At 38.6% G+C, this 144,179-nt stretch overlaps 2 protein-coding genes across 2 annotated transcripts in view; both read right to left on the bottom strand.

The window, feature by feature from the left end:
* Window positions 1-6,609, bottom strand: part of GAREM2 (GRB2 associated regulator of MAPK1 subtype 2) — a 25,596-nt gene extending 18,987 nt beyond the window's left edge. The window contains exon 1 of the mRNA XM_036749914.1: window positions 6,473-6,609. Coding sequence (XP_036605809.1) covers window positions 6,473-6,609 — 137 coding nt within the window. The remainder of the gene's footprint in view (window positions 1-6,472) is intronic.
* A 17,174-nt stretch (window positions 6,610-23,783) lies between these two features.
* On the bottom strand, window positions 23,784-120,097 carry RAB10 (RAB10, member RAS oncogene family). Its single transcript, XM_036749663.1, has 6 exons — window positions 119,273-120,097; window positions 54,822-54,882; window positions 39,431-39,569; window positions 30,496-30,585; window positions 28,492-28,593; window positions 23,784-26,397 (listed from the first exon to the last, which is right to left on the bottom strand). The coding sequence occupies exons 1-6, from the start codon at window positions 119,397-119,399 to the stop codon at window positions 26,314-26,316; spliced, it is 603 nt and encodes a 200-aa protein (XP_036605558.1). The 5' UTR covers window positions 119,400-120,097; the 3' UTR covers window positions 23,784-26,313.
* Between the last annotated feature and the right edge of the window lie 24,082 nt (window positions 120,098-144,179).

Genomic DNA, 144,179 nt, shown 5'->3' with positions numbered 1-144,179 from the left:
CTAGTGATTTGGGAACATTTTCAGATGGTGATTGCTAACTTCTTCCTTGGGAATTTCCTGCTTATTATTTTGGAGTTAAATAGTTTTTAGAAATGTATATTTTAGGGAGCCAAGATGGCAGCTGGAAAGCAGGGAATTGCGTGAGCTCCCTGCCAAGTCCCTCCAAAAACCTACAAAAAATGTCTCTGAACAAATTCTAGAACTGCAGAACCCACAAAATAGCAGAGGGAAGCAGTGCTGCAGCCCAGGACAGCCTGGATGATCGCTGAGCCCAGCACAGCCTGGATGATTGCTGGGTGAGGTCTATCGTGCACGGAGCTGGGAGCAGAAGGGGAGCAGAGGCCAGTGTGGGCCACGGGGACCGACCAGGAGCCAGTTGGAGCAGGCCCTAGCACCCTGAATCAGTGAGCTGTGGCTGTTGCCAGACTTCTCAACCCACAAACACCAAAGACAACAGAGAAGAACTGCAGAACCCACGAAATAGCAGAGGGATGCAGGGCTCCAGCCCAGGACAGCCTGGATGGTCCCTGGGTAAGGTCTATTGCACACAGAGCTGGGAGCAGAGTGGAGCAGAGCAGAGCCCAGTGTGGGCAGCGGCAGGACCAACCAGACCTGGAGCCAGGCAGAGCGTGCCCTAGCGCCCTGAATCAGTGAGCTGAAGCAGTTACCAGGCTTCTCAACCCACAAACACCAAAGACAACAGAGAAGGTTAGTGGGAAAAGCTTCAGGGACAGAGTGAAACAAGTTTGCAGTTCAGCCACTGCCCTGGGGGCAGCCGAGGCAGTGTAGCTACAGAACTACAGCTGCAGTTGCTTCTGGCCCCAGGCCCACCTGGTGGGAGGAATTAAGTGGCAGATCAGAGCAGGAGTGCAGAGCCTGCTGAAGATCTGAGTCCAGTCCAGGTTGCGGGTTCTTGGGGAAGAAGGAGTGCTGGTGTGGCAGAGCTGGCTGTAATAGCTCTGAAAATAACAGCGCATCCCCTCAAGCTTGGAACAAAGTACTCTTTACTCTACAAGCAGTCATACCCCAACGAAAAACTCAAGGGTCAAGTAAGTTGGCTGGGAACATGGCCAGGCAGTGAAAACACACTCAGATTCAGTCTCAGACTTTGGAATCTTTCTTTGGTGACAAAGAAGACCAAAACATACAGCCAGAAGAAGTCAACAAAGTCAAAGAGCCTACATCAAAAGCCTCCAAGAAAAACATGAACTGGTCTCAGGCCATGGAAGAGTTCAAAAAGGATTTGGAAAAGCAAGTTAGAGAAGTAGAGGAAAAATTGGGAAGAGAAATGAGAAGGATGCAAGAAAACCATGAAAAACAAGTCAATGACTTGCTAAAGGAGACCCAAAAAATACAGAAAAAAATACTGAAGAAAACAACACCTTAAAAAATAGACTAACTCAAATGGCAAAAGAGTTCCAGACGGCCAATGAGGAGGAGAATGCCTTGAAAGGCAGAATTAGCCAAATGGAAAAGGAGGTCCAAAAGACCACTGAAGAAAATACTACCTTAAAAATTAGATTGGAGCAAGTGGAAGCTAGTGACTTTATGAAAAATCAAGATATTATAAAACAGAAGCAAAGGAATGAAAAAGTGGAAGACAATGTGAAATATCTCATTGGAAAAACCACTGACCTGGAAAATAGATCCAGGAGAGAGAATTTTAAAATTATTGGACTACCTGAAGGCCATGATAAAAAAAAGAGCCTAGATATCATCTTTCAAGAAATTATCAAGGAGAACTGTCCTGATACTCTAGAGCCAGAGGGTAAAATAGAAATTGAAAGAATCCACCGATCACCTCCTCAAATAGATCCCAAAAAGAAAACTCCTAGGAATATTGTTGCCAAATTCCAGAGCTCCCAGATCAAGGAGAAAATACTGCAAGCAGCCAGAAAGAAACAATTTGAGTATTGTGGAAACACAATCAGGATAACACAAGATCCAGCAGCTTCTACATTAAGAGACTGAAGGGCTTGGAATACGATATTCTGGAGGTCAATGGAGCTAGGATTAAAACCAAGAATCACTTACCCAGAAAAACTGAGTATCATGCTCCAAGGCAAAATATGGATTTCAATAAAATAGAGGACTTTCAAGCTTTCTCAGTGAAAAGACCAGAGCTGAAGAGAAAATTTGACTTTCAAACACAAGATTCAAGAGAAGCATGAAAAGGTAATCAAGAAAAAGAACAAGAAAAAGAAATCGCAAGGGACTTACTAAAGGTGAACTGTTTTGTTGACATTCCTACATGGAAAGATGATGTATATGATTCATGAGACCTCAGTATTAGGGTAGCTGAAGGGAATACGCATATATACATATATATATGTGTATGTGTATATATATGTGTGTGTGTGTATGTATATGTGTATGTGTATATATATGTATATATATGCATATGTGTGTATATATATGTATGTATATAGACAGAGGGCACAGGGCGAGTTGAATATGAAGGGATGATATCTAAAAAAAAATAAAATCAAATTAAGGGATGAGAGAGGAATATATTGAGAGAGGGAGAAAGGGAGAGATAGAATGGGGTAAATTATCTCCCATAAAAGTGGCAAGAAAAAGCAGTTCTATAGGAAGGGAAGAGAAGGCAGGTGAGGGGGAATGAGTGAATCTTGTTCTCATTGGATTTGACCTGAGGAGGGAATACCATACACACTCAATTGGGTATCTTACCGCACAGGAAAGGAGGAGGAAGAAGATAAAAAAGGGGGGATGATAGAAGGGAGGGCAGATAGGGGGAGGAGGTAATCAAAAACAAACACTTTTGAAAAGGGACAGCTGTGGTCAAGGGAGAAAATTCAATAAAGGGGGATAGGTTAGAAAGGAGCAAAATATAGTTAGTCTTTCACAACATGAGTATTGTGGAAGGGTTTTACATAATGATATGCATGTGGCCTATGTTGAATTGCTTGACTTCTTAGGGAGGGTGGGTGGGAAGGGAAGAGGGGAGAGAATTTGGAACTCAAAGTTTTTAAAAACAGATGTTCAAAAATAACAAAAAAAAGTTTTTGCATGCAACTAGGAAATAAGATACACGGGCAATGGGATGTAGAAATTTATCTTGCCCTACAAGAAAGGAAGGAAAAGGGGGATGGGAGGGGAGTGGGGTGACAGAAGGGAGGGCTGACTGGGGAACAGGGCAACCAGAATATACGCCATCTTGGAATGGGGAGAGGGTAGAAATGAGAGGGAAATTCATAATTCAAACTCTTGTAAAAATCAATGCTGAAAACTAAATATATTAAATAAATTAAATTTAAAAAAAAACAATATGACTTTGTGAAAGTCAGTTAAACCTCTCTAGGCCTCAAGTTATTCATCTTTAAAGTAAAATAAGTTTGGCTAGATCATCATTAATGTCCCTTCTTCAATAAACATTTGCTGAATACTTACTATGTACCTTTTTTTTAATTGCTAAGCACCAAAAAAATAAATAAATAAAATAAGCTTCCTGCCCCACCCCCAAAAAAGAAATGTATATTTTACCTTGTTGGCATAGTAAAAACAGTTATTACAAAACACCCCCCCCAAAAAAAGTCTAGATCATGCTCTCCTATCAGTACACATAGAATCCAGAGAAAGTCGAGATTACTTACATAGGTGTAGCAGCAAGCACCCTAGCATACCCAGGATGGCTGCTAGCACAGGTTCTTAGATCTGCTTTACTAGGAAAGATAGCTGTTTAAGGGGTCAGCAATCTTCTTTAATTACATTCACTAGTTCAGGGGAAAAGTCAGCACCCTAACTTCAGAGAAAATACAAGTAGAGAAATAAAGACCAACAGACAGGGCCCTGACTGCCTGAATCAAAGCAATATTGCTATACACTATACATACACCAGTGGATCAAGAGAGCTTTTACATCTAGGCAGTTGAGGGGTCTGAACATATGGCTACTCAGAGTCTCAACCAGGGAATCACAAGGTCCTTCTCATAAGTGAGCCCCCCAAAGCAAAATACCAACTCAAAGTATACACACAGACACACAGACACAGACACACACACACACACACACACACACGCACACATATTTACACATACATATATGTATATATGTGTGTGTATATATGCATACACACATGCACACACACATGTATACACATATATACACATACTATGTATATATATAAATATATGTGTATGTGTATATATGCATACACACACATACACACACACATATATATGTATATATATATACACACACATATATATATACACACACACACACACATACACACACACACACACACACACACACACACACACACACATATATATATATATATATATATATATACTTCTCAAAGCCAGAAGGCATCACAACCCTGGTGACTCAGTGCCTAATTAGAAATTATCAAAAGGTGTGAAAGCCTTCCTAAAAGCAAGCCTCTCCTAAGCAAGCTTCTCTTAATGAGTTCCATGTGAGGCTTATTAATGGGCAGGGAAGATCTTATATCCCATTAACATTACAATAGGGCAGTGGGATAATCTCAGAGCTTCTAGATTTAGGAAGCCCTTCTCTCTTTCATGGAGTCCTCATGAGGTTTCCTTTGTGCATGGTATAATTCTTCTGGGCTGTTAGCAGAGCCCTAAAGTTGCCTTTCTCTAGGTTGTTCCTGGAGATCCCAAGGCAGCTGAAGCTGTCAGCCTCTGCTGCCCTGGAGATCCTGTTGGGAGGCCTAAAAACTTGCATCCTTCCAAAGGTCACCAGAACATCCTCTGGTGGGGATGGGGAAGGTGAAGAAAAGAAGAGGAAGGAGACAGTATTTCTCACCTCCCTGCCCTAGTGATTTTCTCTCTGACTAGAACTGCTTCCATTACTAGTCTGGTTTAGCACTAGTATGCTGGATTCCAAACTTCATCTGAGCACTTTGGGGCAGGATTTACCTTCACCCAATCACAGTACAACCCTTGTGTTGGGTTAACTCATTTCATCCAAAGTCTGGGAGAGTTAGGTTCCACCAAAATTGACTAGGGATTTTTCATGTCTGGTGTAGTGCCTTTGGTTGATTGAGTAGATAGCTGTGCTCTCACCCGATAAAGGTTTCAGAACATAGAGCATCTTGATAGTTATTTTATGTGGGGTAACTGATTGAATTCACTCCTATCCTTATATAGACAAGAGTCAAAATGGATACAAAATCCTTCTGAGCTAAGCTGGTCACACTTTGTGGCTCAGTTCCTCCCAGCCAATGACATTAATTTAGAAGTCTGCGAACATGGAACAGATAATTGCTCTGGGTGAAGCTAATTGAACCCTTACTGGGCTTCAAGAGTGATGGCAAATAATGAACTGAGAGGGATAGAAAGGAAGGAAACAAGCATTTATTAAGTACCTACTATAACCAGGTTGGGCAGCTAGATGGTGAAGTGAATAGAATCCTAGGCGTAGATCATCTTCCTGAGTTCAAATCTGGCCTCAGATACTTACTAGCTGTGTGACCCTGGGCAAGTTACTTAACCCTATTTGCCTCAGTTTCTTCATGCGGATAATGAGCTGGAGGAGGAAAAGGCAGACCACTCCAGCATCTTTTCCTTAGAAAAACCTAAATGGGTCACAGTCAGGTACAACTGAAAAACAAAATGCACTAGGCACTGTGTTAAACACTCTACAAATGTTATTTCATTTGATCCTTGCAATAACTCTGGGAGGTAGGTACTATTATAATCCCCAGCTGAGGAATCTCAGGTTATGTGACTTACCCAGGGTCAGCTAATAAATGCCTGAGGCTGAATTTGAACTCTAATCTTCCTGTCTCCAGGTCTAATGCTTTGTCACTTGCACCACTTAAGCCACCTCAGTTTTCAGAATTCACGTGGGAAGGTGGCAGGGTGGAGATCTGGTCCTAGGTGTCCTTAGCTCACATGTCCCATCCTCAGGTCCTAGGTGGGGGAGCAGCCATGAAGGCAGTCCCACCATCAGCAGCACTGATGTGGCCTATGGAAAGGCTGCTGCCTCCCTCCCACTGGGCTGTGGGCTAGGGAGATCATGAATAGTCAGCCTGCCACACCCCTGCTCAAAGCTGAATTGTCCACCTCTGGGTATGAGGCTACTGTGCAATGGCTGGGCTTCCCAACTGTGTGTCTCCTTCCATGTTCTCTCTCCTTCCATGTTTTCTGGGCCTGAATAGGAGTGGAGTTTCGGGTTTTGGGGAATAGGGAGACAGAATCTCCCCAAGGATGCCAGGTCTGCGATGGAGGTGCAGTTCCCATATATGGTCACAAGGGGGCAGTGTGAATCTATATACAAATGAGACCATTGTCATGAAGATTCTGGGATGAATTTTAAAAGGTGTATGGATGGGGACCTACCTTTCTGGACACCTTCTTTTGGATATTTTCTAACTTATCAATAGCCTTTTAAAATGGGATATCCAGAAGTGATTCTGTATGTGATCTGATCAAGGAAGAGGAAACGATCACTTCCCATGTCTTAGACATTGTACTTTTCTCACCGGTTGAACAGGGCTAGCACCTCTGATGTCAGGACTTGCCAAGGCCTTTTCAGGGCTGCCCATCCACCTTTGGTGTCTCCCTGGCACTCGGCTCTCTCCTGTGGCTGCATGTGCAGCAGCCACTCCAGTAAAACCATGTCGGCACATGGGCTAAACCAGTAGTTTAGGTAACCAATGGGCCTCCAACCCATCGGTGAGTTAGCAGGGTATCTACTCCAAGCATATGAAGACTTCGGCCTGTGGATGGGCAGATGAGAACGATTTGTCCCAACAGCCAGGAAGGCGGCTGTCTGGACTTCAATGACTCAGTGAGAAAGTGAGGCTGATGACTTTGTGCAGCTCTGCCTCATTTAAACCCAATTTACGCAGGAGTCAGACGTCACTCCATGATGTCACTGGTCTTCTTTGAAAACGAAGGGCAAACCACAGCAGCAACAACTGCTCATTGTATGTGGGATGGTGATCCATGTCACACATGGGACTGTCAGACCATAGTAAATAGCCCTTTAACACATATACTACTGGTGAAAATGTCTGTTACATACAGGGAACTGCACTCATTCATTAGTTTTCCATTTATGTTAAACAAGAATAACGAATGATTTTTTTCAAATTCTCTGATAAAATCTATATTCTGGGGGCCCTCCTTGCTATTTCTTGACATTGCAGATATATCCATGGAAATCTCAGACTACGCACCAGTTAACTCTCACCATGTGACCAGTCCTGATTCTTTATTTTTCATCCATTCATCACGGTTTCTCTGATGACAGCCTTTGTTATCTTATTATACTGCTCCTTTGTAGTTCCTTGCTTATTGTGTTTCAGCCTGCTCATGCCCACCAGGTGACTGCCCTTTGGGTGATCCTCATTTCCAAGACTGCAGTATCCCATGACTGTGAGGCATATAACAGAAAATTGGTATTAAAAAGATGGGCCTTCATTTCAGGGAGAATCGTGGGGTCATTCAAAGAACCTTGCAATTTCACAAAGACCATCCAGTCCATTCTTAAGCTCCTGTCCAGTTCTAAACCCAACTCATAGTCCAGTTATAGCATCTATCCAAGACATCTGTATTGCTAGATGAATTCTCTAGTGTATCCATCCAACTGGATATCATCTTAGCTTTGATACCAGGCATTTTTCATATATCTGGCTTTTTCCAGTAAGGATAGTTAGGCTGAATGAACTCTCTTTATGAACATCATTTAGGAGGCTCCACAATGTTCCGGGGGCAGTCAGCATAATATTAGCCATAAATAGAAGCATCAGGAGGACTTTTCCATTTCTAGGGAACTTGGACACTAAATTTGATCTCTTCCAGGATTGTGGTGAACACCTTTGGCAAGAATGTGTCTCCCTGTTTTATGCTTTCTCTGATATTAATGATATGGTTGTTGAAAAAGGTTATTTCATTATTATATCTTTCCAAAAATCTTATAGAATTGTCACAAAATATATCACAGTGGTATATTACACTATATACATATGTATATGCATATATAAAAATATATACACATGTTGCTGAAAAGCAAATATGCAATGTTTAATGGAGTATGTAATATGTAATAGAATCAGGAAGAGATGAATTCAAATCATGCCTCTGACACTTACTAGCTATATGACCATGGGCAAGTCACTTAATTTCTCTGAGCCTCAGTTTCCTCCTTTTTAACGTAAGAGCAATAATACTTGGAATACCTACTTTTAAAGGACTGTGGTGAGAATCAAATAAGATACTATACGCAAAGCATAGATAGCATCAGTTCAGTTCAGTTCAGTCGTTTTCCAGTTTTGTCTGACTCTTCATGACCCCATTTGGTCAAAGATACTGGAGGGGTTTGCCATTTCCTTCTCCAACTCATTTTAAAAATGAGGAAACTGAGGCAAACAGGGTTAAGTGACTTGCCCAGGGTCACACAGCTAGTGTCTAAGCCTGGATTTGAACTCAGAAAGATGAGTCTTCCTGATTCCCAGCCCAGTGCTCTGTGACCTATGGTGCCGCCTAGCTGCCCTGTCATGTCAGCTATTATTATTTTAACAATTTTCTCCTATCTTTTGATGGCATTCAGATAGAAACAGTCCAAGTACATCATTATTCTGATATTATTCTTTTATATTTAACATACTTCAGACTGTTGTGCAGGTAGATAAAAAAATCTACCTACTGTAATTAAATAAGAGTATTTTTGTCAAATCTCTGGAAGCATTTTTGTCCCAACTCTAGTAGCCTACAGGATGACAGAGCTAATGAAGTTTATTCTGTTCTCACATAATATTAATTTCTTCTGCTTCCTGTATTTTGAAATTTTTAAAGCTTCTCATTTCATGTAAATTAGACATTATGAATATTTGGTAAGGTAACATTTATTAAAAATGTTGTCTATAATCCAGGCAGTACATCTGATTATAATGATTCTCCTATGCTAGTACACTTTATTAGCTGAATTCTCAAGGATATTTTGGGGGTCGTGTTTATAGTATAGGGATTTGTTGTCTGTTCATTTTTCATTATCTTACTAAGGTAATGAACTTGTGGGGTATAATTCTAGTCATCTAATAATGTCTCAGTATCAGCTAGGTATCAGTTGGGATGGCTAGGTGGCACGGTGGATAGAGCACTGAGCCTGGAGTTAGGAAGACCTGAGTTCCAATCTGGCCTTAGACACTTACTAGCTGTGTGACCCTGGGCAAGTCACTTTGTCTCAGTTTCCTCATCTGGCAAATGAGCTGGAGAAGAAAATGGCAGACTCGTCCAGTATCTTTGACAAGAAAATCCCAAAGTGGGGTTACAGAGTCAGACATGACTGAAAAACCGCTATTTCCTGAGGTATCAGCAGATATTAGATTTTTGCATTCTAAAGCACTCGCATAGTTTCGACCACCCATTTTCTACCATTTCACTGTTTAATCTGATGGATCAACAAATCTAGCTCCCTAAGGGGAACTTTTTCCATAATGCCTAGTGGCAAAGACTGATCTTGAATCGCCAGGACAAACTCCTCCATTTCTATAAACAACTGTACATGATTCAGCCACCTGCCTCAATACCTCTTCATCTACACCTTGCTGCTTAAGTTCCTGTGGATGTCTTCCACGTAGTGCCTTTTGGTTCCAGGCCTGAATTTGTCTGCGTTATTGGTTCCTTACAAAGATAAGCCATCTTTAGTTCTATCAAACAAATCCAGTGGTGGCATATGCCTGTTGTCATCCTTTACCATTATAATTGTGTAGTGAGGTCTCTTTGTTCCAAAAGTATTCCCAACATTTAAAACATCTGTTTGTCATATGCCCTGAGAACATCTATTGATTTTCATCCTGCCTTGTGATGAGAGCAGTATTCATCTTTCTAAAGATTCCTGGGGTCATAATGACACCTGTTGTGGGAGTTTTTGATTGGATGCCTTCTAGATGCATTACTGTCTACTTCCCCATGCCCAGACTTTATTACCATTCTCTCATTCTTCTTATCTTTTTTTGATGGAGTTCAGATAAAAACAGTCCTAGAACAAATTGCTATCTACTCTCCTGGTGGTAGGAGGAGAAGGAGACAATATTGCATAGGTGGATGAAATAACTGTTAGCTATGATTGGATAAAAGGTGGAGACTTTTCTTCTGTAAGCTCACTGAAAGCCGTCTCAGTCCAATTCCAGTGGCAGGGTGGCAGGGCTGTTGAGCAATGTTGTTGTTGTTTAGTCATTTTCAGTTGTGTCCGACTCTTTGTGACCCCGTTGGGGGTCTTCTTGGCAGAGATACTGGAGTGGCTTACCATTTCCTTTTCCAGCTCATTTTCCAGATGAGGAAACTAAGGCAAACAAGATTAAGTGACTTACCCAGAGTCACCCAGCTATAAATGTCTGGGGCCAGATGGAACTTAGGAAGAGGAGTCTTCCTCACTCCACACCCAGCGCTCTCTCTCCACTGGGTCACCTAGCTGCCCAATGAGCAGTACTTCATCAACTGGAGTTGAACTGAGACTGCTGTCTGAATTTTACCTCTTCTGGATCTCAATATTTAAAGACTTCATTTGATGAAGCTTGGAGATTGAGTTTTTCATACGGCGTCATGTACTAAAAACATTGTTCTTAAGTTTTTAAAGATCAACGTTATATCCAGGTAATTGTGGGTGGAAGTTCAGTCTACAATAATGTTCCACTTGTTCAATTTTTTGGCTGAGTTCTCAAGGATATTTTGAGAATTTTGGAAGGACTGTGGGGAAAATAGGTATATTCATACCATCGGTGGAACTGTGAATTGGTCCAGTCATTCTGGAAAATAATTTGGAATGAGTCCCCTAAAGTTACTAAATTGTGCATTCACTTTGACCCAGAAATACCATTAATGGGTCTATACCCTGAAGAGATCAAAGAAGAGGAAAAAGATACATGTGTACGGGGTATTTTGAGGTCTATCTTTATAGTACAGTGTAAAAGACCAGGCTAGGCTCAGGGTGGGTTGATACCTCAGGTCTGAGACTGAAACAGAACTAGACAGTTAACAAAACTAACAGTTAACAAAAGGAGAATCACTTAGCCGTAAAAGGGAAAGGACATTTAGAGCAAGGGAAGCCTATTAATAGAAGATACACCGATGATTCATCTGAGCACAGATTTTCAACATTGGCCACCATGCTTTATAGCATTCTAGTCACTAGATTGTCTTGCTAGGTATTCAGTAGGCAGTCAGTTTTTGAAGAATGCAATGATGAGTTGTAGTTTCTATTTTCTTGCATAATCTAGGTTTATCACTAAGTCCAAACTCCTTAATAATAACCCTTCTATGATTTCTGGTGATGAATACCTGGTCCTGAATTGCTGTCACGAATCCCTTCATTTCCACAAACATACCTGTAGTATGACCTAGCCATTTTAATGCTTCTTTGGTGAAGAATACTGTTGGCTGAGTTCACACAGATGTCACCCACTTAGGGCTTTTTCACTCCATTCTTGGATCTTAGCCATGTTCTTATTCTCTATCCACAGGTTTATGATGTTCAGTTATTGTCAATTAGTGGAATGACGTCTGCTTGTTCTAAAACTCTTTCTTTAGGTTTTTGACCTCAGTTATATATTGTGTGCTCTGAGGATGCCTATTGATCCTTTCCCTCCTTTTGATAATCTTTCTATGGCATGAGGCAATAGGACTGTTTTGTTAATATCACATAGATTTTCATTAGTTAATTTTTCATTCTTTTTCTTTTATGCTCCATTTTATAGTTCTGAAATTTTACATTAGTAGTTGTATTGCACAAAAGTTATTTGCTTCAAACATGTTTTTTACATTGAATTTTGATTTCAGTATTTAGTCACAGTTTTTTTTCTTTGGTAGTTTTCTGTTCAATGTGTTTTTCCTGAAGGAGACTTAAGCTATCTATAGTTATCACTTTGTCCATTTTGTCCACTTTGTCCACTATCTGTCTTTGATGTACAATAAGAATTTGATACCCACTGAATCCAATGACATTTTAATACTGTTGGAGAAGGATTATATATCATAAAGAAGCTATTTAATGTATCTTTTGGTGAAACCATTTAGCCTGATACCAGTCATGTGTAGCACAGTACTGAAGACAAATTCTTTCTGGACAGAAGGTTCTAAGCACCTGGACACAGGACTCTTGGGAGACGAAGGAACTGAGTGAGTTTTAAAGGAAAAATAGGGATTCCCCCTCTCTCCCCCCTTCAGTGGAGGGGAAACATCATGAGAAGTAGAACCCATGTTCCAAATGAAAAGCATACAATTTGGAAGAAAAGTTTGAAGTGAGAGATTGAAGCCAGAAAGACAATGGGAACATTTATTGCCACTTTGCTGATACAACTATTACAAGAAGCCTAAACTATGCTAATATCCCCAGGTTAGAGATAAGAGGCTATGATTGCTTAGGTTTTCTAGGAAAAGTGGTGACATTTATTCCCTTCCCCCTCTCATATTTTCTCTGTCTGTTTCTCTTTCTCTCTCCTAATGGCATTTTTTTTTGTATTCAGATAACCAGGATGTAATATAAACAGCTTGAGCTGTTTATATTACATCTCAAGGATGGCCTTAATACCTTTTAAGGAAAAACTAGCCTAACTTGCATGGGGGCAGGTGTTAGGATACTGTATTGCTTGTGTACTCTCCATTTCAGCAAAATTGATCTACTTGGAGTTCCTAAGCAAGACATCCCACTGTCCACTGCCATGCCTTTACACATGTCTTCCATGTCTGGAAGTGCTGTTCCCTTTTTACCTTTGCCCCTTGGAATCCTTAACTCCCTTCAAGAGCCAGTTCCAGTACCACCCTTTACAAGAGCCCTTTACTGATTCCCCTACTTGTTACACTCCACTGTCTCCACACACCAAAATTATTTTATACTTATTTTATATCTTTTTTTTCATTTTTTTAGCTGTATAAATTGTGTTTTCCCCCAGTAGAATGTAAATTCTGCCTTTTGTGATAGGAAAGAACTAAAAATAAATTAAATGTCTATTGATTGGGAAATGGCTAAACAAATTTTGGTGCATGAATTAATGTAATGTTACAGCACTGTAATAAGCAATGAATATGAAAAATTCAGGGAAGCATTGGAAAACCAATCTGAACTGATGCAGAATTAAGTGCCCTGAGCCAAAAAAAATCATAAGCACAATTATTGTAAAATTGTAAATAGAAAGAACAACACCAAAAAGGAACCATATTGTATAATTATAACAACCAAGAAGCTTGGCCCTGGAAAAGACGTGAAAATTTTGTTGTAGATGGAGGAGACTATGGGTATGAAATACTGTATACGTTGCCAGACTAAATCAACATGTTTGTTGGTTTTGTTGAACTGATTTTTCCCCTCAGTTCCTTCATCTCCCAAGAGTCCTGCGTCCAGGTGCTTAGAACCTTCTGTCCAGAAAGAATTTGTCTTCAGTACTGTGCTACACATGACTGGTATCAGGCTAAATGGTTTCACCAAAAGATACATTAAATAGCTTCTTCATGATATATAATCTTTCTCCAACAGCATTAAATGGAAATGAGTATGACATAAAAGATCTATTTAGCATTCATTTTAAAAAATTCGAATTCCTAATTCCCTCTTTCTCCTGCCCCACCCCCACCCAGTGAGAAGGCAAGCAATATATCAATTATACATATGAATTTATGCAAAACATATTTCCATATTAGCCATGTTGAAAAAGAAACAATAAAAAACAAGAAACATATAGAAGGCAAAATGAGTAAGCATCAATCTGCACTCAGAGTTCACCAGTTCTTTCTCTGGAGGTGGATAGATAGCATTTTTTCATCATAAGTCCTTTGAAATTGTCTTAGATCACTGTATTGCTCTAAACAGTTGTCATTCACAGTTGATCATTGTACAATATTGCTGTTACTTTGTAAACTGTTCTCCTGCTTCTCCTCACTTCACTTTGCATCAGTTCATCTAAGTCTTCCCAGGTTTCTCTGAAACATCTTGCTCATCATTTCTTATAGCACAATAATAATCCATCACAATTATATGCCACTACTTGTTCAGCCATTCCCCACTTGATGGGCATCCACTCAATTTCCAATTCTTTGCCACCACAAAAAAGAGCTGCTATAAATATTTTTGTACATATAGATCTTTTTGCCTTTCTTTGATCTCTTTGGAATGCAGACCTAATAGGTCCGGGTCAAAGGGTATGCAAAGTTTTATAGCCCTTTGGGCATAGTTCCAAATTGTTCTCTAGAATGTTTAGATGAGTTCACAATTCTACCAACAGTGCATTAGTATCACAATTTTTCCACATCCCCTCCAGCATGTTTCATTTTCCTTTTCTGTCACTTTGGTCAATCTGATAGATATGAGGTGGTACCTTAGAGTCATTTTAATTTGCATTCCTCTAATCAATAGTGATTTTAGAGCATTTTTTCATGTGACTACTAATAGCTTTGATTTCTTATGAAAACTTCCTGTTCATGTGCTTTGACCATTTATCAACTAAGGAATGGCTTTTATTTTTATAAATTTGGCTCAGTTCCCTATATATTTGAGAAATGAGGCCCTTTTCAGAGAAAATTTCTTTAAAAAATTCTTTCCCAGTTTCCTGCTTTTCTTCCCATTTTGGCTGATTGGTTTTGTTTGTGCAAAACCTTATTAATTTCATGTAATCAAAATTATCCATTATACTTCCTGTGATCATCTCTATCTCGTTTGGTCACAAACTCTTTCCTTACCCATTGATCTGACAGGTGAATTTTTCCATGCTCCCCAATTTACTTATAATATTATTGTTCATGTCTAAATCACTTACCCATTTTCACCCTATTTTGGTGAGATGTTAGTCTATGCCTAATTTCTACCAAACTGCTTTCTAGTTTTCCCAGCAATTGTTGGCAAATGGTGAGTTCTTGCTCCAAAAACTTGGATCTTTGGGTTTGTCAAACACTAGATTACTATGATGATTAACTACTGTGTATTGTGTACCTAATCTATTCCACTAACCCACTACTTTATTTCATAGCTAGCACCAGATTTTTAACAAATGATTACCACTTTGTAAGATGGTTTGAAATTTAGTGTTTCTAGACTGCCTTCCTTCACATTTTTTCATTGATTCTTTTAATATTCTTGACCTTTTGTTCTTCCAGATGACTTTTATTTTTATCTAGATCTATAAAGTAATCCTTTAGTAGTTTGATGGATGTGGCATTAAATAAGTAAATTAATTTAGGTAGAATTGTCATTTCCATTATATTAGCTTGGCCAACCCATATGCGATTAATATTTTTCCAGTTATTTAGATCTGTCTTTGTGTGGAAAATGTCTTCTGTGTTCATATTGTCCTTCGGTTTGTCTTGGTAGGTAAGGATCTATCTATATTTTCAAGAGGATATAAGCTCATTGAGGGCAGGGAGTGTTTTGTTTTTGTCTTTGCATCTTCAGTACTTGGCACAGTGCCCTGTACATAGTAGGAATTTAATAAATGCTTGTTGAATTGAATTTTGTTCCCCTCATAATGTCAACTGACTTACATCTGTTAAATTTCAATATGACCTTGTAACAGGTGTTATATCTTTTCCTCTATTGATTACATGTTTTTGTATCAATAATTTGGTCAGGATGGAGTTGTTTCAATTAAACACCATATCTTTTTCTCATTTTTAATCTTTCTTCTAGCTTTGTATTAATTTTAATCTTTGCTCCAACTAGTTGGTAGTCTGAGTGCACACAGACAGCTGATTCAGGAATGACTCCCACATGTAATGAGTCATTTCATTTTTGTTAAAATATAATCAATTTTATTTTTAAATGTTATTTGGTGCTTACCTATCTGGAGTCTTCTGATTCTTTTCTCAAAGAAACTATTCTGGATGAATAATTGTTTGACTTTTTTGTAGTCTAAAAGTCTTCGGCTTCTCAGATTTCTTATTCCTAAACTATATTTTCTTTCTTCTTTTTTTTTAAGGATATGAATCTATTTTATTTAAAAATTTTTAATTAACAAAAATCTATTTTCTTTCTTTTATCCTCCCCTATGCAGAAAAAGAAAAGGAAAAAAAAAACCTCCTTGTAACAAAAATACGGTCAAGTGAAAAAAATTACCATATTGATCATGTCCAAAAAAAAAAAATCTGTCTCATTCTGCTTCCTGAACCAATCTCCTCACTGGCAGAAGGTGGGTAACATACTTTGCTATTCTTCTTCTGGAGTCATGCTGAGCCATATTTTCCAACTTATTTTTTTCTGTCCTTGCCTATCTCCACACTCTTCATTCATATAATCAAATATCAAAGTATATGTTGATTTAATTTGGATGGTCTTTATCAACTTCCTCTTAGAATTCCTCTACCTCTTCATTCTCTGTAACATCATCTGCAACAATGATTTCCACAGTGGTCTATTTAAATATTTATCATGCAATAGATTACCAAATATCTCATAACATGGTGTCTCTTATTGCCTTTGCATTCATAGTAAAAGAATTATCTGTCAACTCCTTTATTTCTTTCTCTACCAAGAACCTGCAAGCTATTCTTCTATTCAGCTGACTTCCTTCTGTCTTCTGGTTTCCGTTATTGTGAGAACATCAAGATTGATATGGTTTAGTTTCTCCAGTAGTATGTATTAGTAGTATCCCACTTGTTGGTCATTGGAAAAGATCTCAGAGTACCAACAGCTGAACTACTATTATAGATGGTCTATAAACCCCTTTCTATCACTTTGTTACTGTCATTGAAAAAGCTGAAGGTGACCACATAGGACTGAGAATCATTTTATCTTTTTTCGTGGGTTACCAGGATCAAAAAATTTCTCACCACTTGGTCAGCCTACTGGTAATGATCTTCATGCTTAGCTAGGATGGTTCTTAGAAATCAGACAGTCTCTCACTGGGACCATACTTGAAGCTTCTGTAGGATAATTGAACCTGCAGGGTCATCTCCAAGCCATGATGTGGCATCAGAGTAGACTATTGTGGAGTATTGTGCATAGTCTGGAATGACTTGTTCTTGAAGTCACACTGGCAGTTTGTGATCCCTGCTTTCTTTTCTAGATGCTTGCTAACTATATTTCTTCCTTTTTTTTTGGCGGCAATTGGGGTGAAGTGACTTGCCCAGGGTCACACAGCTAGTAACTATCTGAGGCTGGTTTTGAAGTCAGGTCCTCCTGACTCCAGTGCCAATGCTTTCTGCCACCTAGCTGCTCTTTACATCTTTAATTACGTCCCAGAATTTTACCGGAAATCAACGCGAGGCTCATTGCTATAGAGTTTGGGGACTTTCCCTTTTTGCAAATCTGGACATTTGCCCTTCTCCAGTCCCATGGTATCTCTTTGATTCTTCACAATTTTTCAGAAGTCACTGATTTTGCTTCAGTAATTACATTTACTAGTTCCCTCAGTACTTTGGGATGAATTTCATCTGACTTGAACTCTTCTACTCTCCACTTGATTTGTTTTAAATTCCTATTAGTGCTTCTTCTTGTCTTTCCCAGGCATTCTCCCTAGCAAAGAGGGAAGAGTTGAAAAACTCTAGCTTTTTCTCCAGCTATGATAATTTCATCACCCTGAGCAGTGGTCCTGTCTATTCTTTCATCCTCCTTCCCCTAATGTAACTTAAAATAACAACCATAAAAAAGCCCTTTTTGTTGTCATTAATTTTCCTCATGAGCCTCAGCCCATTCTGAACGTAAACAATCCAGGCACCATTCTCAGAGATCCAGGCTATTCTCCTGTATTCATCTATTATTCTATCTTTCATAATCTTCTCTTGCTTCCATTTTCTGTACGTCTCTTAAAAAATCTGAAGTCATTTTCTTGTTTATCCACCTTGATCTCTTTGGACAAGTCTCCCTTTTCATCTCCCTTTGTAATTGTTTCTCTTTGTGATTTCATAATCTCCTTCTTGAGAGCTTCCCATCCCTCCTGCCTAGACTAACTTCCCTCATAATTTTAGTCCATAAAGACTGCACATCTCCCTTCTCTGAATTCTTTGAAATCTGCTTTCCTACTACTTCTACCACCAAATCCAAGATGAAATGGTCATTTCTCCTCAAGATTTTCATCACTTCCACCCTAGCATTTCCACCTTTCTCACTGGTCAGAATCAGGTCTAGAATTGCAGCTCCCGCATTGGTTTCTCTTATTGAAGGATGAAATTATTATTAAGGCAAGGTCAGGAATAGTTATGCTTTTTTGCAAACAGGTCCAATAGATTGTGAGATGGTGAGAGAGAAGGAATGCTGAATCTGGAGCCAGAGGACATGGCTAAAAGAATTCCAGCTCTGCCTACGGGAGCCAGTCACATTACCATTCTGGGCCTCAGTTTCCTTATCAGCAAAATGAAGCAGTTGGACTCAATGTACCTCTAAGACTTCTCTTTTGGCCCTAACTCTATGAACCCATCCTCTGAAAATTTGAAACTCTTCTACTGCTCTGAAATGCCTCTGATCCAGGCTCGTGATCAACCTTTCTTAAACTTGAGAAGACGCATCATTTCTCCTTTCTTTACAAGTCGAAAACTCTGATTCAACTCTGTTGAACTGCTTTCCCCCACTTTAAAAGAATTCTTTTATCCTGTATCATTTCTTCTTTCTGTCCAAGTGTTTTGAGGATTAATTTTGTAGGACAACTAATTTTGTTTCTACCTCTCTTGAATCTTCACTCAAGTGTTCTTCACCATGCTGTCTGTCCTGATTCTTGGAATCCTTCACATATACATTGCTTCTCTGTTCCCTCTTTTACCTATCCTGTTTCTTTTGAATAAGACATGCTGTTTCAGAGCCTTAGTCCAATCATGGGTTCTCATCTCAAGTCTCAATGAAGTGATACTTACGCCAAACCTTCCTCCTCCCATTAGGATCATTAATGTTCATTTTGCTGGCCACACACTTGTAGGATAATAGAACTGGAGCTGGGAGTCATCTGAAAGACTATAGCCTAACCTCCTCATTTAACAGGTGAAGCCGCTGAGGCTTAAATAGGTTAAGGAACTTGCCCAAAGTCATACAGGTTATAGGCTTCAGAGGTTGGATTACATTTATATATGACATCCAAGGTTTAAGGTTTTAATTGCTGGCTCTTTTCTTGGATTTTATCTCATGGGAATTTCTGGCCATCTCTATTGTTATTTTCATTCCAACACTGTAGCATTTCTTTTTGTTACCTAGCTTGGTGGTTATAGGAAGGTTTTGCTCTTTCCTCTTCCTTTTCAGTTTAAAAATGTCCTTACAACTCCAAAAGGCTCATGATGGAAAATGCTATGCACATCCAGAGAAAGAACTATGGAGTCTGAATGCAGAGTGAAGCATACTATTTGCTCTTTTTTGTTTTGTTTTGTTTCTTCTTTCTCATGGTTCATCCCATTACTTCTAATTCTTTGCAACATGACTAATGTGAAAATGTTTAATATGAATGTATATGTAGAGCCTATATCAGATTGCACATCATCTTGGAGAGGGGCGAGGGGAGGGAGGTGGAGAAAATTTAAATCTCAAAATCTTGTGGAACTGAATGTTGAAGGCTAAAATTAAATAATTTAAAAATGTCTTTAAGAAATTCTTATTAGAACTGGAAGGGACCTCAGAGTAGCTAGTCCAATCTTTTCCTTTTGGAGATGAAGTGGTTTTTTACCCAATAGCAAAGCTGGTATTGTAATCCCTTTACACTTTTTCATCCCATGAGTAGTTCCAATCTTTCCACAAATTCTACATAATCTACCAGTGCATAGGCACTCTTTAAAAGTTTCCTGGGCAGTAGCACTTGGAACTTATATCCTACCTCCTTTTCTGGTCCTAACAGCAATCATAGCTAACATTTATAACACTGCTTTAAAGTTAGCAAAACACTTTTTCCTCCCACTTTATTCTCACAACAATCTTGTAACATAGGCGTTCTGATCCCCATGTTACAAATCAGTAACCTGAGGCTGAAAGGTTATGATTTGCCCAGGATCATACAGTTAAGTGCAGGATTTGGGTCCGGCATGCTATCCATTACACCACCTGGGTGCCTGTTCCATTGCCCTTTGGGTCTTCTGCAGTGCACTCCTCTGATACTGGGATATTCAAAGGCATCACAGATAGAGCATGACTAAGTTGAAAAACGTGCTTCTAACGGGAAGCTGTTTGAGATCATTCAAAGTGTGTTGTTTCCCAAACGCAATTCATCCAGTTTTCTTCCTCCTCAATTCTGAGTCCCAGTCATCCATCTGCAGTGTTTGAAGATACATATACAGATGGGTGGGACTAATTCAGTAGGCTGCCAATTCAACACACAGTTAAATTATAAGGTGATTTAATGTCTGATGAGTTGTATAGACATTAAATGCATTCTACAGGGCTAATGCCTTGTGCGGTGTCCTGCACATAATGAACACTTAGTAAATGATGGGTAAAATGGAGAAAGATCTCAAAAGGCTGGAGTATTAACGGAAGGCTTCCTGGAAGAGGTGAGACTTAAGTTGGACTTCAAGAGAATCAGAATCTAATCCAATCCAAGAAGGGTACTTACTATATGTCTGGCACCGGGCTAAGCGATTGGATACAAAGATGAAACAAAAAAGTCTCTATACCGAGAAGCTTATTTACACTATAGAATTTGCCTGAACTAGTTAACCAAGGAGGTGTGCTAGGTACATATCATCCAACAATGCAGTCACATTTCCATAACTCCTCCCTAAGAGAATCTACTCAATGCACAAGAGACTTCCTTTTGGTTCTTTCAATGTTTCAGGGACTTAGGTGACAAGCCCACCTCCTTTTCCGGCCACACATATTTTGATGTCTTTCATGTCATTTCTTTCTATTGCATTTGACGGTGAAAGTCACTTAATTTTCTCATCAGTAAAATGATAAGGTAACTTCTAAGGTCTCTCCTACACCTGAAATTTTATGATTTTATGGAGGACAATAGACTAATTTGACCAGGAAAGAAAGTTCTTATGGGAGACTAGAAAGGTCTTTTTGAAACCTGCACACAGGCCTTAAATGCCTGGTTGAAAAGCTTGGGGTTTTCCATGAAGGCCAGGGTATACTCACCATTTTCATGAGGCACTTATTTTGATTTGCCTTAAGTCTTTTGAAAGTGGCTGGGCTTATAGGGAAGTTATTAGTGGTATGCACTAGCTTCTGAATACTCAAGTGGTAACCATTGGCTTACCCATAATCCTAAGTGAATGGAGGGGAGTGGTGATACGTGACTCTGAGATTTTATTTGTTGGAGACCACTGTTCAACAGTGGTTCAACAGTGAGGAGCTATTGAAGGTTTCTGGCCAGAGGATGAATTATTTGGGGTATGATGATAACAGGAGTGTACAGTAGAGCTAGAGGGCAGAGACTTTAGAGGAGACAATTACAAATGTCCAAGTGTGAGGTGGTGAAGGCTCAGACTAAGGTAGTGGGAAAGGAAATGAGGGAAAAGGTGTTAAAGAATAGATTTTGAGCCACAGTGGCTAGTAGGAAAAATGCAATTTAGTAAAAGCTTTAATTGAAGCAGCCTATGGCTTAGAAGAATTAGTTTGAAACCTTCTCAACTAGATTTGAAGTCATGAGTAACTGTTACCCCAGAAATCTAAGCTGCAGCCAAGGAATTAGGGATTTAAGCCACTACCTCCATCCCAATCCTTCAGGGACTTCAACTTTATCCCTGCCACATTGACTGTAGAGAAAATGAGCCAGGAGCCCAGATTGAGCTTATATAAAGGGAGGCAAATAATGTTAACTACACAGGAGTTAGCAAGCTGCAAGTTCAAAAGGTGGTGTACAGGGTGCCCTCCAGTGGGAATTTGGGGGGCATTTGCACCTAAGCATAGGGCAGTACATCTGAAGGAATCTAAGCATATCAGAACTAGAATAGACGGACCCTTAGAAGTCATTTATTGTTTACAAATGAGGGAAATGGGGAACTAAAATTCTGACCTGACTTCCCAGCCCCAAGTTACTCCTATTACACTACACTGTCTCTGTTTACTCTTCCTATTACTCACCCACCCCCAACTGGGGTAGAAAAATATGCTGGGCTAGTATGTCAGTATCAGTGAATGTTAGTACCCTTCCAATGTAGCACATGAACTCCTCTCCTGCCTCTGTGTGTGTGTGTGTATACATACACACACACACACACATACACACATGTATGTATGTTATTAGGGCTCTGTATAACTACGAGAGGGGGAAAATACAGAGGAGATATAGTGGGATAAACACAACAGAAATTCTGGGTTAGGCATTACTTGTGGGGCATTTTTTTTGGTGACACCAAAGTTACACTAGTCACATCAGATAGTTTCATGCCCAATGTTACTTGTGTTCTCTAAAATGTTGTTATATCCTCCTAGAACTAAAGTAGCACTGTTTTATACACTCAAAACACCAAAGAAGCCACAAGCATACCAAAACCTCAGATTTACACCCTATCCTACATTCCCACTGCCAATGAAGGCCAGGTCCTACATCAACTGAAACCTAGATTACAGCAGCTTCCCAGCTTGGCTCCCTCCCATCTATCCTTTCCATATAGAATTCTAAATAACTTATTTATGTAACTCTTTGACACTGGGCTTAAGTGTTTTGCCATTTGATCCTCTAAATAGCCCTAAAGTGCTAGGACCCAGGTGAAGTGACTTGCTGAGAATCCACTCAGCTAGTGTGAGAAGTGAACGATTTGATCCCAGGTATTGTCAACTCAAAAGTCCAACACATGATTCACTGCTCTGTCTCAAGTTATTTCTAGGAGGTTCCAATTCTTTGCTTTACTGGCCTCCTAATGCCCAGAGTCTAAAGTGGCTTTCAAGGTTCCCTATAAAAACACTTCACCTAGGTAGTTTTCTGGCTATATAGAGTGTCTCTCATCATATCTTTTTGGGCAAGATGGAGAAAAGCGGACTACATGAAAACAGGGAAATTTAACTGATTAGAATTGGGATTAATCAATAGATGATGTCATTCTGGAGGAGCACTTCTAGTGGGATGCCCCAAGAACTTGTGCCCTGTTGTGTTTAACATATAATTAATGACCTGAGAAAAGGCATAGATGACATGCTAATAATAAAATGTGCAGTATGACCCAAAGTTGGAAGGGATGGCTAACATGGACAAGTCAAGTTCCACAATGACCTCTATGAGCCAGAATATGCTACCAAATCCAATGAAATAGGGATAAATGCTGTCGTTTTGAAAAACAAAAATAAAACAAACCCAGTCACAAGTACAGGAGGGAGACAATGTTTCTTATGAACCTCCTTCTACACTGGCCAGACTATACCTGGAGTATAACGCTCACTTTGGGGTAAATTTTAGAGAACGAAAAAAGAATGGTCCATGATTTTAGCATTAGTTGGCCAATTTTTTCATCAATTTATAACCTGAGGTAGTGAATTCTTGTGATCGTATTTAGAGCCCAGAAGGACCTTAGATAGCTAATCCAGCTACCTTATTTTCACAGACGAGGAAATAAGCCCTAAAAGGTTCTGACTTTCCAAAGATCACAGAGGAAAGGCGCAGAGTTTTTATTTCAACTCTAAACCTGGTGCTTTTTTTCCACTGCAACACAAGGAATGCCTCACTAAAGGTCTCCTGAATGACCATTTCTTTGGACTGCTACAGATAGAGGTTAGACTAGATCTCCAAAGTTCTTTCTGAGATGCTATGACTTTTATGAAGTTGGGCACATCATTCAAGAGCTTTGATGTTTCTAGCTCTAGTTGTCTTTGTAAGAACCAACAGAAAACCGCCTAATCTTTTATATTCAACTTGTTTCAAAGTAATTTGTTTATTACTTTTGAACTGAAGGCTTTCCATTTCTTAAGGGAATTTATACCACATTCTTCTCTATAAATAAACGAAGGCCAAACCAGAGTTCAAAATCAAGTTTTTGTTTTTATATGAACAGAAGTAGACCATCTAGAAATATTTCAGTTTATTTAAATTGTTAAGTAGAATATGAAACCGAATCTGTAGCTAGTGCTGTACCAGAGGATGGACAAATGGGTCGGTGTTTGATGAAAACAGCATCTACACAGGAGCCCAATAGACTTACAGAAAAGGGGCTAAGCCCTAATATTAAGCAAATAAAAGCTCATGTTTTAAACAAAGATTATACAAAAATTGATTTATACTCCATTTTCCCTTTTTCGATATTTAGAAAGTGCAGATTTAACAAAAGGTAGCCACATCCTGCCTATTTACAATGCCGATTATAATTATTATGCAAACAATGAAACTGTCAGTCTATCACCCAAAATCCCAGTGTTTTATTTCTCACCTTAAGTCACCCAATTAAGCAGGTTTAACCAAGTGAAGATGGCAAAAAAAAAAAAAGCAATGTCCCTACCCCCATGTCCCCATAAAGCAAAAACAAAAAAACAAAAAACCATAAAACAACTTTACATGCCAGAGAAAAGGGAAACAAAAAATTCAAATGAAATTACTATGCTGACAGCAGGTCAAACCTAGAGCTTGGAGAAGGCTTTATACTGCCCTTTCAGTATTACAGTTAAAAAAAAAAAAGCGTATTTGGCAAGGCTGCTTCTATTAGTAGGAAGTATGATTAAATTGAGGGGAAAAAAAAGACACAAAGACACCCACCTATGAGGCTCAGAAAGGTACATTTTAGGGTGCTACTTGGAAAATCCATGGATATTTATGGCAGAAATCCTCCCTTGTTTGCATGAGCCAAGGGGACATTAACATGCTGTTCACGAAAAGGCAGGACTCCTTTTCAATGGGAGCTGCTGTCCTAAACTCAGCCTCTGCTAGAAATGAATCATGCTATTCAATAATTTCAACAAAGGTATCATCTTAGGATGCCAGCAGCAGAAGGAACTTAACTTGTGCTATTCTACTAAGCAAAAGCAGCAAAACAACTGGAAACATAAGAAAAAATAGGAGCAGGGCTAAAGATGGCTAGTGACCTTATATTTACATGAAGTACTTTTTGCTGTCAGTTTTCCAATCCATGCTAATTCAATTTTCCAAAAGGTTTTATAATTAAAAGAGATAAAACTAATTACAGCTGAGTTTCTGAATCTTAAGGTAAACAATCTTAACACTGGAAAAAATGTTTTGGGGAGGCCAAAGCTTAATACAACTAGCAATTTGTGGTGTTCAATTTGACCCTTGCCCTATTAAAAAAAAAAAGCTCACAAACCTTTTTTCTGGGCTACCAACCTGCTAGAGGAGTTGCCAAAATGGAGACCGTATAAATTTAGGCTAACTGATACATTGGGGAACTGAATACTCTATACACATAATTAGAAAGACAAACCACATCACCCTCCATTGAAACACTAGTGCATGCAAATAACTCTTCCGTTCTCAACGGATACATAGGAGGAGAACAAGGAGAGGAAGAGGTTGGGGAAAGGAAGGTAGGGGAAGGAGAGGAAATAAGGAGAGCTGGGAGAGAGCAGATGAGGGAAAGACACCAGTGAACTGACATTTGCTAGTGGGAAGTAGTTAGTAGGTATATTTGAGAGTTTATCTTGCAAGTTAAATCAGTGCTTTGTGTTAAACATAGCAAACATTGGTTTGCCCTCCTCTCCTTTTTTTAATTTAAAAAAAAATTTATAGCATGAAAGAAAAAAAAAAAAGCAAATAAAGCACTATGCAGGCAATGAGGTGGGATGGGGTTAGTGGCCGAGGAGAAGTAAAGACATCAGGAGCAGTCTTGAATTGCAAGGCCACTTTATAAGGAGACTCAGCAAATGGAAGTTACCGTTTCTGCATTATCTGTTGTCCTCAATTCAGTACACTGACAATCACAGCCAAGCAAACCACAAAAATTTCATATTTAAAAATGGTTACATCTGGATATGTCTCCTGCACATGCGTCCACCAGAACAAAAGGAAAAAAGAAACAAAAAACAAAAAAGTTTCTTTCCACATAAGGCACAGGACAAAATTAACCCCATTTAAACGTTCAAGGCGGAAATGAGAGTGTTTTCCTGTTTTTTTTTTTCTTTTGCTAATGCATGTCTACAGATTATAGGAACTCAAGCACATTATCCATAACAGAAATTCCACTGTTGTACAAAATAAAATTGTTAATTCTAACTTTTATTCTTATACAATTTGCAGAATAGAATCGAAATGATTGCTATAGGTTTTAATGTTGATAAGAACTGGACTATAATACAACCAAAACATAGTGGTGAGCTGAGCAAGTACATTTAAAAATGAAGTCACGGACATGATTCTTCTATACACTTTTGTTTGGAGAAAATTATATAGTCAGCAAGCAGTCATAAGATGGAAGAACAAAGAGAGGGCAGATAGTTGTTAAGATGTGGAAAAAAATGTTTGTTTAGGTTAAAAACGGACAGAGTGGTTTGTTTTGCAGCAAGAAGAGAAACGGTTGGTGGATGGCAATTGATGGAACAGGAGAACGCTCAGCAACATTTGCTCTTCCAGCCTGTTACTCCTCCTCCGCTGCTGATATCTACATTTTCACTGTTGGGCTCTTTTACAGGGGTCTGGAATAAATACACACAAGGAATTAACTGATGACAAAAATGCCAACAGAAGCAAAATTAATGTCAACAGAAGTATTTCCATAAATGTAAATTTTTTCAGTAAGATAATAGCAAATGCAAACCTAGTGGGTTAAAGCAATGAATCAGACAACTTGGGTACGTCATTTTGAGAAAGGTCTGGAAGACTAAGGACTAGATCACTCACCCACCTGACTCTACCAAGTCTGTGAAATCGCCCTCCTCTGTGAAGAATGCCTGTACAAATTAGTAGACCTTTAAAGGAATGGCATCTTTTAGCCATTCCCACTGAATACCTATTGTTATTTTCTGCCCTAAAAAGGTTTAAAGGGCTGTTGTGAGGAAAATTTTGTGAACTTTACTTACAGAAATGTGATTTTTATACTGATCAATACTTTTACTACCTGCATATCCTTCCCTATATCTGTGCAGTCCATGCTATATCCGATTATAAGCTCCTTAAGAGACACGAATCACATCAGTGTCGTGGCCTATAATCACCCGATACCTTACAGTCCTGAATGATAACCTCAAAGCAGGTTAAATAGGTTATATCTCAAAAGGTTATAAATCAATTGTTCCTATGTCAATGTGCATTTAGAGTGCTATAAACAATACAGTCACCGGTGGTTAGGTCCCCAATTAAAATGGCAAAAATCTTAAAGTCTAAAATAGCTACAATTAATTTTTTACTTCCTCCTTGAAATAACACACAATGTCATTTCTTCACCCATAATGGATATAGGAAATACCTTCTTCCTATCACCAAGGAGAAACTATCTCTGGAAAAAAAAATAAATCAGCTGTTCCATGTATGGGTATTTTGGAAATTCTTACTCCTCACAGCCTGCCTTTTCTTTTACTTGCTTTCTATTATAGAGGTCCTTGTTTTCTAAAAGGAAAAGTGCATCTTGACTGGAACAAAAGTTTTAAAATGAATCGTGACAAAGGTATCTAATCAGACATTTCCCCTGATTCCGCTGAGACCATTCTAGTGCCCCTCCTCTAAGATGCTAAGACAAAGCAGGAGGGTCTGTCAATGGCTGACAGCAGCCAGGCAATAATGGCGCTGCAGGGACCCTAAGCAACTGCTGCAGCACAGGAAGCAAGACCAACTGTATAGAATATATGACGGATTTTAGTTTTTTTAGTTAGTTAACATTCTCCTAAGGAGAGGGGATCTATGACCTACACACAGTACACAGGTAAGTACATCCATGTGAATATGAGGAAGAATGGAGAGGAAGGCAGGACAAGCTTCTTTTGGGAGGTGGCAGGTACCAAGGCCAGGCCTGAAGTAACCTAGAGATTCTGAAAGCTGGAGGTGAGCAGGGAGAGCAGCTGAAGTATGGGAAACAGCTTATGCAAAGGCATGGAATGCTGAGTTCTGGGGGCAGTAAGGTGAGTCTGGGACTTTGGGAACAGGTTGTTTGAAAGGGATGAATTTTTATAAGCCTGGAGGGCTAAAGCTAGACTGTGAAGGGCTTTAAACACTGATGTGAAGTGTCTGTAGTGTATCTGCTGAAGGTCAGTGAGCAGGGGAGGGACAAAGTTAAGCAATTTCTACTTTAGGAAGACTGACAGCAGTGTGGAGAATGGATAGTGGTATCACTCTTCTCCCATCACCTAATGAGAGGCCAGCTCCTTCCTGCCCTCCTCTAAAGGGAAATTCAGCTGAAGCAGTAAGTGCCATACATGTACAGAGATAAATGAACCATGGAGTGACATGGAGAAAACAGAGAAGGAAGGGAGAGAGTGGAAAGGGGAGAAGAGAAAAGGGCATGGGACAGAAGCTCAGAAGATTCCCATGATCAGAGGGCAACAAGTCACCCTATGGGCCTCAGTTTCTTTATAAGATGTGAGTCTGAACTAGGTCACTTCCAGCATCACATTTCATATGCATAAATCACCAAAAAAACCCTTCACTTTATATCTAGGTCAGTCTCAATATAGTAAAGGTGAATCTCAAAAAAGTCAGTTTACTGGATTTATTTTGCGTAACAGAATGCTTTTAAAGTATTCAAATTAGTTACCTTAAGTATTATTAAGTTAAAAAAAATACACCCCAAAACTTACCTTTCGAAGTATGTCTTCTGCTAATGTGAGGAATGCCTTCTCAATGTTTATATTTGCTTTTGCACTAGTCTCAAAAAACCTAATACCATGCTCCCTTGCAATCTAAAAGAGAAAGAAGCAAAATGACCATCACAGGAAGAATAATCTAGCATAAACTCTCCACTGATACATATACAATGAGCAATTTTATGAAGGTGATAATATTTAGGGTTGGCCCTAAAAAAGCCAAAGACAGAAGGATATAACTATATTTCAGCTCTACTGAGAAATAAACTTGAGAGGACCAGAGTGACATCTTTTCTTTTTTTTTGGTTTTACTGTTACATGCTTCTAGTGTTCCTAGCCATGATTAGATAGAATGTGTGGAAAAAATTCAGGTGCCTAAAATTAAGGTGCCTACTAAACTACTTGTTTGCACAAGTGTCTGATACATAGTAGGGGTTTAATAAATGCTTGTTGACTAATTGCCCAGTTTCTCAAATCATTAGTTTTAGTGAGTGCACAATTATTAAATATTTCTGACCCTTTTATAGTCTATGAATCTCAAAAGTAAGTTATATTTGGTATCAGATTCCAACAATACAGACCCAAAGTAGAATATGCCCTTTAATGTAGAATAAGACTTTGAAACTAAATTTTAATGAGCATTAAATATTCCTTTATTCAACAAATGAATATTAAATGACTATTTTATACAATGAATTATGAATTGGCCCACAATTTTCTTTTTCATATATGAGCTGGACATGGAGTGAGGAATGGCTATTTTGAAGTGGTTTGCATTTTTTCTACTTTCTAATTTATGTTATAAAGCAGGACAGGGTTGATCATCTTAAATCCCAGTTACCTTGCATTAATAATTGCTACCCCATGGCACAAACAAAAGTACTTGGTGGGATGAGTGGTCTCCAAGCATGGTCATATATGTATGTGAATGGCTTGGCATTAACAATTACCACTACTGTAATAACAAATGAAAGAACATTTCTTGACACTGTGCCAGTAATATCTTTTCCATATAAGATAATGGGAGAGGGGGGGGGGCGCTGATACTGTATTTCTTAAAGTCTGGAAGATATATTGGGAAAACAGAAGAATTGAGAGTCAAGGCAATTACTCACCGGGTACAGGCAACCATAACTAACTGAACAGTGATCAGTGAGTTTTTGATCTAAGTGACTAATGGCATATTTGTTCTTTCTCCTGAATCTAGTCCTGCACCAACAGCTTTTGTACATAACTCTGTTCTTAGTATTCTGAACTTAGCATCTATGTTATTCTATCTTGTGGCCCGTGGGCCTCATGCAGTGCAATTTATGCAGCCCGACTACGAGCATAGAAATTTACATAAATGCTTTAGTAAATGAAGCCGAGCTATCACAGAGCTCTCGCTGAAATGGCAAATCAAAATATATTGTCTATTGTTTCAATAAAAACCTAAGGTTGGACAGCCCTGTTGTACATAATCAAATATTTTCTATGCAGTTGGCTCCTATACGCCTGTGTCCTTTTTATATGTCTTATTACCTTATACTAATATAACATAGTTATTTATGAATCCATCAGGCTGACAAGAGGATAGAGAGGAAGAAATCCACCCTTCCTACTGGCCTAGAGATCACCTGTAAACATAGACTTAAAACGGTATTAACACAAAGACCTGCGCATCAGGACTGAGGTCTACTTGGAGACTGACCAAATGCCACTCCAAGAAATCTGACCTAGCTGATACTGGCCCTTCATAACTATGTGATACTAAAAAAAAAGGTGGTGGTAGACTACAAAAGGAAGCAAGCTATCCCAGTCCTGTCCTTTGACTAGACAAGATGTGGGACACTCTCAGCTGGCTGGACAAACATGTTTCATTTAGTTATGTGGCTGATGTGAAGAACTTCTCTTGACTATCTGCATTAAACGAGTATATCTCTGCTGTCATGCTAAAGTTTTTCCCCCAAACCCTGAAAGAAAAATGAGATAACATTAATTTCATTCAGGACTCGTTACCTGTTCTCCTTTTGATTTAGGTACAACTCTTTTATCTTCCATGTCACACTTGTTTCCTAGCAGCATCCTTTCCACATCTTCATTGGCATGCTACAACAGAAAAAATTTTTACTTTTCTAAAATATATTTGCCAAGTTTTGACAAAAGCATTAATCTTTTTCAAAATAATTAAAACAGCTTCAGTTTAATGTGTTTAATATGCTAATATTTTATTTATAAAATTTTATATATAATTTATATATGTAATATAAAATATATTTTCATATGTATAATATAAAATTTACCTCATTGGAGCCTTACAACAAACCTGAAATAGGTGTACAAATATTATGCCTGCCCATCAGACACCCGAAGAAATCCTCACAAGTTAAATGACTTATCTGAGGCCACATGTGATGACCTCTTTTGCGAGGTGAGTGCATATCATCTTCTTTGAATTAGAAGAGGGCATCTTGGAACTGTTACACTTAAATAATACAAGCTATAAAGCTATAATTTAAGTTGCCACAAATTCCTCTTTTATCTAAAAACAAACACAACTTCCCCCCACCCCCCCCCAAAAAAACTACAGGGATATCCCTGACAAACACAGCAGGCATTTAATAAATGTTTACTGATTGATTTATTGACTGATGAAGAAGTTGAAAAAATATTGAACATGGCATCAGAAAACCTACATTTGAGCCTCTGTTTCCCTATCTATGGAGAAAACATTTGTACTACCTATCTCACAGGGCTGTTGTAAGGATAAAGTGAGAAAAAAAGGACTTGTAAATCTTAAAGTATGATACATAAATCATGACACAGTAAAATGCTGAATTTGGAGTCAGAAGACAGTAAATGACAGCCAAAATCTGAACTATCTAGATCCCACTGGTCAAGTCCCTTAAACTCCCTGGACCTCAGTTTCCACATCTGTAAAATGAGGGGTCAGATAGGTGACCTTTAATTTGTAAAGCTATTACTCATCCCTTCTTTCAACTCTAGAACTATGATACTATAAATGTAAACCTCTATTTTCTAGATATTACCACCAAAACATGCCACAGTGCAGAAACTAGGGCTGAATTCAGCTGTCATCTTGAAGACTCTCTTAGTCTCAAACTTTCAATTTTGCAGATTAGAAAACTGAAGTCCAGAGTGATTTAAATGACTTACTTGTCAACAGAGGTAGAAAGCTGGCAAAGCCAGTTCTTTGACTCCAAATCTAATGTTTTGGACAGAAGAGAAAACCCCATACAGAAACATCAAAATCCACATTTAGGGAGTGTTAATTTTCTTATTCCACATATAACACCAAAAAAAAAAAAAAACATTTACATATACAAGCAAAACACAAAAAGATGATTGTATATGAAACTGCAACTGTCCTCTATACATAGCTTCCTTTCTTTTTGTGTGTTTTTCATTTACAAAGTGCTTTTCTCACACTATCTTCCCATGTGGTAGATAATGCAAATATTGTTCCCATTTTAAAGATGAAGAATATGATATTCAGAATTCAAGCAACTTGCCCCCAGTCACGCAAGTAATAAAACATCAGCACTTATAACCAGAATTTGTGGCACAAACATTTTTCACTTTCATAATCAAATTATGCCTATTCTTAGAAGATTCAGAATTTGAATGCTTCAGGGATTAGAGTCAATGTGGCTTCAGTCAGCCTTTCCCTGGAAATATTTTCAAATCATTAAATAGAAAAAAGGGAAGAAAACAAGGTAAGTGAGCCTGAAATGAAGGCTACAAAGAGGTGTTCACAATTTTGGCAGATGTATTTTATCATGAGAAAACAATGGTAAAACAAGCAGGATGTGAAAGGAACAAAGGGGGGGGGGGGCGGCGGCGGCCCTCTTGTCACAGGCAAGTACAAGTATCCTTTACTTAAGAGAATTCTAGTGTTAAGGGATTAAATAATCAAGCCACATTTATATTAAGGAAAAAGGCCTTCTCTCTTCTTATAGAATTTGGGAGTTCCATACTACCGTCTTATTCCTGTTAACATCACTAAATGGAATAGACCAATCTACTCCTAACATGCCCCAGCTAACCTCGAAGTAAATAATACTGTGGATGTGACACCATGAGGAACACAGACACAAACCAGTAAAATGCCGATGATTGGGGAATATTGAGATGTTGCTTAACAACTATATTCCAGCAGACAGATGTGAGCCTTCACTGTTAAACAAAGATGGCTACTTCAGTCCTTAACTCCAATGTGTTATCTCCTTTTCACAGGTAGCAATGTAAAGTATACAGGGATTAAGATGTATTGACTGTTGTGTTCAGCTGTAAACAAAGCAAATTCAAGTGGTGAGAAAGGTGCCAAAAAGTAAAGGAATTACACTGGGTGTTTGTGTTGGTAAGCAAAATGGGCTCCTTAGCACTTAGTTCAACCAAGTGCCCTTGAATAGTTTGGCTTTTGTTCCCTTTGAGTAATCCAGTGTATTTCATTGAGTGTTACTAAGTGCTAAGCCCCAGGCCCAAACCCCTATTAGGCGGAAAACCTACGTGGGTGTGGATTGGCAACTAAGGTGGGGCCCAATGTGGGGCTAACTCCAGGGAGGGCCTAGTTTACATGTCTGGGACAGCAGAGGCTCTTAGACCATGCAGGTTTAAGTCGCCTCTTTGTGACGATTTTAGGACACGTGGGTGAATTGCATGTGTGACTCACCCCTGACGCTGAAAAAGATATAAAACCAGGGGTTGGCCTCCTCTTCCTTGGAGCTCATTCCCGAAGCAGTGGTGGCCTGTGTGACTCTGGGCCAGCCCTCGTTCTGAGCTCCCGGGCTGAACCTAGATGTTGGTAACTATGAATTGTATTGGGTCTGTCTGTAGATGTTTGTAATTTGTTTGTAATTTGCTCTGAAGTTCAGTGTGCTGGTCTCTTCCCCTGAACTAAGTGAATGATATTTGTATGCTGAATTAAAGTAAGCTTGTCAACCCCTTCACCTTGCTTTCCTTAGTTAAGCAGATCAAAAGAACCTGTGGTGTTGGCAGCTTTCTGGGTGCTGGCTGAGGGTGGATCTTACACCCCCACAGAAGCTGCTAGCCAGATTGTTGAAACAGTGTTGAGGCAGTCTTTGGCTAGTGGGAGGAAAAGCAACTAGCTAAATTGCTGAAGTCTCATTTTTAGGGGAAAATTAATGAAGACAAATGAAACAGTTAACTCACTACCGGAGCTGGAGGTACTATATTTCTTTCATATTTTACTTTGTAGAACTGATAGTTCAGCATTATTCAAGCTTTATCATAAAGCTGTAGCCATTACTGGATTTTCTTCATAGTGGTACAACTCAGTATCACAAGTCATGCACGATACTATTCACAAGGTACTCAGCTAGATAAAATGTGTTGTGACATTGAGAGGAAATAAATTATGATTCTTGTTTAAATTCCCCATCAAGACAGTGGTCCTTTGTGATGTGTCTACTGAATAACACAGAGCTTCCTTTTATCTCACTGATTAAGGCATTCTCCAAATGGCCAGTATGGTAGTTACTCAGCTTATTATTAGTATGTCCTAACCTGTCCTTGGAGCATGAATGAGCAAAATATACAAACTTCCAATTGTGTTATTTTCCATATCCATGACTTATTTGTTCCCACATCTAAAACCTTAAGTTTTTTTGTGCCTTGGTTTTAAATTGTCTACAATATAAAAATCCCAAGTATCATATTCCAATATTACCTCCTCTCCTCAATGTAAGTAAGTACCATGGGCCTACCACCAGTGGGGTTCCAGTGGCACAACTTCATTTATTAGGGCACAAAGACACAGTGACTACATCTGGATACCCTTGTAACATGACCTGAACTCCCATGTTTTTATAGGGCCCTTCTGCATGTGTCCCAGGGGTTCTCAGCCACTGCAAGGGGATATGTAGTTCCTGAAACAGTCAAGATTTTAAATTTCCTACTAAGGGTGACTTTGAGTTAGTTTACAAGCATAGGCATTGGAACTATGATTCCAAGGTACTGCTTGTGACTCTGGTCTTCCACTACTGCTAAATGATCATTCATTTGTCCCCTGGGATATTGTTCCCACTTCCCAAAGGATAAGTACCTATGGATACAGGTATACACAGACTTCTAAGAGTATGTGAGTGATGGTAGATGGGAGAAAGTAAAGGATGAGAAGGCAGGGGCTAGATGGAAGAACACAATTAAACATACAACCAGTGGATGAATAAGAAAAAAAGGATCAAAGTAACCACAGGCCTCTAGTTCCAACAGATCTTACTATTAATTCATTTGCCAACTGGCATCTAAAAAAACCCCACAAATTTGACTGATTAACCCAAGTCTTCAAATTCAGCTTTAAGATGTGGGTAATTGGGGCAGCTAGGTGGCGCAGTGAGTAGAGCACCGGCCCTGGAGTCAGAAGGACCTGAGTTCAAATCCGACCTCAGACACTTGACACGCTTAGTAGCTATGTGACCATGGGTAAGTCACTTAACCCCAAATGCCCTGCCTTCCTCCCTCCAAAAAAACAACAACAACAAAAAACATGTGTGTGATTATGGGACGATTAACTCCACCAGTATGGAATTCAAGATAGTATATGTTTACACTTCAGAAATCCATGATTTCACTGGTGTATATACACTTCCCTCCACTAGGAACAGCCCTCTTCACATTTTAGTAGGTGGTCTTCAGGAGTTGCTGTGGAGACTTTCTCTACCAAATCACCACATAGTGGGCTAACCTCCTCTTGATGAGCCTCTCTGAAATAAAACTATCCTAATCTTCATATAATACACAAAGTCCATTGCAAGGCCTGTTTTTAAAACCTTGGTATGACTTGTCTTGACTTGGTTCTTTCAAATCAGTCAAATTAAAACAAAGGCACTTGTTTTTCAAGGTGAATGTTAAAACCTTTGAAATTGGGCTCTTAAGCATTGTAGAGAAAAATACTATTTTTTAAAAGAAATTTTAGAAAGTACCTGTGATGTACATGGCACGATCACAGGGAAGGAACCAATATTCCATAATCTCATGCTTGTCTCTTATACCTATGTAAAAATGGGAATGCTGAAGACCCAGACTTTCATTTTCCTTTTATTTTCAGAATTAACCAGTTAACTAAACAATCAGGCATGATTCAAACCTCTCAGAAGCTAGAAAACATAAACTTGTGTGGGCTGAGTTTTTAAGTGTTTACAATACACACTGGGAGAAGTTTGGTTGACCTTGGCAAAATTAAGTGTAGAGGCCACTAAATAAGTTATTTTCTATGTGTCTTTGATATCTGTTTATAAAACACAAAAGTTAAGAGTCAAATCTAGCAAAGAATACAAAGAATCAAAAGGAATAATTTCTTGGTTCCATGTACTCTATGCTGAGTAAATTAAATTAAATTGCAAAAACTAACATCTTCAAGATTAACTGCACTGAAAAAGATCTATTTTTTTTTTCAAAAAACAAAACAATATCCTTGTGTTCTTTCAAATTCCAGGCTAATACCTCTGAAACACTAGCCCCAGATCACTTTAGTCTGCTCACATTGCCTTCACTTTCTCAGCCTGAAATCTATGTCACTGGTTCAGTCTAGACAGCATTTAAATCTTGGATGGTAACAAAGATATGAAAAATTTGTGGCCTGGTGCTCCACAGCCTGTGTAGAAATTAAATGAGAATATAACAAATTCTTGGCTTTAACATACAGATTATTTTATAAAACATTTTATGCCCAATAGATATTGCTGTAGATTATTGCCTACTATGTGCAAAGAACTGTGGATACCAAAAAAAAAAAAAAAAACCCAGTCCCTGTTCTCAAGGAGCTCACAGTCCAATGGAGGAAAGTCTGTTAACAGATGGCACTAACATGCAAAAAACTTAAGTACAGGATAAATTGGAAATAGTCGAGAGGAGAGGCCCAAGAATTAAAGGGGCTCAAGAAAAGCTTTCTATAGAAGGTACAATTTTAGCTGTGACTTGAAGGAAGCCAGGGGACAGAGATGAGGAAGGAGAGCACTGTAGTATTGGGAGACAGCCAGTAAAAGCACTCCAAATCAAAAGAGTATTTCATTCAACAGACAGCAAGGAGGTGAGAGTCACTGGATAGCAGAATATCTGTGGGGAGTGTAAAGAGACAGGAGAGGGAGGTAGGTTATGAAAGGCTCTGAGTGCCACACAGAAGATTTTATATTTTGATCCTAGAGGTGAAAGAAAGCCATTGAGTTAACTGGGTAGGGGAGGTTGACAAGGTCAGACCTATGCTTTAGGACGATGCCTGAGGGAGAGATTTCTTGTCAGGCAGAACAAAAAGATTATTGCAAATAGTCAGGGTGTGTGGTGATGAGGACCTACCTGCACCAGAATGCAGGGCAAAGTCAAAGGAGAGAAGAGGGCATATTTGAGAAAGGTTACAAAACCGACAGGTCTTGGCAAGAGATCAGATATGGGGACTGAGAGAAAGTAAGGAGTTGAGGATGACAACTAGGTTGTATACTTGTATGACTGGGAGGATGATGGTACTCTCAAACACTAATCAAGAAGTTAAGAAGAGAAGTGGGTTTGGGGGAAAAGATAATGAGTTCAATGAGTTCGACTTTGGACATGTTAAGTTTAAGATGTCTATAGGACATCTAATTTGATTATGTTCAATCATAATATCTAGTTCAAGATGTCTATCTCCAGTTGGAGATATAAGACTAGGTCTAGATCAGCAGAAAAATTAGGGATGGATAAGTACTTTGTGAATCATTAAGCATAAATTAAGTATAGAGGTGATCACTGAATCCAGGGGGGCTGATGAAAACACCAAGTAAAATAGTATATAGAGAGAAGAGTCCAAAACAGAACCCTGAGGAACATCCACAGAAATGACCTGGATGAATATCCAGTAAATGAGACAAGTAAAACCAGGAAAGAGAAATGTCATGAAAACCCAGAGAGAAGAGAGTAATTGATAATTACAAAACTGGTATTAACTTTGGAGAGAGCATTTTCTGTTGAACGATGAGGTCAGAAGACAGACTATACAGAGTTATGAAGAGTGAGAAGAGAAGTGGAGACACCTATTGTAGATGGCCTTCTCAAGTCTAGCCAGAGAAAGGTGGAGAGGTAAAGGACGATAGCTACCAGAAATAGATAGACAAAGTGAGGCTTTTTTGAGGATAGGTTTGTTTGTAGAAAGTAGGGAAGCAGTCAGTAGAATGGGAAGAGATTGAAAATAAGTGAGAGTAGGCATAATTTATTGGAAAAGATGGATGGAATGGGACCACTTGTCCATGTTGAGGGGTTTACTTTGACAAGAATTAGACACCTCAAATAAAACAGGGGTGATAATGGCACAAAGGTATCTGGGTGATGTGAGATGAAGAAGAGGGAGCTCTCAGAGAATCATGGGAGGCCTGAGGAGGTATAAAAAGGTTTGGAGGAGTTGTTTATGGTAGGTGGGAAAGTAAATCAATTAGGGAGGTGTAAAAGGATTGCCTTGCAGCAGAGTGAGGGCTCAGGTGTGATTACATAACATAAATTTGTAGTGGACCCGGTCATTACGGTTTTATAACTTTTTCTCTAGCTTTTTTCAGCAGCACATGTGTAGAAGCAAAGGCAGTGGACGGCAGGAGTAATTCAACTGTGAGGTTTTTCAGGGCAAGTTCAGCCACACAAAAAAGTAGCAAGGGACTTAAGTGAAGACCAACAGTGTAGAGTTGAACTGGTTCATCAAGAGGTCAAAATAGGGAAAGGAGGAGAGTATAGTAAATATAGGGGTGGTAGCCTGAGGAAAAACTGAGGGGTTATGGGACTGGAGGTCACAATGAGGGCAAAGAAGTGTTTGGGGTTGTATGGCAGAGGGAGAGGCTAAATGACAGAGTTATAATACAACTATTCATAATTAATATGAAGGAATTGAGGGGATTAGGACAGCAAGTGGTTAATTGTGGGAACTGAGTGAATCACACCGACTCCATCTTCTGACTTAATTCTGGAGCTAGCTCAGTTCCTTTTCTATTCAATTATGGGCCTAGTCCAAATTCTGTCTTGTGAGAGAAGTTTATTCAATTGTGGGAATTGGGAGAAAACCTTATTGCATTAGCCCTGAATGGCTGAGAAACTGGACTATTTCTATCCGCTGTTTGGAGACACTTCACCAAGGACCTAGGTTATTCTGATCAGTCAGACCCAAAGCCTGATACAAGGATTTTTCTCACAATTGTACATCTCAAGCAATCCATGGGTCATCTTATGATTTCAGGGAATTTCCCTTGTTTACTCTGCCCCTCCTAACCTGGAAAGTTACTAATCTTTCATCCAATTAGAAGTCAGATTACCTAATGTTGTATTGTTTCCATTTAATTAATTGGTCTTATTTGATTAACTGTTTTTAAGGCATAAGTCTGTCTCCCCTATATTTGTGTTCCAGCTCTAAGCAAAGGAAGGGGCCTGGTCCTGATTGGTTAGGCAATTTGCATGCACTATTTAATAAATTTATGGGTAAATTGAACCTTTGTTTCTTCAGTCATTTCACCTTTAACCTTTCACAAACAGTAGTAGTAGGCAGTAGTGGACACAAGAAGTATTAACTAATAGGTAAGGCTGGCGTTTCATATCAATAAGGCAATAACATGTCTTTTTCCTTGACTTCACTCTGGTTAAAACGTACAATGGAGCTTTATAATAAAACTCTTCAGCACCTTTACCAAAGGGCCACCTTAAATATGAATGTCATATAAAAGGCATGGAACTTTGCAGTAACCAAGCTTCCCTTAATAAGGATCAAGATAAATTCACCTTAGTGTCCAAGCGTGATTCTAATGTTCTAAAAAACCTCAATGATTTAAGTTTTTTAAAAGATGGAATACTCTCCTAACATAGCTAGACAATACCAAATAAAGTCTAGAAAAGATCAGCCTGATTAGAATTTTTCCCAATCAAAAACATAAATTCATGAAGGAACCAAATACTCCTGTTTTAGTCTTACCTCATCTATGTTTCTAAGCCATTTGCTGATGTTTTCAAAACTTTTACCATTGGTGATGTCATACACTAGCATGATTCCCATAGCTCCTCTGTAGTAGGAGGTGGTGATGGTGTGAAATCGCTCCTGTCCTGCTGTATCCCTGGAAATAAACACCCATAATTAACATATTATGCATTTAAATAGTAATATCTTAAAGAGAATCTTATATAATATATAGATATATATGTGCATACATATAAATTGGCCATTCATAAGCTAATATGTAAGTAGCAAAGTAGAAATCATCACTCTTAGCACTTTAGAATATTTTAGATCTTAGGCAAGATCATAGGATCACACATCTTCAACTACAAGGGACTTAAGCATCTGTCGAGCCCAACCCCCCATTTTAGAAATGAGGAAGGTCCAGGGAAGATAAGTGACTTACCCAGAGTTAAAAGGTAGTAAGAAGCAGATGGAACAAGTATATAATCTCAACCAAAGGTGGTAACAGTAATCAGGTAAGTACCAAGAGAAAAATTAATTAGCACCAAAATAGGAGAACTAATAAGATTATCATTTCCCCCCTTTACCTGATAGTATAAAAGCAATTATAATTGGACTTCATACGAAAATGGAGAACTAATTGATATAAAAAAGACTTTGATAAAGTTTAATGACAATTCCTGATTTAGAACCTGATCTTATTGTCACTTTAAGAAGTTGATAGGCTCTGGGTACTGTGACCAGATTATATCACTCCTTTAAAAATTTTGTTGGTTTGCTTTTTTTTGTTTTTTTTTTTTTTTTTTTTGGGGGGGGGGGAGATAGAATTTAGGTTAGTCAAATCTTATATATACACAACACATTTGTATCATCAACCATGTAAATGAACAAGATTAAAAGTTAGTGATGAATTCATTACAAACCAATAAAAAGAAATTCAACAACACTCCAATTTTTAACTTGCTCTACAATTTTAAAACACAATATAGCTTTGGCACATGTAGCTTTTAAAGGTCACCTATGTACCAAATAGTGTAACAAATTAAACACCTGCACCAAGAATGTAGTACCTATATAAAAGATGTTTAATAAAAGTCTGTTTCATTTATTTGTTGAATCTGGGGATATATCAGTTTGAGTTTAAATTAGTATAGTTTAGTGCTACCAAGTGAGCTTAATAAGCCTTGGCCAGCCAATTCATTAATTTATGATACAGGAGTCAGCAACTTTTGGAACAGGTTAAATCCCAGCCCCTTCTCTCTCACATACCCTTACTTTTGAATTTAGGCCATCACCAAACACTAATTTAATAAGCACCTGAGTTGTGGATACAGCAGGATATGAAACTGTACTAGCATTCTGAATGCTGGCATCTCCAGCTACTCTGGCCATCATGGGGAAAGGAAGGTAGGAAGAGTTTACAATATCTTCAGGTCACTTCCTTAGAATTTGTTCATTAACAGAGTCCTGGTACAGGTGTTTTTGCCATCTGACAAGAATGAGGTGCTTCCAGCACAGAACTATCTCATAATCCAATAGTCAACCTGCTTAAGGTCAAGCTGCAGTGTACTTAGTCAATGCAACTGAAAACTTTAAAAAGCTGAACTACAGTAGAGTACAACAGCTGTGGTGTAGGAGGATTAGAGGATCCACAATTCAATTATCTTTAAAGTAATAACTATTTAGGGAAAACATCTAAAATGCCGTAAACGTACACACCCACCAACCACTTTCTGCATATTATACACAATTAGCAAATTATATACACAATTCTATGCCTATCTGTGACTAAATTCTTCACCCAGAAAACACTACCAAAAATGGATCATGAAGCTAAATGTGAATCTACAGTACCTGTAAACTATCTTTCTCTTGACTACCCCAACTTTCTGGATAAGGTTCCCATTAATCCTTCAAAGGACTCTCATTTCTAAATAACCCCTCCATTTCCAAAAGATCCTGTCCCTATGATCCATACACTCTTCTGTGAAGTTTTTTTTTTGGTGGCCATCTGCAAACTGTTGGGAAAAGAACTGTTTACCTATAACCAATTAAAGCTTAATAAAAATGAATTCTTCTTCTCTACCAACTCCAAGTCAGAAAAATTATGTTTTTAAGTCTTAGGTGCAGTGTTGTGATCAGGCCTGAAGACACAACTAGTTTTTGGCTAAAGTCAAGTACAATTACTTACTATAGATTTTAGGAGACAATATTTCACATAGCTTACAGAAAGGAAGGCTAGGATCCCATGACCTAAGTTTATATAGGGGAAGCTGACTCAGAAAAATGATATGTTCAAGAATGAAATTCTGAAGACAATCAATAAGATTCTGATAAGGAAGAAAAGGAGAATCTGTCAAAAAAGACAAAAAGAATTGAATAGGGCTGTCTAAAGACTCCAGTATAAATCCCAGCTTGGCCACTTCCTCTAATGATCCTGAACGAGTTGTTTAATGTTGCAGAGCTAGTTATTTCTTTTATAAAATGAGAGGTATGGACTAGGTGATCTCTGTGATCCTCTCCAACTATAAGATTCTGTGAAATGAAATGCTTCTTTTGAGCCAAAGGCAGATATTTGAATTGTGACCAAGTCCTACAATATGCTCAGAACAGCTCTTAGATTCACCATAATCCAAGCTCCAATTCAATTCGAAATATTAAGTGCTTACTATGTTCAAGGCACTGTATTAGGGATATAAGATAATATATATTTCAAAGTGACTAATCTAACTACATCAGTTATGAAAGTGAAAGACTGAGAACTGTTAATCTATGCAACATAAGCAATTTTTGAAATGGAAAGAATTAAGATCAGATATTTCCAAATATATAAAATATTTCATTAAGAAAGAGATTAATTCTGATAAGTTACCTAGAAAAGGAAATTCTAACAAATTGTTTTTTCTACTCAGACGAAGAGTGCTATGTACCCTAAGTCCAAATCATAGCTAAACAAGAATTTTTTCTACAATGTATCTGATATGAACTCATTGTCTATAGACCTCCAAGGGAGCAAACCAAATACTGCTTAAAACAGTCCTTTTCACTTTGAAATACACAGTTCTAATTATTAGGAAGTTGTTGCTTATAATGAGCCTAAATGTCTCTCTCTTAAACTTTCACCATTCATCTTATTTCTGCCCTCTTGGACCAAGCAGAATAAATCTCACCTTTCTTCCAGATGATGGTCACTCAAATATTTCAACAGATTTATCATGTTCTCCCTTAAGCATTCTCTTCTTCAAGTTAAACTTATTATTCCTTCAACTGATCCTTACATGACATAAATTCAAGGACCTCCGTCATCCTGGCTGCCCTCCTCTAGACTCTTTCCATTTTATCTACATCATTCTGAAAAGGTAGGGCCCATAAATGAACAGAATACTTCTGATACTGTTTGAGCAAGATAGCACATAGTGGGACTAATCTTTTCCTAATCTGGTTTAAGAAAATGTTAGCTTTTGGGGGATTCTTGATCATAGTATTGACTTGATAAAGGCACCTATGGATTATCTGGTTTATCGGATTTGAAAATGACACCAAGCTGGGAAAGAAAATTGACACGTTGGACGACAGAATCAGGATTCAAAAATACCTGGACAGGCTAGACTATCATGGGCCAAATCTAGTAAGACTGACTTCAGCAGGAATAAACATAATGTCTCATATTTGGTTTCAAGATATAAACTTTACAAAGGGACTCGGCTAGCTTTACTACCTTGTACTTGTAAAGTTACTATCAGTCCCTTAGTCCACTCTGCTTACTATTTTGTCCACTTTGTCCTATTTTTTCCACCAATTTAGTCTACTTTGTCTTCCTATTTACCCCAGCAACAAAACTAGATTTTTTTTTTTTTTGCATAAAAGGAGAGCAGTAGCTTGGACTAAATTATGACATATAACAAGGTAGCTTGGGCTACATTACGATATATAACAAGTTTGATCTTTCTGCACTGCTTCCATCAGGGCTTAGCCTATTCAGCTTTGAAGGACGTGGGAAGCTAAAGAAGGTATGGTAGAAGCTTTTAAAATGACCTGGAATAGGCCTTCCTAGCCAATCATTTATAACAGATGGAGTGAAGTACCATCCATTTGAGTAGTGGACTATATAGAGAGACATACTCTACTTGATGCATAGTTAAATCAAAGTTATTGCATAATTTGAGAAAAGACATTACATGAAAAATATAAAAAGTTGCTATCTTGCTGACAACATTCAGTTGGAAAATGATCACACTTATGTGTATATGCTGCTTACCCCATTAGAATATAAGTGCCTCAAGGGCAAGGACTATATCACTTTTGTCTTCATATTCCCAGTGCTTAGCACAGTGCTTGGCAAATAGCAGGTACTTAATAAATACCTACTGACTGAAAATAACACATTTCCTCTGAATGAATGAACAATTTTACCTGTGGTACTTAGTTAGCACTGCTTGGATTTAAGATATCTTATTCATATGGCAACAAATGTCTTAAACGCAAGGTCCTGACACTCATATAATCATACTGAACTTCTAGTCAAAGAACTTACCTATCGTTATGTTTTATGCCAGTAAATAATTATTTCATTCAGTAACGCAAAGTCAAAAGAATTTCATTAGGATATGGAATGCAAACAGGATAGCTTGAATCATATTCTAGTCAAGGTTTATATTGTTTGTTTTTAAGTGGGGTTTTGGTTAAAGCTTTTTAGAAAAAAAAATTCCACAACAGTGGCTTCAATCTGATTAGATCTCAGATATAATGCAAAGATATTATAATTATAAATCATGTAATCAGGTAACAGGGATTCCTGGCTAATAATATACAATAAATGAACACCTCATTTTCAAAGAAGTAAAACTTCTATAAAGTGAGTAACTATGTCATCCAATGACAATTTGAGTCTAGAGCACAGAGGCCTAGAAAGCATGACATAGAAGAAAATTTAAAAGGCTAGGGATGTTTGGCCTAAAGAGGACAGAAGATTAATGGAAAGGCATGACAGAGGTCTTAAAAATTTAATGGGCTGTTCTCCGGAAGAGAAGGTAAATTTCTTCTGAGTTGCCTCTGAGGAAAGAAATGTGTAGAAGTCATAAAGTCAATCCTATCTGTTAATATCTTCACTTGAAAGTGCAGTCTCCCCAAGCTTTATTTCCCGAACTTTTCCTTTACTGTTAAATTCATTTAAATTGGGGGTTCTTAAACTGGAGTCCACAAGATTTTTTAAAAAATATTTCAGTAACTGTATTTCAACATAATTGCATTTCTTTTGTAATCCTATGTATCTCATTTTATTCATGCAAAAAATACTATTCTGAGAAGGGGTCTACAGGCTTTGAAAGATGGCCAAAAGGTGTCCATGACACAAAAAATAAGACCCCAATCTAGTTCAGCGAAGCAGGGTGAGGGGTGGGAGATGAAGATAAATGATTAAAAGTAGCCTGGAGGATCAGAGCCAGGATGGTAGAGTAGAAGGAAGGAAAGCAGTTGTGCTCTCATCCACAACTCTTCCAAACATTTAGAAAATTCACTAGACTGAATTCTGATACAGAAATCCAGAAAAATAACAGTGAGCCCTTTGTCTGACCCAGATCAACAAAGGAAGACAGAGAAGTCTGTAGCCACTGGAGCCAGAGTTGGAATAAAGAGTACTCTCATGGGCAAAGCACTTCAGTGCCCAGGGAAAAGGCTATGCACCAGTACAAGAGGAGGCTCCAGAACCACACTGGGGTATCCCAGACCCACGCCAGGGCACTTCAAAGGGTGCCAACTGGTACCTGTCACCTTCTACCCAGTCCCTGATGTCAAGAGAAGGGGATCTGTGTACAGCAGCGGCATTCTTGGAAGGGAGGCCCTGAACAACATACCAAGAAAAGAAGAAGCCAGTAGTACCAGTAGTATGGCACAGGCTCCAAGCTGAGAGCAAAGCGTCACTTCTAGGCTCTTATCCAGCCTGCCGATGAATAACCAAGAAAAGAAACCCAGACCAAAGAGGGCTACAATTCTGCCACTTTGAACCAACAGACTTTTCTCACAGGCTGAGAGGAGTGGAATCCAGCAGCAGTCTTATTCTTATACAGATCCAAACCTAGGTCATGAACTTGTAGCACTCAGGCCAGGGGGTCAGGGATCAGTCAATGCCCTGAATCAGACCCCTTTGGAAGCACTGAAAGCATGTAAGTCCCCAACCTGTTCCTGAGATCCTGGAATAATACAATACCCCCAAGAAAGCAGCAACAGGACCAGCCCAGAACTTCCTTCCAGAGGATTGGCAGAGCTCAGCCCTAACATCAAATCCAAAAATAAGAATCAGTTTAGAAAAATGGGCTGCCATTGAGCTATTAGGGTGGAAGGGATACTCAAGACACAAATGTAGAAGAATGGATCCAAAACATAGCTTGAGAACAAACTCAATCAAAACTCCTAGAAGAGATGAAGCAAGAGTTCAAAAAACTTAAATGTTTTATAAATGGAATAAGAGTGCTTGAGGACAAAATTGGAAAAGAAATAAGAGCTCTGGAAGAAAGAATTGGAAGGGAAATTAACAGCTTGGCAGAAGAGGCACAACATCTTGCCTAAGTAATAAGCTCCCTGAAAAATCAGAATATACCAAATAGAAGCCAATAACTTCATGAGGCAGCAAGAAATGGTAAAACAAACTCAAAAGGCTAAAAAAAAATGTGTCTCATGGCAAAAATAACTGACCTGGAAAACAGATCCAGGAGAAAAAAACTTAAGAATCACTGGACTATCATATGAACACTACAACCAAAAAAGGAGCCTAGACATACCATTTCAAGAAATCTTACCGCCTCACACCTATAAGATTGGCTACTATGACAGAAAAGGAAAATGATAAATGTTAGAGAAGATGTGGGAAAATTGGAACAGTAATGCATAGTTGGTGGAGCTGTGAACTGATCTGGAGAACAATTTGGAACTATGCCCAAAGGGCCATAAATCTGTGCATACCCTTTGATTCAGCAATAACATTACTAGGTCTGTATCCCAAAGAGATCATAAAAATGGGAAAAGGACCCACATGGATAAAAATATTTATAGCAGCTTTTTGGGGGGCCAAGAATTAGAAATTGAGGGGATGCCCATCAACTGGGGAATGGCTGAACAAGTTGTGGTATATGAATGTAATGGAATACTATTGTGTTATAAGAAATGATGAGCAGGATGCTTTCAGAAAAACCTGGAAAAGACTTACATGAACTGATGCTGAGTGAAGTGAGCAGAACCAGGAGAACACTGTACATAGTAACAGCTACATTGTATAATGACTGACTTTGATAGACTTAAGCTCTTCTCAGCAATGCAATGACCTAAGAAAATTCCAAAAGACTCATGATGGAAAATGCTATCCACATCCAGAGTAAGAACTATGGAGTCTGAATGCAGACTGAGGCATACTATTTTCACTTTTGTTTGTTTTTTCTTTCTCATGGTTTTCCCCTTTTCTTTTGATTATTCTTTCACAACATGATTAATGTGGAAATGTTTAATATGATTGTACATGTATAACCTATATCAGATTGCTTGCCATCTTGAGAAGGGAGAAAAAAATTGGAAATCAAAATCTTATATAAAAGTGAATTTGAAAACTATCTTTACATGTAATTGGAAAAAATAAAATACTACTGGGGGAAGAGAAGAAATCTTAGAAGAAAACTGTCCAGATCTCTTACAACCACAAGGCAAAGAGGAAATAGAAAGAATCTACCTGTCAACCCCTAAAGGAACCTGAAAATGAAAACTCCCAGCAACATGACAACCAAAATCCAGAACTTCCAGGTCAAAGAAAAAATACTTGAAAGCAGTCAGAAAAGAATTCAAGCACTAAAGAGCCAGAGTCAAGATCACACACAATTTAGTAGCCACCACTATAACGCTACAGAGAACTTGAAATACAATATTCCAGAAGGCAAAGGATATGGGGTTATAGTCAAGAATAACATACCCAGCAAAAATGAATACAATACTACAGGGGGGAAAATAGAGCTTTATTGGAAAAGAAGACTTTCAAGCATTCATGATGAAAAGACCAGAACTGTGGAAAAACTCTGAAGTTCAAACACAGGAGTGAAGAGAAGTATAAAAAGGCAAACATGAAAAAACAATGATAAACGACTAAAAAAGGATAAACTGCTTACATTCAAACATGGGGAGATGATAATGTGTCCCCTATATCATCATCATGGGTCATAGAGGGAGTCCAATTAGACAAGGTCTGGGAGTGGTTCTGTTATGTCTTGATGATCTTAAGATTGGAAAGAGAAGGGGAGACACAATAGGGGTGGGGGGGGAGAGATAGACAGAGAAAAAGGAAGGTTAGGGAAACTTATCTCACTCAAAGTGCATAATTTTTACAAACAAAAAGGAGGAGAAGGTGGGAGAAAGGAGGAAGCAGCTGACATCTGAATCTCACTCTCATCTGAACTGGTCAAAAGAAAGAAAGACCCCTGCCCAACACACACTCTCTTTCTCTCTCAACAGGAAAACAGGAAGGAAGTAGGAGAACAAATGAAGAATAGAATAAGGGATGGATGAACTCTAAGCAAAACAAAGTCTGAGAATATACAAAAATATTTCTAACTGTTTTTGAGATGGTAAAGAATGAGAATCTGAGGGAGTACCCATAAGCTGGAGAAGAGAAGGACAGACTATGGTATATATAGATGTGATGGAATACTATTGTGTTGAACTCATCAGCATAATGACCAACCAGGATCACAAAGCACTAATGAAACATATTACCCACCTCCTAAGGGGTGAAGGACTCAGAAGGTAGCAAAACTGTTTTGGACACAGCCAATGTGGAAATTGGTTTCGACTGACCATACATATCTGTAATGGGTTTTATTTTTCTTGTGCTCTCGACTGGGGAAGGCGGGTCAGGGTGGGAGGACGAGAGAGGGAGAAAGAATTCTGCATCTCCACTTTCTCAAAACTGAACTCAATCCTTAGTCTCTGGCCACACGGCTTTTAAACACAGCACTTTGGGGAGTGTGAGGGTCGGGGTATGTGCACAATATGGAAAAAAATTACATATACAATGTAAATGGATAGTGGAGGTGGGTTGCAAAAGTCCCCCCACAGAGGTTGGGATTTGGAGAGAATATTGAAAGAAGCCAGGGAAGTGAGGCTGCAGAGGTGAGCAGGGAGATCATTCGAGACATGGGAGAAAGCCAGTGAAAAGGCATGTGACAAAACACCATGAGGGAGAACAGCAAGGCCAATGCTGTGGATGTTAAGAGTACATGAAGGCAGAAGCCTGGTAGGAAGAGGCCAGATCCTAGAAGTAAAAGGAAGCCAGTGGAGTTTACTGCGGGGTGGGGATGCAGGGGTGGTTGAGACAAAGTATATAGAAAGAAATATTTTATTTCTTTTCAGCAGCTGGTGGCAATTAAAGAACACTCCAATCTCTAATTGCTCAACCAATCTTGAATGAGCAGGTCCTATTTGGCCTCATCCATGCCCTCTGTACTCTGGATGCCACTGATGTTTTGGAGAGTAGGGCTAGGAATAGGCCACATCCTCTGCTAAAGAAGTCACTGGCTTCTTTTGCCTCTTGTCCTCTTGTCCCAATGTGAGTATTGGTTTTAGCCTATCTTTGGATTCTCTTTGCACAATCCTCAATCTGTGGCCTGCTGTGGCCTTGTTCAAGTCTCTCTAGTTCCCGTGTCCGATTACTGAACCGGGGGGAGCACTGGAGCCATCACTTGGCCTTGTTTTCTGCCTCCCTATGCAGTGACCTCAATTGAGAGCTGATCCTGTTCCCCTGCCTATCTCACATAAGGTTCACAAGAGGTCATGTTGGCCTATGGCTATTGCCTTCTATTTACCCTGAGGGCATACAGGTTCTTCCTGACTTCTTTGCAGTCCTGGATTTTGATCTTCTTGAATGTTATTCCATTTGGTGCCTTTTCAGTTCTTTGTTGTATGTTCCAGAGAGAGCTGGATTCCTCTAGACGCTTTTATGTCACCATATTAAACAAAAGTTCTATACATAATTTTAAAAGGTACACTGAACACTCTCTATCTTACTCTCTTAAAAACAAAACAAATTGTTTTGTGCTTGTTTCCAGCCTTTAATTAAAATTTTTCCCCTAGTAGATTAGAGGGCTCCCATTAGAAAAAGAATCTCCATTCTTGCATTAAATGGTTATCAACAATACTTATTTTAAAAATTCTTATAAACAAGAACAACAAAAATGAGTGGGATGTCAGACAAAATGCTCATTGCAAAAAGAAAAGTCTGGGGAAAATTCTACTGGGAAACAATAGAGCAAAGTAAAATATAATGAAGGAGAAATGTACATAGATGTATCCATAACTCAGGTAACTTTAACTAAGGTAACCACAGAATTGGAGAATAAAACCTACGACTCCTCAGCAAAACAACAACAACAACAAAAAAAAAACCACACAGGAATCAAATAATCACAGTTAAAATACAGGTTGGACAACTTAACAGTAATCACTGGTTAAGTAGAATTTAAGACACAACAGCTAAAAATAGAAACATGATAAAATTAGTGTTGAGTTACAGATGAAATTTGGTAAATAATTCATAAAAGGAACATGTCATGTCCTCTGACAATAAACTAGAAATCTGTATACTGATCACTAAGTTATAACCGTATATGTTCTAAGATAGTGATTCCAAACTTACAGTCCACTGACCCATGGAGTACTGGGGTGTTTTTACAAGGAGTTCTAAAATTCATACAGAAGCTAACCACATCATTTCAATATTTTTTGGCTCTAACAAAATACGCATTGTCTTATGTCAATGGTTTTCTATCTCCAAAGCTTCAATGGACAGGGAATTTTTTGTTTTTAATTTTTATAATGCAACAAGCACTTTCCTTTTGCTCAGACTCCTCTCCTGGGGGATAGGTGGTGGTGGGCCCAGTTCTCAGTTGTTTATTCCTAGATTTTGAGGTCCTTTAAAAGGAGATATACATTTAAACTATAGTAAGGTATTATAACACAATGGAAGGATCAGATGATCAAAAGTTGTCATAGGAGCATATAATTAGAAGTGGAAGCATATTTTTCTCAAATCAGTGGACACTAATAAGATAATCATTGTATATACAGTATGACTGTAACCTACTCTGGGTTCCAAAGATAAATGACAATGCCAACACTGGAACCCAGATCAACTTCTCCAAAGACAACATCACTTTAACTAATACTCTGTCTGTGTTGGGGGTCAGGGAGGAGGGAGGAGACAGGGTGATGAGTCTGGAACTGCTTGATATTAAAAAGAGATATTAATATTAAAAAATATTAGGAACCATTCAATGCCTAGGATAAAAATAATTTCTAAGTTAATGATTACTGAAGTTAGGTATTGAAGCGGAAGAGGGGAGAGACAGTTGGAATGTCTTGCAACAGACTTCATGAGGGGAGGCAAGGTATAATCAGCCTAAGAAGTATAGGAATAAGATCATGAAGGATTTTACATGTCAGTGAGGAGTCTGTATTTTATTCTAAAGGCAAAAGGGAACCAGTAAAGCTTCTTGAGCTGAGAAGTGATGCATTCATATTTATACTTTAGGAATATTAATTTAGTAGCTGTATAGAGATCGAACTGGAGAGGTTATGAACTGATCAGGAGGCTTCTGCAATAGCCCAGACAAGAGGTAAAGAGGGCTTGGAGTAGTTTGGTTGTGGTGTGAGTAGAGAGAAGGGAGTGGGTGAGAGACAGTACATGACAGAACTGACAAATGATTAGATACATATGGTAAGAGTAAAGACCTGAGGACAACACTAGGTTGCAAGAATAGGTGACTAGAATGTTGGTACCCTCAGGGGAAACAGGGAAGTTAGGAGGAGGGGTGGATTTAAGGTCAAAGAAAGTTTTTCCGGACATGTTTAGTTTGAAACACCTAACATTCAAGAGGAGATGTCTAGCAGGCAGGTGGAAAGACAGAAATGGAGTTCAAGAGAGAAACAAGGGCTGGATTTGTAAATGTGTAAAGCAATTTCATTGAGAAGAGAATTGAACCCATGAAAGCTGATGAAATGAGCTGAGAGAAGAAAGGACCAGGACAGAGCCATGGGACATAGGCATACAACAGGGAAGGACAGAGATGACAACCCTACAAAGGAAACTGAGCAAGGAAAAGTTAGATAAATTAGAGAACCAGGAAAAAAAGCATTATCGGGAAAGACAATATCCAGGAAGAGAAATGTCAAATGTGTCATATAGGCCAAGAGAGATAAGAACAGGACTAAGGAAAGATCATTTGGTTTAGTAATAAAGAGATCACTATCACTGATGACTCTGAAGAGTTGTTTCTAAGAAAAACAGGATGCAAGATCTTGAGAAATAAGTGGGAGGTGACACCATGGACAACTAGGCTTTGGTAGTGAAAGAGGAAAGATATAGCATGGTAAATTTGGAAGGATGATGGGAGGACTGAGTGAAGGATTTTGTTCAAGGATGGGAGAAAGCTGTGCAGGTTTGAAGGCATTAGGAAATGAGTAAGTGAATTAGATAAAGCTATAAATTAGCGAATTAGCATCTAAAGCTAGATCCATATAGGCATAGCCTTTCATTTCCTTGTACCAGATTTACATTTATCACTAAGGATCATGCCTTCTTTCTCAGACTGATAGTCCTTGAATTATTCAAAGCTTTTACCACTGTCAATAAGCATTTATTAAGCACCTACTATATGTCAGACACTCTCTGAAGCACTGGGGATACCAAAAACAAAAATTGCAAACAACAGTCCCTAGAGTCCCAAGGAGCTAACAACATAAGTTTATACAAACTTATGAGAGACAGCATGATCTCGTTTTGAGACAGTCAACTTCTATAGAAGTAAGGAATCAATCAAATATTTATTAAGCATTTATTTACTATGTCCCAGGCACTGTGCTATGTGCTGAACATATACTAAGGCAAAGAGCTTACATTCTAGTGGGAGAAATGACTAGATGTTGTGAAGGAGAGAGAAAAGACGATGAATGAGCTTTCAAATCTGGCTGACTGAAAAAAATGTTGGTGTCACCAAAGGAAATGGAAAGGAAGGATAATGAGACATGCTGTGATGTGATGGTAGTATTTCCAAGTAGAACTATCTTAAGCAGCAGCTAGATGTACAGGATTTGGATATGGGTGAGAAAGGCAAAGACAAATAATATAGAAGATTTAGAAATCATAAACAGGGGAATGCTGGAGACTATTGAGAGCCTACTGTCATATTTTCAGTATGAATATTTACAACTCAGAAATCAGCAAATGCTACAAATCAGGACTTGATGTATTGTTTTGTTGACTGTCTAGGCTTTAAAAAATGATAGGAAAAATATTAATAACGCAGATTAAACTTAAATGTATGTCATGTATAAAACCCCACCAATAGAGCTGGTTGTTTAACACTTACCAGCACATCACTGTATAAGACATCCCCCGACCCCCAACCTGTATACACAATACAAAGCCATGAAATAGGCTTAATCCAAAAAAAAAAAAAAAAAAAGGAGCAATATAAAGTAGTAAGAAGGAGGAAAAAAAGGGGCTGAAACTGTTAAGTGAGGAGAAACAGGAAGGGGGGAGCAAAGTAAGGCATACACTACCTAATAAGTCAAATAAGCGAGTTATTTATCAGGTGCCTACTATGTGTCAGGCCCTGAGGATACAAGGACTAAAAGTAAAACAACCCTTACTCACAAACAAAATTTTTTTATTTATTCATTGGAGACTGGGGGGTACCTTTTCATGGTCGATTCTTTATTTATTTATTTGGGGGGGGGGGGAAGGCAGGGCAATTGAAGTTAAGTGACTTGCCCAAGGTGACACAGCTAGTAAGTGTGTCAAGTGTCTGAGGCCATCACAAACAGAATTTTAAGGAGATGGTCACGAACGGAGAAACCTTACAAAGAAGTCACTGGATTTGGCAAGAGGGTAGACAAAGTCACTTAAAAATGTACTTTCAAAGGAATGATTAGAATAGAATCCAGATTCTAGATGAAAGTTATTGAGAAAATGGGAGCTGTGTTCAACAGTATGGCAGCAAAAGGAAGAGAATAGGTGGGCAGATAGAAAGGGCAAAAAGGTCAAGCAATAAAACCGCATTTAAAATACACACACACACACACGTGCACGCACGCGAGCGCTTATTCTCTAATTTGGATTTTCCACAAATTCTAGCTAGTTTTCTCTCTACATTTCTCTCTGTATTAATGAGGTTTTGTTGTATTACTATACAACAAATTTTTCTTTGCAAAACATGATAAAGATACTTTATCTATGGCTGACAGATAATGCCTGTTTTCTCTCTCTTTTAGACATGGAATTATATAAAACAAAAAAAAAATCTGAGTTTGTAGTTATCTTTCTTAAAGTACAGTGCCAAACCTGAGATGATTACTTGTCTGTGCCAGGGTATAAGAGTTACCTGCTTCTACTTGGAGCTTCAAGGAATGAATGAGCAACTGAAATACTATCCAACCTCTTGACAGTTTTAGAAAATTTTCCTGCTAAACTTATTTGTCTATTGGGGAATACGAATTTAAACTAAAAGCAGAACTCTGTCTCAACTCCCAAGAAATTAGAAAGTAGGCTGAAAAGCTAATATAAAACATGGTTGACAGAAAACCTGGGCTTACAAATTATACAAATTATCAGTTTAAAGAGATTCTATCGAAAGGGAAAAACCAAGAATGGCTAAAATTGATCAGTAATATAAAGGCATCTTTTCTGTAATCTGTGATATATGATAACTGGGGATGAAAGCTCTTAAGTGTGAACTTTCTTTTGCAAGTTAAATAATATAAAATGATTACTAGTAGAGTTTAAATTGGTTGTCTTATTTTCAGAGTGATCTTAATTTATACACTGTGATTTGGTCAGAACCACAAGCACATCTTAAGCTTATTATTAAAAAGGCTTTAGGGTTGAAAACTAGACAATAGCCAAACAAGAAATAAAGTTAATATCTGGGGAAAAGGAAGAAGAAGATGCTTCTGTAACATCTGTAGTGAGCTTGCTGGGTTTTTTTTCCAATAGTTTTGTTTATAGTATATAAGTGTATTTTTTATTTCTTCTGTGATAAATAAAAAAGTTGGATTCTACTTAGTCCTTTCTTTTATGAGCGTTCACCTTCCAATAAGGCTGAAAACAGGGATAAAATACACTTCCAAAAAGTCTTATTAGTATTTATTTTGAATCATCAGTTGATCTGTAGTTCCCTGTAAAAGATTCCCTTGTCATTTTATATATAGAAGATACTTTAACTCTATTCTTTGAAAACCATTAGAAACTTGTCACTCACACTGAATACTGGTCAATAATTCACCAAAACTGATGGCATCTACATACGAAACTACAAACTCTTTTCAAATATAGATCTATCACTAACATTCACAGGGAAAAAATATTAGCATCACTTACCAAATTTGTAGCTTGATCTTTTTTCCTTGTAATTCAACTGTTTTGATCTTAAAGTCAATTCCTACAATAGAGAAAGCAAGGAAACTTTTAATAGTGATTTCATAATGTGTAACTACAATTAAATTTGTATACAATTTTTTTTTAAGTTTCTGGCTACAAAAATCATAGTCCTGAGGAAATACATCCAATTTTTAATAAGTGACAATAAGGCTAAAATTAAAAGAGTTTCTCTCAGATAAGAAGTATTTAATGATAGAGGATAGCTATCCACTTTTTTTAAGTTTGAACTTAAAATAAAATGGACATTTCCATATACACAGAACAGAAAAAGCAGATTGTACATGTTAGGTCTCTATTATGCGTAGTATGCTTTTCTTATCAAGTACATATGTTCAAACTATAATTTTCAAAACTATCCTTGTTTGTGTTCCTTTCTAGTCTTCATATGTTTCTCTCTCTGCATTTTAAGGTGCCTCAACTACCCTCTTTTTCTTTTTGGCACCCTATACATGTCTTTGTCTTCCTACTTCCTCAATGGAGGAAAAATGTAACAAATATGTATTGTCAAGCAAAATAAATTCCTATACTGGCTGAGTCTGAAAATTTATGTCTTTTTTTGGTATCTTAAATGTATGACTTCCCCCATCAAAGTGTGTCTTTTGAAATAACTGATCTGCATTGCTCAAAGTTCTCAAGTCTTTCAAAGTTGTTTTTTTTAAATGTTGTTACTGTATTGATTGTTTTCCTGGTTCTACTCATTTTACCCTGCTTCAGTTCATACTTTTCCCCCCCAAGTTTATCTGAAACTTCATTTCTTACTGGGCAACAGTATTTCATTACAATCATAAATCATAATTAGCCATTCCCCAATAGAAGGGGACCCCCACCTGAGTTTCCAGTTCTTTGCCACTTCAACAAAAGTTGCTATAAATAATTTTGTACATATAGATTCTCTTACTCTTTTTCATCTCCTTTGTATTTAATGGTACAGCTGAGTCAAAGGACAATTCAGGATTTTGGGGGAACAGCTGCAAACTGCTTTCAAGAACAGCTACACCAATTCAGTTACACCATGAGTGTGTACCTGTTTTCTCATGGCCCCTCCATCATTTGTCATTATCCTTTTTTGTTTATCCTTACCAATCTGATTTGCAGATTGTGAGATGGAACTTCAGAGCTGTTTTATTTTGTATTTCTCTAGTTATTACCAATTTAGAATGCTGCTTCATATTTGTTTATATATTTTCCTCTTTGAAAACTGCTTCTTCACATCCTTTGACCATATATCTACCAGAGACAGTTGTCCCCCTTTTCCAGAGAAGGCTAAAAATATTACTGGAAAAAAAATTGGAAAGATGGAGAACAAGATATGGTATAAAGAATTATACCATATGTCTGGAAAACATATCCCCCCCACCTCATTTTTCTTTATCCAACAAATTGTCTATTACCTAGCCATGCTCTCTTCTACTTAGTACCTTCTTCCTTTGTACTCTCCCTAGCTGCTCTAATTATAGAGCTACCATGATTTCCAAAGACCTGACTCCAAAGATTTCTGAGCTTCTTTGAAGCATGGACCTTAAAGTCCTAGTGTGAGTGTGGTGTAACCATCTACCAAGTCCTGAAAGCATCACCTTGACAGACCACTCCCTTACGTGTTATCTCCCTCATTGCAATGCAAATTCTTAGAGGGTTTTTGTATTTCTATCCTCACCACTTCTTGATAAATAATTATATTCACTCACAGCTATAAGACCACTCTGAGGCACCAGATACCACCTCTGATATTACATTTCCTCCTCACTCTTTCCCAGAAACTTTGCAAAAGTGTCAATCCTGGTACCAGTGTGCTGTACTAGTACTACTGTACTGCACTAGTACTCTTTTCCTTGTGTGTCTCCAATCAAGGGAATGGGCCTTCCCTTAAACATATCAAAGGACCTACTGGTTTCAGCACTGACAAACTGGTTTGTCTGATTTTCTAGGAAGTCATTTTAGTCTCAAACAACAGACTCTGAGGTAAAGGCTAAAATTTAAAAAAAGAAAAAACCCCACTCACTCAAAAAAAAAAAAGTCCATTACAACATCTTTGCTACAGTTAAAGTTCGCAAACCCATGGAATTTGAGGACTAGAAGGGCTCTTGGAGATCTCTGTTCATAGGATCATAAATTTTGAGATGGAATGAGGATAAGCAGAAGTCATCTAAGTTAAATCTCTTTGTTTTAAAGATAAGGAAATTAAGACTAGAAGTTAAATGATTTGTCCCCAAGGTTGTACTAGTATGTAGTAGTATAGCCAGGATGTTAGTTCAGGTTTTGTAGTCCTGAACTCACAGCCTCCAAACTAAAGACTAGCATGATTTGTGTGAGTTCGCCTAACAACTCAGTGGATGAATTGGTACAGGAATCTAGACAGCCTTTGGCAATATACACAACATTTCCTTTCTAGCTAATAAAAATATTTTAATGACTATAGACAGTTACTCTCAAAGCAATTAAGTCAAACTAACATTTACATTATTATTTTATTGATCTGTATTTCAACTTAATAACTACATGCTCTAATTTACAGGTGACACAAAGCTGTTAAACCTCTACAAAGTATTAAGCATAGAGGGATCTCTTTAGTATATCATAAAAAGTATCTAAAATCAAAAGTAACCATTGTATATGCAATGGAAATGCTAGAAGTGTTCCCAATAAAAACAAGAGTAAAATAAAGATGCCCCTTTCTCCTCACTATTATTTAATAGTTCTAGAAATGCTAACAGTAGTGATAAGACAAAAGAAAGAAATTAAAGTTGTAAAGACATCCAAAAGGACAAACTATCTGTATTAGCTGATGACATGATGCCTTTAATTTAAAAATCCAAAGAACTAGCAAAGAAATAGTAGATTCAAAAATGTTGCAGGCTATAAAATAAGCCTGCAAAACCCATAGCGCTCCTATATAATAACAATAAAATCTGACACAATAACGAAAAAGGTAATACCATTCAAATAAGTACAAAACTCATAAAACATTTGGGAGGCAATGTACCAAACACACTGAATATTTGTGTAGATTCAATTACAGAGTATTACTTTAAGAAATAAAGAATTTAAATAACTGGCCAGGGTAATACTCATGGCTGGGTCATGTCAATATAATAATACTATCTAGTATTGTTTACATATTTAGGGCTAAACCAAATTACCACAGGGATAGAGAGTTAGATAAAATATTAACAAAATTCATTTGAAGAAACGAAAGAAATGATGAAAAAAGATAGGCATGAAGGGCCACTAGCACTCCAGATTCCAAACCATATCATTAAGTAACAATCATTAAAAAACTATTTGGTATACAAAAATTTATCAATGGAACAGAATAACCAAAGGAGACTAAGAAATAATTAAACTATTCAATAGCCTAGTGCTTGAAAAACCCCAAAACATAAATTATCTAGGTTAGAACTCCTTACTTGGTAAGACTTGCTGAGAAAACTGGAATATAGTCTGGCAGATATTAGGCCTAAACCAACATCTAACATTCTTATATCTTGCCATAATTCACAGTATATTCAAAATGTATATGTGACCTGAATATTACAGATAATAACCTAAAAATATTAGAGAGAAAGCAAGATGCCTTTGTAACAGTTATGGATAGATAAATTCTTAACCAAACAAAGGATAGCAGTGAGGCAATTACAAAAGATAAAGAGACAATTTTGATTCTCTCTGTGTCCAAGATATAAGACAACTAAAGTATCTAAGACCAAAAAACATTCCCTAATAAGAAAAGTGGTTAAAGGACACGAATAGGCATTTCTCTAAAGAATTTCAAACTATAAACCATAGAAAAGAATATCCCAAATTACTAACATAAAAGAAATTGAAAATCAATATAATCCTGAATTTCCACCTCAGAAAATTGGTAAAGGTGACAACAGAGGAAATAGTGAATGTTGGAGTGTTGTGCAAAGATAGGCATGCTAATGCATTATTAGTGGAGCTATAAATTAGTACCACAAACCTGGAAAGCAATTTGGAATCATGCAAATAAAGTAGGTAAAATGGTCTTACCCTTTGGCCTAGAGATTCCTAGGTATATACTTTTAGGAGGGTACTGACAAAAAAAGAAAGGATCCATATACATTGAATTATTTATAGATGCATTTTTTTTTGTGGTAGCAAACTAGAAACGAAATAGAGGCCCATCATTTAGGAAATTGCTAAACAAACTGTGCTAAGACTCATATGAACTGCAAAAGTCAAATAAGCAGATCCAAGAAAACAATATGCACAATAATAACAAAGCAAATTAAAAAAAAAACACCACAAAAACTGAATAGTGAAATTAAAAAGAACATATTTGGACCCAAAGAAGAGATATATACCTCCCTCAATTCCTTTGCAGAGGGATGTAGGGGCAGAGGAGGCATGACACCATGGGTGCAAGATATAATGTAAGGTTTTTTTTTTTCTTCCAATTTTTAAATTAGTTTTGCTGTTTTTTTTTTCCAAACTTTCTTCATGGCTTCCTTTCTTTTCTCCAAATTTTTGTCATAAGGGAGGTTCTCTGGGAAGAAGATGGGAGAAATTCAAGTGATGCAAAAATAAAAGATATCAATAATAATCTATTTAAAAACTTGATAGGTTAGAAGCTCCTATCACTGAGGAACCAGAAATGTCCTCCATGTGACATTGTTCTACCTTTGGTTTTTCTCTCCCTTTCTTGTCCTCTGGTATAATACACTTTGATGACATTTTGATGATTTTTTTTTTCCCTCTGCTTCCTCTTATGCCCCAGTCAGACTTCATCTGGATAAATAGATTAAGACCTGGTAAAATCTCACTATATTCAGTTCTCCCTTTTCACCACTTTGTGTTTTACTGATTCCTCTCATTCAACAATAGCTACCCCCAAAACAATTTCATTCAGAGTAATCTTGCCTGAAGCTCAGTAAATTTTTTCCTCCAACAATGCAAGAGCTCCATCTACTGGCTGAAATAAATGTAGGAAAACCTGTACAAATCTAAAAAACAGAGGATAGGAAGAGAAATGAGGAGGAAACCTCCCTCTGAACTCTTACTTAAATTTGTGGTGTGACGTGATGCCCCTGGATTCCTAAAGTCTATGCCAGCACAACAAAAGTGCCAGAAGGTCCTACCAGGCTCAAAAGGCTCTTCCTATGGGCCAGGTATATAGAATGTCATCTGAGGGTGATCACCAGAGGTTTGTCCAACCTCTGGGCACTGGGTTTTTAACAGCCAGAGCAACTGATGGAATCATCTAAGGCATACATTCTTGACTTGAGGGATCTGTGGACAGATTTCAAAAAGTCTGAGCTTAGGAGGAAAATAATTATCATTTCAAAATAATTGATTTCCTTCCTAATCCTAAACATTATTCCAAAAGGAAGTTCAAAGGCTTAATGAAACTGCCAAAGGGGGTATTCTATAACACACAAAAAAGTTTAGAACCTTTATTTAAGGTGTAGAGGCAGCCTTGGAGTCAGAAAAATCTCAAGTTCAAATCTAGCCTCAGACATTAGCTGTATGAACCTCTTGACATATGTCTCATTTTCCCTATATGTAAAATGAGGATAATAATATCACTTACCCCCCACAAGGGTTTTTGTGAGGATCAAATGAGATCATATTGGTTATATTAGTCAAACGAAATATTAGCAAACCTTAGGGCACCATAAAAATGCAATCTACTATTTTTAGGGGGGCTATGATCTGTTATCTGTGGAAAGGCCAGTTATATTAATGAAATCATACATCTCTTAAAGTAAAGGAAAAGGAGAAAACAACTCATATCCCAACAGTTTCCCTGATCATACACAGTGAAAACTGGGGACTACCTACAAAACTAATTTCTATGGCTAGCTGTTAAAACACGACAACTCTATCAACAAGAAAATTAGCTGCAATGGTATACCCTAGAGCAAAATTTTACCTCCAAACATCCCAATGAAAAGGACATCAGAGATAGAAGAATTCTAATATGGCAGTAACTAAGTTTTTAACTGGATACAAATAGTTAAGAAACTGTGATCATACATGTATAATCTGTATCAGATTGCTTGCCATCTTGGGGAGGGGAGAGGTGAGGCAGGGAGAAAAAAGGTTGGAACTCAAAACCCTATAAACGTGAATGCTGAAAGCCTTCTTTACATGTAATTGGAAAAAAATAAAATCCTGATTCTGTTAAACTTCAGTAGTACAAAAGCAAAAGGAGTTCTTCTATCTTTTGACTTTGTTTTATTGTTTCTTTGAAGTCTCAGAGTCATAAGATGCCACTTACCCAATTCTAATTTCTAAAGAATTACTTCCATTTGGCCAATTCTGCTTTTTATGGAGTTCTTTTCTTCAGTGAATTTTTGTACCTCATTTACCATTGGGCCAATCTGTTGGGGTTTTTTGAAGGTGTTACTTTCTTCAGTACTTTTTGTGCCTCTTTTTTCATAACTTCCTTGCATCGCTGATTGATTTTCCCAATTTTCTTCTACCACTCTTATCTCTAACTCTTCCAGGAATTCTTGTTGGGCTTGGGACTAATTAGAATTTTTTCTTCAAGGGTTTGGTTGGTGCTTTCACGTTTTCTTCTGGGTGTAAGTCTTGGTCTTCCTTGTCACATTAGTAGCTTTTTTATGATCAAGTTCTTTTTTTGTTATTAGGTCATTTTTCTTTTCTTTTTTCCCCCAGTGGATAGAGACTGAGTTCATTGTCAGAAAGACCTGAATTCAAATACGGGTCTTTTTTTTTTTTGTTAAAGTTAATTAATTTCATTTTTTTTAGTTTACAACACTCAGTCCACAAGTTTTTGAGTTCCAAATTTTCTCTCCCCGGCCCTCCCCAAGACAACATGTGATCTGATATAGGTTCTACATATACTTTCACATTGAACTTATTTTCCCAATAATCAAGTTGTAAAGAAGAATTATAACCAATGCAATGAACCATGAGAAAGACGAAACAAAACCAAAAATACAATAGAATAAAAAAGGAGAAAGAGCAAATAGTTTGCCTCAATCTGCATTCAGACACCATAATTCTTTTTTTTTCAATCAATATGCATTTATTAAGTGCCATCTGTGTGCAGAGCACTATGGGAGGTGCTAGGGATAGAAAGACAAAAGTGAAAGAGTTCCTCCATCCCCTTTTCTCTTACTTTCTGGTAGGGCAAGATAGATTTCTACACCCCATTGCCTGCATATCTTATTTCCTATTTGCATGCAAAAACGTTTTTTTTGAACATCTATTTTTTAAAACTTCAAGTTACAAATTCTCTCCCCTCTTCCCTCCCCACCCACCCTCCCTAAGAAGGCAAGCAATTCAACATAGACCACATGTGTATCATTGTGTAAAACCCTTCCACAATACTCATGTTGTGAAAGTAACTATATTTTGCTCCTTCCTATACTATCCTCCTTTGTTCAATTTTCTCCCTTGACCCTGTTCCTTTTCAAAAGTGTTTGATTTTGATTACCTCCTACCGCTATCTGCCCTCCCTTCTATTGTGCCCCCCTTTTTTATCTTCCTCCTTCTTTCCTGTGGGGTAAGATACCCAATTGAGTGTATATGGTATTCCCTCCTCAGGTCAAATCCGATGAGAGCAAGATTCACTCATTCCCCCTCACCTATCCCCTCTTCCCTTCCTACAGAACCGCTTTTTCTTGCCACTTTTATGTGGGATAATTTACCCCATTCTATCTCTCCCTTTCTCCCTCTCTCAATTCCTTCATATTCAACTCACCTTGTGCCCTCTGTCTAAAAATTATATATAATATATATATTTTTTTCCCTTCAGCTACCCTAATACTGTAGGAATGTAAACAAAACAGTTCAACTTTAGTAAGTCCCTTATGATTTCTCTTTCCTGTTTACCTTTTCATGCTTCTCTTGATTCTTGTATTTGAAAGTCAAATTTTCTCTTCAGCTGTGGTCTTTTCTTCAAGGATACTTGCAAGTCCTCTATTTTACTGAAAATCCATATTTTGCCCTGGAGTATTATACTCAATTTTTCTGGGTAGGTGATTCTTGGTTTTAATCCTAGCTCCTTTGACCTCCAAAATATCATATTCCAAGCCCTTAATGTGGAAGCTGATAGATCCTGTGTTATCTTGATTGTGTTTCCACAATACTCAAATTGTTTCTTTCTGGCTGCTTGCAATATTTTCTCCTTGACCTGGGAACTCTGGAATTTGGCTATAATATTCTTAGGAGCTTTCTTTTTGGGATCTTTTTCAAGAGACAATTGGTGGATTCTTTCAATTCCTATTTTACCCTCTGGTTCTAGAATATCAGGGCAGTTTTCCTTGATTTTTTGAAAGATGATGTGTCTTTTTTTGATCATGGTCTGATTTTAGGTAGTCCAGTAATTTTAAAATGATCTCTCCTGGATCAATTTTCTAGGTCAGTGGTTTTTCCAATGAGATATTTCACATTGTCTTCCATTTTTTTTCATTCTTTTAGTTCTGTTTTATAATTTCTTGATTTCTCATAAACACTAGCTTCCACTTGGTCCATTCTAATTTTTAAGGTAGTATTTTCTTCAGTGGTCTTTTGAACCTCCTTTTCCACCTGGCTAATTCTGTCTTTTAAGGCATTCTTCTCCTCCTTGGCTTTTTGGAATGCTTTTGACATTTGGGTTAGTCTACTTTTTAAGGTGTTATTTTCTTCAGTATTTGGGGGGGGAGCCCTTTACCAAGTCATTGACTTGTTTTTCATGATTTTCTTCCATCACTCTCAATTCTCTTCCCAATTTTTGCTTTACATCTCTTATTTGCCTTTCCAAATCCTTTTTGAACTCTTTCATGGCCTGAGACCAATTCATATTTTTCTTGGAGGCTTTTGATGTAGGCTCTTTGACTTTGTTGACTTCTTCTGGCTGTATGTTTTGATCTTCTTTGTCACCAAAAAGATTCAATAGTCTGAGTCTTTCATGGCTTGCTCATGTTCCCAGCCAACTATTTGACCCTTGAGGTTTTTGTCAGGGTATGACTGTCTTCAGAATGATGAGAGCTTTGTCTCAAGCTTCAGGGGCATTGCGTTGCTGTTTTCAGAGTTACTTCTACACAGCAAGTTCTGCCACACCAGTGCTCCTCCTCCCCCAAGAACCACCAACCAAGACCGCAACACAGATCCAAGCAGGGCAAAGCAAGAGAACTCTGCCTCTGCACCAGCAAAGTCCTCCCTGCACTCCCACTCTAATCTGCTGCTTAATTCCTTCCATCAGGTGGGCCTGGGGCCTGAAGCAACTGCAGGTGGAGCTCTAGAAGCATGCACTGCAGGAGCTTCCTGCTGCTGCAATCACTACACCACTCCACCTCCACTGCCCCCAGGGCTGGACACAGCACTTCTCTCACCCAGATCCAGCAGTTTTCCCACTGATCTGGAGCTCGGTGATGAATGACCCTACGGCCTGCTCTGCCCAATATCCTCAGTGCTTGGTCTGTCCTGGCGTGGCCTGCACTCTGCTTTCAGCATGGTGCAATAGACCCTTCCCAGTGACCACCCAGGCCATCTTGGGCTGGAGACCTGCTTCCCTCTGTTACTTCGTGGGTTCTGTAGCTCCAGAATTTGTTCTGAGCCATTTTTTACAGAGGGATTTGGGGGAGAGCTTAAGAGAACCCCTGTTTTCCGGCCCTCACCCTGAACTTTTATTGGTTCTGCACCTCCAAAATTTGATTTGAGGCATTATTTTAAAGTTGTTTGGGGGTAATGTTGGGAGATTTCAGCTGGGTTGCTACTTGTACTCTGCCATCCTGTCTATGTAAACAAAAACACCAAACTTGGTCCCAGAGAAGAATTGAGAAAATACACTTTCCTTCCTTTGCAAAAGTGGAGGACTAAGCAAGTGGAATATTTAATATTGTCACTGATATGCTGGTTGGTTTTGCTGATATTCTCCTTTCCTCTTAATAAAAGGTATTAATAAGATTAAGAAAAATAAGTGATCATCTAATTTCCAACTCGCTCTACCCCAATCTGTAGTGACAGAATAATACAATTCGAAAATAGTTTTAACAACAAATGTACTAACCTCCCAAACTAGCAAACATATCCTGCTTGGCAAATTAGGATTATATGTACATCATAAGGCTGAAATGTGGACATTTATCTTTTTCTAGTCATTCAGGAATGTGCTAACTTCAACAGAAATGAATGCAGCATTAAGAACTTTAAAATTCGGAGAAGTTGATTATGTCAACAGGTCTGCTAATGCAGTCAATCCTCAACATTCATGCTTTACCTTTTTGAACTTCAAGCATACCTGTGATTATTCAGAATCTTATTTTCACTTTTGCATTGCAATTGTGCACATTCATAGCTATGTGCAGTAGAGAGGCGTGATGCACTCAAGCCTGTAGAATGGCTGGTATCCTACCAGATGCTTCACTGCTGTAAAGAGCTGTCTGTGTATTTGCTGCATATTTTCATTGTTTGCCTTTAAAACTTGAGTTTTGTATTACAATTGTGCCTCCCAAAGCACAGTGTAAGTCATTTGGGCTCTCAAGTGTTGTTGAAACCTGCACAGTCGCAACATGTTCCAAAAGCAGTGAATAAAGTCCTAGCAACTTCTTCTTTGGTTTTTAGAGGGTGGGCGAGGTAGAAAGGTCCAAAGCAACATAGTATACATTACAATGTCTTCACACCGTGATCTGACACAGTATGTCAGGTTAAAAAATATTTTAGTTATAAGAATTTTATTTGCTCTACATTATTTACGATACTGTAGATTTCCTGTGTTATGAAAAGCAAACAATGAAATACATTTTTTTAATTGAGATGTAGCACAACACTATTAAGAAAAAATATTTTGCATGTTACTATTTTGTGTACTGTATTTTATGGGTTATTTCATAGCTACTGTTAGGAAAAGTACATATTACCAGAATTTAATGTTTTGTTATAAAAAATTATATGCATAAAAGTGTATTTTCAGCAATCTCTAGCAAAAGATTATAGTTTTTGGTGGTCTTGGGAACCTAACCCCCTATTTTCCACAGGTTCATATCAACATTTGCATTTCTGATCACTTTCTAGGAATGTTAGCCCCTGTTAAAGGTAAGAACTTACTAAGTCACTCTGTATAAGGCAGGGCTGCCTCCAATGTAAAATGAAAGTTGGACTAGATTGACTCTAAAGACCTTGCCACCTATGATTCTTATACCACTCTACCTTTTCAATATCTATTAGTCCCTTCCACGAACAATCCACATGCCAAAACATACAACTCTCTGATCCAAGGCACTGAGCTCTCAAAAAGTCTTTGCTTACACAACAACTCTGCAACAATTTCAAAGGAACTCATGATGAAAAATGCTATCTGCCTCCAGAGAGAGAACCGATGAACTCTTGAATGTAGATTGAAGCATATATTTTTCATTTTCTTTACTTTTCTTGCTTTCCCCTCCCCACAACATAGCTAATCTGAAATATGTTTTACATAACTCTGTATGTATAATGGGTACTGTATTTCTTGCCTTTTCAATGAGTAGGGAAGGGGGAGAATTTGAAATTGAAAATAAATTTTTAAAAACAATTTTTAAATGCCTCTAATTCTATTTTACCCTATGAACTTCCATGAAATTAATGCAGATGGCAGTCTGGAACTTATATTCATGTTGCTTAGTGGAAGAGTATAAAAGGTAACAATAATCTAAATTAGGGCTATACTGTTATCATAGCTATGATATTATACACTAAAAAGAAGTTAATAAAAAAACTGTGCCACTGGCTCCTTCATATCATAGAAAACTGAAAGTTAGGTGTTCATGAATTACTTCCTATTACTCAATGACTAGCTTCTGGAATTTATAATCAAGACCTTCAACAAAGGTCAACAAAGTTCAGATTAACAATTCTATTTTTCAAGTAAGAAAGGCAGCATATATCTCGTTTTCTCAGAAAATTTCACCCTGGAAGATGGAAGCATTAAATTGAGAGTAATAGTCTAGGCAAACAAGTACAAAGAAAACCAATTTGAGAAGCACGGTTATTATGCAGACTATTGGTGTGTGTGTGTAATTCAAAACACCAAGTAACTATAGAAATAATTTTATCTAAATTTGAAATGTCTTTTAATAGCTTCATATATACCCATCTGACCCTGGGGAACTCACTTTTTAAGTCTGATTTTGAAAGAGCTAAGCTAGAACTGGTTTCAGACTACTTAAGTTAAAATTCTGGTTATGAAGGCCCTTAACGTTCCAATCTATGACTCTACAATCCACACTCCAACCTGCTAGATAACACTGCTGCATAAACTCTGTAAAGCTATATTAAATGATATTTGACACATTCATTCTTTTCCTAATCACATGTAAGCTCTCAGGCTGTATATTTATATAGTCTGCCTGTAATTGAGCAAGATCACTGCTTATATAAATTGTGCTTTAATATCTTTATTTTCAAGTGATCAGTATAGTTATGGTAAATCTCTTCTACCTTCAGTTAAACAATGCAGTTGATGTACTTCCTAATATAAAAAGAAACTTAAGGCACTGAAAGCAAGTATCTTTGACATTTGGTTTCTTCCCAGAGTAAGCACTGAACCAGAACTAGCAAAGATGTGGAGCACAGCTTCAAGCGCTGGTCAGCTGCCAGTGACTCTGTCACTGCAAAGTAGAAAGAAAAAAAATAAAGACTAGCTAAATGAAGACGGATGTTTAACAACCACCACCAGTCTAATGACTTAAACACACAAAGGACTATTACAGGATAAATTAAGAGGTAATCTTAGATGGAAGACACCAAGATTAAAGGGACACAAAAAATGTTTCTCGTAGTAGCTGAAGCTTCAAAGAAGTCAAGGAAGCCAAGGGGTAGAGACGAGCAGGGTGAGAGCTCCAGGCATGGGGAACAGCCAGTAAAAACGTCCATAGTAGGAATATGGAGTACCATATTAGAAAAACAGCAAGGCAGCCAGTGTCAGTAGACTGTTAAATACATGGAAGAGAGTAAGATATAAGAAGCCTGGAAAGGTAGGAAGGAACCATGTTATAAAGGGATATATTGCATTTATAGTCAGTGCACAGAAATTTGATCCCACTTTTTTTTTCTTACACCAAGCTTGTTTACAGGCACTTCAGTTATGAGTCATTACTGAGGTATTTGGTTACTACCTATCCAACAAAGGAAGGAAGAAAGTAATTTCCCCCCATAATCTGCTCAAAAGCTATGAATATATACTCAATTAAGACACAAATAAAATTTAATTACTCTCTCCAAAGGAGAGAAACATTTTTTGCTTTTCTAGGAATTCATATCAAATTGTTACTACATTGGTCTTAAGATAAATGAGTTTCTTTGATTGACACACAGTACATACTACCTCTCTTTGCCATAACAACTTTGAAAAGAGACAATGCAAATGAGGTATAAAGAATGCTGGACTGTAATCAAGAGAGAGCCAGTTCAAATCCAACCTATGATACTGGTGTGTATGAACATGTAAAAGTATTTAACCTCTAAGCCTCTGCTTCCCATCAGTAAAGTAGAAATATTAGCTTTAGTATTGTATCTCACAGGATTATGAAGAGCAATTGTAATACAGTATATAAAATGCTTTGTAGGTCTTAAATCACTATGTAAAGGTCAATCATGATTGTTAGTGGGAACTGTCAAGAACTTCTTTAATCTTGGTCACATTTAAAAATGTTAGTGGCAGCAATGGTCCAGAGAAAATTATGCCCTGGGGTTACATTGCTATTGAGGCCACTGCTCCCAGTGGTAAAGTAAACTGACCATGGGGTGGAGGCTGAGGGTGGGGGGGTGGCAGTAGAGAATCATCAGACATTACATGAATAATTTTCTGATTCAATAAAATGAAGGTTTTGATCTAGATTTGTACTTGATTATCTTAAATATACTGAGTCTGGTTTTCTGATCTGCTACCTGAGAAGAAAACCTTAAAAGATCCCTGCTGTCTACAATAAATGGCTCTACTTCCTTTCTTCTCACTTTAACAGCACAGGTGTCAAAGTGGTGGCCCCTGTAAAACTCCCAAGTGCAACACAAACCAGATTAAAATGTAACCAGGAAATGTTTAACAAAATAAATGAAAATATAATACAACATAGCGTTAATTTGTTGCTTTCTAAGACAATCAACGGCAAGTAGGGAAATACTGCTCTACAGTATGGCTGACCTCATCATTCAACAGAAAATGCTCTCACAAAAGTTACTGATTTCTTAATTGTTAAATCTAACAGCCTTTTCTCAATCCTCATCCTTCTTGACCACTCCATAGGCTTCGATACTGTTCATCACCCTCTTTTCCTTGGTATTCTCTTCTTTCTAGTTTTTCATTACACCAATTTCTCCTGGCTCTCCTACTACCTATCTGACCACTCTTTATCAGTCTCTTTTGCTGGATCTTCATCCAGGTCACATCCACCCAAACAGTTGTATCCTGGCCCTCTTTCTCTTCTCTCCCCCTATATTATTTCACTTGGTCATTGACTCCCATGGATTCAATTATCACCTCTATGCTGTTGATTCTCAAATATATGTATGCAGCCCCAACTTTTCTGCTGTCCTCTAGTCTCATATCTCCAGAGATAGACATCAAGAATTCCCAGTAGACATCTTAAACTCAACATGTCCCAAACTGACTCATTATCTTTCTCCCCAAACCCTCTCTTCTCCCTAACTTTCCTTTTACTGTTGAGGATATCACAACCATCCTTCAAGTCAGCCAGGCTCACCTAAGCTTCACCCTTGCTACATGCCTCACTTTCTCCAGACTCCCATATCCAATCACTGTCAAGGCTTGTCAACTCTACCTTTGTAACCTCTCTCCTCTGAGCCTGTCAAGCTCCTTAGTGCCGGTCCTAATCACCTCAAACCTGGACTACAGCAATAGCCGGATGGTTGTTCAGCTGGTCACAACTCTCTCTCTGAGACATATCAGCTGTCAAAGGGACCTTCCTAAAGTGCAGGTGTGGGATAAATTCTAGGTCACATGAGCAACAGAAAAGAGGACTAGATATCTTCTCTGATCCCCACAACCTCTTAATCTCTCCAAAACAGAAACTATGCACCCAAGATAAAGCAATTTCAGCTCCATGTTCTCAAACATCCAAATCCAAAAGGGAAAAAAGATAGCCCAAAACAAAAAACAATGAACTGAAGTTTACTGACCCTGAAGCTCACTCAGCATCCCTCTCCCACCTCCCATGATACTGACACCAATGCTGAACTTTGTTGATCAGTTGTTTCACTCATATCTGACTCTTTGTGACTCCATTTGGAGTTTTCTTAGCAAAGGTACTGGAGTGGTTTGCCATTTCCTTCTCCAGCTCATTTTACAGATAAGGAAACAGAGGCAAACAGGGTTAAATGACTTACCCAGGGGATCACCCAGCTAATAAGTGTCTGAGGACAGATTTGAACTCAGAAAGATGAGTTTTCCTGACTCCAAGCCTGGCCCTGTATCCATCCACTGCACCACCTAGCTGCCCCCAAGGCTTCATTAGCAGACCCAAAAAACATGACACAGGTAAATAACAAAACCCACACCTAGACCCCAGGGCTTCCTTCCTCCTTCCAGTACCACCAAGATCCTGGATCCAGGGTGTGGACTTCTGCTTGGGCCTCAACAGCCAGCTTAGCCACAGCCCTTTAAGACCAAAAGCCTCTTAGGGCTGAGAAGCACCAGTGCCGCAAAACTCTGAACTGCCAATTCTGAGCCAGAGAACTGAAGAACAGAGGGAGGTGAGTGGAACAGGTCACCGTATCAGGATACTATGTTGATGGGAGTGGAGGAGAAGCAGTGAAACACTCCACCAAGACTGAGAGAAAGAACAAAGCATCCAGATGAGCTTACTTCTGACCACCCAAAGTCACTTGGGGCAGACAGACAAATACAGTCCTACTATAAACCAAAGAAAGAGAAAACAGAGGATATAGATCAATATCATTAATAAGCACTGACTCGGTTGACTTCCGGGGGCGGAGCCAAGATGGCGGCTGAAAAGCAGGGACGTGCATGAGCTCCCCGCCACGTCCCTCCAAAAAACTATAAAAAATGGCTCTGAAAAAATTCTAGAACTGCAGAACCCACAAAATAGCAGAGGGAAGCAGGGATCTAGCCCAAGACAGCCTGGATGGTCGCTGGATGAAGTCTATCGGGCAGGGAGCAGAGGGGAGTGGAGCTCAGCATGGGCGGCAGCAGGACCAACCAGAACAGCAGCCAGCTGGAACAGGCCCTGGCGCCCTGAATCAGTGAGCTGTGGCAGTTACCAGACTTCTTAACCCACAAACACCAAAGACAACAAAGAAGGTTAGTGGGAAAAGCTTCGGGGGACAGAGTTCGAGGTTTGGCCACTGCCCCAGGGGCAACAGGGGAGGTACAGCTACAGAACTACATACAGCTGCAGTTACTTCCGGCCCCAGGCCCACGTGGTGGGAGGAATTAAGTGGTGGATCAGAGAAGGAGTGCAGAGCCTGCTGAAGATTTGTGTCAGGTCCGGGTTGGTGGTTCTTCAGGAAGGAGTGCTGGTGTGGCAGAGCTCACTATATAGAAATAGCTCTGAAATCAACAGCGCATCCAAGCAGTGATACCCCAACGAAAAACTCAAGGGTCAATTAAGTTGGCTGGGAACATGGCCAGGCAGCAAAAACGCACTCAGATTCAGTCTCAGACTTTGGAATCTTTCTTTGGTGACAAAGAAGACCAAAACATACAGCCAGAAGAAGTCAACAAAGTCAAAGAGCCTACAACAAAAGCCTCCAAGAAAAACATGAACTGGTCTCAGGCCATGGAAGAGCTCAAAAAGGATTTGGAAAAGCAAGTTAGAGAAGTAGAGGAAAAATTGGGAAGAGAAATGAGAAGGATGCAAGAAAACCATGAAAAACAAGTCAATGACTTGCTAAAGGAGACCCCAAAAATACAGAAAAAAATATTGAAGAAAACAACACTTTAAAAAATAGACTAACTCAAATGGCAAAAGAGCTCCAAAAAGCCAATAAGGAGAAGAATGACTTGAAAGGCAGAGTTAGCCAAATGGAAAAGGAGGTCCAAAAGACCACTGAAGAAAATACTACCTTAAAAATTAGATTGGAGCAAGTGGAAGCTAGTGACTTGATGAGAAATCAAGATATTATAAAACAGAACCAAAGGAATGAAAAAGTGGAAGACAATGTGAAATATCTCATTGGAAAAACCACTGACCTAGAAAATAGATCCAGGAGAGAGAATTTTAAAATTATTGGACTACCTGAAAGCCATGATCAAAAAAAGAGCCTCAATATCATCTTTCAAGAAATTATCAAGGAGAACTGTCCTGATATTCTAGAGCCAGAGGGTAAAATAGAAATTGAAAGAATCCACAGATCACCTCCTCAAATAGATCCTAAAAAGAAATCTCCTAGGAACCCTGTCGCCAAATTCCAGAGCTCCCAGGTCAAGGAGAAAATACTTCAAGCAGCCAGAAAGAAACAATTTGAGTATTGTGAGAAAACAATCAGGATAACACAGGATCTGGCAGCTTCCACATTAAGGGACCAAAGGGCTTGGAATACAATATTCCGGAGGTCAATGGAGCTAGGATTAAAACCAAGAATCACCTACCCAGCAAAACTGAGTATCGTGCTCCAAGGCAAAATATGGAGTTTCAATAAAATAGAGGACTTTCAAGCTTTCCCAGTGAAAAGACCAGAGCTGAATAGAAAATTTGACTTTCAAACACAACAATCAAGAGAAGCATGAAAAGGTAAACAAGAAAGAGAAATCATAAGGGACTTACTAAAGTTAAACTATTTTGTTTACATTCCTACATGGAAAGATGATCTGTATGATTCATGAGACCTCAATATCATAGTAGCTGAAAGGAATAGGCATTTATATATATATATATATATATATATATATATATGTGTGTGTGTGTGTGTGTGTGTGTGTGTGTGTGTGTGTACGTATGTGCATACATATATATATATACGCGTGTGTATGTATGTGTAGGTGTGTATGTGTGTGTGTGTATACACACACACACACGCACACACAGAGGGCACAGGATGAGCTGAATATGAAGGAATGATATCTTAAAAAAAAATCAAATTAAGGGATAAGAAAGGAATATATTGAGAAAGGGAGAAAAAGCGGTTCTCTAGGAAGGGAAGGGGGGCAGGTGAGGAGGAATAAGTAAATCTTGCTCTCATCGGATTTGACCTGAGAAGGGAATACCATACACACTCAATTGGGTATCTCACCCCACAGGAAAGAAGGAGGAAGAAGATAAAAAAGGGGGGACTATAGAAGGGAGGACAGATGGGGGGAGGAAGTAATCAAAAACAAACACTTTCGAAAAGGGACAGGGTCAAGGAAGAAAATTCAATAAAGAGGGATAGGTTAGAAAGGAGCAAAACATAGTTAATCTTTCACAACATGAGTATAGTGGAAGGGTTTTACATAATGATATACATGTGGCCTATGCTGAATTGCTTGCCTTCTTAGGGAGAGTGGGTGGGGAGGGAAGATGGGAGAGAATTTGGAACTCAAAGTTTTAAAAACAGACGTTCAAAAACAACAACGAAGAAAAAAGTTTTTGCATGCAACTAGGAAATAAGATACACAGGAAATGGGTCATAGAAATTTATCTTGCCCTACAAGAGAAGAAGGGAAAGGGTGATGGGAGGAAAGTGGGGTGACAGATGGGAGGGCTGACTGGGGAATGGCGCAACCAGAATATACACCATCTTGGAGTGGGCGGGAGGGTAGAAATGGGGAGAAAATTTGTAATTCAAACTCTTGTGAAAATCAATGCTGAAAACTAAAAACATTAAATAAATTAAAAAATAAAAAAAAAAAGCATGGACTCAAAAATTTTAAACAAAATCCTAGCAAACCACGTACAGCAACTTAGCCAAAAAATTATTCATTATGTCCAAGTAGGATTTGTCAGGGATGCAAGGATAGTTCAATGTTAGGAAAACAATCAACATAATTAATCATATTAAAAATCAAAACATCTAAAACCACGGGATCATCTCAATAGATTCAGAAAAAAGCCTTTGACAAAGTACAAGATTCTTTTACAAACTCTGTAAAGCATAGGCATATAGATCTTTTTTAAAATATAAAAAACATCTCTCTAAATGTAAGCATCCTCTACAATGAGAATACACTAGAACCTTTTCCACTAAATACATGAATGAAACAAACAAGACAAGAAAATGGAATTAAAGGAACAAGACAGGTAAAGAGGAGATAAAACTATCCCTATTTGTTGATGATATGATGGTTTACTTGGAAAACCCTCGGGAATCAGCAAAGGCAGAGACAATAGACTCAGCCAAGTTTCAGGCTACAAAATAAATCCTCAAAAATCAACAGCACTAAGTGAAGTGTGCAGAACAAGGAGTACATTGTACACAGCGACAGCAACACTAACACTGTGTGATGATCAACTATGATAGATTTAGCTCTTCTCAGCAATACAATGATCAAAGGCAATTCCAAAAGACTCATGATGGAAAATGCTATGCAAATCCAGAGAAAGAACTATAGAGTCTGAATGTAGATCGAAACATACTATTTTCACTTTTCTGGTTGTTTTTTGTGGTTTTTTCCTTCTGTTCTGTTTCTGCTTTCACAACATGACTAATGTGGAACTATGTTTACATGATTGCACGTGTATAACGTCTATCAGATTCCTTGCCATCTTGGAACTCAAAATCTTATAACAAATGAATGCTGAAAAATGTCTTTACATGTAATTGGAAAAAATAAAATACTATCTACAAAACAAATCATCAACATTTCTATATAATAATTAAAAAACCCAAGAAGCAACAACAGAAAGGGAAATCTCATTCCAAATAACTATAAAATGTACAAAATATCTGGGGATCAACCTCCCAAAGCACACAAAAGACTTATGTAGATTCAAATACAAAGTTCTCCTTAAAGAAAAATAAACAACTTAAATAGGTAGAGGAATATTCAGTGCCTATACTGAGGCTGTACCAATAATAAAAAAATTATTTTATACTTTTAAAGCTATACCAATCAAATTACCAAGGGGATACTTGACAAAACTTGATAAAATAACAAAATTCATTTGGAAAAACAAAAGATCTAGAATATCCAGAGAAATGATGAAAAAAAGTAAGGACAAAAGGGGAACAGCACTTCCAAACCTCAAAACCAGTTGTTATTAAAGAACAGGAATAGAGTAATGTAATAGACTAGACAAGGGAGATTCAGAAATAATAGAACTCAATAACCCAGTGTTGGATAAAGTAGAAAACATAAATTACCTAGGGAAGAACTCCCTATTTGATAAAAACTGCCAGGAGAACTGAAAAGCAACCTGGCAGAAACTGGGCTTAGCCCAACCACTTATATCATACTCCACACACGTTCCAAATGGATATATGACCTTAATATTAAGGCTCATATGAAAAAGTTAGATGAGAAGCAGATCACATAACTCTCAGAGCTACACATAGGAGATATTTTCTTTTTCCCCCCTTTAAAAATATTTATTTATTTTTAGTTTACAACATTCAGTTCCACAAACCTTTGAGTTCCAAATTATCTTCCCTTCCTTCTCCTCCCCTTCCCCAAGTTGGCATGCAATCCCACATAGGCTCTACATATACATGAAACATCAAAAATATTTTCATATTAGTCATGTTGCAAAGAATTATAACCAATGGAATGAACCACAAGAAAGAACAAAACAAAAAAAAGAGAGCAAATAGTATGCTTCGATTTGCATCAAGATTCCGTAATTCTTTCTCTGGATGTGGATAGCATTTTCCATCATGAGCCCCTTGGAGTTCTCTTAGAATCTTGCATTGCCGAGTTAGTTATTGCACAATGTGGCTGCTGTAACTGTGTACAATATTCTAGGAGATATAGTCTTAACCAAATAAGAGAGTTTTGTTTAGTCATTTTCCAGTCATGTCTGACTCTTCATGACCCCCTTCTGGGGTTTTCTTGGCAAAGATATTGGAGTGGTTTGCCATTTCCTTCTCCAGCTCATTTTATAGATGAGAAGATTGAGGCAAACAAGGTTATATGACTTGCCAGTGTCACAAAGAGAGTGTATGAGGCTGGATTTGAAGATTCCAGGACCAGCATTCTATCCACTGCGCTACCTAGCTGCCCAAATAAGAGACAGAGGAAATTAAACGATAAAATAGATAACTCTGATTACCTGAAACTGAATCATAAAAAAGGGGAAAGGACCCACATGTACAAAAATATTTCTAGCTGCTCTTTTTGTGGTGGGAAAAATTGGGGGGATGCCCATTAATTGGGGAATGTACAAGTTGTGGTATATGAATGTAATGGAATACTACTGTGCTATAAGAAATGACGAGCAAGATGGTTTCAGAAAAATCTGGTAAGACTTACATGAACTGATACTGAGTGAAGTAAGCAGAACCAGGAGAACATTGTACACAGTAGCAGCAACACTGTGCAATGACCAACTTTGACAGACTTTGCTCCTCTCAACAATGCAAGGATCTAATACAACTCCAAAAGACTCACGATGGAAAATGCTATCCACATCCAGAGAAAGAGCTATGAAGTCTGAACGCAGATGGAAGCATACTATCTTCTCTCTTTTTTGTTTCTTTCTCATGGGTTTTTCCTTAGGTTCTGATTCTTCTTTCATAACATGACTAATGTGGAAATATGTTTAATATGATTGTACATGTATAACCTGTATCAGATTGCATGCCATCTTTGGGAGGATGGAGGAGAGGAAGGGAGAAAAAAAACTGGAACTCAAAAATTTATAAAAGTGAATGCTGAAAACTATCTTTACATGCAATTGGAAAAAATAAAATATTATTAAGTGTAGAAAAAAAGAAACTGAAAAGTTTTTGCAGACAACATTAATGCATCTAGATTAAGAAGGGAAGTGGCTGAAGGGGGTGGCAAAACTTGGTATCAAACTGATAAAGGTTTAGTATCAAAAAGATGTACAGGGGGGAGAAAAGGAAGACAGAAGGGAGAGGGGGGAGAAAAAGTGAGAGAGAGAGAAAGACAGAGATGGTCAAAAGACAGTTCTCAAAAGAACTGCAAAACATTTACAATCACATGAAAATATTCTCCAAATCACTAATAAAAGAAATGCAAAACAAAACGAGTTTCACCTCACAACTTGCAACATGGCAAAAATGACAAAACGTCAAATGTCAACGTTATGGGGTTGTGGACAGACAGGTATACTAATACATTGTTGGTGGAGCTGTGAAATCATACAACCATTTTGGAAAGCAATTTGAATTATGCAAATAAAGGGACTAAAAAAGTGAACCAGAGACTCCATTACTAAGCTCGTACCCCAAGGAAGTCATCAATAAGGAAAAAGTCCCCATATACTCTAAAATAATTATAGCAATACTTTTTTTGTGACAGCTAAAAATTGGAAAAAAAAAGTGGATGTCCATCAACTGAAAAATAAGTAAACAAATTGTAGTACACAAATGTAATGGAATATTACTGTGCCGTAAAGAAAAAATGTGCGCTATGCATACAGAGAAGCATGAAAAAATCTGTATGAACTGATACAGAGTGAAGTATGCAGTCAAGAAAACAATACAGAGAGTAACTACAACAATGTAAATGGAAAGCACACAATGAAAAATCAAAAGTACATGTAATAAAATTATAAAGATCAAGTGAGAATCAAATGAAGAGACATAAGAAGATACGTGTCTCCAACCTATCCCTTAGCAGAGGTGGGAGGTCTACAAGTATTACACATGGTACATATTTTCAGACTTTTCCAATTTATCCATCAGTTATGCTGATTTTTCCCCCTTTCCAAAAAACACTATTTGTCACATGGAGTAGCTCTTTGGGAGAGAGAGACAAGGTCAGAACTGTACTTTAAATTAAGTTTTTATTGATATTTTCTATTTCTTACAGATCTAACACACACTCTCTGTCTTCCTCCCTCCTCCTCCCCCAGTGGCTCCCTATCACCTCTAGAGCAAATATAAAATCCTCTGTGGGGCATTCAAATTCCATCCTAACTTGCCCTCCCCTCATTTTCCCAGTATTCTTACACCTTACACCTGCCTGCCCCTCCAAATACTTGGTGATCCAGTGACATTGAACTCCCTGATGTTTGTTGAATAAGATACTCTATCTCCTGATTGGGCATTTTCACTGACCATCCCCAAAGCTGGAATGCTCTTCCTCCTCATCTCCATCTCCTGGCTTCCTCTAACTTCTTTCAGGTCTCAGCTAAAAATCCTACCTTCTACACAAAGCCTTTCCCAATCTCCCTTAATTCTAATGCCTTCTTTCCCTTGATTATTTCCAATTTTTACTGTATATACCTTATATGTGGATAATTATTTACATATTTGGTGTCTCTCTCATTAGACTGTGAGTTCCTTGAGAGCAGGGACTGTCTTTTGCCTTTCTTAGTATCCCTAGCAGTTAGCATATGCCCTGGTACATAGGTGTGTAAAGTTTATTAACTGGCTCAAATCATTCTTTCAATCAGTTCAGTAATTTCTTTTTATTAAGAATTTACTAATCTATGAATAAAAGTTTATTGGGGAAGGGGGGAGGGGGAAGACACGACGACAAAAAAAAATAAACCCAAACAGAATACCACCAAGAACAAAAAGCAAAAACCTAACCACAAAAAGGATATAGGGACACCTGGGGCTTTCTCCAGACTTTAAGGAAAATCTTTGGTATCTACATTTAACTGATTTTTGTCTAAAAAATGATTTCCAAAAGTCTATTTATTTAGGGAAGTGGTGATAATCAATGTAACAAATTAATAATAAATTCTAGTTCCAGAAAGAGAGAATACTCCTATCCAATGGGAAGTAGCTACTAAGTATATATTAATGTGTATGCCTGATTTCTATTAATGTATATAAAAGGTCATATGAATCCATTTGATTAACTATAGAGTTCATAAAAGGTAAGGTGTGTGTAGGGAGAATATAAACTCACACAGAATATAGAATATAAAAAGCAAAATCTTCCTTCAAGTCAGTATGAGGATTCTTACCTGCCATTTTTATTATGCATGGAGGACAACTTATTTTCCCCAGGAAAAACTACTTCTGCTCTGGGACTCAATTTTCTCACCTATAAAATAAGTGGGGTGAACTTTTTCCCCCCAACTTGATGTCCCAGGGGTTCATCTCATTAAGTGAACTGAGTTTAATAAATAAACTTCTGTAGATTAAGTGTCCTACACATATATATTACTTTTGAAAATATACATGTAGATTCTGTTGTTCTCAGTAAAATACAAAGTCACTTAAAAGTATTCATAGTGACTTTTAACAAATGCTAGCAAGTACAATTAATGTCATTTGGAAGTCTGAAAAATTTGATGTTAAAAATGAATCTTCGCACTCAAAAAGACTGGCAACAGGCTAATCGGAGGTTAAAAACCATAGACCCTTGAGGAGTCCTTGGATAACCTTTAGAGTATCCATGAACTCGGGGGAAAAAAAATTACATTTTTATTTTCACCACAAATGTGTTCCTTTCTCCTAAAAAGTGAGAAAAATCAAACACTTTCCTTCCCTTAAACCTAACAAACCTAAGAGATAGTATTCCCACTTCATTCCCTTTTCAATGACAAACTTAATATGCTTAACAAAAGAGCAGACTATACTCAATGCCTCCATTTTCTCTTTGCCCACTCTCTCAATACCTTATGATCTGGTTTTTGTTCCCCAAACTGCTGAGAGATAATTAATGACAACTTCATCACCAAATTTAGTGGCCCCTTTTTAGTCTTTGTAATGTAATGAATAGAGAACCAGGCAGACCTGATTTCAAGTCTCACCTCTGACACAAACTATCTGTGTAATAATCCTGGGCAAGTCTCTCAACCTCCCCGAGGTCTACCCAACTTAAGGCTCCAATCTCATTGGAAGAGAGTTTCCTTACCTGGGAGCTCCCTGTGAAATCACAAGTCTAGTCTTTATCCCTATCCTCCTCACTTTTGTAAACTGTTTATATTTAAAATATTAAAAATTATTACTAAACATATTAAATTTAAAATACCTTTAAAATTGTTTTTGAGTCTCTTTCCTTGCCTGGCCTCTATGACACTATAAAATATTCTAGCCTACTTCTACCTTTCTGTTTCTGTCTCCTTCATTAGCCCTTTTAGAATTAAATTCAAAACAGTCCTATTGAAATAGCCTTACTCAAGTCTCTCCACATGCCAAAGAATCCTCTATTCAGCAATTAAAGGCAATTTTTCCTAAAGTGGAGTGGCCCTGCCCACTCAAGGCCCTCCCCTATTCACTGAACTCCAGGGGTTCCCCATTACTTCCAAGATTAAATATAACGCTATTTTCCTTTAAAGCTCTTAATAATTTAGCCTCTTCTACCTTTCCAAGATTCCTATACTCTACTTCCCCCATGCACATTATGATCCAGCCACACTCTCATAGTCCCTTGTATAGGATACTCCAACTCCTGAATCTATATCTTTGCAAAGATTATACCCCATACACAGCCCACCCCACATCCACCCAAATTGGAATGCTTTCCCCTCTCACTACTGCTTTAGCTTCCCTGGCTGGCATCCTTCAGCTCAAATCTCATCTTCTATAAAAGGCTTTTTCCCAGTGTTCCTACCCCACCCCACCACCCATTACCTTTCTTCTACAATCTATAGATCTGATAACTACATAATTACTTACCTTTTCTCTCCCCCATTAGAATATGAGCTCCTAAAGGAACAGCTACTTGCTTTCCTTTGTACATTCAGGGCTTAGCAAAGCACCTTGGCACATAGTAAGCTCTTACATTTGTTGACTAAGCTTTTTTAAGAGCCTACTATATGTAGAGTGGACAGCTAGATAGTGCAGCAGATAAGAGAGCCAGGACCAGGGTCAGAAAGATTCATCTTCCTGAGTTCAAATCTGGCCTCAGACACTTACTAGCTGTGTGACTCTGGGCAAGTCACTTAACTTTGTTTGCCTGAGTTTCCTCATCTATAAAATGAACTGGAGAAGAAAACGGCAAACCACCCAATTATTTTTGCTAAGAAAACCCCAAATGGGTCTCAAAGACTCAGATGCAATTAAAACGACTAAACAACAATACGTAGAGTACTAAGCTAGGTGCTACTTACACAAAAATAAGTAAGGCCAAGATCCTCTTTTCATGAAGACTAAAACAAATGCTGATCACTAAGAGCATTCATCAAGAGGAGGTCATGCCACACAAACTGATGGAATCCTAATAAAGCTGCCCCCAGACTCAGTACAGCCACTGCCCCTAGCTAGCCACTGCCCCCAGATCCAATTCACATATTTGAAGAGGTATGTCCTTGTATTCAACCACAATCACGTCATCCATCTAGCCCAAGATAGGACCACAATGCCTAATTATCCATCTTCACCAGACAGGACCACAGTATCTAGCCAATCAGAAAGCAGCATGACCAGGATGTTTGACCACCAAACTATAGAAGGGACCCTCCCCACTGCCTAATCCCTTAACAAACCCCTCCTGCCTTTTTAATATGCATAATTTCTGTTGTGTAATCAACATCATTACACTGTAACTTTGCCGGTGTTGTCTTCCTCTTGGAACCTAGCCCACTCCTGAGGGGAGTCAATCCTCAACAAATGCCTGTACTTGGATTAGAGGTGGTCTGACTGAATTCTTTGAGGCAGTGCTGCCATAACACACCGTGAAACTGCAGCACAAACCACATTTCCTTTTCTGATAATGGTAATAAATTGGTAGATAATAATAAAGTGAGACAAAGCCTCTCAAACTATTCTTGTGTATGAACAGGGAGAGAGGGGATTAGACAATAACAGCAAAACTAGATAGACTTAGAACTAGCTGAGATAGCTAAATGGCCATACCCATAAAATGCTGTTGTTCAATCTTTGCAGTCATGTTTGACTGCAATGCATTTGGGGTTTCCTTGGGAAAGATACTGGAATGGTTTGTCATTTCCTTCTCCAGCTCATTTTACAGATGAGAAGACTGAGGCAAACAGGGTTAAGTGACTCACCCAGGACTCCACTGCTACTAAGTGTCTGAAGCCAGATTTGAATTCAGGTCTTCCTGCCTCTAGGACTGACACTCTATCCACTGAGCCACCATGAATGGCTCTGACATGTTTAATAATTTTATCAAGGACCTGGATAAAGGCCAACGCAGTGTTCACACTCATCAAATCTGAAGATGGCATGAAACTGGGAGGGATAGCTAATACAGAGGATGAGATTTACCAGGGATGAATGTAAAGTCTTAGAATTGGAATCAAAAAATCAATTTCACAAGAAATAGGGAAGGAGAGACTAGATAACAGTTTATAATGTTCATCTGAAAAATAAACCAGGGGCTTTAGCAGATTGGAAGAATAATACGAGCGAACAATATGATATGGCCGCCAAAAAACAAAAATCCAAATGAGTTAAATAGTTTTTAAGACTAAGGAAGTGATAATTCCACTGTACTGCGCCCTAGTCATATTTTTAGCAAAACACTGATAGGCCACTGATGGTAAAGCCCACCCCCCACCCTCCCCACCCCTCTCTGAAAACTGAAAGAACTAGGAAACTGCCTGGAGAAAACTCAGGAGGAATATGACAGTTGGTATATGAAGGGCTAGAATGTATTAGGGATAGAATTGTTCTGCTTGGCAACAGAAGACAGAACAGCAAGGAATAGATGTTAAGTTGCAAAGAGAAAAATTTAAACCTAGTGTTAATAATTTTGTCCTTACTATTACAATTATGAACTATTTGGGGAAATAGCAGGTTTCTCCTCACTTGAAGTCTTCAAGGAAAGACCGAAATGATCCCAACTGTCAGAAATAGAGGGGATTCTTGAGCAAGTATGATTTGGATTACATGGTCTCTGAAAAGCACCTTCTAAATCAGATTTTTTTTTTCCCCTTTGCTCTTTTCCTGACCCTTTCAATTTGGGCATCCCCAAAGGCTCTGTTCTTAGCCATCTGCTCTTCTCTCTACTTTTTCCCTCAGAGATTTTAACATACTAGTTTCAATAATCAGCTCTATGCAAGCAATTTTCACATTTATATTTTTCTCCTCAGGACCTGTGTCCCATATTTCCAAGGACCTACTAGAGCATCTCCATGTAGATGTTACATTACACTTCATTCAAACAGCATATCTAAACTAAATTCACCTTTCCCATTATGAAAGGTCCAACTTCCTAGAGCATCTAAATTCACTGAGATCAGTTACCAGTTGAATGTATCAGGTTCATCCTTGGATCCAATCCAGGACTTTCACCACTTTATAAACCTTCGCTCTGTTAATCCCTAATTGTAGGTAACAAGCTTCCTGGAACCTTCCTGGTCCCGAGTCTTTTTAATTCCTACATTCAGTAGGAGGGAAGAAGAGAAGGAGAAGGAGAAGGAGAAGGAGAAGGAGAAGGAGAAGGAGAAGGAGAAGGAGGAGAGGGGGAGAGGGAGGGGGAGGGGGAGGGGGAGGGGGAAGGGGAGGGAGAGGGAGAGGGAGAGGGAGAGGGGAGAGGGAGGAGAGGGAGAGGGAGGAGAAGGAGAAGGAGGAAAAGGAGAAGGAGGAAGAGGAGAAGGAGTAGTAGTGGTGGTAGTGGTGGTGGTGGTGGTAGTGATGATGACAATGATGGTGATGATGATGATAGCACTTGTATGTTTTAAGGTTTGCAAGGGCTTTACAAATATCTTATCATCTGATCCTAACAAAAACCCTAGAAGATAGGGTTTTGTTTTTTAACCATCATTTTACAATGAGGAGACTGAAGCAAATAGAGGTTTAAGTGATTTGCCCAGGTCAGTATAGTTTAGCAAAAAAAAAGTGCTGGACTTGGGAATCAAGGAGGACTTAGTTCCAAATCTTGGCTTGTATGACCTCTCTTTTAACCTCTCTGAGATTTTGTTTCCTCATGTGTAAAATGAGGATAACAATGACAAAAACAGAGTTATAAAGACAAAACAAAACCAATGCCTACACTGAAGGAACTTACATTATTCCATCTACCACTTATTGGGTTAGAATTTCTAGGGTCTGTAAGGTGGAAGGGAATAAGCAAATTCATAACACAATGCGGTAAAAGTTATTTGAAGTATATACATAAAAGAATACTATACCACTGAAGATGGGATGGTACCTAATTTTTTTTTAAATTTTATTTGTTTTTAGTTTTCAACATTCACTTCCATAAGATTTTGAGTTCTAAATTCTCTCCCTCCCTCCACTATTCCCTCCCCAAGACAATGGGCAAGCTGATATAGGCTATACATGTACAATCATATTAAACATATTTCCACATTAGAACTAGAACCAAAGGGAAAAACCATGAGAAAGAACAAAAAAAAAAAAGAAAATAGTATGCTTCCATCTGCATTCAGACTCCATAGTTCTTTCTCTGGATGTGGATAGCATTTTCCATCATGAGTCTCTTGGAACTGTCTTAGATCCTTGCATTGCTGAGAAGAGCTAAGTCTACCAAAGCCAGTCATCGCAAAATGTGGCAGCTACTGTGTACAATGTTCTCCTGGTTCTGCTCACTTCACTCAGCATCAGTTCATGTAAGTCTTTCCAGGTTCTTCTGAAAACATCCTGCCTGTCATTTCTTATAGCACAATAGTATTCTATTACATTCATGTACCACAACTTGTTCAGCCATCCCCCAGTTGATGGGCATCCCTTCAATTTCCAATTCTTGGCCATCACAAAAAGAGCTGCTACAAATATTTTTGTACATGTGGGAACTTTTCCCATTTTTATGATCTCTTTGGGATACAGACCTAGAAGTGGTGCTGCTGGGTCAAAGGGCATGCACGGTTTTATGGCCCTTTGGGCATAGTTCCAAATTGCTCTCCAGAATGGTTGGATCAGTTCACCACTCCACCAATGCATGTGTTCCAATTTTCCCACATTTTCTCCAACATTTATCATTTTCCTGTTTTGTCATGTTAGCCAATCTGATAGAAAAACTTAGGTACCACATCACATCTAACTTTAAAGTTCTTCTGGCCAAAAGTCTTCCTTGGTCTGAGATGTTCAGCTCCTCTTAGTTTCTCTAAAGTAAATGATGTCTTATTTGGCAAAACAATCCCAAAACATACATGCATACTGATTTGGAATTTGTCAGGCATCACACTTACTGATCCATTCTGCAACTCACATGTATCTCTTAAACAATCAGCAAGTTTCCTGATTGCATGGGGATCTTTTCAGTGTTCCATCCAAATTCCTAACCACTGGCTACCTATCTTACTCTTCTCCCATAATCAGTCAATAAACATTTATTAAGCACCTTTTATGTGCCTAGTGCTCTTCAGCACCAATTCAACAATTTAATTCAATAAGCATTTTTTAGTTGTTGACTATGTTCCAGGCACAGTGCTAGACCCCAGAAATACAAAAATAGCTCTTCTCCTCATGGAGCTTACTCTGATATTCTAGTGGGTTGGGGAGGTGGAAGCGTGTAGCAGGGGACAGACAAGGGAATACAAATGAATACACTGCTCCTAACACCTCAGAAGAAATACATCACTTCAAATACACAAAGACATGTGCCCCCCCCCCCCGCCCCAAGCCTGCTTCTTCTATTTTTACTGATACTATCTATTAAGGTTTAAAACAGCAATCATTATTGGGTTTCTCTCTCCTCTTTGCCCCATGTTTAATAAAATGCCTATCTAACCTATCAATTCAACCTTCAGAGCCTCTGGCCTCTCTACTCCTAAAACCATCCTAGTTCAATCACCACCTCTTATACTTCCCACTATTATAAGAGTTTAAAAGAGCTCACTGCTTCTGGTATTATTCCCCTGCATCCTTCCTTCACACTGTTTTCTAGATAATCTTCTGAATGTAAAGCACTAATTATGCTAAAAATCTTTACAGAATTCCCTACTGCCTACCAAATAAGCAAAAAAAACTCTTAGTTTGGCAATCAAAGATTGTCTACAATCTGGCTACTTGTCCCTCCCCAACCCCCCAATAATCTCAAACTACCTACTCTCTTTGATACATCTGGTGCTTCAACTAAACTGGAATTTTTTTTTCTTTTTTACCATTTATCAATCTTACCTTGCCCTTTCTCATCTTTGTTCCTTTGCTTATGCCATATCCTATACCTATACCTTCAACTGTGAAGTAGGATATCTACAACTTTATAAAAAATCTTCAGCGTTATATTTTTCACAAGTCCTAAAAATCATTAACTTACATCCATACTCACAAATCTAAAAATCAAGGGTTCTAAAAGAGACAAGAATCAGACACAGTACATCTGCAATGTAACGATCAATAATACAAAGTTAGTAGCACACAAATGGAAGCTTTTTTTTTTACACCAGATCATCATCTATTTTCAGGAATGGTTATACACTTATAATTCAACAAATACTTATTTTTTCTAAAAAAGAAAGTCCTTGCCCTCAAGTAGCTTACATTCCAAAATCCTCACTATTTCCTGCTTTGAATATTATTGCAGCAGTACCCCTAAATGACACATAGTGGGCACTATATAAATGCTTATTCCATTCCCCTTCCCTAGATTACTGTCTTTACTATTAGAGTTCCTTCTATAATCTTGTGGATAAAAATATTCACTTACTGATGATACCCACAGTCACCCTTTTAGAGCTGACAGTGGCAATTCCATTCAGTTTCAGATGTAATAAAAGGGTAATACTTCGATATGTTAAGGTGTCCTGTGATCTCGACACATGTTTTAATTCCAATGACTAATGCAAATAAAAACACATCTATAACTGCACATTATCTTGCACAACTCTAGCCTGCATCCTTCCACATCTGTCATAGTAGGAACATTCTGTTCCTACAGGCTTGTCCATCAATAATCCCTCCCCTTTTCACTATATAACTAGCCCATTTTTTCCCTGTCATAAATTTTTCTGTTAACAAAAAAAAAAAAAAATCAGAACAAATAGCATTTATCATTTTTAGGTGCTTTCATTAACCACCCTTTAAAGTAGCTAGAAGAACTATTATTGCCCTTTTACAGATGGGAAAACTAAGGCTCAAAGGTTAAGTGATTTGCCTATAGCCATTAAGAGACTCAAATTTAGGTCTTTTGATTCCAAATCCTATGGTTTTTTTTTTCATTATACCGCTTTCCCATTAGGTAACTATGAAATTAGAGGCAAACTGGGTGCTAGGAAAAGACCCAAGGATTGTCTTTCTTCTTATTTGTATCCCCAACACTTAGCATCGTTCCTGGCACATTTTCCTTAATAAATGTTTACAGCATTGTCTTATATTCCCCTTTGTCCTCTCTACTTTACTCTCAATAAAGTGTTCCAGTAGTTAGTCCACACCAGATGTCCCCAATACTCTCAGTTTCTATCCTACAAGTAAGCTCAAGACAATACTATGTTCCTTTGGTCCTTCCAGGACCCACTCAACTGCCTGTTCATTCCAAAAACATTTAATTAAATAACACTGTCTCACATACATTCCCAGGAATATGTGTGTGTATCTCCCATTCCCTAGTTTTCTGATTAATTAAACAATCATTTAAGTGCCTACTATGTACCTGATATAAAACCAAAAGTGTTGGCCCCTGCCCTCATGGAGCTTACACTTTGCTGGGGAGAGTAACAATATGCTTAGAAAGAGAAATACAAATTAATATGCAATGACACAGGGAAGAAGTGAAGGAGGATGACAACAAATTGGGGAAATCAGATGGTCCCTGAATTGAGACTTGAGAAGAAATAAAGAGTTTCAGAGGCAGAAATGAGGAAAAGAACATTTCAGGAAGAGGAGTCAGCATATTATACAAAATGTACATTGGTATAAAATGGAATGCCATGTTTGAGGAACATTAAGAAAGCAAGTTAACTGGCTTATAGAGTGAAGTGTCTAAAGTATGCACTATAAGGCTGGAATAGGAAATTGGATCTAGATTGTGAAGGGCTTCAAATGTCAAAGAGAAAAGTTTGTTTGATCCTAGAGGCAATAAGGAGTCACTGAAGTATTCGGATGATCAGTAACAGAAGGGGCATTAAAGAACAACTGTTTACATAAGAACTAGGTTTTCTCTAAAATCCCAGTAGGATCCCAAAATGACTATACTAAGTTCATTGTGAGTAACTTATTTTGTTTTCCCAAAAGAAAACAAATTCAAAGTACCAAGCAAAAATTAAGGAAAATGAAGAGAGAAAAGAGTGATTTTTAGTCTTAAGAGGATAAATAAAAGTTAACAGGAAAAGGGGCTCTAGCAGAATCCCACTTGAATTTGTTACTCTATAATCTTACTATGCTAAAATAAATAAATAGAATAATTTAAAATGCTGAAAAATATGCCAAACATTTGGGCTGAATATACACAAGACATTCTGACAGAAATCTGTGAACTAAATAAATTTAAAGTAAGTCTCTGTACATGGCTAGATCAACCAAATACAGCAAAATTGAAATACTTTTTAAATTATGCTATATATTTTATGCATAAAATATCAATCCAAATACCAGCAGGATACTTCAAAGAATTAGATCAAGTCATAACAAAATTTATATGGATAAAGATGCAAAGAATATCAAGAAGAATTAAAAAAAAAACGGGGGAGAGATGTCCTACCAAATTTAAAAAGGCATCATAAAAGAAAATAAATATAAAAACTAGAACTTGGAGGAGGGTGAGGCTTAGGAAAAACAGATCAACAGAACAAACTCAAAAATGGAACCAAATATGAGACTGTTGGTTTTTGCTTTTGGATTGGAATTGTGAGCTCACTGGCCCAGTAATATTTGATAAAATGAATAATAAAATCAAATGAAGCACAGAATTTAAATATTATTGTAAAAACTGAAAAGCTATATGGAAAAAGAGAAGTGTTCTGTAGTCATGCCTTGTACCCTTTTACCCAATACTGATCTCTAATTCTGATCAGTTACTTAATTTTTTTTAAAATTCACTAAAGGGGCAGCTAGCTGATGAGGTAGATTAGAGCACCCCACAGGGGTCAGGAGCAACTGAGTTTAAATCTGGCCTTAGATGCTTACTAGTTATGTGACCCTGGGCAAGTCACTTAACCCCAACTGCCTCCAAAAAATAAAGAAATTAACAAATGAATGAATTAATGCATAAATGTCATTGAAAATTGACAGAAAAAGAATGTATTTATCAACTAAGGATTAGAAATTTTCTTCCAAACAAATGCATTGAGTGGTTTAATTATTTTAAAAAATGATTATATGCAACAAAAAACTTACCTCTGAAAGTTAAAAGATTGGAGAAAATATCTGTAATAAATACATAAATTCTGGACATTGAATCTTTATATGAAAAGAAGACACATATAATAATAGCTCAAATTTATTTTTAGTGCTTTGCAAAACACTAATATGGTTTACCAAGTTTTCAAAGTGATTTACAAATATTATTAAATTTGATCCTCACAAGAAATCCGTCTGGGAGGTGTTATTATGATTCCTATTTTATAGATGAGGAAACTGAAGGTGACAGATGTATAAGTGACTCAGCCAGAATCATATAGCTAGGAGAAGCATCTGAAACAGGATTTGAATTCAGGTCTTCCTAACTCCAGGTCCAGCACTTTCCAATCTACCACCTAGCTGCCTATGGGTATTAAGTACCATATTCTCCTCCAAAGGAGAGTAACAATTTTTTTGGAGGAGAAAATACAAATCATTAATAAGTAATGTTCAAATTTCCTATAATTGGGGGACCGTAAATCAAGAAATTCGTCAAAGGTGGGCTGAGGAGAAATAAGATGTCTATTACGTTGTTAGTAGGCCGATATGCTGAAAAAAAGCTTTTTGGAGGACAGTATAGCAATATAAGAAGCTATCAAGCCAACCAAAATCTTTGACCAAGTGATCTTACAACATCTAGAACCATTCACTAAAGAAATCATTAAAATGAAAAACAGACTTGTCACCACACAAATATTTATAGCTTCTTTATTCACGAGAGCAAAAAGACTGGAAACAGCCTGCATAACCAATGATTAAGGAATGGATTAATAATGGTCTGTTAAAATGCAACAGAATGATCTCACCAAAAAAAAAAAAAAAGTTAAGAACAGGAGGAATTATAGAGAGAAATTGGAGGTGATAAAAAAGGAAAATAACAGCAGAAGCAATGTAGTGTGCATGAAAGGAAACAGAACTCTATAAGAAATTGAACTGCAAAGGAATGAAATGAATTTTTGCTTTTTTTCCCCCCACTTTCATCAAATTTTAAAGTTACTTTTTGTAAAAAGTATATTAATTTCTTTAGCAAAAATAGAAAGGAGTTCAAGTACCAAAGAAGCATAAGACCAGGCAGTTTCTACTATAAATGAGATCTTAGAGTATAATATTCCAAGAGGCAAAAGACAGGGGCTTACAACCAGGAATAATTTATCCTGTAAAATGGAGTATAATCTTACAGGGGGAAGAATGAACCACAAACGGAACAGAATCTAACTTTAAAACATTTCTGAAAACTAGAACTGTGTAGAAACTCTGAGAAGAAAAGAAAAATCAAGAGAAATCTAGAAAGGTAAATTTATTAAAGGTACTGTGTGATGATATAGTGCCTCCATTGTAATAAGAGGGAGAAGAATCAAGTTCTATCAGAATCTTAATGCCTTTAAATGGTATTGAGGGAGTTAATGATGAAAAGAGGGGGACAGACTGGTTCTCTTCTAAGGTTTTTAAGTGTGGGGGAGATAAGGGAAGGTAAAAGGAATACACCAGTGTAATGAAGAAGAACGAAGTAAAACTTGATTATTTCTCATAGTTAAGAGTCTGAAAAGAATATAACAAACATGGAGGAAGGGGTGAGTTGAACAGGTATCAGATGAATTACAGTAATTCATAAAGGGCAAAGGAAGATTGAACACACGCAGAATTCAGTGTAAAAACACATCAAACTCAACAGCAGGGAAACAAGCAGACAGGGAGAGGGAATGTTAAGAGAACAAAAAATATAGGTGGAAATAGTAACAAGCAAAACAAACTTTCTTATCCTTAAAAGGGGATCAAAAAGGGAAAGAAAAAAGAAGAAAACTGGAATCTAAGAGGATATTCATCAAGTGGAAATGTCTTTTACAATTATCATTTCATTATTCCCACACTATCAGGTCCTCATCATCTCATGCCTAGAACACTACAAGAGATCCCTAGGTGGTTCCCCCTCCTACACAGTTATCCATTCTCTACACTGCCACATCTTTCCTAAAATATTACTTTCATCAAAATTACCCAAGCTCACTAAGTTTTAAAGGAAGGCATTACATAAGCTGCTCCCATCCTACCTATCTATATCCCTTTTCCTTGTTTGGAAATACTTCTATTCTGACTTCCTGTCCCTTAAAGATTCAATTTAACCCCAAGCACAGTGCTAGGAGTTGGCAACACCAAAACAAAAACAGAACAGAATAATTCCTGACCTCAAGGAGTTTTTATTTTACTGTGGGGAAAACAAAATTACCAAGTATAGATCAAGTAATTCCCCCCTCCCCTTTTTTTGGGGAGGGGGGAGATTAGAGAAGTAGAGACCACCAACTAGAGGGATCAGGAAAAGTCATGCAGGAGGTGGCAATGTGAGCTCCTTGGAGGGAGCCAGGGATCCCAAAAAGTAGAGGTGAATAGGGTGAGTATGCCAGGTAAGAAAGGCAAAAGATGAGAATAGCAAGTATACAGTTTGCCCGGAATGCAGAGTGTGTAAAGAGAAATAATGAGTAATCAGTCTGAAGAGGCAGAACACCAAATGGTTAAAAGGCCATTAAATGTCAACCAGATGAGTTCGTATTTTATCCTAGAGAAAACAGGGAGCTACTGAAGCTTTTTGTGAAAGGGAATGACAAGGAACATATACTGTCCACCTTACTAGGTATGCCCTGCTCTGCTTATTCCAATCTTGTCTTTTTTTCATGAAGGAGGTGGCAATTGGGCTAGACTTTAGTTCGTAGACTTAAAGGACCTTAAAGGCCACCTCATTCAATCCTCCTCATTTTACAGATTAGGAAACTGAGGCCCAGAGAAGTTAAATGACTTGTCCATGGCCTCATGCTTTAGAGGTGGGATTTCAATCTTTCTTTCTGACTCTCAATCGGCCTTAAAGCTTTACTAAAAGATCCCATTTCCTCTATCAAACTTTGGAGATTATAGCTATTCACAGCTAATATATTAACATTAGCCAATTTGTTCATGAAATACAAACTAAATACCAAATAGAACAAAACTTATATTTATAATGCATAAGCTCTTCTTAAAATGAAATACTTACAGTCGCTAAGATGAAACCTAAAAAGCCACATTACACTAATCAAACACCACATCACACAATTGTATGGCTTTTATAGTTAGTAGCAACGCCTTGAATTCATTTGGTATGCATTCCTCTTTGTCCTCAGAGCAGCCAGTGCCTTGCTAGGTTCCGTCCTTTCTGCAGTAAGAACTTCTTTGTAGTTCCATGGAGCAAAAACTCACAGCAACAGCACAACACCCTCCCCTCTTCTTTGCCTTTCACAAAACAAGTGCATGTTGTAATCGTGTTTGCTTCAGCAGGTTCTAATTACTACCACCACCCTTCTTGAGGGAATGACTCACAGCACACATAGCTAACTAAAATTAAACAAGGTTAGCACAATTAGACATAAAACAAATAGGTGTCTTAATATGTCCCATTTCACTGATGAGAAAAAACAGGTACAAAGAGGATAGATATGTGATGTGTGTAAAGAGCAATGCATTTGATTCAAAATTGGTTTTAGAAGCTACTCTGTTACTGTGTGACCATGGCACGCAGGCCATAGACTAGGATCAGAACCCAAATTTCTAGTTCAGTACATTTTCCATGAAAGTACACCCTACACTATTATGAGAGCCTCAAAGAAGGATTAAATTACATTCATTGCAATCTATTACACTTACTACAATAGTGAGGTGTATATTTAGACAGGGAGTACTTAATGTGGGAACCATAAATTTGTTTTTTAAATATTTAGATAACATTCAATAATTGGTTTCCTTTGTAATTCTATGTATTTTATTATATGAATTCAAAACATTCTGAGGAGTCCATGTTTCTCCATTCCAACAAAAGTGGTCCATTGACAGAGAAAAAACTCACTTTAGATAAAAAAAAAAAAAAAAGATTTCTGGACAAATGAAAATTTCAGCTAACCTGAATACAATCTCTCTCTCCTCTTACTATCTTTCCCTGCCTCCAAACACTTCCAAGTCAGTCAAGATGTAAACCTTTGGAAACATAACAGGGCATTTTGATTAATGTTGGAGGCTCAGAAGCTCTAAAGCCAGCACCCTCTTAGTTGAGGTTCAATGTTGGGATGAAACAAGGCACTCACAAGTTATTGAACATTTACAAAAGGGGATTTACTTTGCAGTAACACAGCAAGGACATACAACAAGAATACAGTGGCTCTTAGCTTCTCTGGATAAGTGTTTCCAACCTGAAATGAGTTTGGTCAAGGCACGGTGAAAAGTGGTCTTAGGCACCCAAGTAAATGCCTTAATTGCATACAGCTGGGGCTTATGTCCCTAGATGACCAGGAAGTTTGTGTCAGGGAAGCTGAGGACCATCAGGTCCCTAGGGCAACTTCATCTTCTTTTAGGTAAAGATTTCCAAAGTTATGGGTGGGAGGAGAGGGGTTACTTTCTTATCAAAGTTTAAATTCACTTTTTAAAGTCACTGTTTATTTTTATTCTTGATTGTATATTTAAATGTTTTTGTTGATGGCTACTGTCTCCCACCTCACCTTTCCTCCCTTCCCCAATGGTCAAAACAAGATTCAAAGTTAGATAATTTGCCAAAACTGTCAGAAAAAGTCAGTGACTTAGAAATAGATCCAAGCTCTCCCCTGATCCCTTGCAATTTCAAGACACACTGTAAGTATGCTATAGAAATTTTTAATTTCAAAAAGCAAATAACATTCTCATCTGTTCTACTGTTATTGGCAAGGATGATGGATGACAGGTGGATAGCCAGAGTTACAATGATGTCCTCCCAATGTGTGGACAAAGTGAAGGTTGCCAGCATGCTAAGTAAGAGGACATGGACAAAAGTTGCACAGGATGGGCAGATATAGATGGGTTTTGATATCCACTGTTGGAGGGAAATCCTGAATAAATCAGGAAGAGATTGAAGAGTTAACAACTTCATATACTACTTCAGCTGAAAGAGGGAACGGAGAAGAAAGGGAAGGAAAAAAACCCCACAATGGAAAAAAATTCCTTCCCCCCCCCCCCAATACCACTTTTTGGTTCAAACTGCTTAACTCAAAGGTTGGCTTAGATTGTAGCGATTTAAAATAACAGCAATCTCTATATAGATAAGCAGTTTCGTTTTTAAAGTAATAACTAATTTTTCCTGAGGCAATACAACAAAGCCATTTATAATTTTTCAAAACTCAACCTGCCCAGAAAGGGGTATCATTGATAGCCTTCTGTATACCGATTTACAAAATTTGGCTGATGCCAAATTTCAAGTAACACTAGAACACTTTCTAAGAGTAGAGATGGAATTCTCAGAATGGAAATTTTGCAAAACAGAGGAAGGGTTTTTAAGATACTATATAATTTTCTTTCTAATTTAGAAATTGCTGAACTTTTACATTTTACAATATAAGCTCCCACCCAAAAAAAATTATTTCAAGAAATGCATATGTTAACTCTGGGGGAAATAAGCCAGTTTAAAACATGTCAATCCAAGTCTAGCTGTCACCAGAATATTTATGTTGTGCCATATATATGGCTACATATAGAACTCAGACTAGAAAGTTCTTCTGAGGGACACCTACCTCTATGCCATGGCAGATGATTTAACCCAAATCATTCTAACATACTCCAGTAATACTCCTCCAAGAAAGTACTCCCTATTAAGGATATACATTCACTTTCAAAACTGGCAAATTTCACCAATAATTTTAATGAATTCTACCATAGCCCTCAATCAACAAAATCTAGGGATTTACCACTGTGATGGGGCCATCTGTGCCCAGAAGGAATTCAAAACTAAATAATGTATAGTAAATCCTGAGTCAATATTTACTGACTGCCCAAAGTGCTACAACTAAAATTACTGTTTTACAGATAACAGAAAGGTGAGAAAATAAGAAAGGTAAAATAGAGGGCCAAATAAATTAGACAATTTAAGTAGGCAGCTGCAGGGAGTATCTGGTAGGGCACTTGACAGATTAGAAAACAACAAAAAGGGGAGTAGAGAAAAAAAAGACGAAAAGGAAAGCCACAGAGGAAAAGATAAAATGAAATTAGGTGATAAGACAGAGAAAAGGAATTAAGATACATAGTGGGAAGGTATCAAGACCAACAAATTGACTAATTCCTATAAAAAGTACTGTAACACTGTAGTTCTTAATAAACAAACTTCCTAGTACTGACCTTAAGAATAGGATTCATTAGACAGTAATACCTACCATTTGTCTCATGATTCTCAAACATTTTACAATCTCTTAGAGAATCCAATATATTTTGTAAAGCATAGGTTTTTTTTATTTACATCATTCTGATTACAAGTGCTACATACTTATTCAATACTCTATTCTCAATGGTATATATATATATCTTCTATATCAGGAATTCACAACTCTGGTTTTATAACATTCTAGGATATCTTAAATTACCTCCAAGAGATACCAAGAAAACTTCCAACAAAATTATTGGAGTTAAAATTAAATTCATTCCACTCGGTTCATTAAAAGAAAAGCACATCTTTGCAACAGATTTCAAGACTAAAATATATGGTTTCAAAGACAATAAAGACCATATAGAGACTTAGTATTTTCTTCTAAGGAAATAGTAATGTCCTACCTAGATATATAACATGGATACAGAAAAACTTGTCAAGTCTAAACAAGGAGAGGCAGCTAAGGCTCAGTGGACTGCGCAGAGTGTTTAGAAATGTGGTTCCCAAAACTATGAGAAACTGATCAAGTCACTTCAGCTTTTGGTCTTGTTTCCCAATCTATAAAATAAAATGCTGGACAAGATGATTTTAAGATCTTCAAGATCTAAATCCTGCAATTTCCCCACCACGAATTCACATGACAAGTGTGCAGGATTTTTCCAATTTACAATTCCATATCCTATGTAAAGTTGAAGAGAGATAAAGAGCTTAATGATCTGGATAAACCAGATATCTAAGCAGGCAGGCTTAGATTTTCCTAGGATAAGAGTTGAAAATTTCTTTTTAGGTTGAGGCAGATCAATAACTCAGTACATCTTTTGCTCTCATTATTCTCTGTAGCCCCTTAAACTGTGGTATCTCAAATTGAAATAAGATTATTAAGTGAAACCTGTTCAGTGCAGTATATGCTGGAAAAACTAATCTCATTTTTATATGATATATTCTTTGTACTTCCCCTGATGCTGGAATGTAAAGAATGTAGGTATCAGGATCCCATGGTCATCCTTTACCCCTGAATCTTCTTTACTTAGTGATTTCATAAGCTCCCAAGGAGCTTAACAATTACTTCTACACAAATCACTCTAAAAACTAAATATTTAGCCCTATTGTCTCTTCTGAATTCCAGTCCCACATCACCCACTACCTAACCCCTAGACATCTCCTACCAGATGTGCCTACCACAAGCATTTCAAAGTCAACATGTCCACAACTCATCTCATTCTCTCTCCCTCTAAATCCACTCCCTACCCTGCTCCATCCTCCTAACTTTCCTTTTCCTGTGGAAGATACTCACTACCCTTCTAGTCACCCAAGTTCATAATCATGGAATCATTCTCAACTTTTCCTTCTCCCCTCAACTCTCCATAAACAACCAGTTCCCTCTTGTTGTCAATTCTACTTCTATAACAAACATCTCCACGAACACAACCACTGCCCAAACTTAGACCCTTAACAGCTCTTTTCTGGACTACTGCAAGAGGCTACTTAATTGGTCTCCCTGTCTCTAGGCTTCTTTCTCTCTGTCCTAAACACAGCTACCAAATGATAATCCCAAAGCAGCTTCTTAACATATCTCTTGCTCATCCTCCCACCCTAACTTAAGTACTAGTGGCTACCACTTGCCTCAAAGGTAAATACAAACTTCCCTATTTAGCTTTTAAAGCCCTTCACAATCTAGCTCCTACCCTTTCCAAATTTAATGCACATTACTGTCTTTTACAAAGTCTACATTCCAAACTTTCCTGCTTGATGTTCTCTGTATACAACATTCCATCTCCTGCCTTCATGCCTTTGGCAAAAGATGGTACACCCACCACCCCCACCCCCACCCCCACCCCCACCAGCAAAAAAAAAAATCTGGAAATGCCCTCTCCTTTCTGGAGTAGAATTCAGTCTCCTTCAAAGCTCAGTTCATTTGTCACTTCCAATAAAAAAGCAATCCTGATCCCAAGTTTTTGGTATCCCTTTCCAACTTTGTCTCACCTTGCCCCAATAAAATGTAAACTCACTGAGGGTAAAGACTTTTGTTTTCTTTATCTCCAGAGCCTAACAGAGGACCTGACACAGAGTGGGGACTTAATCACCACCCAATAAAATAAATTGCATCAATCATCATAATTCACCAGCAGGGTAAAACTCTGTTCCTTCTGGCTGCAATAAGTACCTGCAGACCAAGGTTATCTATACACCCAGTGGGTGGTACAAAAAAGAGCAAGAAAAAGCAGCCCCTGCCAATGACACATCAGTGATGTCTGCAAGTTCCATTCTTGCAAACTCTGACACTTTTCAAGCTCTGGGGTCAGAAGACCTCCACTCAAATCGTGCTTCTGAAATCTACCTGTGAGATTTTGGCAAGTTACAACCTCTAAAAGCCTCAGTTTTCTCACCTGAAAAAGAGGCAGTTGGCCTACTTTGCTTTTGAGGTCCCTTCCAACTCTAGATCAATGATCCTATGATCCTACCTGAAGCTCTACATTAGTTAGAATAGACTGGCAGACACCACAGATGGTACAAACTACTAATCATGGACCTTTTTCAATAGCCCCATCTACTCATAGGCACTAAATGTGAAGAGCTCTTTTTAAAAGTTTTTTAAACAACACAAATTTTGGACTCCCAGAATAGTAATGATACCATCAGTATCCAATGACTGCAAAAATGCATAATGATAAAGTTACTATGAAAGCAGTAATGCTTTAAAATACATGTATATTTCATTTTTACAGAAGTCCTACTCAAGATGCTTAGGGAGAAGAATTTTCAAAAAGACCACCACAAAGGTAATTGCAGAATGAGAAAGTACAGAAATTCTACCAAGAACTAAGGCTTTCCAAATTATATAAACATAAATGTTAATACTCCATGATTTCAATGAAAAAGTAGGCATAGAAAAGGATTAATCTATTCTTGTTCATATCTACTAAGTCTTCTACAGAAGATCCTCCCAATATGCTAGGGAAATTCCTCTAGATCATTTGAAACTGCAAAGATTCCAACTGGGTTTCAATATGTACCATCTGAAGGAACACCAACACTGATAAAATCAGAGTACAACCCCAAACACCTATAAAAGCCAGACACAGGGAATACAAATGCAAAAAACAATAAACCAGTCCCCACCCTAAAGGAGCTAAAAATCTACTGGGGAGACTGAACTTACCTGAATAAACACAAAATAATTTCAAGGGAAAGTCCCCACTACTATGAGAACCAAGAAAGACTACTTGTAAAAGGTGGTATTTGAATTGTACCTTGAAAGGAAGCTAAGGGTAACTACTGATAAAGATGAGGAAGGAGAGTATTCCAGGCACAGAAGATAGCCTGTGAAAAGCTGGGGACTTAGGAAATGGAATTTCTTGTTCAGAGTGGGAAAAGAACAGCAGGTAGGCTAGAACACAGAGTCCATGAGGGGGAGTAATATGCAGTAAGTCTGGAAACAGGCTAGCACAAGATTGAGAAAGGCTCTAAATGACAAAGGAGTTCTGGTACTTATTCATGAATGTAAGTGAGGCACTGAAGCTTCTTGGGTAAGGGTCCATCAAACCTGTGCTTTAGTAAAATCATTCTGGTAGATTGTGGATGATAGATTGGGAAGAGGGTGTGGATTCAGGGAGACAAATTAGGAGGCTATTTTAATAGCCAATTAATTCTCTTCAGCACTGATTTATACAACTTGGACTATATTGCTGCATTTATTTAACACATTCTCTACAATAGGAATTTCTGATGTCTTCCTCATATGTATCTCCTTATCTGTGCTAGTCTTCTGACCATTTCTTAAAAAGGCAGTTCTGTTCCAGCTAGTACTTTGCCTTTACCATTGGTCACTGACACCACGTGTTCGTTTATTGGTGCTTCTTTTAGGCGGCATATCAAGCACAACAATTCAGGCTTTGAGTCTCTACCAAAAATTCTAGTATCCACCACTCTAATTCACTAGTGGAACAAGTGAGATATTAGTAAAGCACATAGCACAGTGCCTGGCACAGAGTAGGCAATTAATAAAAGTTTACTCTATTCCTTTCCTACTACTGTTCTCATAAAGAGAGGCATGTATTTAAATTCACTTTTAATTCTAAAGGGTGTATTCTACTGTAAAGACCTAAATGGGGAGGAAAAAAATTTGTACACAAACATACCATGTCATTTCTGATTTGTGATATCTTACCATCTTTTCCTGACCTTCTATCATGATTTATTCTTAGCTATTAAGTTGCTGTGTCCAATAATCCCCAATCAAAGAAGGAATTCCTGGTGTGGAAAACTCATTCTACCAAGGAGATTATAGTCTCCTCTCTAACCAACACTCTTAGCAAGTTGCCTAGGTAACAGACAAGTTAAGTAATTTGCCTAGGGTCACACTGCTAGTATTTTGTCAGAAAAACTCAGGTCTTGCTGACTCTAAACTTAATTCTTGATCCACTCCAACCCCACCCTCCACCCCCATCTCTCCATAAGTGGTTAAAATGTTAAATGCAAAAAAAAACTACTTTGCTACTCACTAAAAGCAAAAATGTAACAAAGCTTTCAACCAGTTGGTAGTGCTGACCAGGGAGGTGATGCGGAACTCAGATATGTAAAATCCAGCTCTACTATTCCTAACATTCTCTCCTACGATGCCAGAGAGGGGGCCCTTAAGATTTGGTGTTTAGAACCTCAAAGATCCAAGGAGGTAGAGGTCAGAACAAGAACCCAGGGGACCCATGGCAAGACCAAGCAGAGCCAACCACCCCCAAGAACATATCCTAAATTGGGTTACAAGAAGTTTGGGCATGGGGAAACAACCAGCATTTATTAAATGCCTAGTATCTGCCAGGCACTATACTAGGCATTAGGGATACAAATACAGAAGTGAGAGGAACTTATATTCAGCAGGTACAAAAGCAAGGAGGTGAAAGATGAACGGAAAAATCTAAACACCATGTGAAGCTGGGTCATGCTAAATTAATGAACAATTTACCTGTTCATGGCTGTTCCTTGAGATTACTACACAACTCAGTTCTTGCACTGTAGACATCCAACTGTGCCACATAGGCTCAAAACAAACACGGTGAAAATTATTATCAATCAGAAAGAAGCAGAAATAGTAAAGCCATAGCTGGCAGGAAGCTGGCTTTGGAAGAGAACTTCCATATGGGACTCAGTTAAAGAAACTGGGAATATTTAGCCTGGAGAAGAGATTTAGGAGCACCATAATAGCTGTCTTCAAGTCTTATCCTTCTTTCACATAACAAACTTTCAAATATAGCATGATGCGCATAGCTGCCTCCATAGAACATTAGAAATCATTCTTTGGGGAAGGGAAATAGAAGTGGTAACAATGTACAACAGCTGGTTTTAAGGCATAGTCATTCATAAAGTTTCAGAAATTCAGAGGGCATTTAGTCTAATCTCTACCTGAACAAGAACATCTACAACAAATCCCCACGAAGTGGTCACCCAGCTTTTGATTAAACACTTCTAGAAAGAACCAGCTATTGTTGAGGCATTCTACCTTTGGAATAGCTGTACTTGTTAAGAAGTTTTTATTTCCAAAAAGCCTAAACCTACCTTTTAAACTTCCACTGATTACTCCCAGTACTGCCACCTTGTCTGAAAGCAGAACAAGTATTTGAAGGATTATCATGTGAACAAAGGATGAAAAAACAGATGCAAGATAAGAACGGAAAATATATCCTCTCTTTTCCCTAAGAAGGCTTTAAAAACATACTTGTTTACAAAATTTCCCTAGTTTTCTTCTCCAAACTGCTTTTTATCTCAGCTGTAGCATTCTTAATATTATTCTTACAGAGCTATGCTTCATTATTTTATCAACCTGTGTTTCTAGTGTCTTGCTTCTGTGTAGGGCCCTTCCAACTCTAAAAATAGATAATTCTATTGTAACTCCTAGTCTATAGGACCTAGAGATGAGAATCTAGATGTTACCCATATCAACAAGAAAACAGCAAGAGTACTCTGATGCCGGAGAGGAGTAAAGCACTATACATACACAGGTACTCCATTCCCATGCCTTTTTTCCCCTCTTAGTTTTTGGATCTTTTTGTATGTTCTGTTGTAGCAAGTAATTTGGAAATCTCAGTAGTTTTTAAACTCAGGTATCAGCATAAATTTCATGTAAGGATGAGTGAGGGGAGCTGAAGGTTAACTAAAGGAATGCAACAAACCCACTCAAAGCTCAGCTTTCCCAGCCTACCAGGCAAATAGTAGCTACCAAGTCTTTCACTATATAGTAATTGTTACATATTAGTAGAAAAAGTATTTGTTCTATTAAGTGCATGTTAAACTGAACTGAATTACAGGATTATTGTTTAAATGGATGTCACTGTACCCAAATGAACAAAGCACTGTTTGTATGAGCCACAGAGGCATGTGGAAAATAACTCATACAGAATCTTTATTTGAAATGTCACTTGTCAAAATAGGAATTTACCTTCAAATAAGTAAACAAAGGAAGCCATCTTTCGCACAGGCATTCATGATGCATCTAATGCTATGCTAGAGAATACTTAAAAGTATGAAATAATTTATAAGGCATGAGAGAGGTAATTTGGGAGAAAAAAAGGTAAATGTTAGATGGACATGAGATGGTATTTACAAATATGTGGACTTGAGAGTAAGAGAATAAGTTTTCCTGTTTTAGAATGAATGTTGTGAACTGCTGTCTCTCGTAAGTAGCACACAACTTGAGTTCTCCTCCCCATCCCCCCATGTAGGCCCCAAAATACAGATATCTGGGTTCAGATCCTAATTCTGCTACTTACCAGCTGTGACAACTCACAACCTAAATCTCATATGCATTTCTAAAATATTAAAAATGAAATATACATTTAATAAACCACCTAGTTAGATGCAAATTACTTGGGACACAAAGTTTAAAAGTGACAAACAGACCTTGCCCTGAAGGAGTTTAAAAATCAGGGATAAGACACACAAATACACAGGGATAAATGTACACAAATAAGTAGGATACAAGGATATGCTCCTAAGGACCTTAAAGGTCCCCTAATCCATTTTTTACACTAGTTTTTTAACACTAGTTACCTCTATAAATATCTTGACAAGTAATCATCAGTCAATAAACAAACATCTATTAAGATTTTATAGTTGATCCTGGAGGTAAAAAAAGGGAACCACTGGAACTCCTGGGCGTGGGGAGGAAAGTAACATGGTCAGACTTAGGCTTTACACATATCACTTTGGCAGCTGAATAGAGGAATGAGAGATTAGAAGTAATGAAACCAATTAGAAGACAATTTCAGTAGTCCAGGCTAAGGCTCCGAGGGCTTTCACCAGGGATGGTAGTGGTGGTGTAAGTGGAGAGGAGGCATATACAAAAAACGTGAAGGTACAAGCAACAAGACTTGACAATAAATTGAATACGTAGTTTGAGTGTAAGGTGTTGAGAATGATACCCATGTTTTAAGCCTGAATGACTAAGAAAATGGAGATGACCTTGACAGTAACGGGAAAGTTAGGAAGGGGAGTGGGTTTTGGAATAAGATAATGAATTCTGTTTTGGATGTACTGAGTTTGAAGAAGCCTATGGAATAGTTTGAAATATCCAAAAGCCAATTAGGTAATGCAGGACTGGTGCTCAGAAGAAAGACAGGATACAAAGATCTGTGAATCACCTCTACAGAGATGACAAATGAACCCATAAGAGCCAGTGAGATCACCAAATGAGACTGTATAAATCAAGAAGAAAATAAGGCGCAAGAAAGAGTTATTAGGGGACATCCACAATTAGTAGGCATAACCTAAATTGAAGATTCCTTTCCTCTCCCCAAGAAGGAGAAAGAATGATTACACAGACAAGAAGAGAACTAAGAGTAAGTATGCAATGTCACAGAAACCTAGAAAGGAAAATATCTAGAAGATAGGTATTTGACAATGGTATCTAAAGCCCATTATATCTGGCAATTAAGAGATCACAGAAGTCAAACTGCCAAAGGTTTAGAAGTTAGAAGAGAGCAAGTGGAGGCATTGATTATGGATCACTTTCTCAAGGGGAGTTGAGATACAGGACAACTAGAAAGGATAGTTGGAACAAGTGAGAATTCTTAAGGATACAGAAGATATGGGTGTGTTTGTAAGCAGCAAAGAAGGAACCAGTAGATAGAGATTCAAGATTAGTGAGTTGTGAAAGATATAGGAGACAATCCGCTGAAGATGAGAGGGGATGGGATCAAGGTTATATGAAGAGGGTCTGGACTTGATAAGGAGAAGGCCACATTTTCATGACAGGGAAAGGAGGAGATAGTGGGGAAAGATATGTGAGTGATGAGCTCATGGCAAATGGCCTCAATTTGGGGGGTCAAGTATGAGGTTGACCTCAGCATCCAGAGGAGGTGCTGTAGGAAGCTTAAGGAGACATGGGAATGTTTGAAAGAGACATTATGGCAAAGTAATGTATCTATTAGGGAGGTAAAAAAGGATTACTTGCTTTAGTGAGGGCCAATAAAGAATAGACACGCATATAACAAATACATACACATACATATATATCATATAACAAATCTGTAGTCTAAGCATAATTTCAAGATCTTCTCCAGCTCTATTTAACAACATGTGAATAGGAACAAGAGGATGGTGGGAATAATCCAAAGTTGGGATTTGCCAAGGAGTGATTGGCAACACGACAAGGGGTCAAGGGTAGATCTGGAGTGAGTCACCGAAATGACAGATATAGAGGGGGGCAAAAAGGAATGGGGAATGAGGGTTGTTTGTCAGCATCTAAAGGTTCAGAATCCCTGGGATGAGGGAATATAAGGGGATGGGAGTATGCTAACCACTGAAATAGGCAGGTGACTAGACTGTTCAAGGTCTTCCCTCAAGATCCAACCTTGTAGCATGAAGGAGATCCACCTCACAGCAGGTAAGAGTAGGCAGGAGATAAAGTGACAGCGGGAGGTGGGCCTGGTCTTTGGAACAAAATAGAAAGACTCCAGAGACAGAGGTCATGAGATGGATGACTGGTTCTTAAACTGATACAGGGTTTGCTAAGCAAGGGAAACTAGAGGCTGGGAGGTGAGTGGTCAGATGTAGGGTTGATTCAGGGCTCAGTGCAAAGGCTTTGGCACAAAAACAGAGATTACAGGCTGAATGCCAGGGTGACACAAGGCCCATTTAACTTTCATTTGAAAAATTCCAGCCATGGGAAACCCACTTTGTCTCCTGAGACAACTCATTCCAATAGTTAGGAAGTTTGTCTTTCCACAGAGCCAAAACATGCCTGGTTTGCAACTTTCATTAACTGCTCCTATTTCTGCCCTCTAGAGATAAACAGAAGTCTAATTTCTTCCATATGACAGCCCTTGGATCCAGAAATCTTGCTCCTCCCTCCCCATTCTCCTCTGTACAAATCACCCCTAGTTCTCCCAATGTTTGTATAGCATGACTATACACTATATATATGTACATATATGTATACTATATGTTCTCCCTCACACACACAACACACACACACACACACACACACACACACACACACACACTTTTCCTCTAGAGGCATTGCAGTTAAGTCAATTCCCTTAAAATATGGAAGCTAAAAAAATGAACACAATATTCCAGATGTGGTCTAGCCAAAACAGAAGAAAGAGGGCCTATCACCTCACTCATCCTGGACACTACACTTCTTTGTCCAATTCCAATGCCTCATCATGGAGTAGGAGTGACCCAGGCTTCTCAAACACAATACAGTCTGGCAGGTCCTAAATCAAGCTAGAAAAGACTTCAAGTACAGTGATTCACTCGATCAGTATGTCTGTCATCAGAGGACCAGTTCAAAGAGACTCATCACCAGGTTGGCTACAGGGTAATCTGTTTCAACCACCGTAGCTCCTGCTGTGTTATTTTGTTGAATTATAGACAAATTTCTGCTCTCAATGAACTTGTATTCTAACATATGGGGAGTGAGTACACATTAGGAAAATTTAGATGCCAAGTAGATGGCAAATCCTTTAAAGATCCAGCAGCAAATGGCAAAGTGGTTCTTGTCAACAGAGTAAATAGAATTACCCAAGATCCAAAAGAAATAGTGGCAGAGCTAAAGACTTTGTGGTTACATTAAAAAAACAAGAGAAGAATGTCTAGGCCTAGGATAATGTGCAACAATCCAGGCAGAGTACAATCAAAAAAAAAAAAATTTATTATGTCAACATGTCGACATACTAGGAATGAAGAAGAGATACTGTTAACCTTAACAGTGATAGCAGCTGGAAGACAAATAAAGTAAAAGACAGTTAAGATGAAAAAAAAAGATACATTCTAATTTCCATTTAGGTAGAGTTATTAGCGATGTGCAATTTGGGCAAAGTGAAATTTATGAAAAGGTTTATAAGAAATGAAAAAAAAAAGCTACTTTATTATTAACTTTCAATAATGATGGGAAATCCAAAAGATGCTATCTACCTCTAGATGACTGGTTTACTATGTCATGTTAGCTTTTCTCTTTATCATCTGCTTTTTAAGAGAACATCTTCTTTTTGGATTTCCCACCATTACTGTCTGTTTATAAAGCCTTTATTTGAAACTGCAAAGACAGAAAAATGTACCCAGCAAAGTCCCCATTGGTAACACTCAGAATCAGAAGGCAAGAAAAAGGAGAAAGAATCCACCTAACATCCCTAAAGAAACAATAAGAGCAATTCAAGAAGAATCTCTCAGAACAAATAAAACAAGCAAGTATTAGCAATGTAAAGATGAAGAAGTCTCCAATTTCTCTTTAGGTCCTTCAGTTAAAAACAGATTTTGGCATCACTGCCTTCTTTGCAGAGTGGAACTCTAAGTGTAGAATGTTGCTTGTACAGTGGTCTCAGTTGCTTTACTGGTTGGTTTTACTGAATTGCTGTTTTCTCTTTTATCCTGTGTTAAGGCTCTCTGGGTGGGTGGTAGACTATTTGGAAATGAAGGGGAATCAATGAAGAATTTAAAAAAAAACTTGTTGGAATTCTTTTTACTAGCTAATTTCAACTTTTTATACTCAAAATGGAAAAAAAAATCACCTAAGTATTGGTTCTGAGTTCTGGCTGTGCCACATATCTATATAACCATCAATAAGTTATCTCTGAGTTTCAGTTTCTTTACCTCAAAAATAGGGATGAGAATACCTAAAACTGTCTACCTTATACACCAGATTATCGTGATACTCAGATAAAATACATAAAGCAGTTAGTAGTCAAGTATCACATAAAGGTCAGCTATTATCATATTTCATATTCTTTTGATGGATGGTGAGGACTCATAAAAATGAAAGGGAAGACAAAACAGATTCAACTGATCAATTAAATAATTAGTTAAAGGATTTTCCTTAAACTTGTATTTGTGGTTCCTCACTTCATTAGAAACAAAAATATATACACCATCCTCTAAAGTAAACTTCCAGAGACACATATATGCTAATTACACAAGCAAATTACAAGTATATTTTTAAAGAAAACCAAATGCTACCTAGAGAAAGTTACTTTGTTATGTTTACAAGTAAATTAATTCACTCCATACCAAGAAATGAGTCAAACTGCAAAACTATGCCATGGAGTGCATCTTAAAATCTGTGAATCAGCACATGATAATGCCATAACAGAAATGTCATTTGAGGAAAGTACATTTAAGGATAAAGACTTAATGGTAAACTTCACATAATGTTCAAATTGTTAAATCAACAATTATTCAAATGAAGGCCAAAGCTCAATTAACAAATAAAACCTTTCAACACCACAGGGAAAATAAATTAACTTCATTTTACTTGTCCCCATCTGTTAGAAAAAATTCATAGAAATTGAAGAGATTTTTAAAATATTTTAAATTTATAAAGTATCTCCAGTTGAAACTCTCACTCAATCCTGAAATTTTAAGCTCAGTACATGACAAATCTAAAATAGCTTTTATTCACTAATATTCACGTAAGGCAAAAAGGCAAAAGGGAGTCACAAACAAATGGGTACATCTTAAACAAAGGGGAGAATACCATGGTTGGAAAGAACTGCATATTCTTGGGAATTCCAGGAATTCTAGTCTTATGGGTACATAAAAAGAAGTGTTCCAATGGGAAGAATACAAATGTATAAGCATCAAAGTCACTATCGTCTAGATCGTAACTCTTGCTTAGCAAGGGGGTTCAATAAACTCTACTGTCAAAGTTGAAGACAGACCTAGAACAGCCAAGTTATTGGGGGTGGAGAGATACTGTACTTCATGCTGGTTCCTGAGGCAAACTGAAAATCAGCATTCATAATCAGACACTTCTCCACATAGCTGAATCTAATAAGGCTATTTGCTTAGAATAGCCATCTAAGAAAGATTCCAAGTGACACATTTGTGCCTAGATCAAGACTACAGTGGCATTTTAAATTTACTTCAAAACACAAACCAGGTAATAAAATAAACATTAATTTTAAGATACCTACTAAGCTAGGGATAGGGACTAGACTTGTGATTTTCACTATATGGAAGTGAACAGTGAGAAAACTTCCTCTACCAAGGTAGATCAGGACCTTCTGTATGACCTGAAGTCTTAAGAGAGTTACCTAGGCTTCTTAAAACTTTTTCCACTCGAGACCCTTTGTCGAGTAGCATTTGTTGGCACATGCATGTGCAAGATGGCATGTGCAGTGCAAAGTATACATGTCATGTATTCAGAACCAAGGCTGAAGTGAAGCTGCCATCCAACACGGGTGTTTGATTTTTAATTGTTGGTCGTTGCAACATTCAGAAACCTTTTACTGCTGCCAAATACAGGGTCAAGCCTCACAGTTTAAGAGCTGACAGTGGTGTTCAACTCCAACAGAAATGGGAACACTAAACCATACATAAAGGTTCCTGAGGACTGCATGTTTAAAAATGTAATATTAGCTATGTTTTATAGTATTTTTAACGTATCTTCTTAAATATTTTCTAATTACATTTTAAACTGACTCAGGCAGCACTCAGGATTGTTCAATGTCCAATCAACTTGGAATTATGAAACTGATAACAAAATTAAAGATCACTTACACTATACTTTGAAACACCTCACTTTTTTCCTTTATACTTTTTACATCCTAAGCATACACTTACTGCCACCAGCCTGTAATTTAAAAATTGCAACACATGAACCAAAGTGAATAATCCAATTCATAAATCATAAAATAGTAGCATAACAAAAGAAATCACCACTTTTAAAAACCCTCTTTGGAACATATTATTGACACTAATTACGGGATTCTAGGCAAGGCTGTCTGCCTCAGTTCCCTCAATTGGAAAATGTGATAGTAACAGGCACCTACCTCAATGATGTAAGGATCAAATGCCTGGTTAATAGTAGGCAGTATATTAATGCTTATTTTTTTTCCCTACCCCCTTATTATTTAAAAACATAAAAACTCCAAACTAGGTCCGACCCATGAACCACCAAGCTCAGTCTTCTGTTAGCCAATAGTGGTCCCAAGGAAAATGACAAAAAAAGGACCTTTTCCTCTCCTCACGCTGACCTCAAAAGATTAATTCCATATCAACTTGTCTCTCGTAAATTTGTCTAAACACTTTCTAAATCTATTTTATTTCTTCTGGTAATATCTCTTGGGATAATGAGTTCCACAAACTTGCTATACATCTACAGGAAACACTATTTCTTTTATTTGCCCTAACCTGTCAATATCAAGTTTTCAACGGTACCTCTCCTTCATCTTATTTAGGGATTTGGTGAACAAGTCTTTTCACCTTATTTATTTCATTCATGACTTTATAGAATTCAATCATATCATCTTTTCCCTCTGAATTGTCAAATCTGATAGTCTTTACCAAGTCCTAATTCTTCTCAACCTATCTATTGCATTTGACACTATTAACCTCCCTGTCCTCCTGAATACTTTCTCCACTTTGTTAACACTCTATCTGTCTAATCACCCCTTAGTCGCTTTTGCTGAATTTTTATTCACATCACACCCCCTTAAATGTAGGGGCTCGCCAAAGTTATATCTTGGGCCCTCCTCTCTTCTTATTTCCCTTTCCTCGTAAACTCCTTTGGGTTTAACTATCCTATCTATGAAAATCCACATATCCATTCCAATATCTCCCCTAAGCTTCAGGCCCACCAACTGCCTATCAGACACTTCCAACTAGATGTTCCAGAGACATCTAAAACTCAAATCTGTCTGAAGTTGAACTCATTATCATACTCACCAAACCTGCCCCACTGGCTTCCAAATTTCCCTATTTCTTCTGAAGGATCCACTGTCCTTACAGTGTCTAAGGTTCATAATATCAGCATTATCCTCAACTCATTCTCCTTCACCTCAAGTTGCTAAATCTTGCCACTTCTACCCTTACAACTCTCTCACATCTGACTCCTCTCCACTCATACAACTACCGCATTTAGCTCAGGCTCTTGTCAGCTCTCACCTAGATTATTTTAACAACCTCCTAATTAGTCCCCCTGCCTCAAGTCTATGATGGCTCCAATCCATCCCGTACACTGCTGGAAAGTCATTTTCAGTAGGCATACATCTGAGCAGGCAAAGATCTGACCCCCGGATACTAAAATAATTTCAATGCCTTCCTATTGTCTCTAGAATATATAAACTCCTGTTTAGCTTTTAAAATCCTTCACAACTTAGTCCTAACCTATCTTTCTAGTCTCACTGGACATTAATCTCCCTCTCACTGTGATCCAAACATTTTCTTGATAGCTAAGTCCTCATAATTCACTCCCACCATTACCTTACTGCTATAGTAACAAAGTGCTTTGGACTAGAAACAAGTTAATTTTATCTGTTATGAAGTCCGTATCATCCCCATTTCTTATAGCACAATAGTATTCTATTACCTTCATATACCACAACTTGTTCAGCCATTCCCCAATTGATGGGCATCCCTTTGATTTCCAATTCTTTGCTGCTACAAAAAGAGCCGCTATAAATATTTTTGTACATATGGGTCCTTTTCCCACTTGTGCGATCTCTTTGGGATACAACCCTAGAAGTGGTATTGCTGGGGTCAAAGGGTATGAACATTTTTATAGCCCTTAGTTCCAAATTGCGCTCCAGAATGGCTTGATCAGTTCACAACTCCACCAGCAACCTGGAAAAACCTACAAGATATAATGCTGAGCAAGAAGAGCAGAACCAGGAGAACATTATACACAACCACAGATACATGGATTCTGTGTCGACTAACCCTGGTAGACTTTGCTCTTCTCAACAATACAAGGTGCAAAGACAACTCCAAAGGACTCACGATGGAGAAAGCTATCTATATCCAGAGAAAGAACTATGGAGTCTGAATGCAGACTGAGGCACACTTTATGCTTGCCTTTTTTTCCCTTTGTTTTTTTTTCTTTTGTTTTTATTTCCGGGGGGTTTTTTTGGTTCTGTTTCTTCTTTCTCATGATTGGTCATAATTCTTCTTTACAACCTATTGTGTAAATAAGTTCAATGCAGAGTTGTATGTAGAAGATATATCAGATTCCATGCCGTCTTGGGGAGAGGAGGGGGGGCGAAAATCTGGAACTCAAAATTACATAGAACCAAGCGTTGTAAACTAAAAATAAAAAACCTAAAAAAATAAATAAAATTAAATGAAAAACCTGGAAAAAACATTTTATCTGTTAAAAACTAAGTGTTGAATACACGTTTTTGTACATGTGCACTTAAAAGTGTTTAAATACTCTTAGCTTAACAGTAATGACAATATATAGTTTTAATACAGCCATTTCAAGAGTTCATTGTTTACTTCAGTCCTAGAGCTATTTTAACAGCAGCTAAGGTTTCAAGAAGACTAGGATCTGGATAAAAGAAAGAGTACTAAGGGCTTACTATATGCCAGGCAGTGTTAAGCACAAGGGATAAAAACAGACCACTCCTGATTTCAAGGAGTTTGCCATCTAATGGAGAAAGCTAACAAGTACACATAGTGAGGGGAGTGGGAGAGAGGGGAACCAACAGGAGCATGTTTTGGAAATAGGCTGAGAGGACCTGGGAACCTGCTTCCAGGACAGGAACGGAGAAGTTCATCTACCAGAGCTCAGGACCCCAGAGTCATTCCCAGTTCCAGTGTGAAGGGGGTGAGGAAGATGCTCAGAATACAGGCACATGTTTTAGAAATGATCTGTAAGAGCAGCACTGCAGCTGTATTTCTCCAGTTCCACTACATGTCTAAAGGTACTCACATGAACCAGAACTGAACGGTTTTATAGAGAGAATACTAATACTTTGGGATTCCCTAGCTCACTTCAAGGTTTGGCTCAACTGTCTTTCCCTTCAAGGAACTTTGGTGACTCCTCCAATTGTTAGCCCTACTTCCCCCAAACACTGGGTATTTATATTCCACTTCTCTTGTAGTTTTTTAATCTAGTTTTTGCTTTTCTTTATATCTCCTTTCTTTAAACTGGCTTGGCAATGGTAAGAACTTAATAAATACTTGTTGACTATGAAGACGTTGTATCTTCCTCCCCAATCCCATCCCTGCTCAGCCCCAGCCCCCCAGAAAGAGAAGAAAGAAAATTAGCTCTAGTGAGGGGACTTGGGTAACCTAGGGCAATCCATTTAACAGTCCTGGGCCTCACTTTCCTCCTCTGCAATATAAAAGGGTTGGGCTAGGATTAGATAGCCTCTGAAGTCCCTTCCAGCTCTTGAGTTATGACCTTCCAAGTTCTATGATCCTAAGCTTCTTGATGGCAGAACTATCTCACTTTTTCATTGCATGTCCAAAGCCTACCATACTGCCTGGAACATATTAAGTGTTTAATAAATGCTTGATCGTTAATTTGCATGGCAATTTAAAAGTTTAAAACTAATGTTCAGAGCAAAAACTGGGGGGACAGGGGACAGACAACCCAGAGGCATAACTGTATTTTCTAGTTTGTTAAATTATTTTTTTGAAGCTTTTAAAAATACAGCTTATTAAATAGCTACATAATATGGAAAATAATCCAATTCAACAACTCACATAAATTATGTATGTCATAAAGGTTAATTTTACACCAACTTGGATGTTTTTCTCTGAATTCCACCACTACATCCATATACTAAGCCATAAATATCCATCTACACATCCTAATACTTACTCCAGTAAAACATCATTAAAATTATATCTTATCTAAGCCTGCCCAAAGCAAGAATGGCAAGTTCCTATTTGTAAGACTATATAAAGAAAAAAGGAAGACTTTAGCTGTATGGTAATGCGAGTTATGGGGCAAAATTCTTGGTGTTACTCATCGGTAACTTAATACCCAATTGGAAGCACTTAATAAACATTCCCTATTAGGTTTCCAACTAGCAAAAATCACAATTGTGCTGGCTACTACAGCATAGTAGTGTACAGTTATACAGGGTGTTCCTAAAATCTGGACATAGGCAAAAATGCTATTTTCAAGAAATGAAATGAATGAAATTTTCCACATTTTATTTAATTGGCATACATACAAATAATATCTTCAATATGATTTCCATCATTTGTGATGCAAAGGTGGCAAGATTCATGTGAACTCGATGCAATAAACTCCACATTGCCGTTAATTGCCTATGTGTCCGAAACTTTAGAGAACACCCTGTACAATACATGGCTGATGCACTGTAAAACTTTCACTCATCCCCTTTATATAGATTATGAATTTGCTCAAGTTTGTTGTATATATTATACATTATAGGCCAAAAACTGCAGCTTAATAGTCCCATGCCACACAAAAGAAACAGACTGACTTAACAACAGAAGGACCTGAGTTTAAGAATACTTCGAGGGATTAAGATGCATCAATTGACACAGTATACTGTTTTTATCCATAAAGCAAATAAAGACAGGAGAATGAAAAATTTTATTTCAAAGCAAATGTTTGTGTCAATTCATGTGCTTGATCCTTCTAGTGTTAATAAATATATCAAAACTTATACAAGTATTGCCCCTTTCAAAGAAATTATCTTAGTAGGTTATAGACTTATTTCAATGATTCCATCATTGTTTGATGCATTTTTGGATCTGCTTTCAGATCCAAGATATTATTCATTATTTTGAATAAGATGCAACCTAGAACAGTTGACAGAGTACTGGGCTTGAAGACATAAAGACCTGATTTCAAATTCCTCCACTGAAAATTACTAGCTGAATAACCTTGGGCCTAGTTGCTTAACTTACTTTACCCTCAGTTTTTTCATTTGTAAAATGTGGATAACTAATATTTCTACCTCCTCGAGCTGTTGTAAGATTCCAATAAAATAATGTAGATAAGGCTGTTTTTAACTTTAAAAATATAACTCTATCCATATATCTGGTTTTGGTTTTTTAGAAAAATGAAAAAGACATTCACAATGAAGTTGAATGAATAAACGTTGCATAAAATGCCAGACTTTTCCAGTATGTTTTGTTGGTTTTACTCCTTTTTTGTTTTCATCTTACAAAAAAACTTCTTTGTCATAAAGGATAGCATTCCAGGTAGGGATGGGGAGGGACACAGGAAAGTCTAGATTATAGGAAAAAGATATATAAAAAGACTTTTAAAAGTTTAGTGAATAAAGCAGGTGAATAATCTGGGTAATACCATTTTAGGTCACAGGCAACGTGACAAAAAAGCATACTGTAAGCCAGAACACTGACTTCTTCACCATGACAATCACTGTGCCAAAAGTTCATTCCTCCTGACACAGAATCTCTCATAATCCTGTCTGAATTTCTGATCGACTACTTAACCTTGTAGGATGAACTCTCCACACACAAATGCAATGATACAAAAGAAAGAAATCTTCTTTTTCACTCGTGATGCAGTGTTTCAAGTCAGCATCTTCCACCACAGACTTTTTTGCGCCTTAATTCTGAATCATACTAGAGAAGTAAGTGTTTTATCACTAGTCACTATTTTCTTGAAAATCATGTTGTTGTCCACACTTAGGACCTAAACAAATGTCTTCCGTGTTTTTACTTTATTACTTAAACCATGTGGTACATTCTTTGCAGAAGCATTCAAGTTCAAGTATCTTCACAATTGTCTATTTAAACAAGCTGTTTAAAAATTGACAACTTTCACACATTATAGCTATGTTCTCTCTCAATATGTAATGCTAATCAAAAACTGGCTTGATATTTCATCTCACTTTTTAAAAAACAGCATCTCTCCACACCCCCTCTTAGTCTCAGACTCAGGTGGTAAAAGTAACCCAAAATTTGACATTTATTCATTAATCTAAATAAGCAATTCATTTTTATGACATTTCCAAATGAACTGGCAAACCAGTCTACAACTTGCTCAACAACCACAGGTTGAAACATTTTACAAAATTGATCCTGGTATCAGTACAATCCTGCTATCACAAAGAAAAAAAAAGGCAATCATTACTTTGTAGAAACACTTTTAACAATCCTCCCAACATGATCCCCGAATGGAAAAGATTCTCAATTTCATGAACTTCACTCTAGAATCCAGATGTGCATAGCAAGTCAGTAGAAAAACACTTAATATTTTGCATTTGGATAGAAAATGTCTATTGAGGGAATTATATATGTAAAAATTACTAAGAGGAGTATTACTACAGATATCATTTGGCTGTGAATGGAATTACAAAAGAATGAAATCCAGTTATTGCCTCATTTCTTTATATTAAGGGTAGTATGGCAGAAAATACTGGAATAAAAAAAATCAGGTAACATGGCCTTTCTTTTTATTTTTTTTTATTGGGGGGGGGAGGACAGGGCACTTGGGGGTTAAGTGACTTGCCCAAGGTCACACAGATAGTGTGTCAAGTGGCTGAGGCCGAATTTGAACTCAGGTCCTCCTGACTCCAGGGCTGGTGCTCTACTCACTTCGCCACCTAGCTTCCCCCCTTTCTTTTGATTTTGTCTGATCCTAGGAAGTCACCTCCCCTCTCTGACCTGTCTGCTCACCTGTAGAGAGTGAGATGATAGTAGATAATCTCTCAAGCCCCTGCAGATTCAGCAGGCATATACAAAACCAAATTCATGCACATCCACATGGAGCTCCCAGAAGAAAGTGCAGGGTCAGAAAGACTAAAGAATTGGAAAACAAAAAAGCTTCAAATACTGGCTTACCTAACCAGCAACATCTCTGGAATGTACACTAAAGAGAATTATTGCTTTAGTTCTCTTCCTTCATTATTAAAAAAAAAAAAAACAACCAAAAACATACTCATAAATGCAGAAAGATCACTTCCAGTTCTGTCCTCCCTTCTCTTATTGAGTAGAAAATAGGTGCATTCTGGAAGCCTCCAGGGTATTTTTGTCAGCACTTAGCTAAATGCAATACTTGGAGTAACCAACAATTCCCTGGACAAAATATATACCCTAAGAAAATAGAAAGCCTTAAGACCTTAAGACTTCACTACTACCTAATATACCCCAGAAAACTTGTAGGGTTTGGTTTTTTTTTTTGGACAAGTAAATCAGTCAGCTTGATGTAGGAGCCGAAAAACTAGTCTTGAAATCAGGAAGATCTGAGTTCAAGAGCCACCTCTGACTCAGGCAAGTCACAACTTCTCACAGCTTCAGACAACTCTTAAGAGTTTAAGGTGATGATGTAAATTAAATTAGTTTATCCCTAAACCAATTTTCTGACTTCCCATTACTAATTGCCAATGATCCTGTGAGTTCATGTTGCTGGTTAAAAAAAAAAAGGCAGTAGCTACCACCATCACTTTCTACAAGTTAGTAGATGTTCTTCATGGAGTGCTTAACAGTAAAATTCTCACTCTGCAGCCAACTTCAAATCTCTGATAACAGACAGCCACTACCACCTGTCCATGCCTGTGCTCATATTCAAAGCCTTTCCAGCTTGGCAGAAGCTGTCAGGGCTTGTGTCTGCTGCCTGACATGGACTTTGAGAACCCAGGGTCACCTCCAAGATGAGACAGCAGAGGAGGACTTTAGTGATCAGAATCTATCGAGGGAATGACCACACTGATGAAATAACAAATCCATGAAATACTGATGTATTGAACAATAATCAATAGCTGACACTTCCATAAAGCTTTAAAGTTTACAAAGCCCCTTACAACAATCCAACAACATATGTACACCAGTTACTTCCTTCACTTTACAAACAAGAAAACTAAGGTTCAAAGAAGTTCAGTGATTTGTCCACGGTCACACAGACTAGTACCTGCTAGAGGCAGAATTCCATCCCAGACCTCTCTGGTTTCAGCATACTTTCCACTATTCAATACTAACCCTGAATTTTTCACTCAACAGATGTCACTCGATACTACCGCAATTATTTTTTTCAAAGACTCTTTTAACCAAGATCAGTATTGTTCTAATTCTGCTAAAAAACAATTTCAAGAAAAATCTGAGTATAAACAAGCTTAAATTCAGGTAATAGTTAAGTACAACCAATATTTTAAAAAAACTGAAGAGTATAATCTAGAACTTATATATTTCTGCAGCCTACTGTTACTCACTACATCAGGCTTGTCATCACTTTGATACTAATTAGAATAGTATGCCTTTTTATATATCTGCAAGTCTGTTTTTAATTGATTGAAACACCGTAATATCACACTAAATTTATATTCAAAGATGCAGGGAAAGAATAGAAAAGTGATGGAAGAATACAAAAGACCTGACTTGGTGGTTCTGTGTGCATTACACATGTTTAAATATTTTCACTATTTTCAAATACAGCAGTAATGTCAAAACAGCAGTTTCAATTCTCCCAAATAAAAGACTCTCTGCCTTACTTGAGCACTCTGGAATTCCTACAATAGAGACATTTCTAGATAATCTTACTCTAGCCTTACTACTCCATCTGCCAAGTAACCAACTCTCCAAATTTCACTATTACTAGACTTACAAAATGAGCAAAACCTGGTCCATTGATGAAATAAAAATATTCTAAAATAAAAAGGCTATGCAATCTACCTCTTAAAAATGATATTTGTGCATTAAGCTCTGAAAACATGACTTTTTAGACAAGTTATACATGCAAACCTTCCAACTGTGCCCAAAATTTCCAGCTTAAACCAAGTAAAATGAGTATAGCTAAGTTTATATGGTGGTCAGTATCCATCTTATATCTCAAAATGGCAACGAGCTGGTAAAATTAAATATTGTTCAAAAGCAGTAATCAATAGATATGTGCTTATGTGCATGTCATTCAACCTACGATACATCACGTGTTCTGCTGGATTCCAACAGCAGAAAGGTTTCATGAATGCAATTAAAAATCAGTGTATCTATTCTAATCTATACCTTCTTAAAAGCAGGCTACGGTGTTCTTTAACCTTTAATGAAACAAAACATGTAATATTCTGCATCTAAAGATATTTTAGGTAAAGACAAACTTAAGTTGTAGAACACATTATTTAATGCTATTCTTCCCAATGGAAAACACCACTGACACATTTTCATGAGGACATAAGGATGTATCTGAAAGCACTGCATTAAGACAAACAGCATAGTAAAAAAAAAAAAAAATAAAACACACACTGGCTTTAAAATGCTGGGTTTGAATCCTAACATGACCCTCGAGAAAGTATTTGACACATCTGAACCTCAGCTCCCTCCTCTACAAAACTGAGAGTTGCTTAGAAAGTACTAGAAATGTAAAACATATATGTATTCTTTTTTATTATGGAATTATTATAAAGGGCACATGCTTTGAAGTGTTCTTTCAGAAGTGTCAATAGATCTCCAGAATGTTATCTTTATCCCTTCACTAGTTTTCCTTCTTACCAGCGACATGCCGGTTCCCAAGTAAGATCTGACCCACGGGAAAGAGGTAAATAAGCTCACTGGACCCAGGAAGGAACCAAATTCCATCTTGTTGGCCTTATTTCTCTGACCAACTGAGCTAAAATGAAACACATTTGGCACAAATTTAATGCCAATTATTTCTGACACAAAAAAGCAATGATTTTAAGGGCAAGGATGGATGTGTAAAATGTTCATACACCTCTATAATGTGCCTAATATTGTATCGACAATCAAGAAATAATGACCATGATGATAAAAAATAAATTATGAATAAAACGACAATCTAACTTAATTTAGTTTCTATCATAAATTAAATTATTTCTCAATCACTAAGAATTTTAGTATATGTTAAAATTGTTTAAAGTCAGTTTATAATTTTGACAACATCTAGGGTGGTTTGTTTGTTTTTCTCTAGGGACACATCAAAGTTAAATTTAAGGAAACCTAGGATCCCAACTCTTTATACCAAAACACGAGTTTCTTAAACAATTTGTGCTAAGTTGTGCCATTAACCCCACTAATTCTTCCAACAAAATCAGATGATGTTTTTCAGGAAGTAGGGAGGTATACTTTCCTTTTTCCTCCCGTTTTGGAGAAAATTATACTTTGATAATGTTTTCACCATGCTGACAAGGATATCAGTTAATTCTGAAACATGAGGTGAAGATACACCTTTAAAGAAAATGTTTTTGCATCCTAGGGGAAAAACATGAGTAAAGGCATTTTACCGTAAGCACTACAAGTCAGAGCACAAAGAGTAAGAAAACTGCTTCACCGACAAAGCTTTAAAAGGAAGAGAATAAATGGAGATGGGATTAATGTCATCAGAGCACTTTAAAGTCAAGTTACAGTCCAGTCCCAAACAAGTCCCAGAGACTTGGAATACCTCAATGGCTCTGTGCTTCAGGCCTTGTTTTTTCCACCACTAGCTCAAATTACTCTTCGTTTCAACCCTAAAATTATTTAAAATCATTCGCTTAAAAAAAAAAACCCAGCATCTTGGACCTCTTCTTTTGTCCCACCATTTATATACTGAGGCCCTGACAGACTCAGTGGGATCCAACCACCAAAACGCAGCCACCACGTACATCCTTGCGGTCGTAACTGCATATCCACATCCCAAAACCAAACTAAAACGGGGGAGGGAAAAAAAAGATGCCAGCAACCTCTCTCACTAAGATAGTATTCTAACTTTTCCTTAAATGCCTCAAGAGGGGCAGAAGACTGGGAGGCGAAAAACCGGATGGGAGATAAGGGCAGACACCGCCCCCAAAAAATTCAAAGAGCAACTTCGGCTGGGGCTGGGCTGGGCTGGGCTCGGGAGTCCCGGAAACAAAGGCCACGGCACCCGAGGGGAGAGCGGGGGGCCAGGGGCGGAAGGCCCCCCGGGAGTCCCTGCCTGAGAATTACCCACCTATGGTGGAGATGAAGGTGGTGTTGAAGGCATCGTCCGAGAAGCGAAAGAGGACGCAGGTCTTCCCCACTCCCGAGTCCCCGATCAGGAGCAGCTTGAAAAGCAGGTCATACGTCTTCTTCGCCATCGGGAGGAGCAGCAGCTCCGGCTCTCGGCGCCGGCGGCCCCGCGGGATCGATCCCTACTCTCACCAAGGGCTCCTTCCTCACTTGGGTTCCGGGCTACTCGTCCCCGGCAGGCGCGGGGTAGGGTGGGGGGGAAGGGGCGCGCTCGAGGGAGGGGCTCCAGGGGCGGGGACGACGGCCGAGCGCCCTGGCACGGGAGGCTCCGACGGGCGGCTCGCTCCGGCGCCTCCGGGGGGCAGCAGCGGCGGCTCTGCGGCCTCTCCCGTTCGCCTGACTCGGTTCCGGGGAGTCGGTCGGGACAAAATGGCTTCCCCTCCCCCCTCAGGGCTGCTCGGCTGGGACGCTCCCACGGCGGGCAGGCGGGCTTGGAGCGTGGGTGGGCGAGCAGGAGGAAAAGCAGTCTCTGCTGGCGCCGGACGACAGCTGCGGCGGCGATTACTAGCGAGGACGCGACAGCGGCGGGGGACCCCAGAGCCTGGCAGCCCTCAGCTACATAGCCACAGGAAGCTGAACCGCCCCGGCCCAAACCACCTTTTTCCCCGTGCCCTCTCACGCCGGCGTGCCCGCGCACGCACGCACGCACGAGCGTAAGTTTGCCCCTCCTCCTCTGCGCACCCGGGGCGCAGTCTGAAGCCCGAGAAGTCGGGAAGTCTGGCGCGCCTATCTAAAATGCCTCGACCTGGGAAGGCTGTGCGCGCACGCGCTCCTCCGCCGGTGCCTGATTGGTGGGGGGTGGGGGAAAGGCAGGCCGAGTTTTAGGAGTGCCAGAGTGGGTGGAGTGGCCCGATGGGGACTGCGCAAGCGCAGATGTCTTCGCTAGCCGTCCTCCCCCCCCACCCCGGACCCTCCTATTAGAACTGGAGCCGTAGAAAGGAGAGATGAGCGGGACTAAACGGAAAGCCAGGAAGGCTCGACCCCGCCGGCCCGGGCGTAGCGTCCGGACAGTCGAGCCTTTGTGTGCCTAATAAACACACGCGAACCTAGGACTCTCTTGTCAACCCCACGAATAGTCCATTCGGCGTCGGCGGCCAGGGCGCGCAAGACACGCTCACTTAATTGATTTGGCGATTTTGCTAAACTCCGAGGCAGCCCCAGAGCGCACGGAACAGCCCGGGCGGTTGAGGAAGAAGGGAGCTCCCGCCCCGCCCTGCCCTGCCCCGGGTTTGCTTTAGGTGAAAGGGAGCAGGACTATGAAAGCGAAAAACTGGCCACGCTGGTTCAGGAAGAGATGATGTCATCTGCCCGTCTGCTTGTCAGGGCGAGGAAAGGAGGACAGAGGGCAGCCAGCCCGGCGCTGGAGGGGAGGGGCGTCCGCGGCCCACGGCCGCCTGTGGGAGGAGGGGGGAGGGGATCTCCGCCCCCGCCTCCCACTCTCCCCCTCCTCTCCTCGGGCCGCCGCATTCCTAGAGAGCCCGCGGCCCCGCAGACCTCCTCACGTCCGGGGGGCGGAGCCGGCCCTACGGCAGCCCACGCCCGCTCTCGTCTATCTTTCTTCCTGCCTCCTTCATTCCTTTTTAACCCTCTCATTCACACCCTGTTTATGAAGCACCTAGTATGTGCCATGCTCTACGCCCAGTCCTAGAGGAGACGCAAAGACCAGGCGTTGACCGTCTCTTGCCCTCTTTTTTCTTGTTTCATGTTTAGCACTTGACAAATGCTTTTTCTCATTCGTGTCTTCATCTCACGGCCCTTCCCGTAATATATTATTTTTCTACAGCCGCGGTCTTAATTCATTCTTCATGCCTCCATAACCCCTAGCTGCCTCCCCATCCAGTCCACACTCACTTTCCTTCTTAGAATAAAATAAATCACAAATGGCTCTGTAGGGACCTTCCCAGCCCCTTGCTTCACTGTAGCCTAGGTACACCTAAGATGAGCCACGGGAGCCAGTAGCTTGAACGGGGATAGGAAGCTGGAGAAGAGAGCAGTTCAACTTGATATAGCAGGGACTGTGAAATATTGGGGAAGGAACAGAACAGGAATTAATGAAGGGAGCTTTAAATATTCCCAGTAGGATTTGTATCTAGTTAGTAGTCAACTAAAATTAATAGTTCTGGCCATCTTGGTAATAGGATTATTATTCTCTCTTCTGATTCCTCTCACTCACCATCCCCACCCCTCATTCACCTTCCAACTTAACTTTGAGAATGACTAGTCAAATGTTCCCTTATTAGAATGTAAACTCCTTAAGGACTGGAACTATCTCACTTGCTTTTATTTGCATCCCCATTTCTTAAGTTCAATGCCCTGAAAATAGTAAAACAATAAAACAAGATGTACTTCATTCTGGAAGACTCCCTCCCGTCCTTCTCCACCCATCTCTTCCTTCTATTCTCATCTCAGATTCCTGTTCTTCCTACCTCCTACTTCGATCCTACTTCAATTTAGAGTTTGTTAGTATCATCGTGGTCATTTTCTCATTCACTCAGCCACCATCCGGTCTAAGTGCCTACTGTGTGCAAGGGATCAGCCCATCCCTAAAGTCTTATTTCAGTGCCTCATGGCATAGAAATGACCCTAGATTCTGTAAGACTGTGCCAGCAGAACACAAGCCCTGACAGATCTTACCAGGCTGGAAATATTTTAAATACAGGTCCAGGAACTGAACATGTATACTCCTAGGACCAGTCTAGCTAACTTAGGAGAGGCTACTTATCAGGTTGCTCCTTGGAGGATGATGAGTTTTTTTCACCATAGCAACTCTGAAAGAGTCTTACAGAGTTGAGAAATCATGTATTTTCACACGGGAGAAATCACTAATCCTTGAAGCATATTCATGACAAGTCTTGTCAATGTTACCTCCAACAGAATCACATCCTTTTCTCCATTCACAAGGTCACCACCCTAATTCAATTCCTCCTCACCTATCTCCAGGACTATTGTAATAGGCTCCTTGATTCAATTCAATATACTATGTGCTGGCCACTGTTCTGGGTTGAGATGATTATCCTCAAGGAGCTTATATTTTATAAAGGAGTGGGACATGAATATAGATAAGTAAATCTAAGATACATAAAAAGTATTTTCTGAAGGAGGTAACTAAGAACTGAGGCAGCCAGGAGATGCAGTGGATAGAGCACTGGACCTGGAGTCAGGAGGACTCACTTCAGGTTCAAATCCAAGCTCAGATACGTATTAGCTGTGTGACCTTGGAGAAGTCACTTACCCTCCTTGCCTCAGTTTCCTCAACTGAAAAATGAGGATAATAATTGAATCTACCTCAGGGTTGTTTTGAGGTTCAAATTAGATAATATTTGTAAAGTGCTTAGCACAATGCCTGGCACGTAGAACATGCTATATAAATGCTGGTTATTATCGTTATTAAAGGGAGGAATCAGTAAAGGCATCATGTAGGAAGTGAACCTTGAACTTTGAAGCTAGAGATTCCAAGAGGTAGAAGCAAAGAGAAAGAACAATCCAGGCATGGAGAACAGCCTATGTAAGGCATTGATTTGGCACACGGAATGTTTTGTAAATGAGTTTAGCATGTAGAATGCACAAAGTGGGGGAACATGTTATTAGTCTGTGTGTGAGGTAGGTAAAATGTGAAGACTTCACAGAGAAGATATGTATAACTATATATACATATATATATATATATACATATATATGCTAAGAAATGTTTAAAAATCAAGAAATAGGGAAATAGGGAAGTGAAAAAATTTCTGAGGCCGTGAGAATCTGATGGCTCAGCCTCTGGGGTTTACCCTGAAACTTTTTGTTCTTTTTTCTGGTTCTGGTTTAAAGATTTGCTCAGTAAGAATAGGGTCACTGTGACCTGCTTTCCTTTACTGTAAAAGTACTGTAAGAGAATGGAGAGGGTCTTCCCCTCCCCTTATCCTATTCTCCTTCTTTAGATTTATAGATGTCACCTCAGTTGTAATCATTAACTAAGGGAACAGGAATTGGAGTTTCTGTGCCTCAATTTCCCGGTTCTTCGTCTAGCTTTTGTGCTCAGATTGTAAACCCACCTCCCAGCCAATGGTGAGAAGGGTCAGAGGTGGGTGGGAATTCTCTTGTGTTAGGTATAATTCTTGCTTTGCCTTTTGTAAAGCGCTTCCCTTGCTACATCTGTTCTACCAGAGGAAGCCCTATTCTTGAGAATTGAATAAAATTTATTTCTGTTCCCACTCTGAGATGGCTCCTTATTATAAATTTAATTGGTGAGGGTCTTTCATCCCACACAGTCTGGAAAGTTAAGCTGCAGACAAAGTGTGAAGGACTTTCAATGCAAAGTAGAGGAGTTTAGATTTAATCCTTGAGCCACTGGAGCTTCTTGAGCAAAGGAGTGACATGGTCAAAATTATGCTTTAGGAATATTATTTTGGCAGCTGAATAATGATGGATTGGAGAAGGGAGACACAAGGTGAGATTAGGTAGAAGGTTATTGTAATAGACTAGGTGAGAGGTGATGAGGTTCTGAACTAGGGTGGTTATAGTATGAGTAGAAAGATGGATGCAAAAGATGGGGAGGCAGAATGAAACAAAACTGTCAGCTTTTAGATATAGAAGGAGAATGAAAGTGAGGAGTCCATAACTCTAATTAAACACTTAATTATGGCAGGCACTGTGCTAGGCACTGGAGTACAAAGACAAAATTGAAATAACCTCTGCCCTGTAGGAGGTCCTAGGGTAAGGGTTCCCAACTTGAGGTACTGCGTACTTGAGAAACTTGTCAAAAGTATTCAGGGCATATTTTTCAATAATGATGTTATTCTATTGAAATATTCTAAAAGTAGTAATGTTAGTTTAAAAAAAAAACTTGTGGATTGGAGCAAGAAGGTGAGAATAGAGTAGAAGATGAAGAGAGTTTTATAGTGTGTCTCAAAAATTTGAGACAGTTGAAGGAATCATTCCTACTGACCAAAACCAAATGAATGAGCTGTGGATATGCAATCCTTTTCATACTGAGCTAAAAAATAGTTACAATGACCCAGTAAAGTGTGAACTAACATCTCTAAATAACCAGAAACTCAAAATTGATTTTTAGTCCATAAAAGTTACATAATTTTTGGTGTATTCTTGGTGCATCCCATTCATGGTAAACATTCTCATGAAGCTTTAATTCTGTTTATAACAACTTATCTCTGTGACTCAGAATTCTCAGTCCTGTTCTCGATTAAATCCAAAGCAAGAAACAAACTAGAGGCTCTATATGATATGTAGGTATCTCTTTTCAAAACTATATTGATAATAAAACTGTTCAATTTATTTGTGTTATGATAAATATTAAACAATTTTATGGTACCAAAATGTTATATATTGAATACTTTTTTCTGAAAATGAATTTAATTTGTTATAATCTTATTTCTTACATGCATATGCCTGGTAAACTCTAGAATTAATTTCCTTTCATCTTTAATAGGGCATACAACTACCTCACACCTATCAGATTGACTAATATAACAAAAAAAGAAAATGATAAATGTTGGAGAAGATGTGGGAAAATTGGAACACAAATGTACTGTTGGTGGAGTTGTGAACTGATCCAACCATTCTGGAGAGTAATTTGGAACTATGCCTAAAGGGCTATAAGGAATACCACTAGTAGGTTTGTATCCTAAGGAGATCATAAAAGAGGGAAAAGGGCCCACATGGACAAAAATACTTGTAGCAGCTCTTTTTGTGGCAGCAAAGAATTAGAAATTGAGGGGATGCCCATCAATTGGAGAATGGCTGAACAAGTTGTGATATATGAATGTAATGGAATGCTGTTGTGCTATAAGAATTGATGAGCAGGTGGGTTTCAGAAAAACCTGGAAAGACTTACATGAACTGATGCTGAGTGAAGTGAGCAGAACTGGGAGAACATTAACATAGTAACAGCAATACTGTTCAATGACCAGCTCTGTTGTCTTAGCTCTTCTCAGCAATACAATGTCTGAAGGTAATTCCAAAAGACTCAAGATGGAATATGCTATCCACATCTAGAGAAAAAACTATGGAGTCCGAATGCAGATCAAAGCATGCTATTTTCTATTTTTTTTCTTTCTCGAATTTTTTTCCCTTTTGTTCTGATTCTTCTTTCACAACATGACTAATGTGGAGATATGTTTAATATGATTGTACATGTATAGTCTGTATCACATTGCATGCCATCTTGAGGAGGGAAAGGGAGGGAGAAAAAACTCAAAATCTTGTAAAAGTGAATGTTGAAAACGATTTTTACATGTAATTGGAAAAAAATACTATTAAGGAAAAAACTAGGGAATACAAGAAGGTTTACTGAAAGCAAAGAGGTATGGGGACCAAAAAAGATTGAAAAGCCCTGTCCTAGGGTAAGAGTAATCTAGCAAAGGAACATAATATGCATGTAGATATATACAAAATAATTGGAGGAATGGTGTAGGCACTAGTAGCTGAGGGGAACAAGAAAGGCTTCAAATAGAAAGTAATACTTGAGAAAGCTCAGTTCTCACTGGGCCACATCCTTCTTGAAGGAAACTAGGGATTCTGAGAGGTAGAAGTGAGGAAGGAAGGAATTCCAGGCATGGGAAACGTGCAAAAAAGATAGAGTGCTTTGTATGACAGCTGTAAGAAAGTCATTTCAGTTCAACTATAGTTCAACTTACTTCAAGTGGAGTAATGTATAATAATTCTGAAAAAGTAGCAAGGGACCAAGTTATAAAGGCCTTTAAATGTCAAACCAAAAAATACCTAGCTGATCCTAGAGGTAACTGAGAACCATTGGAATTTAGTGAGTAAGGGGGATGACCTGCTCATATGATCCTATCTACACTTAAGGAAAATACCTTTGGCAGATATATGGAAGATAGATGTCAGTGAGGAGAGATTGGAGGCCAGGAGATTATTGCAATAATACAGGAGAGAGGTAATAAAGGTCTGAATTAGGTTGGTAGACATGTGAATAGACAGAAGGATACTCATTCAAGAGATGTAATAGAAATAACAAGATTTGGCAACTGATTGGTATGTGGGATGAAGAAGAGAAGTAGTGGAGGATACTAAGGTTACAAACCTAAGTAACTGGAAGGATGATGTAGTAACCCTCCATAGAAATAACAACATTCTGAAGGAGCTTGGATGGGGGGGTGGGGGATGCGGGGCAAAGATAAAGAAGTCTGTTTTGGATATATTGACTTTGAAATGTCTGTGGGATATCCAGTTTAAATTTAAAATAGGCAGTGGAAATTATATGACTAAAGTGGGCCTGGCTGTATAGATCTGAGTCATCGGCATGGAGATAATTGAAAATTAAATCCATAGTCACTGAGGTTATCAAGAGATAGAGTGCAGAGAGAAAAGAAGGCCAAGGATAGAGCTTTTGGGGAGACTTTATGTGAGTATACATGACTGGATGGCAAATCAGCAAAGGAGTGGGAGGAAGAGAACAATGTTTTGAAAGCCAAAATAGGAAAGGAAAGCCAAGATGAGACAATAGTGTCAAATGCTGTAGCATCTCTTTGTAAAGAGATAAGAAGAATGAGGACTGCGAAAAAGCCATCAGGTTTGGCAATTAATCATTAGAGAGGAAGCATGACATTGGATAGAGAACTCAACTAGAAGTCAGAATGACCTCGGCTCAAATTCAAACACTGGCACATACATACTGGCTATGTGACTCAGAGCAAGTCACTTAATCCCTCAGTGCCTCAATTAACTAGCCAGGACTATAAATTGTAGAAAAGGAGTTGATCTGCATTGAGGAAAGATCTTTCCTCACCAGGGAGCTCCATACAAAGATGAAAACTTGGGTCTGCAAGGCAGGGCAAAGGGAGAAGAAGTAGAAGACAAGATAAGAGGGTGCGGGAGATAGATGTGGAAAGATTAACTAAAGAAGAGAAAGTCTGGAATAGCCTCAAGGGAATGAGTTAGAGAATTAATTTGCTGTTCAGTTCTTCATGACTCTGTGGACCATATCATGCCAATACTATTCATGGGGTTTTCTTGGCAATGATAGTGGAATGGTTTGCCATTTCCTTCTCCAGTGGATTAAGGCTTGCTCAGAGTTACACAGTGAATGTCTGAGGCTGGATTTGAACTCAGGTCTTCCTGACTCCAGGTCCAGTACTCTATCCACTTGCGTCCAGAGAGTCAATCAGGGGAGAGTAAAAGGGTTCTTTTGCTGCCGTAAGGGCTCAGTTGAGATTAGATAATCTAAATTTGTAGTAGACTGTTTGGTTATGAGACTCCATCCAGCTCCTTTCAGTAGTGCTTAAGTAGGAGTAGAGGCAAGAGGGTGGGAGTGTTCTGGAATTGGAATTCCATACCTGAAATACTCTCCCTCCTCCCTCTGCCTATTGACCTCTTTGGTTTCCCTTAAGTCCTAACTAAAATCTCACCTTCTACAGGATGCCTTCCCCAATCCCTCTTAATTCCAGGGTTTTCACTATGTAAATCATTTTTTATTTATTCTGTCTATAGCTTGTTTTATATATATTTGTTTGCATTTTGTCTCCTCCATTAAATTGTAAGCTTCATGGGGGCAGAGACTGTCCTTTGCCTCTTTTTGTATCCCCAGCACTTAGCACAATGCCTGGCACACAGTGGGTGCTTAATAAATGTTTACAGAATTAAATTGACTTTGGCAACACATGAGCAGCAAGGGTGAGTTGAGCTGATTGACTATGGGATTGAGGTTGAGAAAGGAGGAGAGTGAAGTCAGAGCAGGGGTGACGAGCTGAGAAAGTAGTGAGGAACATAAAGATCGGAAATGAAAGTAAGAATGCAGCAACGTTATAGGAGGCATTACAAGAGAAGTAAAGATTGGAGTTTTGATTAAAGAAGCAAATTTCAGAGTTTTTGCATTTGGAAATGGAACAACTGTAGATAAAAATCAGATCCAGAATATGACCGTTTCTGTGTTTATATAGCTGAGATAGAATAGAAGAATAGGTCATGGGAACTGAGATTGGGAAAATTGAGCCTTGGGTGTTTGAGGCAACATAAACATGTGTATTGGACTCCCTCCAGAATCATGCTAGGAGTTGGGGGGGGGGGAGGGGGAGGTTCTATGAGCTAAACTGCTTGAGAAAGGAGGGAAATGAACTAGGAGCTAGTGGATAAAAGGCACCTCAAAAGAGGTTAAATTTCGAGGAGATTGTTGTTTCGCTTCATCACTCCATGGTGTCAAGACTATTTTGAGTCCTGATTCTGTTAGAGATGGGGTAAAAGTTGAGAGCCTCTGAGGCTGTTAGGGCATGGTGGGCTGGGTTCAGTTCAGAGCTAGATAATTACTAGTGTGTGTGTGTGTGTGTGTGTGTGTGTGTGTGTGTGTGTGTGTTGCTGGGATAAGAGAGGAGGAAGCTGAAGGAGGAACCTGAGGAGGAGAGGAGGAACCTGAACTTGTGATGGGAGAAATTTAAAAATTATTGCCCAAATCAGGATCTAAGGTATGAAATAGAAACTTAGTGAGAGGAAGAGGCAGGGGATATGATCACAGTTGGCAAGGTATTTATCCCATCAGACAAAGCTACCGTCTGCTTTTATGTACCTACCTATATCTCTGGAAATGCTGTGTAGCTGTAGCAACCTCTGGACCCACTTAGCTGTGCTTCTCAGTTTTGTGTAATCCAAATATTTGATAAGTATCTTTTTTAGTTTTTCATTCAAAGTATTGAAAAACATATTGAATAGGACAGAACCAGGAATTGTGGTACTCCACTAGAGACCTATCTTCAGATTGATATCAATCCATGAATCAACATTTTTTGAGTATGGTTATTCAACCAGCCAGCCAGCTTCCTTTAAGGCTCATCTTATCTCAGCATCTCCTACGGGAAACCTTCTCTGATAGTCATATCTGATAATCATATTATATATATATATAGATATAGATATAGATATAGATATAGCGGATTAGGAAAGTTCCTGTTTAAACTAGGGAGTTTTCCTAAACAATTGAAAACAGAATATAAAAGAGTCACCTAAGCAACTTAATAACAAAGAGTAAAAGCATTTCTGCAAAAACCTGACAATGGTATACGGCATTGGCTATTGGATAAAGGCAACTGATGGAAACCAAGAGCATCCTAGTAATTATTTGACTAAGGATAAGCCATGCCTCTTGTGTCTTTAAAAAGCAAACTGGCCCCACTTAACAGTCAGTCCGCTTGACCAATCAACTTTTAGGAGTCAGCTCTGAGCTTTTGAGGACATACTTATGCCTCTTACAGAGTATAAGAGATGGAAGAGTATTTTCCTAACTCCTCCTTCTTCCACCATTGTCAGGAGCATCCTACAGCAGAAGTGCATGGCTATAGGAGATGTGCTTACATGCATTTTGAGAGGGAAATTCAAGACAATTGCTTCCTAACCCTAGATTTCTGTACAGAGAATGTTAAAACAAGAGGAAAATTGGCATCTGGAACTGGGAAACTTGCTCAGGGGATGCCAGGCCTGAGATCCAAGAATCTGAAAAAGCAAAAATGGGGAGGCTTCCAGATGATTGTAGGGTAGATTCTGGTTCTTTTGAAAAGAGCATAGCAGTGTCTTAGGCAAAGATCACAGATCAACCAGAAGCTGAGATGGTCAAAGAATATAACCAATGGGTAGGTCGGTAAGCCCAGCTGAACAACATATTTAGCAGAAAATAAACCTAATAGGCCCAGCAAACTGATATAATGTGGTAGAGGGGATATCTACCAGGGTCCCTGCCATAAAGAGAGGGCTAATTGTTTCATCTAAAAAAAGCTGGGAAAATATCCCTACTATTTGATTGGCCCAAGGAACTGGAATTGTGGACAGCATGGACACTAAATCGTAACAAAGGATAGCTCATGAGGAGCCAGTGTCCCTCAGATTTGATGGATGTCCTGTTACTGAGAAGGTCACCACATCCATCTGACCCAACCCACACTATTGACTAGACATATTTCCATTTGGACTCTAGGGGGTTACATATATCTGAACCAGCATTGTTAAATAAACTCCTTTTTCATTAAATGTTGGATAATCGACAACTGTTTTACTTCTTTCCAGTCTTAAACCTGAACCACCTGACAGGCCTAAGTTAGTACTGGCCCACAACATATGCCCTCTCAAAACATCTTGCCCAGAGATGAGCATTTCAGTCATCACAAGAGGACGAAAACAGCCTTACAGTGTTGAAGATACAACTTTCAGTTCACATATGGTCACCACATATAGGTCCTTCATGTACAATCTCTATATTTCCTTACTTTCCTTATTGATGGTACACACATTTGAAAGAAAATGAAACCTAAATTTATAGGGGAGAGGGATGCAGTTATGTTACATTGTAAATTTTATTTTATTTTTATTTTGGGGAAAGGGGGAATTGTAAATTTTAAATGCTAGCCCAGTAAATAGCTTTTCTTTGAGTAAATTTTGTCCTAATTAAAAGGAAAACACATTAGTAAAGGCTAAAGAAGTATAGTTTTAGGAATATAGACTTACAGAGAACCGTAAACCTGGGGGAGCCTTTCCTTTGATTTGAGAGAAGCCCACAGAATACTACATATTCTTAACTTTTTGCATGTTATATCTGCGCAGCGGAATGTAAGCTCCTTAAGGGCAGGGGCAGCATATATCATAACACTTTGCGCACAGTAAGTATATAATAAATGCTTATTGGTTTAGATTGGCTCTCCTATCTTTCATATGCTGCCCAAAGCCCAGCTAAGAGATAATGTTCATTCATTATAGGAATTAGAGCTGCAAGAAAACACAGATCCTTTATATGTTAGAGCCTGAGGTTTCTGTAAAAGTGAGTGCATGGCTACCAATTATGCCCCAGACCTATTTAGAAAGCATTGGAATGTTTTCTAATTGCTATTGTTAAAGGTATATACACTCTGCTTTGGTTAGCAGAGTATATTCATCAGAGAAAAGAGAGATTAAGAAGAGTGGGTCTATATAGGAGAAAGAAAAATACAGTGAATATAGATGAAAAATGAGGTACATGTTAAGTGTCCAGGAGTCTGGAGACCCAGAAGTTTAGATGTGAGAGAAAAGATTAAATTGTGAGAGCTAACAGCAGGGAGTTGTATTGTGTTTTTATGTTCCAGTCCTCCTTCCACCACAGACATTGGGCAATATTGACGAAAAACCTAGTTAAATGCTTTATCGTAATAGCAGGTTTCTGAGATGCGTTTCTTCTCCATGAGGGGAAAGTGTGCTTGGAGGATGGAGCTTAGCTAAGGGATGAAGTGAGAGATCCAAAACAATGTAGATCAGAAGTATCAAACAAGACACTCCCAAATGCTGCCAGAACCAGATTAAAACGTAATTGGGAAATATTTAACAAAATAAATAAAAATGCAAGAGAACATAGTTAATATTAAATTGTGTTTTCATAGTCAATATGCAGCCCCTGTTTCAATATGAGTGCAGCAACACCGGTCTAGGTCAATACCCTTATTTTACAGATGAGGAAATTGAGGTCCATAGAGAACTAAATGTTTTTCTCAAGATTACAAGGTAGGAAGTAGCAGAACCATTATTCAAACATAAGTCCTTTGGCCCTAAATCCAGTGCTGAGAGGGAAGGAGATTCAGCTGTCTCCTACAGTTCTGTCAAACAGCCATCTCTCGTCATCTTGCATGCTGTAAATGTGCCAAATGAATTACAAGAAAAGAATAAGATTAGAAAGTCAGCCAAATCCTCCACTCCAAAAAAAAAAAATTACCCTTGGAAAAGGGAATACACGGAGTGTGTATGTGTGTGTGTGTGTGTGTATGTGTATGTGTGTGCGCACGCGTGCCCACGTACATGTACTATCTTTATGCTTGTCTATGGGGTGCTCAGGGAGGACCAGCACCTTTGGTGTGAGGACTTAGGCCAAGCCCTTTTCAAGGCTGCTTATCCACCTTTGGTGTCCACCTCTTACCCAGCTCTCTAAAAAGCTGTAGCATGCACAGCTGCCATACCCTATAAAACCGTCTCAGCAGATGGGCTAAATCAGGTTGAAGGGAACTGATAGACCTCAAACCTGCAACTTTGTGCGACTCTGCCTCACTTAAATCCAATTCGCAGGTGATTCACCTCATGATGTCATTAGTCCTCTTCAAAATGAAGGATGAACAAACTAAAGAAAATACAATCAGTAATCCAAAATATTGTAAAATCTCAAATCATCTTTACTTCGTGTTGGGATATTTAAATAATGTTGAGGTGCAGTATGTTTACTTTCCTAATTATTTTTTGGTTAGGCTGGTGTAAAGTGCAATTTGCTTACGACAAGCATACACAACCTATGGCAAAAGGGTGGTATTCTTGAAGCATACATCATAACATGGAGGAGTCAGTATGGGATTAAAAATTTGCTATGGAAAATAATAAAAGCAGACTACATTCAATTTGCATACTAGGTATGGTGAGCTCCTTTAGTGTGCCAGCTCTTAAAAGGTCTGTGATGAGTTTCCTACCCAGGCTGGCACAGTTGAGTGCTCAGTACATCTTTAATGGTTCCTTCCAACAACCATAATAAGAGTTCACATGTATATCTTTTTACTGTTTACAAAGTGGTTTCCTAATACCTAGAGCTTGCTACCTCTTTTGAACCTACCTCTAATAATTTTGTTAAAAATCTACCATTAATGAAGCCACAGAATATTCTGGGAACAAGGAGAACATATCTGACAAATGAGTAACTGAGGCACAGAGGAGTAAAGGGAGTGTTTCAAAATCATTAAGCTGGAAGCTGAACTTTCTTCTTCAAAACCTTATGTTCCATTTGGGAAGATTGTTTTTATTATTGTTTGTCCTTCTTTTTTGAGAACCAATAACTCGTGAATGAATTAGATTTAAGTGAGGCAGGGTTGCGCAAAGCTGTTAGCCTCACTTTCTTTTCAGAGTCATTTAATTCCAGTAACAAGATAAAATCCAGGACAACTGGCAATGGCCTAGGATGTTGTGAGTGACCTTGGCCTTTCTAAATTAAGATCTTTCCCACGTCTCAGTTTATCTGAGGCAATGCCCATTCAATAAAAGCTAGGTAAGAGTTGAGATAAAAAAAAATGACCTAATTTACCATCGCAAAAATATCAGTTGGGGAGGGAAAGACCCTCAAAATTTTTGGCCAGAACAGAAAACAATTGCTATTTACACTCATTCTACCCCTGTAAGGTACAATAAGGTACTCAACTTGGAAGGGAAGAAGGGACCTGTTTATGGTGGGCTTTATAAGCCAAAGAGAGGATTTTATATTTAATCCTGTAGAATAGGGAACTACTGAATTTTTTTAAGTGGGGGAAAGGGTGGCATAGTCGGACCTGCATTTTAGGAAGATCAGTTTGACAGACGATAGATTGGAGTAGGAAGATAGATTGTAGTAGTTCAGGCATATGATAATGGGGGTCTACCCCAGGGTGATAGAAATGTCAGAAGAGACATTTTTGCAAAAAATGTTACATATGTAGAAACTATAGGATTTGACAATGGGTTGGAAATGGTGCATGAGAGTTAGGAGTCTGGGATGACACATAGGTTACAAGCCTGGGTGACTGGGAGAATGGAAGATGGAAAGGATATGGGGAAAGATAACGAGTTCACTTTTAGACTTGTTGAGTTTAAGATCTCTTAAGGACATCTAGTTTTAGATGTGTATAGGCGGCTGGAGATGTGGGACTGGAGTTTGGGAGAGAGGTTGATTTTAGAGAAAGACCAAGGGTGGCAATATGGATTTGGGAGTTAGCTGCATAGATGTAATGGTTCAAACTATGAAGTGGATGAAATTTTAAAGCAAGAAAATAGAGAGAAGAGAGAAAGTCCAAGGACAGAACCTCAGAGAATTCCTGCATTTTAGAAGAAGGAAAAAAAGGATATAGAAAGGGGAACAAAGGAGTCAGTAAGAAGAAAACCAAAGATGGCAGCGTAATAGAAGCCAAGGGACGAGAGAGTTTCAAGTATCTAAGTGACTATATCTCTTGCTCTAAGGTACGTAATCTATTTATATAATATTTATACTTTTATATTGTTGTTGTTGTTCAGTTGTTTCAATAGCATCTGACTCTCCATGACCCCATTTGGGGTTTTCTTGGCAAAGATACTGGAGTGATTTGCCATTTCCTTCTCCAGCTCATTTTACAAATGAGGAAACTGAGGCAAACAAGATTAAGTGAATTGCCCAGGGTCACACAGCTAGTGTCTGAGGCCAGATTTGAACTCAGGAAGATTCCTGATTCCAAGCCCAGTGCTCTATCCACTGGGCCACCTAGCTGCCCATGGTTTTATAACTAAAAAGTTCATTTTAATGGAAAAACTACAAATAGGCTTAGGGACTGGACCTGTGATTTCATTGGCATAAGCAACTGCCTAGATGAGGAAATTCTCTCTTCTAATACAGGTGAACACCTTCTCTACAATTAATAGTCTTCAGAGAATTGCTGAGAACGTTTAGAGTTTAAATAACTTACTGAGGGTCACACAGACAGTATGTGTCACAGGTTGGACTTGAACTTAGGTCTTTCTGGCTTTGATGCCAGCTCTCTATCTACTATTCCACACAGCATTTCATAATTGAGTGAAAAGTTATAATCGAATGGGAAAGGATACCTTGTCCATTTTTTAATCTTCTCCAGAACCTATCACAGTGCTTTGCCTTTAGTTAATAAATGTATGCATGCATGGATGAGTGAATGGAAAAGCATTTAGTAGGCTCTCAGTATGTGCCAGGCAAGATGCTAAGCATTAGACATATAAATATATAAAAAAAAGGGCAGCATTTGCCCTCAAGGAGCTTACGTTCAAATAGTAGAAGTCAACATATATAGGCAAGTGGTGGCTAGAGAAAGAAAGGTAGAAAAAAACAGGGCAAAGAGTGGAAAGGATACATGCTATGATAGGCAGATGGCAAGTTGGTTTGGGTGGATGGCTGCATGGGATGTGAAAGTAAATGAAACATGGTCTGGTATCTAGAGCCAATCAGTAGGACCATGTCACTCTCCTATTCAAGCTTCTAGGATAACACGAAATCCTCAGTCCTCCAAAATATGACTCCCATCTATCTTTCTAGTCTTATTTCATATGTTCTCATTCATATGCTCTCCATTCTAGTCAAACTGGCCTAACTATTCCCTCCAAAACGCCTTCTGTCTCCTGACTCCCTGCATTTGTCCAGGTGGTCCCCTGTTTCTAGAACTGAGTCCTTTGTCCTCTCTGTTTTATGCTCAAGCTCCCCTCAGAACACAGTTCAAGTGCCAACGTCTACAGTTGTTAGCTCTCTCTCCCTCTCAGAAATACTTTGTCCCTGGGTGCATGGCCTCCCAAGGGAAGGGGTGGGGGACTTAACCCACTAGCCTTCCCAGTAACTCTCCTAGACCTTAAGTTGCAGAGATAGTGTTGATCTGCTTCAGTAAAGGGAGGGAGTTTCCTCATTTGGGAGTTTCCTTTACCAATGAAGTCACAGGTCCAGACCCAACCTCTAACCTACTTGGTTATACGTTGTATTTTCTGTATAGATGTCACATCTCCCCAATAGTATATAAGCTCCTTGAGGGTCAAGATTCTTTTGTTTTGTCTTTGTATCCGTAGTACTTATTAGGCAGCAGGCTTGTTGAATTAACTTGAATTGATAGGGCAGAGTCCCAAAATAATGCTGTGTCAGAGATGTAGCCCTTGGCTCTCTCAGAAAGGCTTTAGCATCCTAGATTCTGCCTAATGACAGACTGGCCCCACCCAGTGGAGTTGTACAGTCACACAAGATGCCCAAGGGCAAAGGGGAGCAAGGACGTCATCAGCTAGTTCCCAGAACCATCTTCGAAGCTCAGCCCAAGTGCTACCTCCCATCGAAGGCCTGTTCTGATGCCTACCTTCCCCACTTTCCCAGTGCTAGTCCCTCCCCGGGCCAGGCCCTATCACATACACCCAACTGTTTTGCATTAGTTTGTTTACATTTTGCACTTACTCATATGTGTCTATTTTCCCCCTCATAGAATGTAATCTCCTCAAGGTCCCAGCCTATTTCCTTTTTTGTTTGTTTGTTTTGCTTCTCTAGATTCTAGCACAGTGACAGGCATATGGTACAGAACAATTACTTTCCGACTGATTAGTTTGGTTCTAAACCAGAATAGTAACAGGGAGACTGTTTTTCTTTCTGACTGAAAAAATGGTTAATTTAAAAAATAAACTTAGGATAGCGTATCAGTGATAGAGTTTTTTGTCTTGGGCACACGTTTTACCAAAAGGAAAAATTGTGAAAGGAATATTACCGGTTGGGCATATATATCAACCCAGTAAGATCCAGGCTTCTAGTACACCAAATACTTATTGTCCATTATGAACCTGCTGGTCATTCACATTCATGAGGATAATTCACTTTTTTCTACTGGTGCTGCCAAGGTCTCCAGGGCAGTGTTAATTTCAAGCAGCTACCGTTTCATCACTGCATTGTCTCTTTACCCAGGTCAGTTGGCTTCAGTGAAGCGGAGGTTGGGAAGCGCCCATCTCAGTGGAGCAGTTCTTCTTTAGGGATGAATTTGTAGAGATGTTTAACCCCCTCCCATCTTCTCCACCCCCACCCCAATCACAGGTGGGAATGTTGGACCTACGGGAAAGGGCAAATGGATAATCTTTGGTTGGGAGGAGGCAATGTTAATGGAGCCATGGAAAAGAGGACTGAAAGAAGAACTTCAAGAGATGGTACATTCTGGAAATACACCCTAAAAAAAGGGGTGGGGTGGGGTGGGGAGTGGCCCTTCCATCCCTGAAAGGATGATTACAGTGGAATTTGGGTTGTTGTGGTCTAAGTCTATTTCCCTGACAGGACCTTTCGAGGAGAGGCATCACATTTCAGTGAAATGAATACTAGGCTTGGGAGTCAGAGGTCCTGGGTTCAGATTATGGTTCTGCTGTTGTGTGACCTTGGACAAGTCACATCAGCTCCCTAGTTCTCAGTGTTCTCACTGGTAAAATGAGGGGGTGGACCAGATGGTCTCTTAGGTCCCTTCCAGCTAAGCCTATGATCCTATGATCCTGTGAAGTGACCCCTGAAACTCCTGCAGCTGCTGCATGATTAAAATTGGTGCCAGGCCTTCTAGCCCAGGGATTCTTAAACTTTTCTGAGTCACGGATCCCTTTTGCAGTCTGGTAAAGCCTGTGGACTACTTCTAGAATGATGTTTTTAAAAGCATAAAATAAAATACATAGGATTTCTAAGGAAACCAATTATGTTGAAATACAGTTATCAAAATATCACCAAAAAATAAGTTCCCAGTCCCCAGGATAAAAACACCTGATCTAGAGAGATGAGAGCAGGGCAGCCTCAGGGATAGGAAGAGGAGATAAATCCGTGGGTAGCTTTTGCGGCTCCCCAACCTTTCCCAAAGCTAGTAGGGCGGAGTCTCAGAAGAATGCCAAGCCAGTGAAGCAGCCCTCCCTCAGCTGTCTCAGAAAGGCTGTATCAGCTTGGGCTCAGGCTGACCACACCCAGTGGGGGCAGTACCAAGCTTAGCCACAGCATACGAGATGCCCAAGGGCTGGGGGGAACATTGTCTTCCCTGGGGAGACAGACAGTAACACACCCACAGGAGAGGCTTTCAGGGAAACTCCAGGATCCAACCATGATCTTCCCCAGACCCCAGAGGTTTGCAAAGGTCTCAGCCACCTTCCCAAGGCAAACAAAAAGACTCCACTACAGCTAGGCTGCTTGCTTCAAACTCTTGGCAAGGAAAGCTTCATTTCTACACCTCCCTAAATTCCCCATCCTTGCTACACCCTGGGACACTCATGATTTTTTTTCCCCAAGCTTGTGATTTTATCAGTATAAAAAACTTGCCATGTGGAAATTCCCTCTGCTGATGTAGATCAGCAACTCCTCTGTAACTTACAGCCTTGGAGAGTCAGTGTGTGTTAGGGGAAGAGCCTGAAGCTAAGACTTTCTGACCCTGATGCTGGTCCTCCAGACACTAAGCCACACTGCTAGAACACCAATAATAGCAGCAGGAGTGGCCAGCACCTTCAGACTGCCCTGGATAAAGGCTGACAGGCTGACAGGCTTATAGTCTCCCTGCTGCTCCTGTGCTAGGTACTGTAACAAAAGGGAGTCTGGCTCTCTCACTCACTACCTGTGTGACCTCGGGTATTCCACTTCCCTGGGCCTCAGCTTCCTCCTCCATAGAATGAAGGCGTAGAACTCGATGGTCGCAGACAGAGGTCCCTTCCAGCTGTAGATAAATGATCCTCCGAGACACAAGGACTCATATTTGTTTCTGCATTTTACATAAGACAGAGTCTGGAACCAGTTGAAAGAGGGGGACTTTTCAAGAAGGTAATTGGTGCACAATCCATCACTCTTCTAAAGCAGCTTGTTGCTTCCTCTCCTCTAACCCCCAGCCTCAGAGACCAAGGTTTGGGAAAGCAAAGGTTGGAACCCCTTCAAGAACAGGTAACAAGTGTTTATCAGGCCTGACAGCAAACACTGCATTCATTAAACATATTAAGCACCTGCTGTGTACAGAGAACTGTGCTCAGCCCAGGGCTAAGATGATAAATTAGACACAGTCATTGCCCTTGAGGAGCTTAAAATCTAGTAACAATCACTCAACAATTTATATAACACTTTAATGTCTACAAATCGCTTTCTTTGTAGCCATCTTTGGAGGCAGATATTGGAAGTGTTCCTATTACCATTTTATAGAGAAAAGGAGTTTAAGGAAGTTATATGACTTGCCTGAGATCATACAGGTACGAAATGTCAAAGATAAGATTCAAATCCAGGTCTCTTCTGTCTCCAAGTATAGCACATCTTACCACTATCCCATGATGGACTTAGTAGGAGTGGTGATAAGGTATGAAGAGTTAAAAACATATTAAATAAGCCCTGTTTCTGATTGCTTATTGAGAGTCAGAGGGCCTATGTTCCAGTCCTTTCTCTGACACATTCTAGGTAATAGCTTATAAGTAAGTCACATCACTTCCCGGTGCCCCAGACAACTCATTAACATTGTGAAACACAGAATAAATGTTGCTTCGCCTAGGCAGAATTTGCTGGGGCAGCACTGGATAGAGCCATTCTGACTAGAGTCAGGAAGACCTAAGTTCAAATCCAGCCTCTGACCGTTACTAGCAGTGTCATTCTGGGCACGTCACTTAACCTCAGTTTCTTCATTTGTAAAATGAAAATAATAAAAACTACCTCCCAGGGTGTTGTGGGCATCAGATGAGAAAATAACCGCAAAGTGCTCGTCACAGGCACTATATAAATGTTATTTGTTATTATTAGTATTAACTATTATTAGAAGGAGTTTTCTCACCAGGAGTTCCCTTTACTAATGAAATATCAGGTCCAATCCCCCTCCCTCTTACAATAGAATATACTAAGAACACAAGAGGAGTAGAAAGTGTTATGAGATCAGATGAAGGAGAGACCATTTCCATCTGGGGAAGATCAGAAAAAGAAATAGGAATGAGAAGAGCTCATCCAGTATCTCAGATTAATCCCATTTCGAAAAGGGCGAGCTTGATATAGGGTGGGGGAGGAAAGGGAAGCTGACTCAGAGCACAGGAGAGTCAGGTTACGCAAAGACAGCTGTTCTCTGGGTGTTTTTAGAAGGCTTTGGCTCCCGAACTTCCATTCTCCAGTCCTGTTTTTACATCCAATTCCAAAGCTAATTGCATTCTGGAAATAAGCAAAGTGAATTAAGACATTGCCCCATCCTATAGGGTAGAAAGTATTAATATCAGTTAGATGACTTCTGCTAATCATTTACCTTAGTTATTTTCATGAACTAGAGACAATTGTGGATTTTGTTATTATTACTAAAGGGATAGAATTGGCTTTAAACCCAAAAGGACCTGAATTCAAATTCTGCTATGTGACTCTAAGTTCCTCTAAGCAAATTCTCTAAGACTTTAAGTTGCAGAAAATATGCTGACCGACATTGGTAAGGAGAGTTTCCTCACCCAGTACAAGTCTGCTCTGTGCTCCTATATATTATGCGGAAGACTCAGAAAGAAATTGTTTCAGGCTATTAAATTTAATATAGACTTTAAAAAATATTTAACAGAATTTTACAATTTCATGTGCCATCCTCTTTTTCTTATACTTTCTATGTTGAAAAGTTTGTTGATGATTGTTAATTTCGTAATAAAAAATTGTGATTTTCAGATGAGAAGCAACATGTTGCAGTGGATTTAGGAAGACCTAGGTTCCTATTTTTAACTGAGCATTAGCTGTATAACCAAGGGCAGATTAAATTAGTCTTGGTGCTCCAGGCAATGCTCTAAGGCTCTAGGTTTCAGCTGAATTGCTGATCTACATCAGTGGAATGAGTTCCCACAGGCAGTTTTCTACACTGATGACATAACAATCTAGATCAAAAATGGGGAGTGGGAGTAAGAATGATTCTGATGATGCTAGGCCAAAAGGGACACAGAAAGTCTAATGAAGTTGAAAGAGAAAAGCAGTGAACTGGATTTAACTTCTACCTTTGCCCCTCACTAAGAGGTTAAGGAGGTAAAACCATAGTCTCTTGGAATCTCAGTTTCTACATATATAAAGTGGTATTAATACTTACTACTTCATATTCAAGAATCTGTTGATTGAATAAAAATGAGATAATAGAGGTAAAGCCCTTTGTAAACCTTGAAGCCTATGTAAATGTCAGCTTCTATTATTATCCCACTATAATTGGCTCTGGACAGTGGAAAATCTAGGTCTGCCTGGGATCTATATGAGGGACTCTGGATTGGGCTCTGGATCTTAGGCATTTCGTATATGGTGAGGGAGGGGTTCTATCAGGCAAAAGGGCAAAGACTCAACCTGAAGAAGGAAGAAGCCAGGAAGAAAGCCAGCCAGGTAGGATTCTACTGAGGCATGACAGGTTTGAGCTGGGAGAAAAAGCTTGTGATAAAGGAATGTATCCTCCTCTACTCTGTGTAACTTCCAGTAACTCTTCAGATAACTTCACAATTGTGGGAATAAGATATATAGACAGGAATGGGAAAATTGCAGCAAAGACAGCAAAATTACCTCTTCAATACCCCACTCCAGAGTTACACACCCCTTCTACTCTATGGACTGCCTGCTCCATAGCTAACAAACTTGCTTTCTTCTTAATCCTTTTCTTCCTCCTTCCATCTTCTGACATTCACTGAGACCTGGCTTCCTTCTGATCACGTGGCATCTCTGACCACTTTTCCAGTATTGATTGCATTTTCACTGGTCATGGTGGAGGAGATGGAATACTCCTTACTCCCCATTACTAATTCTAGATTCTCTCTCTACTACCATCACTCAATAACCTTTCCTCCTTTGAGGTTCATACAATCCATTTATTGTCCAATCAATATTCTGGTAGCTACTATAGACCACCCAGAACCCTCTTCTTCCTTCCTCCATGAGTTCAGTGCCTGACTCACAGTCTTTCTCTTCTTTCTAACTCCTGCTTTTATACTAGGTGATTTCAACATAGATAATGATACTTCTTCAAATACCTAACTTCCCAGTTCTTTAATTTAGTCATTTCCTATGACCTGCTCCCCCACTGTATCTTAGTTGCACACAGAGATAGACATACTCTTAATATTGCAATCATTCATGAGTATTCTACCTGCATGTTCATGAACTCTGAAGTTCTTTTGTGTGATCACAATCTTTTATCATTCCATCTTTCCCTCTGCCTTTTGATCCCTATCCCTATTCTTCCAACTCACTGTGACCTTCAATTTATCCAACCCTCAGGTCTTTCCTAGATCACCCAGCTACACTGTCCTCTCTTCCCTATCTTGACTCCTCTGGGAGTCAATTCAATTATACACTATTATCTACACTTGAGTCCCTTACCACCTTATTCCATTACCTAGCATGCCTTGCCAAGAACCTTGGATCAGTTCCACCATCAGCTGCCTTTGCTCCTATTCACATACTACCAAATGGATCTGGAGAAAATCGTGAAACCATGCTGACCAGGTCCACCACAAATGTTACATAATCTCAACTTGAGCCTTACTGCAGAAAAACAACAACAAAAAAATCCTTTTCCACCACCCTAATCAACTATTTCATTTACCTCAAATAACTTTCCCAAACATTTTCATTCCTCCTCAAACTTCCTAACAACACCCTATCAGCTGACAACCTTTCCTCATATTTCATTGAAATAATTGAGACCATTCACTGAGAGCTCCCTCTTCTCCCCTTCTTTTCATCTCACATCACAAGTATCTTTCCCCATCATTTCTTACCTCATCCATGTCTTACATGAAGATGTAGCCTTTCTCCTTGCAAGGCTTGACTACCAACCTTGACTCCAACATAATGATGTTATTTTGGCCCTCTGAGAATAAAGTGATTTTATTCTATCCCATCTTCTCTCGAAGATTGCTGCTTCTATCATCCCCTCTCTGTCATGAATATTCAGTCCCTCCTCTCTGCTCCTTGGCTGCTTCCTTGCCTCCTTCAAACATGTCTCCTTCATTCTTAAAAAATCCTCACCTAAGCTGATCGTCCTCACTAGCTCTTATCCTGTATTTCTTCTCCTGTTAATGGATAAACTCCTTGAAGAAGCTGTCTACAATCACTGCCTCCACTTCTTTTCCTCTCACTCTCTTCTGAACTTTCAGCAGTCTGACTTCTGACTTCATCATTCCACTGAGACTGCTTTCTCTAAAGTTATGAATGATCTCTTATTTGCCAAATTTAATGGATTTTTCTCAGTTCTCATCCTTCTTAGCCTCTTTAAAGCATTTGATGCCATCAACCACCATCTTCTCCTTAATGTTCTTTTCTCTCTAGGCTTTAGTGACATTACACTCTCTGAATTCTCCTCCTACATGTCTGACAACTCCTTTTCTGGCTCCTTGTCTTGATCTTCATCCAGATCAAGCCAGCTAACTGTGAGTGTCCCCTAAGGCTCTGTCCTAGGCCCTCTGTTCTCTCTCTATACACTTCACTTGATGAACTCATTAGCCCCCATGAATTCAATTTTCATCTCTCTGCTGATAATTCTCAGATCTTTTTATCAAGTCCTAACTTCTCTTCTGACCTCCAGTATAGCATCTTCAACTATTTATTGGACATCTCAAACTGGATGTCTTGTAGATATCTTAAACTCAACATGCCCCAAACTGAACTCATTATATTTCACCCAAAACTTTTCCTTCTTCCAAACTTCCATATTACAAGGGCACCATCATCCTCCCAGTCATTCAGGCTTTCAATCCAGGCTTTCAACTTTTCACTCTTTTACTCCTCTCCATATCCAATCTGTTGCCAGGTTCTGTCAATTCTTCTTTCACAGCATTTCTCATACATATACCCCATTTTCTCCTCTGAAGCAGCCACCAACCTGGTGCAGGCTTATACCTGGACTATTGCAATAGCCTCCTGGTTATTCTACCAACCTAAGGTTTCTCCCCGACTCTAGACCATCCTCTCCTTTGATGCCAAGATGACTTTAGGATGCTCAAGTGCAAGTCTGACCCTGTCACCCTCCTACTCAATAAATTTTCAGTGACTCCCTATTACTTCTAGGATCAACTATAAAGATATCTTCAAAAAGGCCTGAGTTAGCTTTGGCTCTTCCTTGGTTGCATTAAGGTCTGGAGAGCACAGTGACTGCTTCTCTCATAGCATCAAGCGAGAAACTATATTTTAAAGGTAAAAGTCCAGGAGGTCTTTCCTGTTGAGGCCATAGGGCCCAGGAGAAATAGGCCTCTGTCTGTTAACTTACTTACTTGTTCTTTTCTACTCTAGTTATAATGAGCAGAGTCAAGAGAACAAACTGCTAGAATCCTGGAGTTAAAATCCAGGCTGGGTTCTGGTACTAGCTCAGTGTCCTGAGGAGCAAGGAATGGCTTTTGGAGAACCTTCAAGACTCATTCCAGTCAAAACTAAACATGGGACTCACCCAGAAGCCACA

The sequence above is a fragment of the Trichosurus vulpecula genome, chromosome 3, assembly GCF_011100635.1.
Source record: "Trichosurus vulpecula isolate mTriVul1 chromosome 3, mTriVul1.pri, whole genome shotgun sequence".
Taxonomy (NCBI): Eukaryota; Metazoa; Chordata; class Mammalia; order Diprotodontia; family Phalangeridae; genus Trichosurus; species Trichosurus vulpecula.
Note: the sequence above shows the minus strand (reverse complement) of the source record. Positions and strands in the feature narration are given on the sequence as shown.

Coding starts and splice junctions, on each gene's coding strand:
- RAB10 (XM_036749663.1), bottom strand. CDS start 119,399: ATGGCGAAGAAGACGTATGACCTGCTTTTCAAGCTGCTCCTGATCGGG. Junction 54,883..119,272: donor CACCTTCATCTCCACCATAG/GTGGGTAATTCT, acceptor TCTCTATTGTAG/GAATTGACTTTAAGATCAAA. Junction 28,594..30,495: donor CTAAATCAAAAGGAGAACAG/GTAACGAGTCCT, acceptor TTTCTCTTTTAG/ATTGCAAGGGAGCATGGTAT.